This window comes from Rhinolophus hipposideros (genome assembly GCF_964194185.1).
Source record: "Rhinolophus hipposideros genome assembly, chromosome: 8".
Classification (NCBI taxonomy): domain Eukaryota; kingdom Metazoa; phylum Chordata; class Mammalia; order Chiroptera; family Rhinolophidae; genus Rhinolophus; species Rhinolophus hipposideros.
The window spans coordinates 46024105-46168283 of NC_138054.1; the positions used below are offsets into that span (position 1 = coordinate 46024105).

The window sequence follows — 144179 nt, forward strand, 5'->3', positions numbered from 1 at the left end:
ACACATTTTAAGCAAGGAAAAACCCGTAGTAAAATTGTAATACTCAATATGTACTGATAACAAAAGATGAATGCAAGTCACGTGTATACATTTCTTTTTGGTATATGGTTTAGAGTGATAAGGGGGACTGCTGCTTACAGTCAAGATGGAGTAAAGAAAATGGTTTTATCCTGTTAGCTGAAACAACCTGAAAACAAAGATATATGAAACAACATTTTACAAAACACTGTATACGAGGTGACAAAAGGATGGTGATCACTGAAAGATGGAAAGCAAATGAGGGGAGCCCTGCAAGTCCCCAGCTTAGTGCCCTGAGGGAGTTTCCGGGCCACAGCAGAGAGAAGAGGAAGTCAGGAAGAACCTTGTGGGCTTCTTGTGTTGAGGAAATGGGGATAAGAGTTCAGAGAGATCAAGGCAAATAGGATTCACAGGACAGAGAACTAGAGAGAAAAGAAATGAACAGAAAGGAAAACCAAAGACTAGCAGAAGGTCCCCGTTGAGCATGATGACGCTGCTGATGAGTATGGTGACTGATAATGCCCTCATACAGGTGAAGCAGCTATCCAAGGACAGGGAAAGGAGCATCTGACAGGATTAGAGCTAACAGTGTCTGATATTCCTGAACAATGCCTTTCTCCCAGACTGGAAAACCTCGAGATTTATGGAGCATTGAGTGGACGTACAGATCTTGCTTCAATAGGGGGAAAAATTAGCCCTAGAGTGACAAGTGCTCCAATTCTGATGAATAAATAGTAAAAGCAAGATCTAAAAGGATAAATCTGTTTCCAAGTAACTTAACTATACTTCAGAAGAAAGCTCAGGGCTATTTATAGGAATACAGAAATATCTAGCACAACCCATTAGAGACTGCTGGAAGCATATCCATGCCCAAATTGGTCCTGGGTCCACACGTCATTAATAAATACAAGAAAAGATGCTCAACCTTCCTAGTATGCCTGGAAATAGGAAAGAAAGCAACAGTAAGACACCTGGGGATGGCTTAAACAGGAGAGTAATGTGATCAGAATACTGTTTAAAATGATACACCTATTTTACATTTAAAATTTTAATGTGGTATGTAATTCTCAGGGTAGTCTCAAGACAGAAATAGTTCGTATTTTTATTTAAAAAATACTGAGAAGACAGAGTAATACCAACAATGCCAAGATTTAGGTTATTGTTGGCATGAGTCTATTTATCTCAGTCATTCTAGGGTAATAATACTGGAATACTGAAAAAAAAAAAGTATTTTAATCACATTTTCTGAGATTCCCTCGCATTCTGGAAAAACATTTTAGATATTTTGAGAACCGTGTAGTATAAATTAGAGTCACAGAGGTTGCAGGCTTGGTATTTTCCATTCTCACCAGAATATAGAGCTAAATGAAATTAATAGGTCTGTTATCAGAGTGCCAGAGAAAATACTTTCAATTCCCATCACAGCTTAGCTCACAGATCCACATAGATGACTGTGTCTGAGTCAAAACCCAGTAGCATAGGCTATAGATGGACCAATAAACTAATCATCATTTATCAGGCTGCTTCCGTTTCTGACATTGTTGAGACCTTATATTTTCTTTGTGGAAGATCTGGGATGAGTGGTTGACAAAAAGAATGTTTCTGTTAAACCATTTAATTACTTAGCATCTGAGTGCACTCCACATCAGGGCCAACATCCAGTTCTGGCCAAGTTATGGAAATAAGCAAGTGCCTGGCATCGCGTAGACTGGCATTAGTTACCCTCACTGGTGTGGTTTCTGTAAGTGAGAGTGTTGATGCTGGGTACTACTGACAGTGAAGGAGAAAAATCCCAAACCTCCTCTGTATACCTGGAGGCCAGATGGATTGTGAGGGAGGGGAAGCTTTAAGGAAAACTGGAGGAGAGTGTGATGGAGCAATGAGGGAAGAGAGAGGAGATTTGTCCCATCCAGTTCCCAGGCTTTCCACCTACAGCCTGACACCTTCCTTTCCTCCACAGTTCCCCCGGCTTGGGGGACCTCACCCCTCTTGCACCAGGATGATTTTTTTTTTCTGTCCAGGACTTCCTCAACCATTCTGTCTTGGAGAGACCCAAGGCTGAAGGAAAGAGAAACCTCAGTCTTCCACCTGGCCAATAGCATCCGGGGCCAAGACTGAGAACATGCTGGTGACCTTATCTCATTGGGAAAATGAGAAGGAAGAGGTATAGCAGAAGGAGGAAAAGGAAGTGCAAGAGGACCAGGTAGAGAAAAAGAGGAATAGGAGGAAAAGAATAAGGAAGGGAAAGATGGGAAGAAGGAGACTACATAGAAATTATCTACCTAAATGCTGGTATTGTCACATTGCTTCATTATTATAATCACTACTCAGATACTTTCAAAAAGTACCTCCCACTTCTTTTTTTTTAATGGAAAATTCAGATATATTGAAATCTAAAGAATTAGTAATATCTAGGTTGCAATTTGCCATACTGAAAAAGATTTCTAGTCTAATTGTCTACACCAGAGCTTACCACACTTTTTCACTAACAAGGCAGATATATATTTTAGGCTTTATGGGGCTATAACGTCTCTGTCACAACAATTCAACTTAATCATTGTAAAGCAAAAGCAGCCAGACACAATAGATAAATGAATGGATGTGGTTGTGTTCCAATAAAACTTTATTTACAAAAATAGATGGCTGATGGTCTGGCCCTCTGGCCATAGTTTGCTAACCCCTGGTCTATAGAATGCCTTTTTCCTTCGTTTTAGAATATAAACACACACACACACACACACACACACACACACACACGGACATTTATAGGTAAAAAATTGGCTATTTGTAGTAAAGCTATATATTCACTGTAAAATGAAAAATATTCATGCCATATAAAAACGTGTAGATTGCCTAAAATCCTACCATCTTGAGAAAATCACCATTAACATTTGCCAAAATCATTGCAGATATACAGACATTTGTATGTGTGTATTGTGTGGTATGTATGCTTTTTTATAGACGAGTGTGAAATTCTATACATGCTCTTCTATAACCTGCTTTCTATGCTCAAAAATTTATTCAAGACATCTGGTCACGTGAATATACTTAGATCTACATCTTTTCACAGGGTGCTTTAGATGGAGGTATCATATTTCCTCTGGTGGACGTTTGGGCTACTTCCCTTGATATTCTCTACATCTCTACTTCCTAGTTGATCACTGGTTGAACCTCTCCAAGATGGGAAATTCGCTAACTCTGGAGCCCATATATTTGACCTTTAGACAACAATGTCTGTGGACATCTGCTGTTTAGGACAAGAGGGCCCCCAGAAGTCTCATATTGACTTAGTAATCAACTACCTTGAGTTAGTGAGTCAATTTTGAGCCATTCCCACCCTGGCCTCTGAAGGCTTCCACCCATTTGAGGTTGGAACTCTGTTGAGTTGCCTACTGATTTGTAGCCACGGTTCTGGCCATAGCTCCTGCTTGTGGTGATACATGTTTTAACAAGTTACTTGGGAATTTCCAAGATGTGGGTGCTTCTTCCTGACTTAAGAATATGGCAGCCTCTGACTGAGCAGAAAAACCAGTTTGTGAAGCATTTACCTAGGTAACCTATTCAAAAGGAGATAGCTCTCCATAACTTCTAGGGCAGGTTCAGACAAAGAGTGGCCATGTGAAACAGGATGAACAGATTCCTTATGAAGCAGAGCTGATATTCCAGAAAAATTGGTCTGAAGTCTGTGGAGACCTGGTCACCCACAGACAGACTGATTTGCCCCATTTTTCATCTTCATGCATCTCTTTCAGACTGATGCTTTACTTAGGGCATTGTTACTGGATGTCAATTAGGAATTTACAGAAGTAGAACTTCGCATATGAATTGCAGCTGATTTTAAAAATCAGTTGTCCTGAATTATAAAACTATTTGTCTTGCTTGCTTCACGAGGGATTGTATAGCAGGGAAAACCATCTCTTTTAAAAATGTAATTTCCATAGGGTTCGGACTTTAGAGATCATTCTCTTACAAACCCATTATTTTAAAGACAAGCAAAAGCTTTTTAAGATAATAAGTGATTGTCCCAAATGCACAGAGCTTGTTAGTGGCAAAATCAGGACTTAATACCGAAGGTTTCATCTCATAATGCATAATAGTTTACCACACTGCCACTCTTTCATAGACAACTGCTTTGTTTGTTTGTTTGTTTGTTTGTTTGTTTTTCTCAAGTGCCCAATGGAAGGGTGAGAAATAGTTGGGCCAGAACATAAAAAGGGAAGGAAAAGAGTTCAAAAGAAGTCTGGAGAAAGAAACCAATGGAAAATTAAATAGACACATAGTATTAGGAAGGTAAAGGTAAAGTGCAACCAAAAATTGCCCAGGGGCTACATGGAAGACCCAGGGGTCAGGCTCCACTGGGCTGACTGGGTAGAGTATCCCTGTTATGACCGACTGTAAGCCCAGGTAAGATCTCAGGGATAACCCATCTACAGCATATACTGTGGAGCTTCTCTCCTATTCACATCTGACACACTTATTCCTGGGCTTCTGGGAATATTTGTTCCTGTGTCCATCAGTGGGCACTGCCCTCAGAGAATTGCTTTGCCTATGGCTATCCCTCTTCCCAGGAATGCAGGATATGGAGATACAAAGGCCCAGTCCCCTGGACTCAATCTGGTCCATCTCTGAAGAAGCATTCAACTCCAGTGCCCCCTGGTCTGCAAACCCAGCTGTAACCACTCTGAGTGGCAGCTTTTCCCCCTGCCCAATCCTGCCCGTCTAACTTCCTTCCAGGTGTATTTTTATAACCACTCACACCAATAAACTTTCTTCATGCAAGGTAGCAAGGTATGTTTCCAGGTAATTCAATCTAAGATTCCACCCAAATTCATACGTTGTGAGTATCACTAAGAATTAGGACTGAAACCCAGGTTTCCTGCCTTATCATCTTGTTAACCTAAACCATTCTCAACTGCTATACCTCTCTCTATGGCGAAAGCTCTTTTCACACACAATTTGACATAACCCATCCTGCTACCAGGGGCAGCTTCCCAAGGTATGGGATGCTGACCACCAGTGTTGTACACAGGATGATTTTGGTAGTACTTGGATGGGCTGGTTTTTACTTTAATAGTTGTTATGCTTAGCTTGGGATTCCCTGGACGCAGGCCCTAAGATGAGGACTCAAGTGAAAATGATTTATTAGCATCCCGACCAACTTCAATGATGTGCAACCTGTAGACTGACATACTGTGGGGACAGAGCCAGGAGTGCAGTTTCCAGGCTCTCGGCCTCACGTGGAAAGGTGCTGGCTCAGGTAGTAAATGGCCATCAACTGTGATTGGATGGCCATCAGCTGTGGCTAGTTGGCCGTCAGCTGTAACCAGTGAGCCATTGGCCACTAATATAACTGCCGTGGCTACGCAAGCAGGAAAATGGGGGTTAGCGAGAAGATGGGGGCTGAGCCTGCAAGCGGCGCAGTGAGTGTTGCGAACAGTGAGGCTCCTGCTCCCTGTGTCTCCAACCCAGCCGCCAGCGAGACTATAGTGGTATGACTCCCCTACCTATGGCTCCGTGGGTGTTCCTTTTTGGCCTCACCATGTCCTGCGTTCTTGTGTGGGGAGTGGGAGCAGAGACCCCGCCTGCTGCCCCGCAGGACACATACACACCTGTGCAGTCACACAGGGCCCTATATTTGGTTTAATACTCTTGAAATTCTTAATAATTTATGAACTTTAAAAAAATCTCATATTGGGCCTTGAAAATCACATAGTTGGTCCTGACTAGGAAGTGTTCCCAGGAAACACTGATAAGGGAGTTGGAAGTGGGACCTGGAAAGATAAGAAAGGCAAACAAGAATGGGTAAAGGGGGTCAAATAAATGGTGATGGAGCGAAACTAGATATTTGGTGGTGAGCATGCTATAGTATATATACAGTTATTGAATTACAATGTTGTACACTTGAATCTTAGATAATATTGTTAACCAATATTACCTCAATCTATAATAAAAATTAAAAAAAGAATGTGATATCAAGCAAAGTTCTGTAGGGGAGGGGAGAGAATTTAGCCCAATCTCGTAGGGAGCTCTATAGATGGTAGAGATCCACCCTGGAGTTGTCCCAACTGGGCGCAAAGGAACTGGAGTATTTATATGTCCATACTCCTCAGTCGCTGGTTAACGGCTGGGTGGGAGCAGGGATACAACAATTGCTAAAAACTTCCATCTGTGCCATGCACAGGCAAAGCAAATCCTGCAGCTCCGACAAGGAGTTGCACGTAACGGTGGTGGGAATGAAAGCACACCTTAAGCCAGTGCGCACAAAACTGCAAAAGGATCAGAAGGGATATGGCAGAGCACTGACAGCAATTGCTGGAGTTAGGCGTGTATTTTAATGTGATCTAGGGTAAGAAATCGATGCTTGCCCAAGATTAAACCCAAGATTTCATGGGTGAAATTACTAATAGCATGGGTAATGTACAGAAGAAATAACAAAAGTAAGTCAATAAAAAATATAAATTTAAAAAATCATACAGTGATATGAATATGAAATGTGAATGGTTGAAATTTGGGAACATAAGCAGAGTAGAAAGAACACTGTATCCAGGGCCGTCAGTAAAAGCATAAACTCTAGAGTCAGGTGCCTTGGGTTTGAATTCTGGCTCTGCCACTTTTGGGTTACATGGCTTAACTTCCCTGTGCCTACCTGCTAGGGCTGTTAGGGGGATTTAAAAAGTTAATATATGTAAAATATTTAAAGCAATATGTGCCATATAACTGTTAGCTCTCATGATTCCTGCCTTGCTGCTAATTAGTTCATGCTTTTCAAACTATCTGTGGTATTTCATTTTCAATCTGACACTCTTCTACAACATGATAGATACGAAATGAATAACAAGAAAAATGAAATAAAAGATACAAAGCACAAGGCCATATTTTTAGTTATTAAACAGAAAATTACTCAAATTGCTATAAAAGTTTCTATATGCTCATTTCAATTTCTATGCTTATTCCATTACAGATGGGCAACAGATCCCAGACTGTCATTGTTCTAGCGACCACACTTTGAATAACACTGAATTACAAAACCTTCAATAAGCAACTTAAGTTTTTGATGCCTGTTTTTCAGGTTTTTGCAAGAGCTGAATGCGATTATGTACATGAAAGCATTTACTGAAGTATAAAAGTGCCCCAGAAATGGAAATTACTGGTAGGGCTATAAGAGTCGATTCTGTAGTCTGTGGCCAAAAGACACAAACTCCAGTATATGACGGTCTCAGTCCCTGTTGGAATTATGCTATTCTGCATAGGGTGTATCCTTGGAACTGTCATTGTCTGTAAATCAGTCACCTACGGTGGCATTTCCTACCACTGTACAAAGCAGGAAATAAAGGGATCCCTTGGCAGGCTGTGGCTTGTACCCCGACAAGTACCAGTCATCCCCAGGTTGTTACAACCACACTCCTGGAACAAGGCATCCAAGCACAAATTTCCTCTACTTACAGCATCCCTTCTACAGCCTGGTTAAATGATTTCACCCAGAATGATACTTGAGTATGGGTCAGGAGGAAAGAGTGGAGTGGAGATAACGTCCTTACTGTAGTTCTTGGCTCCTAGCTTCCCTGGGCCTCACTCACTTCTCTTCCATTGGTGAAACTCAACACACAGACCTCCCTCTCCAATGCTCTTTGACTCCGTTTCAAGTATGGACTCTGCCCACACTGGTTCTAAGTGACCTACTTTGGCCTCACCTTCTCTTTTATCTCCACCCTGTCAAACCAGAAGGCAGATATTTAGCGATATGTAGGCTAAGTGGTAAGGTTCATCCACCCTTGTTCCTCTTTCTGGACTCTTCCTGGACTTTTTGAAGGTGCGCCCCCTACTGATTCATCTTGATGTCTCCCCCATCACCTTTAGCGCCATGTGTGGCACTTCGCAGGTGCTCAATGCATGTTCGTTGAATGGCTGTTACTTATGACAAGTTTGAAGTTTGTGGAAACAGAAGTGGCTCTTAAAACTATCAGACCCTGAATCTATGCAGAAAAGACCAACCAATTAATTTATTACACAGAACCCTGCCAAATACTGGACATTTGGAAACACAGATGTCATGGGGGAGAGATGAAGGGGGAGGCTCATAATGGGTGAATGTACTTCAAATTGAACATCCCGCAGTTATATCTCCACTTTCTGGGAAACGAAATCTCTCCGTGGCCCCAGGGCCCTTTAAATTTTACTGTGACTGTTTTCTTAAGAAATTCCTGGAGCAGAGCCTAACTTTCGTGTAGGGGGTTGGTAGCACGCATATTCGCGGCTCAGGGGACTGTTGGCATAAAGGTTGCCGAAGCGTTCCCACGCGAAGGAAACTTCCGAGGAGTCAGAGCAGCCCCCTGTAGGGTCGTGAAGTGAGGGGACCGAGAGTCCTTCAATTTCAGGCCTCCGTGAATTCGGGGAAGGAAAAATAGCGATGGTCAAGGTGGCCAGACGTTTGCGGAGCTTCACCGCTCCCAACCTCACCCCTCTGCTGGCCGGGACACGACACGGATTCTGGCGACCGAACCCGGGGGACAGCCAGGGCGTCTGGGCGGGAGGGAGGGCCAGGGCCGGAGGAAGGAGTTGGGACCGCCACCGCCCCGCCCGTCGGGCTGTCCGCCCCGCCTACCTCGAGCAAGGCGGAGCCGGCGCCGGAGCAGCGGGAGGAGGTGGTGGAGGAGGAGAGGTCGGAACCGTCTCCAGGAGCCCTTAGAGACCGAGTCCCCGGCGGCGGCGGCGGCGGGGCAGCGCTCGGGCAGACCAGTGAGCACTCAGCGCGGGCGCAGGTGGTGAGTCTGCTCTCCGCTGGGAGAGGGGCGCAGCGCGGGGCGTCGGCCGGCCAGTTCGGGGGCAGCCCCCGAGTTCCCGGTGCTGGGAAGCGAGATGGAGGGAGGGAACGGAGAAAGGAAGGAAGGAGGAAAGAGTGTCCCGGAGGGCGGGGACTGGTCGGGGCACTGGGCGCTGGAGAAGGGGATGGGGGAGGGAGGTCAAGGGACGCCGAGACCCGAGACTGACGGCTCGCTCGCCCTTCGAGGGGCAGCTGCGGGAGGGTGCGGGAAGCCCGGGGCCCTGCGGGGCTAGGGTTGGAGACGCGGCCCCTGGGATGGGGTGGGAGCCGGGGAAAAGGTCTCCGGCTTCCTCGCGGGGCCCGGGGCTGTGAGTCCCGCGTCCTGTAGGGGTTGGGAGGCTCCCGCGTTCCCAGCCCGGTCTTTGCGGTGTTGCCAGGTTTTGTAGGAGGGCCCGCCTCTGGGGGCGACCCAGGCGCCACGCCCCTCTCCTCTACTTTCTTCCGCTCTTTCTTGGGACCAGCGCGGGTGCGTAGCCCTGGAACCCGCTGGGCGCTGGGGTTCGGGCAGAGAAATAGCAGGTCTCGGAGGAGGACCCAAAGCACACATCCCGCGAGGGACGCTTGAGGGGGGAGTGATCCGGAGACTCTTTGCAGGTGACAGATATATGGGGAGGACAAGACTCAAACATTAGTCTTGCGTGATTGTTATAAAGGTATTGCCCGACACTTACTGCGTGAATCAGGGTGACTTCCTTTAGTTTTTATTTTAACTAGGGCATATCAAAGTTAATTTTCAGACGTTGTTTCTGAAATCTCCCGACACTCACTTTCCCCTCGCCTGTCCTATAAACTTGACTTAAACCATTCATAGCTTTCGAAAAGGAACTCGTGATTCTGGTTAAATCACCCGTTGCGGAGTGAAACTTTGGATAACTGTAAATCTAAGCAAAGGAATTGACGAGACCTGTCATCTTGTGGTCACCCCTGTCCGGGAGTGACATACTTGTTGTATGTATACAAACAAGTGCATAGAGAAGGAAACGGCCAAAAACCAGAGAGAAGGGAGGTCCCCTGAGTCCACGTGTCTGGGCACGTTTAATGGCTGCACCGAGGGGAAACAAACCGGGAATTTATTAGATCTTGTGGAGTTGGAGAAACTTCACATGATTAGTTTCCTTCCCATCAGTTATTTCCTCTCCCCCCTCCCCCCTTGCTGTCTTTGGGGACACTGTTTATATTTCCTGGGGCTGTTGTAGCTTATTCTGAATAGATTGTCTATAATGAATCTTTTGGATGTTGTCAGAGGCAGGGTCTGTATCTGTGTGTTCTCTACTTTAAAAGCGGAGTTCACCTTTGTCTTTAAAGTGCTAGTCACCATACTGCACCATTGCCGGTGCTTCTCAGCTCTCTGTGTAAATTATCTCAGGATGGCGGCCCTCACCTAGGAGAAGCAGGAAGGCAGGCACTGCTGGAGTGACGGGATTGGATTTTACTCTTGCCAAAACAATCACATTCAACTAAGGCGCTGTTTTCTTTTTTTTTTTCCCCCCAACCAAATTGTATGTATTAGCAAGCCCCCTTTTCAAATAAACAAACATGATTCACACACCACATAATTTTTTTTAAAGTAATCAAACGTTTTATAGAGACTTCAGTGATAAAGGGACTTTGGGATCGAATGTTCAGTCCCTTTGAGTTTCCTAACAGTTAACTAGCACCATAAAACCCTGGTTTAAGTCCAAAACATGCTGAACAGACTAATGACTGCGCTTTTAGACCTTATAAAAAAAATGCAGTCGTGATGTTACTGTGTTTACACCAGGTAATTCACTAGATGCTGAACCCAGACAGCGTTTAGATTTGTGTACAAATACATACAAATAGGAATCTGTGTTTCACAAGACACTGAAAAGATTAATATTATAAAAATGTTCTGTGTAGCAAGCTCCAGTCTCATTTGAAAGATTAGCTCTCTAACAATGAGATTTGTGGTGTTGGGCTGGTGTTGTCACTTGTTGAAGGACTTGGGTGGTTTGTCATGTTGTGACAGCAAAGAGCTTCATAGGGAAAACACTTAAGGAAATGGTTAGCTAATACCAGATTAGTGTTTTTTTTGTGTGTTTTTTTCATGTTGAAAACCTCTTTCTGAGACAAAAAAATCAAATTTAGAATTACGTCATGTATTGTGTTGGATTTGTATTGGGTGTGTTTTTCTTTTTTTTTTAAGTTTTATATGTCAGCTTAAACTTAATCTAGGGAGATAAACTGTGGAAGTCAAATAAAATTTTTCTGGGGTCTCATTTGGAAGAAAAGCAGTTTAACAGTGGTTTGCGGTGTGGGTTTTGGTGTGAGACAGACCTGGATGGGAATATTAGTTATTTAATCTTTTTTGATCTGATTTATAAAATGAGGATGATAGTGGTCTCTATTTCTAAGGTTTTTATGAAAGTTTATCTTTGGAAAACAGTTTGCACCTAACACGGTTAATGTTCAAAATTATTAGATATTTTACTTATCTAGCTTACTCTATCTAGCAGCAGGCTATTGGATAAATTAGAGATGGCAGCTTGAACCTTCTGGAAACACTAGACAGTGCAATTTTAAAGTCCAAAGAAGGTATCTGATTTTAGAGATAGATGTATAGAGCCAGATATATAAATATATATTTGTGTACATATGTGTGTCATGTTTCTACCACAGTGGTATGAATAATTATGATTAATGAGTTAACAGTTTTAATATGCTTTTAGCATTGAAATCATAGTTGTATAGTATTTTTTAGGACCAGGTAGTCAGAAACATTTCATTAATCATATTTAAATTTAAGGAGAATTTGTATTTCAAATAGTCGGGTTTATTAGCCCTGGGTAGGAAATTAAACCAAGAACAGAAGTATTTGTCTTTAACTAAGTATGATTTTTAATTAAAGTATGAAAAAATGTGGCCCAACGGTATCCAGTTATTTACTTTTTCATGTGCTGATGTCCAATGCCAACAGAGAAGCCATAAGTAGTGTTTAGGACTGGGAGTGTTTCATAAATGTTTTGTAAAAGCGTCATGACTGGTTATAAACTTTTGTGGGAATGGGTGTTCAGTTAATTCAGGGAATCTATCATCATATCATGGAATCATTTGCAAAATTTAAAAAAATGCTTCCATCTTTAAAAACAAACCCTTTTAAGTGCCTGTTGTGTTTTCTTAATGTACATTGGGTGCATAGGATTGACTGGGCTCATAGCTCATGCCACAGCCGACTTCTTATTTTACTAAGTGTTCCACAGGGATGCAAAGATGGTGCTTTATAATCTTTTTAAATAACTGTAAAGCGTATGATGTTGTTATGAATCATTTCTTGCCTATGACATTATACTCTGAAGCAGTGGAGGACTTGATGGAATACATTATTGATCTTTTCACTCCTAGAACATCATAACTTAGTGATGGATTCGTGGCTCAAGCTTCTTGGTGTATAGCGTGTGGGCAAGTTACTTAATATCTCTGCTTCAGGGAGGTGTTGTGAAGACTAAATTAGTTAATCTATCTACAGCATTTAGAACAGTGCCTGGCACACAGTCTGTGTTCAATAAATATTAATGTTAAATTATTACTTACTGAAATTTTCTCTCCCTAAATGTTATATAATATGCATGTATTATTTTTGTAACAAGAAAACACAATTTTAATGTTTCCCAAAAATCTAAAAAAGCTTAGTATTTTAAAAAGTAATTTAAAAGCGCTGCCAACCAGTGCTTATGAAGTAAGAGAATATAATTAGGCAATTGTCATTGCATCTTTTAAATGTGGGATGGATTGCAGTGTTACTTTGTTCAACAAATTAATTCTCCTAGATCTCAATCTTATTTTCCGTATTAGAAACTGTTTGAACAATCAACAATCATGAAGTCCATATTAAGATAGGTTAAGTAAGGGAAGGAATGCACAATTGTGTGCACAATTACGACGCATTATTACAATTACAACTAGGTTAAAAAGTTCATGCACAGAAAGAAAATCTAGAAGAAGCTACAGACAAATGGATGGTGGGCTTATGATGCTTTTCCGTTTTTCTCCCCCTTCCTCCCCATTTTCCCCAATGAGCATGTATATGTAATATGAAATAATCCATTTGTGTGACAGTTACTCAGTAAAAACTCTGGTTTATTAACTACGCATAGCAGGATTTTGGTTTTTTTTAGGAAAAAACACCAGCCCACGTAGAGTTGACAGTCGTAAATTAAATGTCAAAACCTTGGTGGTAAGAATTGTTTTAGCAGTAAAAACGAGGCTCTTTCAGAAGTTTGCAGGTTTATCTTCGTCAGAGATGTTTGAAATTCGGGTCTGCATACAGACCAGGTCCACCAACCTGACTTTATGGAAGTTGTCACTTCCCAGGTCTAGGTCCTGCATTGACGAGTTAGGTGCATCTAACACCTTCCGGGTTTCAGATGCCTACAAGACAGTCACGAGGAAGACATCAGTGCACTTAGTTTAACAGGAAAATTTGATAGATAAAAAATACTTACAGCAGAATTGTATGATTCCATTGAGTGAGCTGTTCTACCTCCTGGGTCAAGGTTTAAGCCCTTTACATACACACTCTTGTTCAGTCTCCACAACAGCACAGATGAGGAAGCTGAGGTTCCCTAAGTGGCCAGGCCAGAATTTGCCGGGGAGTTGTTCTGGCTTAACATCCCATGCTCTTTAGTGCTCTGCTAAGGGCTGCAGTGGAGGATGGGGGTGGCCGTGCAGAGGGGACTTTATGGAGGAAAAGTCCATTATGGAGGAAGTCCATTTAGAAGCTATAAATCAAACCAAGAGATACACGAGGAGATGGCTCTTTTTAGGGGTGAGATGACCCACCTGAGGAGAATTATCGGTGCCTTTCATCGAGTTCACCCTTTTTCAGCCATAAAAATCAAAGCTTCCAAAATTGCCTCAGAGACCCAGCAGGTCTGAAGTGACCTATGAAGTTGGCCTCTTCCATCCCTGGACTCCCAAAGAGGACCTTGAGAGTGCAGATGAAGGAACTGGCCTGCTAAGTTCTGTTCTAGAACCAGCTCGTACCTACAGGTCCTGTCCTCCCCACTTATCCTGTCTCAGGAATGAATGAAGAGTAGTGAGTAGGTGGCTTGGATCCAGGGCAAGGAGTGGAGGTGATTTGACTGAAGGTTATTTCTAGCTGGATTATTCCATTTATTGCTGAGTCTCTTGAAAATCGTTTCTAGTGTCACTCAAATGTTTGGTTTATCATGTCAGGCTTTTTTGGGTATCATAAAAGTGCTTAGTTGTGAGAGTCTAGTTGCCATCTCTGACAAGGAGGGTTTTTGTCTTCTTTTAATGGGTCTGCATTTCAGAGGAGTACTGTATAAAAAAACCCAGGGTGTTGCAGACTCAAGACTTGATACCGTGTTTCCCCGAAAATAAGACCTAGCTGGACAATCAGCTCTAATGCATCTTTTGGAGCAAAAATTAATATAAGACCCGGTCTTATTTTACTATAAGACCTGGTATAATATAATATAATACAATATACTATAGTATAGTATAGTACAGTATAGTATAGTATAATATAATTAATAATGTAATATAATGTAATATAATTAATAATATAATATAATACTGGGTCTTATATTAATTTTTATTCCAAAAGACGCATTACAGCTGATTGTCCGGCTAAGGCTTATTTTCAGGGAAACAGGGTACTTTCAACTCTCCTGGAGAATTAATAGCTAAAAGCAGAATTTCTTTTAGGTCTACCTTTGTGAGTAAATTGCTAAGAATCTTTTGTCGTTTTTCATATTCCATTGGCTGTAAGCGGGCGACTTTGGGCCCAGAGGGTCAGGAGACCCAATATCCCATGCGCTTTCTTACAGAATAGACCAGCATTCCCCTTGCAGTCAATGTCACGTAATTAACACTGGATCCCCTTTGGTTGACCGAGATGAGAAGCGCAAGGTTTGGTTTAACTTGGGTTGTTGTCATCACAAATGCTCACTGGAGTGGGCTCTGGGTCAGTTGTCATCTCTGCACTTGCATTCTATGTATAGGGAGTTGCCTTTATTCCAAATGGAGGTGTGCAAACCAACATGAGCCCATTGGGAATGGAATCTTTACTGATGTAGAATACTCAGGCTTTTATTTAGCGGCAGATGCTACTTATTGAGACTTAGTGAGGAAAAACCATCACTTCAGTGTATTCCACCAGAATCTCGGGCAAACTGGAAAAGTGTTGAAACCAACAGACTTGGTGCCTGTCCTGTACCTAGACTACCGAAATCTTTGAAGTTATTAGACCATGGCCAGCACATTAGACCTCGGGGCTTCGCATGGGTGTATAAGGTCATGATTGGCTGCTCAGACATGTACTCAGGGGAGGGTTGGGTGTCTGGCCAAGAAGCACAAGGATTGGATTGTGACTTCTTGACAGGGCTGCCTTGAACTCTTGTACAGGTTGTTCACTGCACAAGAGTGCTGGCCAAGGAAACAAGTGGGAGCTCAAATCTACCCAAAAAACCATGTGTCCTGGGTTAGAGCTGCCTCTGCCAGAAGGAAGGGGCACTTCTTTCTTTCTGATGCCACCAAGTCTGCAAGGTTAGGTCCACTAGGAGGGGTTGTCTTTTTCTAACTCACACAAAGGCAGACTGTGGCCAGCTGCTGCTCTGCCTCTCATGGCCCCTTCAGCCACAGTAACCCTCTAAATGCCACGAACCAGCAGATTCTGGCACATTGTAGGTACTTAATAAATGCCCCTGGAATGAAGGAATAAAACCGTGTTCTCTGCAGTGTGTGCCAGCCAAGTGCATGAGCCAGTGTTCTTTAATGAAAAAAGTAAAACTGATCTGCTAGGAAATGTGCGTTCAGTGGTGCATGTTCCCGGCGACAGGCTTCTCCCTCTTTAGTTCATTCCCTACGGGGCAGGGACAGACTAGCACTTGGGATGTTGTTGACAGTGTCCGTCGAACACCAGCAACATGCTCAGTATTGCTTGATACCGGGGTCCGTGCACCCTTTTGTAGTCTGCCTGGTGAAGGGAATGCAGTGCTGACTCCTGGGAATGTGCGAAGAAGTTCATGTTATTTATTGACGAGCTGTGGGCCCTCCCCTTGGGTCGGACAGGATGCAAAGGACTGTAGCTGCAGGAGCCTTTGGAACTCACCTATGAGCCCTGCTTCTTGCATAAAAAGACTTTTCTGGGTTAGGGGGTAAGAAGTGGGGAGCCTTGTTGCTGAAGCTACCAGAAACTAAGAAAGGGATTTTGTGTGTGTCCCCCTCAGTGCCAGCTGGCGCTTCTTGCATGCTTTCTCTTTTAAGTTGATCCTTTAGAAAGCCTACTCTGAGAATTAACTTCCTGTTCCTGGCTCCTCTCCTGGGAGGCAATCTTCACAGCAGGTAGGACCAACCAAGTTTAGTGGCTCAAACTGCTAAGGCAGTGGTTCTGAGGATCAAGACCCAGGTTTGTACTTAGGACCTTGGCCTTCTGTTGTTTTATGCAGAGGCTACACCTTGTGCAAAAAGCCCACAGGCACAGAAAGGTGAATGTCTTTCATGTTTAATCTGGTGAAGTGCAGCCTTCTTCAGGCAAACTCAGATTCCTAAAACAGCATTAGCAGGAGATAATAATGCCTAACAAGGATTCCCTACACACTTTTTTTAGATAGCAAACCTACCTGTTGCATTTACAGTATGATTTGGTTTTACAAAATTCCAGGAGTCTCAATTTTTCAGGAATATTTCTATGTCGAATTAAACGGAATATTCCGGCACATGCTTTGCCCTCTTTTTTAACATAAATATTTGATGAGCGGCATGCTTCAGCCACGACTGTCCAAATCCAGAAAGCAAATAAATGCTCCTGGCATGCTGCCTGGGAGGTAATCCTAGTGCCTCCCATTCACCCACAGTTCTCTGGACTTCCTTCTGGCTGTCATAAATACCAGGGGGCTTGGGTATTTCCCACACCCAACAGGGAACATAAAGCAGGTCAGAGATCAACCTCTTCACGCTCATTGTGCTCAGCCCCTGAACTCTGGACCGTGGTTTCTCTGATTTACTGATGGCAACTTGGGAAATCTCCTGCCTCGACCTAGGTTTCCCAGACCCCTGAGCTAAACATTTTAGCTTTGTGTCTTCCAAGCTGGTCTGGTCTTGTTCGTCACACCCCTGTGAAAAATGGCTTATACAACCGCTTCGTTTTTAAAAAAAATAGGCAATATGGTCCCCCAAAAACCTCACAAATGTATAAAGAGGTAAACACTGAGAAATCTTGCTCCCATCCCATCCAAGCTTTTCCCACACTCTTGTAGATACAATCAACTTGTAAATACAGTCAAATCAGAATATATATTTTTATTCTTCTCGTTTCTCAAAAGATGGACTACTATATATACCCTATTCTACGTCTTGCTTTTTGAATTAGCAGTATGTTGTGGAGATCTCTGTCGTCACATACAGATCTCTCTCTCTCTCTCTCTCAGCATAATAGTTTTCCATTGTGTGGATATACTGTAGTTTATTTGGCTAATCTCTATTGCTGGACCTTTGGATTATTTCCAGTCTTTTGCTATTACAAGCAGTGCTACAACTAATAAAGGTGTAATAAGTCATTTTGCTCTTGTGCAGGTGTACCTAAAGGATAGATTCTCAGAAGTGAGAATGCTGAATCACAGGGCCCATTAATACCCCTCCGGAAGGGTTGACTCATTTTTTCCCTCTCACAGGCAGTGTTCTGGATGGCCTGTTTCCCCACAGCCCTACCAGCAAGAAGTATGTCTTCTCTTTATCTTTTTCCTAATCTGGTTAGTGTGAAATGGTAACTTCAAGTCCTCTAAATTTTTTGAATTATGAGTGAGGTGGAGGTTGGGGGCCATTTGTACATTTTCTCCTTTGTGCTGTCCGCGCCTATCGATCCTCCTGTGGGCATTTATTCACCTTTCCTCCTGAAGCAAGCCTCTTGCCTACATTGCTGTCAAAATCTCTTAAATACAGACCTAACAATGTGATGGCTCTTTTGGGCCTAAGGGTAGAGTTGGCTGCCAAACTGTCAGTGCAAAATCGAGAGAAGTGGAAAGTAGGATTTTATGCCAATTGCTAATGTCTGATTTATAAATAGTTTTCAGCTAATGGTATTACTAAACTGGGGCTTCTCCAAAACCATTATGAGGATGATCTTCTAGTCTAGAATTTCTCCCTCTCAAACAAAAACAAGAGAGAGAGGTCGAGAATATATAAATTCCAAAGGCATTTCCTGCAGAATCTTTTAAGAAATCTAGTTTTCCATTTACATGCATCTCTGAAAGGTTATACATGCCACATTCTTTTGCTTATCTGCTGAAATCAAGCTCCTTTTCTCCCTTTGATTTCACCATCAGAGAGCTGTCTACTCTATTTCCAAGGTGAAAAAGACAGAGAGAAGTAAAAGTACAAGGTAAAGAGACCAGGCATAGTTCAGGATTTGAAAACAGGGTGTGGGATTAGAGTGGCGCAGAGTCACCTTTCTTTTTGAGGTGCTCTTTCAGTCAGCTCTTGCGATGCTATTTTAATATAAATTAATTTTCCCTTTTAAAAACTGAAATCCATCGAGAGAGAAAGTATGGTTTAGGACATACACTGTGATTTTTTGGTTTGCTTTTAGAAATTCATATGAGGCAGTTCTGTATAAAGTTAGCCTACATCTCCATCAAAAAATCAAACACACAAACAAGAAAACCTCACAAAAACAACAGCAACAGAATGCTCTCCTCCTCAGAGTTCCTGCGTTTAGCAGCGGCTCATGAAAGCTCCCGAAAGGAGGATCTGAACTTCCAGGACCCATGCTCTCGCCACCTCCTGAGTATGTGGATTATTACTTTTGTGAAGGTTGGTTTTCAGTTCTCTGGATGCTTTTTTTTTTTTTCTAGTGCTTCTGTCTCTGTCATGATAGTGGTGATCTCCCCCACGGTGGTGTCAGCTCTGCATGGACAGGCCTATGGTCTGTTGTTCTGTCCCCTCTATCTAGAATGTTAACCTAGCACCTTGAGGTGGTCCATCATGGTGGATGGATGAATGATTGCTACTGAGGGTAGGTACCTTCCAGGCTGTATTATTTTTGTTTGTTTGTTTATCTGCTGAATTGGGCTCCTGGCTAGGTCTTTGTGATCAACTGTGTTAGGGAATCCCATGTCAGACACGAGCCTGGCCTGGGCTGCGAGGGCGGAGGCAGGGGGTGGTTCGTGTTGGATAATTTCCTTGGCCTTTTAGCAGGATTCTCTAGCCCTTACGCACTCTCTGACAGTGTGCACGTTTAGAGCTCAAGCTTGCAGTCTGAATCACTTGGGCACGTCACCTGACCTCTCAGATGACCTGCCCATTTTCAAAATAGAGATAATACCATATTCCAACAAATCTAAGATGCCATCAATTATGAAACGTGCCACTGTTGTATGTGCCACCAAAGAAAAAAAAATTGCTGCCCATTCAACTGTAACCCACATCAACTCTTAAGAGTGTATTAGTTTTCTATGGCTTACCACAAGTTTAGCAGCTTAAAGCAACACACGTATTATCTCACAGTTCTGTAGGTGAAAAGTTGGCATGGGCATGGCTGGTTTCTCTGCTCTGGGTTTTACATGTTGAAATCTCATTGGGAAGCTCTGGGAAGAATCCATTTGCCGGGTCATTTAGGTTGTTGGTAGAATCCAGTTCTTTGCATTGTGGGACTAAGATCTGCCTTCTTTCTGGCTGTCAGACCCAGCAACAGCATTCACAGGTCCTTCTCATGCCTAGAATCTCTTTGAGGCCCCCTTCTGTTCTATTTCTCTGCTTCCAGCCAGAGAAAGTTCTCTGCTGTAAAGGACCCATTTAATTCAAGTGGACCCAACCTGGATAATCCAGGCTACACCCCCTATATTAAAACCTTAATTACACCTGCAGAGTCCCTTTTGCCTTGTAACATAACATATTCATAAATTCCAGGGATTAGGACGTAGACATCTTTGGGGGGCCATTCTGTCTACCCCAAAGAATTGTCCCAGTATCAGGGATGTTAAAATGTGAACAGAATATGCTTCTTAGAATTGATGAAATACTATCTTTTGCTTAGGAATAGAGGAGCTACTGATATATATAAAGCATTCAGTGTGTTACTAGTAAGTGCTCAAGTGTTAACTTATCGTTGTAATTAATATTATCATCGTGTTCGCCTCATAACCCTAACGTTTCATTTCAATTGAAGTTATTCTCATTTGGCAAACACTAACTGAGAGAAAATAGTATGCCAGCGGTTAATTTGATGACAGTGATGATGATAGTTATTCCTTGAGTGACAACTACGTACCATGTGCCAGGAGCTTTACGTACACTTCTCTCACCTTGCAGTAGACCTCTGAGGTAGGTAATACTGGCTCCATGGACAGGTGAGGAAGCAGGTCCAGGGTGAGTGAATATTGCCCCACAGCTCTGTGGTAAGCCGGTGGTGGCACCTTGCTTTGAATCCAGGCCTGTCTGACTCTGCAGTCAGTGGTCTTCTTGGTGCCACGTTACCTGTCCCATAGTCCCTGGTGGTACCGTGTGAAAAGTGCATGAGGGAGAGGTGTCCACCCTGGAAGGGGAAGGAATGAGAGGAAAAGACATTGCCCTGTAACGTGTCTCTCTTGTACTCAGATATTTCTTTGCTAGTAACTGTGCAGCTCATTGAAGACAAAGATCCTCACACATCATCATTTTTTCAGTTTTTAATAAGCACAAGAATGGTTTTTTTAATTCAAAAAGTACTTATCGGTTACCTACTCTATGAAGATACAGCTATGAACAATATAGTGATATTCTGATTTATAATAAGAAATATACACACACACCTGTGTATATATCCTCATCTGTTACAGAGCTCCTAAAAACCTAAAAACCTTGGAATTTCTTAAGTGATGAGCTAAAGGCATCCTTTTATGTTAAAGAGATGACTTCTGGACCACACCTGAGGATGGGGGCTGTTTGCCAGGAGAACCTACCATGTGATTAGAAAGTTTCAACTTTCAGTCCCTCCCTTCAGACCTCCTGGGAGGGAAGAGGGGCTGGAGGCTGAATCAGTCACCAATGGTCAATGATTTAATCCATCATGCCTGTGTAATGAAGCCTCCATGAAAACCCAAAAGGACAAGGTTTGGAAAGCTTCCCGCCTGGTGAGCAGGTGGAGAGGCAAGGAGAGTGGCACGCCTGGAGAGGGCATGAAAGCTCAACGCCCTTTCCCCATACCTTGCCCTATGCAGTTCTTCCGTTTAGATGTTCATCAGTATCCTTTAATATCCTTTGTAATGAATCGGTAATCTAGTGAGGAAATGGATTTCCTGAGTTCTGTGAGCCACTCTCGCAAATTAATTGAACACAGCAGGGGGTCATGGGAACCTCTGATCTATAAATTGTGGGTGAGAAGCACAAGTGATACTCTGGGCTTGCTACTGTTGTCTGAAGTTGGGGTTGCGGGGGAGGCAGTCTTGTAGGACTGAGCCTTAACCTGTGGAATCCGATGCTGTGTTTGGGTAGATAATGTCAGAACTGAGTTCAATTGTAGGACACCCAGCTGGTGTCAAGAATTGGTTGGCGGTATGGAAATATCCTCTACACCCCTTTCAATGAGACTGGGAGTTGGTGGTCAAAACCCTTTTATATATAGTGTGTGGTTTTCAAAAGGAGGAAAGTTTAGCATAGGAGAATTTCTGCTTTTTAAACTGTTATATGTGTAACCTGGACAAAGGGGAAAGGCGAAGAGGAGTTTAGCAGAACTGGAATAAAAATAGTTGTTGCCTACATTTGATAAACTACTCTAAGATCACAGATTCTAGAATGTTCCCAAGACACAACTGCAGATTGCCTCTTAGGTTCTTCAAAGTCAGGTAGACATTGTTAAAAACCATCTCATTATCTTCCCATCAACACCTGCTTTTCTTCCTGCCTTCTCTGAAGAAGTCAGTGTAAGATAACCTCCATCCGCCCAGGATGCCAGGCTCTGAACCCCTGGGTCATCTGGAACCCCTCACTCCAGCTCAGACACCCCTCACCCCCACCAATGCCTGCATATCCACTTTCTAACTAGTCCACATGCCTGCTCTTTACCCCTACTGCCTGGGACCTGGACTGTCGCCATGGCTGCCTAACTGACCTACCCTCTACACTGCTACCTGGGTGATTTTTCTAAAACAGATCTGACAATGGCACTTCTGTCTCGCATCACAGTTAGTGGTTAAGGGTTCACACTGTCCGGGTTTAAAGCTTGCCTGTGCTTCTTCTGAACTCTGGAATCTTGGAAGAGTTATTTACTTGCGCTGTGTTATGGACTGAATGTTTATATCCCCCCTCCAAATTCATGTATTGAAATCCTAACCCCCAATATAATGGTATTAGGAGATGGGGGCCTTTGGGAATGATTAGGTCAGGAGAGTGGCGCTCTCATGAATAGGATTAGTGCCCTTATAAAAGGGACCCTAGGGAGCTGTCTTGCCCCTTCCCCCGAGTGAGGTTACGAGAAGATAGCCATCTGTGAAAGCAGAAGCAGAATCTGCTGGCACCTCTCACTGAATCTGCTGGCACCTCGATCTTGGCTTTCCAGCCTCCAGAACTGTGAGAAATAAATGTTAGTTGTCTAAGCCACCCAGTCTGTGGTATTTTTGTTATATGGACTAAATGGACTAAAACACTGGTCAAACATTAATTTCCACTTTGCAGATGGAGAAACTGAGGCTCTTTCTAGAAAGTTTCAGTTACTAACCCAAGACCCTGGAGCTAGCAAATAGCAGAGGTGAGATTAGAACCCCATACCTCTTGTTTTCCTGTTTTTTTGTGCAGCCTTGTCAATCTACCCTATGAGCTGGGGTGGGGGGGTCTATCTGGATACCCGCCAGTCTCAGAACCTCTTATCACTGCCCTGCCTGTACCGGAATGGCTGAGTGGGCAGGAACCAGGCCTGGAGGGACCTTGAGACACACCCTCTCTCCCAACCCTCTCTCCTTACTCGGCTGTCCCACTGGTATTTATGGGTCCCACCCTTAGCAGTGAGGGCCCACCTGGAAATCTGGGGTGGAGTGGGGGCAAAGGCAGCCTGAGGTGGAGGCAGGAGGCTTTAGGAGACTGGAGGGAGGTGGGAGGACCTTGCTTATGAGTAATTTGTAGGTAAGACTGTAGGGCTCAGTGAGCCCAGGAGAAACTGCCCAGTGAAAACGGGTTTGGAGACTGGGGAAAGGGCTTGTACAATTATCCACAGAGCAGTAAAGCTGTTCCTTAGACTTCTCTTCCTCTCCATAAATATATGGATGCATTTCCCTTCCCACTCCCTTTGAAAAGGGGTACCCTTTACACTCAGGAATGTATTCTGTACTCTAACCACTCAGACTGGGTTGTAATCTTTATTAGGGAAGCAGAGTAAAGGAATGGATTCACACCAAGGACTCTTGACCTTGAACTTTCTCAAACTCTTGAGAAAAGTTTAAAATGTAGGACTTCGTACATTAACTTATCTTTTTCTTTTCTTTCATTAGAAAAAAAAGGAAGGAAAAAAAACTCTTAAAGGGAATAAAATCTTGTGGTTCAGGCAGCCTTGATAACTGGAGAGACCACGGCCGTGGTTTGGAAACCCATCTGTACAGTAGACCTCAGCTGGGGAGTGATTTTGAAAACCATGACACCCTGGCTGCACCCCAGACCCGTAAAGTCGGCCCTTCTGGCATGAGGCCCAGAGGGCAGCATCTCTCTGAAAGCTCCCAGGTGCTTCCAGGGCACAATCAAGGGTGGAGAGCGCCGGGAGGGTGGCCTTCTTGCTGCCCGAGTTACCTCTGAGTCTCTGCCGTGTGGACCTTTGACATGAGGGGATGTTGTGATTTGGCTGCTGATGAGTCTTAGGATTCTGGCTTATTTTCCTCATGTAATTATGAGGTCTGGGAGCAGCCTTGGAGCACAAATCTTGTCTGCATGTCAGCCCACAGAGCCCCTTGAAACACGCTGAGCTCTACCTTTGAGCTGTATAACCCATCTCTTCCTACTTATGAACAAATAATTGGTGTATCCTGTGAGTTGAAAGCAAAAAGGAGTGTCCTTGAAGGGAAAGTGTCACTGTCCCTATTTTGACAGTCACTCATAGCGTAATAGCACAGCGACTCTAGGGATGAACTGCGTGGGTACGATAGGGGTCTCTGTGAGAAGTCATTTCCCCTCCTGGATGGTTGTCTTGAGAAAACTGAATCTTGGGATTCTGTGACATAAATGTTACTCAGGGCCAGGTTCGTCCTATGGAGCCTCAGAGCAAATTACTGTTTTTGAGGGGTATATGTGGGCTCTTGAATTTTGACTAGTGGTCAACATTCATTTTGTTTCATGTCCAATAGCGTATTTTATTTTTATCAGGCATTTAGTAAAGAAAAAATTGTGAGGGAAGGTGACCTATAAAATTCACATTCATAAATGATATGTGGATACAAATACGTGGTTTTCTTTTTGCAAGGTTTTGTTTGGATTGAATGTGTGCTCCACATAGATTTTCCCCATTTCTCCTTGAAAGCTAGAATCCTCCTGAATAACACTTTTCAGAAGCATCGAAAAGTAGGAGTCCCTTGGGAACTCTTATGGTCATAAACTGAATAAAAATGAAACATGAAATCTGAGAGTGCAACCTGGTTTTCAAACTAACTTCACTTTTTATAATTTTGATGAGAGGGAGTAACTTTTTTGTATGCCTGCTCTTGACCAGGCATTACAATCCCGTAAAGTATAATTAGTTCATTTTACGGAAGAGGAAATGACAACTCAGAAAGGTTCAGTAACTTGCCCAAGGTTGCACAGCTCATGGAGCTGTCAGAATTCAAACCTGTGCCCGCTTGACTAGACCATGCTGCACTCTAGTACTAAAAGAACACACTTGCCTCAGGTTTTTCTAGCCCCGTTAAGAGACTTTCATTGTCCACAGAAGATTGTCCTGATAAGCATATAAAACATAAAAGCACAGTAGAACTCGAGGCTGAACGGAATCAGCATCTATGCGAGGACAAAAAGTCCAGAAAAGAAAGTAACCTGCTTCCTGGCAGGTACCATTTAAAGAGCCCAGCAACGGCTCATGCAAATTTGTTGTTAAACTGACTCATAACAGCTGCAAAGACTGGAATTATCAGTTCCCAGCTCAATTGTCTTTTTATTATTTGTGACTTGTGCTTGTTAATATGGAGTTGTCATAGGTAGGAACAGTTTTGCTAAGTGTTAATCGTATACCTTTAATTGGTTGTTGCACTGAATGCTGGGGTTTTGGTTATTTTACCAGAAAACAATGCTGAGGAAGTTTAGAGTAAATGTTGGAAAAGTAACAAGTTAAAGGGTTGGCATTCTCCAGAATTTCTAAACAGGAAGAGCTCAGAGCTGGCAGTCTGGAAGGGGTATTTGCTAAGCAAATACAATTTTTTTCCTGTTGCTTTGCTTGCATGTTTTTGTAATGTTTTCGGAAGATGTTTTAAAATTTATACTTTATAAAGTGAGACAATGTCCTGGCAGAGAGCAAGAACCTGACTGGCAAAGACTAATCCCAGCTCTGCCACTTGGCTACTGTGTGACCTTGAACAAGTTACTTAACCTTTCAATGCCTCAGCTTCCTCTCCTGGAAAATGGAGATGATAATGTACCTACTTCCTGGAGTTATTGTGAGGCATACATTAATATATATAAAGTGCTTACAACTGTGCCTGACACTGAGTAGCCTTAAGATGCTCAATAAATGTTTGCCATTATTATTAATTAATTGGAATTTAATTAATTTAATTGGAGAGGCTGATGGAGATAATGGTGGGGAGGAGGAAAGTCTCCCCCACGCCCGCCTTTTGCAAATTCTGCCAGGATAAGTAATTCTGTTCATCTCAGTGATTTGAAGTTCATGGTTTTTATTCTCATAGTACTCCAACTTTATATTTCACAGTGTAGTATAGTGGGAAGATCACTGAACTATTTAATTTTTAAACATGTCATCATGCTAGCTGTACTTTGAAAAAGTGTTAGATGCAGCCTCTGCTGAAAATATACATGCAGTGGGGGAGAGCTCCAGCCCCAGAAGCCACCAGGAGCTCTGTACGTGAGACATCCGTGCCCCAGGTACTGTGGAGAAAGGGCCTGGTGCTCAGGTATTAACTGATGCCGAACCTCCGATCCTTGGAGAAGCTAATACCCTCTTCCCACCCCAGAACCAAAGTGAACAATGTAGTTGTCATTCTGTGGTGAAAGAAAATATACCCGCTTCCCGGAGAAATACTTTTCCCAATTGTTCTGGCCCTGAATTCCAACAAATCGTCCCTTGTTGGACGTCCCTTGTAGGTCTCATGTGAGGGGTACTGGGGATAACTTCCTTAGTATCTTCAGAAGTTGTTCCTGGAGAATGTTCGGAGAGATTGTTCTTGTAGCTGTTTCTTATGGAAACCCTTGAAATAATTAGAAGGATGCTGTTTAATTCTTATCCAGTGACTGCATTTCTACAGGAAATAATAGATTCTGAGTGCATTGTTCTCTTGATCCAATATGATAAGGGGTCAGCGTGTATGTCCTAGGGAAGAAGAGGTGATAGTGTCAGGAATCTGCTATCTGGAGTTTTAGGTACAGAATTAGGGGATGTTACAGCTAAAAAAGGCCATTGCGATCATGGAACCCAACTTCTGCTTTTTACAGATGAGGAAACTGAGGCTCAGATTTGCCTGAATTCATAGAACTAATTGGTGGTGTCTCCAGAACTAGATTTCAGGTCCAACTACATTCTTGTCATAAAATGTGTACTTTAGAACAGCTCCGTGCAGTAGCACTTTCTGTCGCCATGGAAATGGTCAGCCTGTCCAGTAGGGTAGCCACAGGTGGCTCTTGAGCACTTGAAATGTGACTAGTTAACTAAGAAATTGTACTTTTTGCTTTATTTAATTTTAATTCATTAAAATTTAAATTTATATAGCCACATGTGATTTGTGGTTACCATTTTAGACAGCCCAGCTTTAGTGACATTGAGGAGAAAAGGCCTGACCTTACCTCCTATCACATTCTCAACAGGTGAGAGGCTCTGGCTCAGGTACAGCTGGCCTGTGCCAAACCAGGAGAATCACCCTGGGCCCATCATCCCCACTTTCTGAATGAAAGGTGGCTCCTCTATAAACCGAGGGGTTGGACGAGATCTCTCTCCAAGGCCTCACCATGACTACAGTCCTGGCTCTCCACTGAGCAGCAATGCGATCTTTAGCAGGGCCCTTAGCCTGCCTGTGCCTCAGTTTCCTCATCTGTCACCTGAAGGTGACACCTGTTCTGCCCCTCCCCTTTCCTACCCCCCGCCCCATTGATATTGGGAGAGGCTCAGATTTTCAAATTAGAAAATCAATGAAAAGAAATCCCTGTGCGAGCTTTTTTTTTTTTTTTTTTTTTTTTCCCAAATAGTCTTTGGTATCTGGAAATATTTTTGATTTTGATACAAGTCATGGGTGGATTTTCTTTTCTCTAAGATGCTGCAGTTGGTGAACTTAGTATATTGAGGGGATCCTTGTCATCAGGGTAGAGACAATAATAACACAGACCATATGAAATACGAGCTGGAAGACATGGTACTGATGACAGATAACTGATTTGATCAGCGGATGCTAGTTTTTCATAATCTTGCTTAATTAGGCATTCCTTACCTATCACTCCACAGTCTGTTGTTTCACCGAAACCAAACGGATCCCCACTCTGGAGAACTGTGGCTTTCCTACCGGCTTTTCTTTCTTTTGCTCCTTGTCTCACATCAGCCTACGTAATCCCATGTGGAATACATGGTACTGTGTGTTCTTCAATAAACAAATAAAACTGCCTCAGGGTTGTCTTTTTGGTTATAGCCTCTACTTCAGCAGCTCTTAAACATTATTCTCCACCAGTGTGCCCACAGCTCACTGGTGGGCCTTGAGTCTCTTCAGAAGTGTGCCACCAAGTTTTGATCAAGGCAGGACATGTACTTTTGCTACCACAGATAAAGTAGATCTTCTGACCTGATGTGAGTGGGGTACAACTTGCTCTGGGTTGCAGGCAATGTAACCACAAGCTGGGGCCAAAGAAGATATGTTGGCACTTGTGAGAACGTTGCCCCAAGCGTATAAGATAGCCAAGTCGGGCTAGCAGTGTGGAAAACAGTCTTTCCCTATCTGGGATGTCACTTGCCTTTCTTGTACACTGATTGTCCCGAACCTGTGGTCCAAGGTGGGGGTGGTGGAGGAAGGATTTATTGCAAGGGGTTTGCAAATCCAGATGTAAAGCAGGCATGGCCCTCAGACTGAATGTCTCACATATTGGATGTCTGTTTTTCAAAAACATTTTTGTGATAAAGACACTATGAAGTCATATTAAGTGTCTCGGCTGGACAAAGTTAACGTGGATCGAGCATTTTCTCACACAATGGGTTCCAAAATGACAACTACTATTGCTGAGTGCCCGGGAAGTTGCTTAGTTTTCGTTTCTGATGGCAAGAATTTGTCTTCATACTAGAAAAGGTTGGCAGTTATTTCACTAAAGCACAGCGTCTGGTTGCCTTTTCTAAGTCTGGGCTTTAGGGAAAGGGCGGGAGACATAATATTAACTGATTCTCATTCAGGATTGCTGGAGAAAGTAGTGCTGTCCTGTTGATTGATTCCACCAGGAATTCATGCAGTCTGCCTTCAGCTGCTGGCCCCCCAGGGGACAGGATTTCTTCACCCCTTCTCTCTCCCGAAGCCCTGCCCCCATCACCTGCCCACAGCCCTGAACCGGCTTTCTCAGCTTCCTTCCTGTCTCTCCCCATGCTCTGTTGCTTGCCAAGGTCAGCCCTTCTTCCTGGAATCTATCATGTCCTGTTGCCTGGATTCCTTCTCCATCAGTTGTCTCCTCTCCCAGTTACATTATCGCTTCTCTACTGTCTCATTCAAATAACATTTTCCTTTTCTTTTTCTTTTTCTTTTTTTTCGGTATATTCCCTGTGTGGCAGAAACTTCTTTCCCTCTTCCAACTGATGTGCTCAGGCCTGCCAGCTCTGCTCACAGTTAACAATAATTGCATTCCTACTATGTGTCTGACATGAGCTAAGTACAGAACTGGCCTCATTTACCACCCATCACTTGTGGGTCCTTGGATAAACGACCTACATTCTCTAAGCATCTGTAAAAAGGGAACGTAACTTCCTAAGGTTGTTGTGAGGATAAAAGTACAATAATACAGATAAAGCACGGAATGCCGGGCCTGACATGTAGTAAGTGCTCAAGGTAGTTATGGCTCAGGAAGCTACCATGAGGGGAAGGGGAACAGTCGTATCACTGCCCTCTCCCCTCCCCTCGCCTTCTGCTTTCAGCCCTTTCAGAGTGCCCTTACCTCACCCCTTTTATGAATCACTTTCTAGATCAGTGCTTCTCAACTTCTTTTTTTTCATTATCACCTCATGAGGAGAAAAATTAGCATAATTTTAATTGAGTTCATTTTAAATAAGTTAATTAATTTGCTTGAATTTAAATGAATTGAAATTTGTCTCTAATGAGGTCAATTAAATATTAAGGAATAAGATTTTTATTGGGTAGGATTGAGCTTTAGAGGCCCATAAACTATTATAATATCTAAGGGATTTTTCACTCTCCTTTCCCCAAAACCAATTTCTACCCATTGGTGGGGGGAGAGGGGCGGGCAGTCCCCTCCCAATGAGGAAGCATGTGTCAGATCCCCAACCATCTCCTATTTGTGAAATCTACTAGCTTCTTCTGGACCTGGCCAGCATCCCTGGTCTCTCCTCACACCTCTGGCCTGCGATATTCCATCCTCTGCCTCCTGCTGCTCTTGTGGCCCCTTCTCTGTCATCTTTCCTGGCGCACTCAGCCATAAAACTGAGACTGAGCATCTGAGACGTCTCAAGAAAGAGAGACACGTCACTCTCCAACAACAGGACACAGGCCAAAGGGTGGTGGGCAGGAGAAACAGGGTCCAGCGGGAAAGTAGGAAAGGAGCCAGGGAGAGGTGAGTGTGTGGAGGACACAGCACGCAAGGCAGGGAGAGGCAGGGAGAGGCAGCAGACAGGATGACCCTGGGGGCAATGAGGGAACCAGAGCTTCAGAATTACCATTTTGAATGCTGCTCTCTAATGATTGTTTTGTTTTGCCATAATCTTAGTATAGGACCTTAAAAACAGCAATTGTCACAAGCACCACTATTCGAGAAACTATGCTTCTGGGGAGCAATGAATGTCTTGCAGGCAGTGAGCACAGAGTATGTAGAAGTCTGGTATCGTGGAAGCATTGGCAGAGCAGAAGTGGCTGGCTAGAGACAGAGAAGGAGACAGCCTAAATGTGCTTGTGGACAAGGGTTTGGAGCCAGTAAGTAGTTTTAAGCAGATGCTTCCTTTTTGTCTCTCTAATCCCGTTTTCTCCCTTTTCCCCTTTGCTCTCATTTATAAATGCCGTATGTCCCAGAGACACTAACTGATCCATTGCTCTGTGCCCTTTCCTGACTGTCCACACCTTCTCCGCAGAGGACCTCTAGGTCTTTGTTGGAAGTCTGACTCTGGCATCCACAGTACCACCCTTTTGGGCACCTCTATTTGGATGCCCTGTGGGCACCTGCATATCAATCCATTCTTCTGGTCACCCAAGCTTGAAACCTTAGAATGAGCTGATTTTTTTTTTTCTCTCTTTAAGAAACCACAAGAAGGTCTTATAAGTTAGCCCTCTGGCACTGCCCAGGTCCACGCCGCATTCAACAAATATTTCCCTCTCCTCCCCATTTTTTCTTCCCACTTCTCCTTTCTTTCCTCCTCCCCTCCTTTTTCCCTTTTCCTTCCTTCCTCGCACTGGTCTTTCTTTTTCTTTTTTTTTTTGTAGCTAATATTTATTGAACCAAGAACTGTGCTTTTGCTTTGTGTGCATATTTTCATTTAACACTCACAACAGCTCTGTGAAAGTATACATTATTATTATTATTATCCCATTCTGCAGAAGAGGAAAGTAAGGATCAAACAGGAGGTGTAACTTGTCCAAATTCACACAGCTAAGCGTCAGAATTAGGGGCAACCTGTGCAATATGTCTGACACCCCCACCCACCCATTCAAAGTCATGCTTTTCACTTCCACCACTGAAAGAATCCAAGTTGGTCTCTCTTCCTCCTGTTCTTCTCCACTCCAGGCCTTTCCAGATCCTGCTGTGATCATGTAACTAATTCCCTTTCTAAAAATTCCTCCGGTTAAAAACCACTTATACTGACACCCAAGGCCCTCAGAGCATGGCCTTGGTTTCTGTCACTTTGAAGACACCAGAGCACGGTGGGAACAACATGGGATTGGTGCCAGAAGACCTGGGTTCAGTCCTGGGGCCACCACCTCCTGCCTGTGTGATCTTGAACAGGTAATTTCTCTGACCCTCATTTGTTTATTTATTCAGTGAGTGCTTATTGTGTGCCTTCAATGTGCTGGTCACTGTGTGACAGTTTTGAATATTCATTAGTAAAGAAAACAGACATGGTTTCTGCCTTCAAAGAGCTCCCCGTGGGACCTCAGTTTCCCTATCTATACAAGGGGGCTGAGGATAATCCGTGTTTCCCTGAGCTATTGTGGGGAATCAGCAGCGATGGTGGGTGTGAACGTTCCTTGCTAGTATGTATAAGGCGCTGGTCACCTGAACTTACATTTTCTCATGCTGCTTCTGCTCCAGGAAAGTTCCCAACACATTTTTAGCTCTTCCCTTTTGCTTGTGCTCTTCCCAGCCTCGTCTACCTTAAACATCCCACGTGGTCTCGGTGACTCGACTGAAAAGTTATCTTACTCAGAACCTCCCTGCTTACTATGAAGTTGTATTCATTCATTGAGGGATTCAAGAATAAGTATTAAACACTTTTTTGGAACAGTGTTTTTCAAAGTGTGGTTGGTCCACAGACCTTCGGGGTCTCAAGATTCTCTCAGGGAGTCCACAAAGTCAGCTTTAGTTTTATAATATTAAGCTACTATTTGACGGTTTCATTGGACTGACATTTGTAATGATGCTCCAAAAGCAGTGGTGGCTAAAACTGGTGCCTAATCATTAATCAAGGCAGTGCTCCACCAGTGCCCGCAGTGCTCTACCAGTGCCCGCAGTTCCACACCCACGCACTCCTCCCAGGAGAAAAACAAAACAAAATGCCATTTTCACGTAGTGTCCTTGAAGCAGTAAAATTATTCACTTCATCAAGTCTCAACCCTTGAACACACATCTTTTTAATATTCAGTGTGACGGAATAGGGAGATTAAAGCTCTTCTGCTGATAATATAATGTGATGATTGTCTCGAGGAGAAATACAGTGATTTGAGTTGCAAGCTGAACTAGCCGCTTTTTTCTCCTAACACCATTTTGACTTGAAAGAATGTCTCAAAGACAAACTGATTATTCAGGCTTGATTATTTAGTGGACATGTTCTCAGGAAAAGAACAAAGCTAGCCTGTCGTTTCAAGAAAAACAACTGCCAGTATTTGTTGCCAGTGATAAAATTCTAGCTGTCAAGCAAAAATTAGAATTTTGAAAAACTTGAGTCTGCCACCATAAGCTTGACAACTTCCCAACACTTAAAAGACTTACCTGATGAGAACAGTGATGATGTTAACGAGTGTGCTTTTTTGATATTGTGCAATAAAATATGTCAACATTTGAAAGACCTGCATAACTCAGTGAACCAATATTTCTCAATGACCAATGTGTGGTGTTAACAAACCCTGCATGGGTAAAAGCTCTACTCAAATGCGAGATAGACTAATCAATTTTAATATTATGTAGCAGAGTATAAAAAGTTCACTGAAAGGTATTCAGCTGACCTTTAAGAAACCATCCCTTAATTTTGGGTGTAGTATCAAAGAAGACTATCTATAGTTATCTGAAAAGGCTTTCTTTCCATTAATGTCCGTGTGAGGTCAGACTTTCTTCATATACTAGAACCAAAACAACATATCATAGATTGGACTTAGAAGCAGAAATGAGAATCCAGCTGTCTCCTATGAAAGATTTGCAGAGATTTGACATTAAAGAAATCTACAAAAATGTAAAACAATACAGTTCTCTGCTCACTAAGTTTTCTTTTGTTTTGAAAAACATAGTTGTTTTTCGTAAAATGTTTTTGTTAAGTTCTAATGGATTTATCAGTTATATTTTTAATGCATTAGTAAATCGTTTTAAAGTTTTTATTTTAATTTCTAATAGTGTGTGTGTGTGTGTGTGTGTGTGTGTGTGTGTGTGTGTAACCAAATAAACAAAAGCCCTTTGTGATCCTCAATTTTGAAGACTGTTGAGGGGTCCTGAGACTAAAATGTTTGAGAACTGCTATATTAGAACTGTGTGTAAACAATTCTAGTGCTGGCATACAGCAGTGAAACCTTGAGTCCCTCTTCTAAAGAAGTTTATCTATGAATATCATTGTGATTCTGGGTTCTCTGTGATGACCTAGTTAGGTACAAAGTTAGGACAAATAGGCATGAAAAGATTATAGAATAATATGCAATGCTCTGCCAAGCCTGGGGATGCATTTTATTATGAGTGCATTAGAGGTATGAAGAAGAATAGTTCACTGGAGAGACGAATAAACATGTCTGCCAGGCCTATAGCCCCTTTTAAAAAGGTCTAGTTTCTGCTGAGAAAAGCAGCCGCAACTATTCCTTAAACATGGGTGGCCGTATTCTTAAATGTGACTTCTCCCCCTGTCCTTCTCCCTTAGCCTCAGTTGATTGGGTCAAGAAGAGCCCCTGACCCTAGTGTGGCCATAGTCTGACAAGCAACTTGGTCTGCTGTGAGAACCTCAGTCGGTTGAAAGGCACCATGTGCCCAAATCAGATTCTTTATAAGAATTTGTAAATGAAAGATACCCAGCGCTAGGGAAGTTGGCAAGTGGCATTCTAATCTATGGCTGGGAAGACAATTACAGAGAGCCCGTGAGGCAAGCTCTGAGTCAGCAGAAACTATGCGGAAGCAGAAGCAAAGGAGAAGATGCAGGGCTGGAGGACGAGAGGCAGAGAAAAAAAGGTCGTCCTCAGTGGGGGGGGAGCCCAGACTCGTGCTGCTGCCGGGAGACCAGAGAATCCAATCCCCAAAGCTGGCTTTGCTTCTCTCAGTACTTGAACTACTTTCTATGGTCTCAAGGAGGCCTGTCCCCATGGCCCTGATTGTCTTGTGTATCCTTACAATAGGCCTGTAATAGTTGAAATCACTAAGGGAGTCTGTTTCTTTCCACAGGCAAGCCTAACATACAGGAAGGTGATTGGAAGTCATTCGGGAGGTTGAGGTGGGGCTGGGGGAAACCCTGTGGAGGAAATGGAGTTAGCAGGGCCTGACAGGACTTGAATGGACAGAGGACATTCCAGGCTGAGACTACAACTTGGCTGCAAGGCATGTGGGAGGAAAGGAAGAAGATAGGAGGTCACCACAGTAGAATGAGGAAGAGATTGGTTAGCACAAGTCGGTTAGCCCAAGTGGTCTCATATGTTGTGCAGGGTATTAAAAACCAACACAGAAGGACAGACTGAAGCAGAAGATAATAGGGACCTCCTGTAGGGTTTTTCGGTTTTTTTTCTTTCTATAGTTTCTTGAACAAAAGACTGAAAATGAAGCTGGGGGAAGAATAGACTGGCTTGGTGAGGAGAGAGCATTTGAGTCAGAGACGCTGTTTTCGAGGCTATTGCGATAATCCCATAGTGCCTGCCAGTGGAGACACTGGTGGCCTCAGCCCTGCTTACACTAGAACTTGAAGAGCTTGGCCCGCTCTGTCACCTGAGAACGGTCTTGGCTCGGAGGGAGTGATTTTCTTGTTAAGTGCCCATGCTCCTGTGAGGAAACCCAGGGGCACTGCTCATGTTGACTGTAACTGGACTGTAATCCTTCTGTTTTTCATCTCCCACCTCATTTTCTAGGTCAGAACTTCTTCAGGCAAAGTATGAAAAGTTTAACTGAGAATTATTAACTGATAATAAAAATCAATTGACGATTTTCCAAAAGTCAGAAATACCAAAGCAAGGGACCCTTTTCCCTAAGCCACATAACCTTAGTGGGGCTTCTCGAGATTTCACGTGTGGAGTTAAGTTTTATTTTTGTGTTATTCGTACTTGAGTTTTTTCACAGTTGATTTAGTTGATGGTTTTGTGCGGCTTGACTCAGCTGTGCTTATGAATCTAAGTGTTCAACAAGAAGCAGGACTGCCTTCTCTACGTGCTCATCTTGCACTTGGTGACATATTTTAGGAGTGTGTTTCCACCTTCCAATGAAATGTAAAGGGGAGGCCCTGACTTTCAGGGGCCTGTATCTTCGTGGCAGGGTAAGTTAGGCATGAATAGAAGAATAATTTTAAATCGTGTTCTGGTGATCATGCTGTTTTGTGTTTTATCAGTTAATTTTTAACTCATAAAAGTGTGATATTCCAGGTTAGAATGACCCAGGTATTGAAGTAGGGGTGAACTGAGGTAGGGAGCTAACTAATCCATTTCTATTGACCTTAGCAAAATGTTTGCTATTAAGCAATGGGCTTTACTCTCCGCACCCCATGTCAAAGATGTTGATAATTATAATACCTCATTCTTAATGTGGACGTGAGAGTTAAATGAGCTACAGGGTAACTCGGCTCATAAACATGTATTAGTGAGCATCTGCTATATGTCATATACCCTGTGTCTGGGGTTATAGCAGAAAAGGCGGTTGAAATGGGGCGCATAGGAAAAAATGCTTACAACTGTGCTTAGTATGTGGTAAAATATTCAATAAATGTACTATGGTTATTATTTTTATTTGCGAGAAATGCACCCAAGTTCAAAAATTCTTGAACAAGCCAGAGTTACCCAAGGGAAGGGTGTAGAATTGCAGGCCTCAAGCAAACAAACAACCTGAATGTGCCAGACTCCGCAAGTAATGATTGTCCCTGCAAAGCGAAGACTGGGTTATCTGAATGTACAGTTTGGAAAGAGTTACGGATTGTGCTCTTCAAACACATGCCCACACACAGAGCTTTCGTTATCATGTGGCCCTCAGGCATTGAGAACAATGTATATGTTTAGCCTGGCAAATAAATGGATGTTTTCTTTTATCAGTAGGGCATTCATTTTCACCCTAGGCACCTAGCAGGCATGGTTTTCAAAATTGGTCACGTTATATTGTGACCATGCATATTGTAAGACTTTGTAATATTGATCATAAGGGCTGTGAAGATAAAACAGTAGAAAGAAGAGCCAATTGTGAGTGATTTCATTAAATTCTGAATTTTTATTGGACACTTAAGGCAACAGCTCTTCTTTTGAGTCCAGACTCACATTCTGATGCCAGGCAGTTTCCGCATGCATATGTTTGTGTAGTTGGGGCCATTGCATACATCCTTTTTGTTGGTCTGCTTTTGCATCTCTAACCTTGGTTCGTGTTGACCTGAGTCCTCACACTCCACATCTTTCTGCTTGTGATGGCAATAAAATCATCCCCTGCACTGGTAAGTAGCCACCGGTTTAACGTTTCATTCAAATGCTGGACACTTGGGTTGTTGCCAGTGTTTCACAATGAGGAACGTATTTGCTGTAAATACTGTGTACAGATTACTTAGTCAGCAACTTATTATGCACCTTCTAGAATGGCCTTCTCCGCCAAAGTCTTGGAAGTGATATCAGCTCATTAAACTAAGAGTCTTAAGCACTGGCATTCAGGGTTTCCTGAGACAGCATCTTACTCGCTGGCTTATTTTTCTTCGTTTAATTAGCAGATAGGTAGGGAGGCTCTGTCATGTACTAGGAAGTACAGCAGGCACTGGTGAGCAGGGTAGAAAAGGTCCCCAACGGACAGTGCATACAGCAGCCAATAGTTGCAAGGTGAGAAGCAGAAGGCATCATGGTGACACTGCCCTCCTGTAAACTGTCAATCAGACTTGCAGTTGAATAGCAGACATTAGGTCTGGGTGCTGCAAATGTCTAGATAGAGTAGAATGTAACTACTTTAGATTAGCTCTAGACGGTGGGGTGGGGGGCAGTCAAAATTGTAGAATTTTAAAAAGCAATACAGTTTTTGTTACGTTTCAGTGAAGCTGCATGGTTTAGTGAAAAGCGCAAGGCCTGTGAATTCGGATAGTCCTGGATGTGACTCTCAACTCTGCTACTTGTAGGCTTGTGGTTTAGGGAAAAACATTGAAACCTTCTGAACCTCAGTCCTTATCTCTAAAATGGAAATAATATTATCTGTCCTTTGGGTTGTTTATATATCCCCCCAATGACTCGTGCAGTGCCTGGCACTGGGTAGGCTCAGCAGTTGGTTTTTGGCAGAAAAAAAAGAAAGGATGGATGGATGGATGGATGGATGGATGGATGGAGCCATCACTCTGGATTGAGAAGACTGAGGGCCTCTGCTCAATAATATACATAATATAAGTAATATATTGTATGTATGTCATATATGTTATATACACATGTATACATAATATAAATGATTTAAGCAAGTTATATCTGCCCTATTAGCTTGAGATTTGCTAAGCAAATGCTCTCACTTCTAAGTTAGTGGGAACCAAATTAAAAAGCCATAAACCTCTCTCTTGCCATCTCATGTGTATCAAGGCTGTAAGTAACAGAAAAGAAAACATGACTCAGCGTGGCCCTAACAACTAGGGGGGTATTTTCCACATCTTCAGAAAGTCTGAAGGAGGCACCTATATCTGCTGTTTGCTACTGATCTATGTTCTTTTCATTCCTTGATCCGCCCTCTTTGCTGTGTTGAGTTTTTAAAATTTTCTCCCCACCAAATGGCTGTCACAGGTCTATGACCACTTTCAAAGTTGAGAACGAAGGAGGCGCCTGTCATAGCGGCTTCTATCTTTTATGAGGACGCAAACTCCTTTCCCAGAATCCTCACAAACCATCCCCTCAGGGCTCACTGGTTTGACAGGGCACATGGCTGCCCTTAGAGCTGGGCTCCCACCTTTCCTGAGCTCACAGCTTCTCCACTTGAACACACTGGGTTTCTGTTAGCAGTGAAATGTTGAGGGCTCTGTGGAAGGTGGACCATCAGAATGCCCTAGTGTCAGCCACGTTTTCACCTAAGTAAACTGGTTTAAAAAAAAAGACAGAAGTTCAAGTTTAGTGGATATGATTTACTCGTAAGATTTTGTTATCTGTGTCAGGAGATTCAGGATTTGCGAACCCCCAATTGGGTGTTAAGATTCTGTTGGTTTTAAGCTGGGTAGAAAAGTTTTTGTGACCCAGAAGTCTGACAATTAAGTTCGTGAACTCATCCTAGGTGCTACATACCTCACTGCTGAATATCACTACGGTCACCTTCGAAGCACTCCCCTTGGGAAGGTATGCACTGATGCCAGCGCCTAGTTCACCCTTCAAAGCAATTTTCGAACTCTTTTTCTGGAATGGCCATCAGAGCTGTTGTCCTATTACCCTTGATGTCCTGAATGTCATCAAAATGTCTTCCTTTCAATATTTCCTTTATCTTTGGGTAAAGAAAGAAGTCATTGGGGGCCAGATCCGGTGAGTAGGGAGGATGTTCCAATACAATTATTTATTTACTGGCTAAAAATTCCCTTCCAGACAGTGCCGTGTGAGCTGGTGTATTGTCATGATGCAAGAGCCATGAATTATTGGCGAAAAGTTCAGGTCGTCTAACGTTTTCATGCAGCCTTTTCAGCACTTCCAAATAGTAAACTTGGTTAACAGTTTGTCCAGTTGGTACAAATTCATAGTGAATAATCCTTCTGATATCAAAAAAGGTTATCAACATCGTTTCAACAAGTTCACGACCTTAATTAATTAGCAGACCTGACCTCGTATATATCTCTTTGTTATGTGTGTGAGGGTTTTATTTTTCTTTCTTCCTTTTCAAGTGGCAAAAAAAAAGAGGAGTAAAAGAGTTTAAAATAGTCAAATATTTTTTCTGAAGTTAATGGTAGGCCTCTGAAATGCTGTAACCCTGAAGTCCTGTGCTGAAACTGGCCGAAGGACTGTTACCAAAATTCTTCCCCAACCAAGCTAAGTGAAGAGAAGAAAATGTAAAACCGGTTTTGAGGGACGCTGGGAATGGGGGCCTGAAAGGAGGGTTGGCAATGAAGCTTTACAGAAGAGTAAGAATTTGAGGGTCGGTCAAAATGTCACTAGTGTATGGCTTATGTTGCCTCTGCCCATGTTCAGTGTTCAGAGAACAGAGAAAGAAAGGAAGCCACTTATACAACTTGAGAAAGATGCAAAGACTACAGTGAAGTTAAGTCCTAAGTTAAACACACACACACACATTCTAGGAATCCAGATATGTAGGTAAAAGAAAAAAATCAAAGTGTCTTTGTGGGAGCTTTTGACTTGGATGGCAAAATGCTTAATAATCAGTGTCTAACATTTTCCTCTCTTGGAGAAGTCACCCAACAACTAAATAATAATTCAATAAATAGGATTCTCTGTAACAAACATCAAAACTTTTAAGGTTTAAAGAAATACTTACACATGTAAATATAAGTTCACTGAGACTTCCATGTGATTTGTTGCATTTTATTTATTGAAGAGGTAAAAGGCCAGAACTGATACTGATTAGTGTTTTCTATTTGTTATTTCTAATGTTAGTATTTGATCATATCCTTGAACTGCGCTATCTCTCAAGTGACTGGAGATTGATAATATATTTTTATATAAGAGTTCCACAGTCTCCCATATAAAAACTCCAGAAAGATAATGCTTTAGGAGAAAAGATACTTTGCATAAACAAATGCCAGTTGACTGAACTACTCTGAAGTTGAGATTTGCTAAGAGGCCAAGTAAAGGAGAGAAAGGTAGAATTCACAGAAGGAGATACTGGTCCCTGTGGGGTAGCATTCACTGCCATGCTGGGAAAATGCCAGAGGACTGGGAGAAAGGCTGTCCCCTCGGAGCTAACACTGACCACTTGGTGCATCATGATAAATGGGGCTCATTCATGAAGGAAAACACTGCTCTTCTTAAAAGCACCCATATTAAAGAAGCAACCAGAAAACCCAAATGTATTGGAGGTGCCTGGCAGGAGGGATCTGTGCTTCCTTCTTCCTTCTGTCTCTTACGAAGGGTTTTCTTAATATTCCTCAGTATTTTCTGTGGCTGCTGGGCCAAACTGCCTTGAAGCATACAATAAAAATAGTGTAGCAAACCACTTGGCATTGAAATCAGAGCCTGCTGTATTCAGAATTAACTGAAAGAAACACTGACACTGCCATAAATAAGGCAGACAGTCTCTATTGAATCTGAGCTTTTTTCCTTTTTTTTTTTTTAAAGGCAGTAAAGCTTTAAGGCTTTATTTAGTGTGAGGCAAAAGATTGCAAAACATGTCAGATGCTTAGTAAAAACTCAGGTATAGTCATGAATTTGTATACACAACTCAGCCATCACATTGATCCTCGACCACATCATTGATCCTCAAAAGGATGGGGTACTCTCGCCCACTCCTCAGTGGGGTGTTTCAGAGAGGGCAGACATATCCATCTAAAGGGGAGGCGTGTGTCATCTAAAAATCATGTATTAGCTTATGATTCACTTGGGAAGACGGGAAATATTTATTTCATAATACAAACATCCGAAAATCAAGTTTCAAATATTTCTGGCTAGTTGAGAATATGCATTCATTCAGTAACAAAAATTTTTTTTCTTTTTTTTATTGAATGCCTAGTCTGTGTCAGGCGTCGCCTTAGGCACTGGGGGTACAGCAGTGAACAAACAACATCCTTTTCTTGCGGAGTTTACATTCCAGTACAGGAGAGGGCTAATTATTCAATAGGACAGAAAATAGAGCATTAAGTACTATGAAGCAAAAAAGAGCAGGTCAAGGAAGAGAGAGTAGGGTCTCTCTGAGGAGATAACGCTTGTCACAGAGACCTGAAAGATGTGAGGATGCGAAGTGCACAGGCCTAGGGTGTCTATGAAAAGTTCAAGTAGAAGAAAGACTCAATGCCATGGCCCTGAGGCAGGGGATTGCTTGGCATATTTGAGGAGAAGGGGTGGTCAGTGTGGTTGGATAGAGTTCATGTATAGTCTGGTAAGCCAAAGGGTGGACTTGAGTGTGTGTGTGCAATGCATGCTGGGAAGCCATTGGAGAGTTTTGAATAGGGGAATAAAGTGATCTGATGAGGCTCCTGCGGTGGGGAGACATTGAGATGCTGATAGTTTGGACCACTGGGTTGCGGGTGGGGTGGTTTGGCGGGACAGTGGAAGACATACTGAGATGTGATTGGATTGGGGAGATGTATTTTGAAGGTCGGGCTGGCAGGATTTACTGATGGATTGACTGGATGTGGAGTAGGTGAGGATGGAGACAAAGGTGAAGGAGGATTTGGGCTTCAACCAGGGCCTGAAGGATGGTGTCTCACTTTCAGCATTGGGAGCCCCAGGGGGCCAACTGTGTGGGGAGATTATTAATTTGGTGGTAGCTGTGGTTAAGCTTGAGACGCCTAACAAGGCATTGTAGGGCAGATGTTGAGAAATCAGTGAGATAAATAACTGTACTTCAAAGAAAAGGCTGGGAATGGAGATGTAGATTTGAAAGTTATTAGATTGGAAGAGGAGAGAATCCAGCAAAGTCAGCTAAGAATGTTATCATAGTTTCCCGAAACATCAAAGGAAGGGCACATCAGAATCTAGTTGGGGGAATGGAAGGATTTTATGCTTATCAAAGATGAGTGTGAGTGTTAAAAGGTTAAAAAAAAACCTATCCTATATCATCAGTATCTGCAAACTTGCATAGAATTCAGGGAGACTTGTTCACAGGAATAAAAGCTGGCTTTGGCAATAGGAGATAGATAACGAACTATTGACGTAAGAAATGTCCAAATCTGTAGAGAATTTTTGTAAGTTTATTTGAGCTAAAGTGACAGTTTTGCAGCTTCTTTTATGCATTTTAAATTAAGAAGGGGAGATTACATGGAGGTGGGGGAAAACAAAGTAGGGATTGGATTACAGGATAGTTAACAAGATTATATGCTCTCTTGAGGGTGATTATGGCTTTTTTCAAAGGTGTGTTAACCTAGATGCACAGAAACAATGGACAGGGCTGGCTTAAAACCCTTCACTAAAGAAGTTACAGGCCTGGAGAATGACTACCCACCTGACCTGCCCAGTTAGGAATTTATGATCAGATCACCCTGTGTGGTTACTTTCCACAGAACCCCGTTTTTCATCCACAGAATCTAATTTCTGAATTAGCTGGTCCATTACTCTTCCACTAGGCCACTGTGAGTATTTCAAATGTAGATAACTATATGTAAACATATATATCCAGAGCTCTTCCCCCCCCATTTATTGGGAAACCAGGATATATTATATAAAGAGCTTATTCTTATGGACAGGAAAACAGATACACAGAAGTATAAAGAATGGGATGTGCAGTCCAAGGACCTTATAATCAAATTGTCCATGCAGATATGTAAACAATGAGAAACAGGAGGCCGCAAAGAGAGGGGTTGAGCATGGAAACAGCTCACTCCTAGGTCAGAACACTGTCAAACGCCCTAGGCTGCCTTTAAAACCCTCCCAGTGGTATGAAGAACGAGATTTTTTCCCTTGTGCCTCTGGGTGGTGTTTTTTGTTTTTTTCTGGTGCAGTGAAGATATCACTTCCCCAAGGGAGGGTCAGCCAGTTGTGTAGTTCAGAAAATATGTAAAATGGGAAGGTCCATAAAAAATGTCTGGAGGGCTGGCCTAGTTGGAGGTTGGAGCTCCATGCTTCTAACTCCGAAGGCTGTCGGTTGGATTCCTACATGGGCCAGTGGGCTCTCAACCCCAAGGTTGCCAGTTCGATTCCTCGACTCCCACAAGGGATGGTGTGCTGTGCCCCCTGCAACTAATAATGGCAAACTTGGGAAAAGTCCTGGAAGCACACACTGTTCCCCAATAAAGTCCTGTTCCCCTTCCCCAATAGAAAAAAAAAATGTCAGGAAAACTAATGTTACAGTAGAGGCAGCAAAGGCGGCTTTGCCCAGGAAGCAAGTACCAAAAGGGTGGGTTTTCACAGGAACAATCTTCTTCCTGGTGAATTTATGTGGCTTTGAGTGGATTATGACTATGCTGAACACAATTGGATTTGTTTGTTTTTACAAGCTATTAATCTCTTGATACAGGAAAAGAGGAACAATTTCTTAGAATCTGTGTAACTTATCTACTCCTTTGATTGGTTTTCAGTGACAAAAAGATTCTCAGCTGCCCATCCATGTTTTGGTAGTTACAATGTATTCAGTGGTGTCAAAACCCCCAAACCAGGTTGGGATATTTCATGGCACACGTGTTCCACAAGTCTATGAACACATGGGGCTTGGAGGGAGCCACTCACAGCCTCACCTGATGAACTTCTCATTTCTCTCCTTCGGAGTCCAAGGCCAGGAGAAGAATGCTCATCCACGCCAAAGGCCTGGCAGCGTGAAAACAAAACCTCCCATGTCTTGTTTTTCTGACCCACGCTCAGGGCAGTGCCCTTTGCTGCATCCTGCCCTTATTATGCTGCCTGACTCTGTGCGGCGGACATAACCGGAATATTTCTGTGATGACTCTCTCTCTCTCAGTGTCTAACAGAAAGTGTGTCATTGAAAGGAGTGATACAACTAGAAAACTAAGCGTCGTGGGCAGAATGATTATTTTCAACATACAGTAGAATCTCAGTTACCCACAATCCTTCCCTAAAATTGAAATTTTTAGAAGGAATCATAGTTCAAATATAGATTACCAGTGATAAATGCCTCTAAATGTTACTTTTTTTTTTTTTAACTTTCCTGAGGCTAGTAAAAATGAACCTTACTCAATAGTGTTTTTTTCCTTGAATAGCTCTATTCAAGGTCGGCTTGAATAGCATGGTCGGCTTTTGAAAATATTTTTGCATTGAAAACGAACCAGAAATGTGTTGGAGATCATTGTTTGTTGCCAGAGTCTAAGGCGCATATCTTTGTGCACTGCTAGGTCAGGAGTTCTCACAGGGAGTACTGAGCCTGGCTAACATTAGCTGAGCTTCCTGGGGGGTTGAGGGGGATGCCTTTAAAACAGGATTTCATGGTGGGCCCATGGCTCTTATCAGTTTGAAGTCCTGCATCCTCCTCAGGCACGGTTGTACTCATTACCCATTTGCAGGGAAAGGAGTGCTCTTGAAGAGCTATGCTCCCTTTTGTCAGACAAGAACTGTGTGCAGCAGCTGCCCAAGTCAACAACACTGTAGCCACAGCTCAAGTATTGCCATCATCTCAGTCACAGTCCGCGGTCATTTTCTTTGCTGTAGTTGTACAAGGCCCAGTTTTTTACTTTCATTCTGTGCAGATTTCTCAGCCACTCTCTGCCTGTCAAATATAGCCATAAAGCAATATCCTATTGTGGCTGTGTTTATTGGAAACTGTTGTGTTGTTTTTCTCTGCCTTCTAAACTTGCTTAACTGTCTGTTGGACAGTAAGAATGTAAGTAATTGCAATGGGTAGGACACTGTAAGATCCTTAGTTAAATATGAAAATATGTTTACTACTCTGTGTGGGGAAGTAGACTAATTTTTTAAGGAAGATTTTCAATATTAAAAGTTAAAGTTGAAAGATATTTGATTAATTTTTAGTTTACAAAAACAAAAATTAAATTCAGTCTTTTGACTAATTACTGCTTTCTGTAAGCATTAAGTAAGTGATGCTTTCCCTTCAGCACGACAGCTAGTGATCACAAAGCCCTAAGCTAGTCTTGTGCTTTGCAAATATTATTCCGTATGAATTATTGTAAATGATATAGGATCCCCAGATAAGCCCCCCAAGATATCCCAGAGGGTCCCATAACTCAAAGGGTCCAGGTTAGCTCCCAGGGGATTAGACCACATTTAACTTTGCACCAGTTTCAGTATAAAAACCTGGGGCATAAACCCTACTGTCCACTTTGTGCACCTCACAAACTCTGAGTAGGTGACCAACCATCTTGGTTTGCATGGCACTGAGGGGTTTCCTAAGATTTAGAACTTTCAGTGCTAAAAATGGAAAGTCCCAGTCATACCAACATAAGTTGGTTTCCCTAGTCATATAGGATCAATGAACAGAGAGGAATATCAATAAATATTTTTTTTCTAGCAATGTATCTGTAAAATGGGCGTAGTTCTGTCTTCCTCATGGGCTTGTGATAAGGCCTGCTCACTATTCCTGTCTGGGGTTGGGTAGCTGCCTATTGGTTTTTCTGTGGAGTTGGGGATCAGCATCATCTCTGATGGAACAGTCTGTCTCCTTATCCTCTAGAAGCTTGTCACCTAAAAGGGTCTTGGTTGTTCCCCCTGGATGAGTCAGTGCTAGTTCTTTCTGAAGTGAGGGTGCTAGAGTTCCTGGGTTGTTTCCATTGGCGCCGTGTTCTCACTGATTACCCGCTTTGGGTTTGCCTGCTTTTGCCTCTTAGGTAGTAAGGCTTCTCTCTCATTAGAAACTCCTTTACTACATACAGTGCACTAAGCGGTTTGTAGCCCCTAGTGAGCATAGGTACTCTTGCTTCCTCTCGGGCATTTGCACAAGCTGTTCCCTCTGCCTTACTCATGGCTCCCTCCTTTCAGCTTCATGCTAACCCTGGTCATTCTTCACCCTTAAGCTTCAATACTGCTTCCTCTTGGAAGCCTTCCATGATCATCCCAGGCTGGTATAGCCACCTCTCCTGTGTGCTCTCAGAGCTCCTTTCGCTTACTGTGGTTAAATTATGTGTCATTGGAGCTATAATTGCCTGACCAGTTGTCCGCATGACTTACTGTAGGCTCCTTGAGAGGGACTGTATTTTATTCTCTGCTGTATCCCCAGCACCATCCCGTTGCCAGGGACATGGTAGGTACAGAGAAGCTTATAAGGAGCAGGATAGTGGAAGAGCCGCCGGGCAATTAAACCACCTTCATCTACAGTTTGCTTTAGCCGTGCTGTGGCCCTGTCATTTACTGTCCTTCTTGCTTTCCTGCGGAGACATAAACTACTCTGGATCTTTCTCAAAAGAGCCACATGCTCTCCATCCAGGGACCACCATCCAGTATAGTTAGGTCTTAATTTGCGCTATAAGGCACTGAGCATGTTAGGAAAATACACACGCAGCAACCAACCCAAACTGCCAAGGGTTACGTAAATACCAATAGGACCTAAGAATGTTATGTAGGGTAAGGGCATACAATTTTATGTTTATTTGTATATACACAGAACAAAAATATTTCTACTTTGACAGGTTTCAGTAAAATGTGCGGTTCTTCCCCTCAGTTCTGAAGATCTGATGACTCGCAGACTATACTGTATTAAATTGTGCATTTTGGATGCTTCATTTCATAATTTGATTCAGATTATTTTTCTTTCTCCTTAGTAAACATTAATCGTTTCCTGTGAATTTTCCTGATGTTAGGAAACAGATGTTCCATATTTTTATCTGAGATTTTCCCAAATGCTGAACCAGGACTTTTGTGCTTATGTGGTGCATGTGTGTGTGTAGCTTTCTGTGTGTCTGTGTACACAGTGAATTTCTAAGGAATGAGTTATGTCAGAATTTGCAAATGAAAGCATAACAGATATATCTACAGAATTATAGAGATTTGTCCAAGGCTGGAAACATTTCTGGACATTCTGTTTAATGTGGTTTAGTATTGTTTAACTAATGTGGACTTCTGGCCTAAAAGTGTATTAGAACTGTCTCATGATAGTATGCTTGCGAAAATAAGGAGGACTGTAGCAAAAAGCACACATGAATGCAACCTATACTTTAATCCTCTGATCTTTAACCAAACTGTAATTTTTTATTTTAACTGTTGTCTCTGAACTATATAAAATTCTTCCCCTAATGCTCCATGAAAAACACCGACTGAGTGCTGCCTCTGTGCAGAGCAGGGCCTAAGGTCATTGGGAGATACAAACTCAAATAAGATATGGACGCTTGGTTCCTTATCATCTAGTAGAAAAGGTAAAACATATTCTGAAGTACTTGTAATAAAAGGTCGGAAGTGGTAAAGGTTGTAGAAATTCTAGGAGAGGAGGGGTTTCATTGAGCCAAAGAGTGAAGGAATATGGGGAAGGAAGTGGCATTCACACTAGGTTTTTTTTAAAAAAGGCAGCACTTAATTTAGGTCTAAGTTATTTAAGTTATTTTAACTGCATAAAAACTGCTTAATGATGGTCACTTACGTAAAGCCTTGTTTTGGTGGATTTCCTCAAATACTACTGACATTTCTTGAGTGCCTCCAGTGCAGCAGGCACGGTTTTTTTGATGCCCTGTATAAAGGCTTTCTAATAGGAAATGATGAGGAGCTGGTGCTTTCGATAAGAAAGCATTTTGCACAATATACATCTCTTCATTTTACCTCACAAACTTCCTTTCATGAGAGGTCCTTTGGTTCAGGAAAAGGCCTGAGCCCAGACTTGGCCAATATCCAGGATCTGGTGGCTCTGTCTAAGTCACCTGGCCTGTCTGACTCTCCGTTTTCTCTGCCACACAGTGGGAATTCTCAGACTCCCCAACTCACAGGGTTGCTGTGAAAATCAAAGTGCATTGTAAATAGACGTTAAAAAGCAACCAAAATCCAAACAGCTGCCAAGAAGCAATATCCTAGGTCATGAGGTTCATACAAAATATGGCTGTTGCTTATTGTTTAGTAAAATGCTGTGTAAATGAAAAGATTATCTTAAAATTATAAAATATCTGAAACATTTTTATAGCAAATACATGTGTATTAACTCTTGATTATCATGCACTGCAAAGAACTCATTCAAGTTCCAAAGAAAACCATCAAGATCCTACCACAAAAATAAGCGAAGAATGTAAACTCACTGCTTTTCAAGGTGACAGGCCATCAATGAACAAAGGAAAAAAAGTGTTCCCCCTCATTAATTTTCTTAGAAACACAAATTTAAACAGCATTAGGAATACCATTTTATGGATAAAATGTCAAGGTTCCAGAAATTCTCCATTATTTTGTTAGTGGTATTATTGTAGGGAATCTCGGGAACTAAGTTAAAGGAATGAAAAAAAGCTAAAGCATGAAGATATCCAATGCAATCTTATTTATAATAATAAAAAATGGCAATAACAAATATTCAGCGTTCGGGGAGTGATTTCGTAAGTTATGACTTTTCAACATGAAAGACTATTATTAGGCCCCTTAGACAATCATCATGAATATGTGTAGAAACACATAAAAAGTATTTAAGATTTAAAGTAAAATGAAAGAAGAAAATAATCGCCATCATTTATGGACTCTTTCCTAGTGGTACTGTGCCAACATTCTCCCGTTTTATCCTTACAGCAGCTATGTGCAAATTTCTATGTTACACTTTAGAAATTGAGGCTTAGAGGTAAATTGTCCAAAAGTTTGCAGCTCATTAGTAGTTGAGGAGCCAACATTCAAACCTAGATCTGTCCAACTCCAATGCCTTCATTAATTTTACTACTAATATAAATTACAGCATAGACATATAAAAACATGTGCATCTATGGAGGGTAGCAGGCAAAAAAGTCAAGAGAAGCACTAGGACAGTGGGGATGTGGGTCAATTTGAAAGAAGCTTGCTATCCTTGTAAAATTGTCATTGAAAAACAAACAAACAAAACAAAACAAAAACTGCCTTTACTCTTTCAATAGAAAAAAAAAAATATATATATATATATATATGTATACATATATATATATATATGTTATGTGTAACATTTCAATGAATTGTTTGCTGTTTTCATATAGTCTCTTAACAGTTTGGCAAAATAGGAATACATGTATATTTATAATTTCTCACTAGCTTTGGCATAATCAGGGTACTTTCTCCCCTCACCACCAAATTATTTACAAATTAGTTAAGGACCTATATCACCCGCTACTCAATTGCAAACAAAATTTAAGTCTCTAAAAGCTCTCTGGGGATTAAGCACAGTGACCAGGTAGAAGGAAGAGCTTCTCCCTCGGAACAGCCCAGACCAGCTCTTCCAGACAGGAGCCAGTCTCAAGGCAGAGATAACAGGGTGGCACTATTTGATTAAAGTAGGCCAATTCACCCACTCAGGGTGTGCCCTGCCCCGGGATAGAAGCCCTTGCACAATGGGGGGAAATGTCACCATTTTGGTTCCTACTACCTTTTACCTTTGGAGCTCAAGACTTGATTCGTGATTCTTGGGCACATACTGTATTTATAAACTCAATATCCCTGCCATCTAATAACAGACAAGATTCTGTGATGGACTCAAGGCACAGGGTATATTATTTTCAACTTAGCCTCACTTTTGTGGAACATGGACCCTTTATGACTATACTAGGGTCTTTCATATGTTTCAAAGGCCCTTTTATATCCATTTTGCCATCTGAGATAACATCATGTCAGAATTTGCAAGTGAAAACATAATAGACCTGACTAGAGAACAGTGGAGATATCTCAAGAGCTGGAAACATTCTCCAACATACTTCTCAATATACTTCATTCAGGGTCACTCCCTGTTTTGTAGATGGGGAAATTGAAGCACATACAAGTTAAGTGATTTACTGGAAATCCCTGGTAGTGAAGACAGCTGAAAACCAGGCCTGTAAATCTAGTGTTCACTCCACTCTCCTATAGTGCCACTGTTATGTTATTTTTTCTAGAGAATTAAAATGAGACTAGAAACAAATATGTTCAGAAAGATCAGAATCCAATTGCCATTTAAAGCTAAAGCTCTCCCAGGGCTATCTAGTTGTCCCCTTATGCACCGTTTCACTTTCCACCATTTTAGTTACTGGCAGTTAACTGCAGTCCAAAAAAATTAAATGGGAAATTCCAGAAATAAACAGTTCATAAGTTTTTAATTGTGCACTGTTCTGAGTCGTGTGATGAAATCTTGGCCATCCCATCCCAGCCCTCTGGGAACATAAATCATCTTTGTCCAGCATATCCACGCTATACATACTCCCCGCCTGTTAGCTAGTACTTAGTAGCCATGTCAGTTACACTGCTCCAAGTGACTCTCATTTTACTTACTGTCTCTTTCACCTCACTTCATTTCATCATGTGGACATTTTATCACCTCACATCCTCACAAGAAGTGTGGGTACAGTATAATAAGATATTTTAAGAGAGACCACATTCACATAATTTATTACAGTACAGTTCTATTTATTATAAGTTTTTGTTGTTAATCTCTTACTGTGCCTCAATTTATAAATTAAGCTTTATCGTAGGCATGTATGTATAGGAAAAAACAGTATGTATAGGGTTCAGTACTGTATATGGTTTCTGGCGTCCACTGAGGGTCTTGGAACTTTTCCCCTGCACATAAGGGGGAGCTCCTGTAATTGTACATTTTATAATTGCAATAAACTTGATAGTAATGAAGGGAGTCTACAAGTTATCATGTATGTTCTAGACAAATCCTGCCCAATAGACTTTTTACAATGATGGAAATATTCTATACCCATGCTACTCAATAAAGTAGTTGCTTCTGCGTCTGCTTGATCACTTGAAATCTGGCTCATGAAACTGGGGGAATTAGTTTCTAATTGTATTTAATTTGAATTTAAATCTCACATGTGCTAGTGGCTACTGTATTGGACAGCACAGTTCTATACTTCTCAAGGCCTTCTTGACATCTGTGCTTGGATGTCTCAAAGGTAACAAAGTCAAATCAGAATTCTTGATTTTCTTCTCTCAACCTGTTTCTCCTCCAACAAACCCATCATCGACCCAGTTGCTTGACCCCTTCCGAGTCTTCCTCATGTCTTGCATCTGCTTTATCAGCAGCAAGTCCTAATTGTTTTCCCTCCAGAACTACACTGAATCCGTCCACTTCTCTCTGTCTCTACTTGCTGAACCAGGATATATCATATCTCACCTGAACAAGTGAGGGCCTTAGATTGGTCACCGTTGACCCATTCATCAACTGTTACCTCTTCCAGACTCCTCCATACTGCTACCAAAGAGGCACTATTAAACTTTGCACTACTGTGTTACCCCGAAAATAAGACCTAGCCAGAAAGTCAACTCTAATGCGTCTTTGGGAGCAAAAATTAATATAAGACCCGGCATTATATTATATTATGTTATGTTATATTATATTATACTATATTATATTTATTATATTAATTGTATTATATTATGTTATATTAGACCTGGTCTTATAGTAAAATAAGACCGGGTCTTATATTAATTTTTGCTCCAGAAGACACATTAAGAACTGATTGTCTGGCTAGGTCTTATTTTCAGGGAAACACAGTAGGTCACATCACTCCCTGCTTGTATGGAAAATTTTTAGAACTAATTACAGTTTGAAGTTATTTTACTTACTTCTTTACATATTTATTTTCCATCTCCCGTTACAATGGGAGAGCCCCTGTATCAGGAACCTTGTCTATCTCATTCACTGCTGTCTCTCCAGCACCTACAGCAGGGGCCTGTACACAATTTGTACTCAGTAAACCTCTCAATCATAATGTTTATTGTGGAAGGAGATGAGATACCAAGAGTCAAATAAAAAATTTACAATTTGGTTTTAATGATGGGATGAGATGATGGTAACATCCATATACAGGGGAAGTTGGCGGTTTCTTTTACATTCTGGCTGCTATAGGAAAGGTGGGCGTTATGGCTAACTGCATTTATCTGTGAGTGGGTAGGCTGGGCCATGGTCCAGATGCAATTTCTGACGTGAGCTAGAAAGAGTTCTTTTTCTTCCTAGAGGTCTGTGTATGTCCCAGATCTTGAAACTTGAGTCTTTCCCACTGTTAAGGTCACTTTTTGTATTCATCCAAGGGGAGTTTAGATAGTGATGGAAAGAAATATATGGAATTCAGGGTATAAAATGGCAAAGTCATGTCCGGACAGCAGAAGGAGATTTTTCAACATGAGACTGTTTTTTGTTTGTTTGTTTGTTTATTTTACTATTTGGAATATGCTCATATTGAATTATTTGAAACGAAGAAAGCCTTAAGAAACAGGGTTTTGTGTCCTTTCTTTCTATTTCATTTTTTTAAAGGAAAGTATCTTTTCTAGCCTTCCTTTATAATGGCCAGCAGAGGCTTTCAGGGGGCATGTTGTTACTTAGATCCATGTGCAAAGTTAAATGAAACTGATGAACTAGTTGGCGACACGATCAAGTTGGCCAAGCTCCGAGTTGCATCTCTTCTAGTACCAAACAGGCCCTGGGAAATGAACATTCCCTGGCACTGGCTGGATTTAGAAGACGAAGTTAAAACTTGCTTCGTTAAAGTTCATATTCAGAAACTTTTTATCCTATTGTGTCTTTATTAGGCCCAAGTTTATAGCTTTGTCCCCATCCTTCCAATGCTGTTCCAGTGTTTTCCTGTGTGTGCTTTTATTGAGTGTCTACTATATACTGACACCTTGCTAGGTCCTGGAAAGACAAAGATGAGTTAGACACATTCTTAACTTCTGCAAACAGGTGGACAGAGAGACCAGTAAATGAAAAAGCAAAACACAGGAGCCACTTGCATTAATGGAGGAAAGTAGGAGACAATGAGAGTAGAGGGCATGGTACATAGTGAGAGGCAGGTATGATACAGGCATTAAGAGAGCAGGCTTTGGAGCCACACTGTCTGGGTTCGTAGTCTGGCTCTGCCACTTAAAAGCCGTGTGACCTTAGGCTACTGACTTAACCTCTATGCCTCAGTTTGTGAACCTGCTAAGTGGGGTAATAAAAGAACCTACACCATATGGTTACTGAGTGGATTCAAGTTGCACACAAAGCACTTGGAACAGTGCCTGGTACATAACTCCATAAAAATCAGCCTTTGTTATTATCAGTAGTAGTAGTATATAATTATTGATTGAACTGAATGAATACTACTGTTACTGTAGAGAAGTTGTCCCTAAGCCAGCCAAAGGAGTTCACAAAGACTTCCCAGAGGAGGTGACTTGCACTGAGACTTGAAGATAGGCTGATACTGTAGGGAAAGGACATATTTGACAGAAAGGACAGAATCTGCAAAGGTGCAGCAGAGTGAGAGTGGGGGGCATGTAGGGACCTGTAATAGGTATGTGTTACGAAAGGACAAGATGCCTGGGTGAGCGCCCAGAGAGAAGGACAGGCATGAGCTCCCTGGGGCTTTGGAGACTGGGCTGAGGAACCTAGAGGAAGCCACTGAAGGACTTTCAGCAGGTTCTGGGCTCAGCTTGCGAGACGGGGCAGCAATATCCCACAGTGCCCTCAGCCTATGGCCTCTTGATTCTAAACAGTGTCACTGACCAACCTCCTTCCCTGTGATTTGGGCAGGGAGTTCACATGTGTGGATCTGATTTGTCTTAGTAGGTGTGATTTCTTTAGGGAAGCACAGATTAATAAAGTGAAAAGGATGTGTTGTCTTAATTTCTTTCTACCTGATTCTTCCTCTTACTCTCTACCCCTGCTAGGACAGATATAGAGATGTCTGTTACAAACCCTTGGGAATCTGATGAAGGTGATAGACCCTTCTCTCAGAAAAATCATGAAGACAAGATTTCCAGAGGCTCCACATCAACCTTCCCCTGCACCCCCACTTTGGTCATCCAGATAGGCCCCCAGATGCAATGCATGCAGTCTTTTGACCCCAGGCCTGCTTTTGGTTTTTGTGCTCTCACCCTAAATTGTGTTTAATTTAATTTGTTAGCATATCCCATAACTCTTGCATCTGCCATCGCTGCTATTATCTGACTATGTATCATGAGAGCAGCCTGGGATCACTTGGTGGTTATAATTAAAACTGAAAGCAATTATCTTATTTTGAGCCGTTCGAATTTAATTGAGAGTATGGCGGCTAAGGACATGGGCTCAGGGGACAGACTATGTGAATTAGAATCCTACTATCGTATAACCTTGAGTAGGTCACTTAACCTCTCTGTGCCTCAATTTCCTCACTGCAAAATCGGAATGATAATATGCGTATCTCATGAAGTGATTGTGAGGATTAATTGAGGAAACATAGGAACATACCGAAAACAGCTGGCACATAGTAAGTGCTATATAAGTATTTGCTATTACTACAGTGTTATTTCTACTAAAATGACGTCATGAATGGGGTAATGATGGATTACCAGGAGCAGGAAAATAGATGAATAAGATCCCCATATGCATTTGACTCAGTTTGGAGCCCTGCCAGATCCAAGAACAGATTCCAGGCCTGAAGGCCAAGAACAGATTCCCTAGGCCTGTACTGTGTGGTGTGATAGTCACCAGCCACTGTGACTACTGACCACTTGAAATGTGATTAGCCCGAGGTGAGATGTACTGGGCCTTGAAGATTTAGTATGAAAAAAAAGTAAAATGTCTCATTGATAATTGTTTCTATTGGTTGTGATGAAATAATAGTCTGAATAAATTCAGACTATATTATTAAAATGACGTCCATCTGTTTTCTTTCTGCGTTTTTAATGCGGCTACTAGGAAATATAAAATTATATATGTGGCTTGTGTTATATTTCTGTTGAACAGCACTGCCTTAGGCTCACCATTATCAACAAAACAAAAAAATTGTGGTTGTGATAAGGTGACCAGTGTTGGAAAGCCTTGTATACTCCTCCCATTGCTATTCAAGTTATGCTGGACCATTTGTTGTTTTAGTTGGTTCCATAAAGGGAGACATGGCTTGGTCCCAGTAGAAGGGGATTGAGGAACCAAGGCAAGAGCAATAACTAGGGAGACTTCCGCTGACTTGGAGGGGTTTGGATGAAAACACTACCATTTATAGTTATACTGGGCTCAGCCTTTCAGCACTCCCTGAAGTAGATGAGAGAATGCTCTCTGTTCAGGAAGTTGAAATATGTAGGCGAAAAACTCTCCCTATTCCATCAGGAGCCAGAAAAAACTTTGCTAATCTTTAACTAAAGAAATAATACTCAACATTATGTCAGTCACTTGGGATCAGAAACACACCCTTTCTAAATGGGATTTACTTATGGAATCTTTAATTCTATTTCAGATTATTCCTCCACTTGAAACCTGAAAACGGTGGGCCACACGAAGTCTTACTGGTAAGTTCTCTTTCATTTTTAAAACAAAGTGTCTGTTTGACATTGTTTTGGGTATGATTTTTACACTTCTGAATTAGATGCGTCCCTACTAGTACTATGATTAGATGTCTGTTTATTCACACTTTTTTTTTTCTCTCTCTCTCAAATGATTTAAGATGTTTTCCTGCCTTAAAAACAACAGATCAATCCATGTACTTTTGCTAAGGACATGGGCAGAGAAAAGATCTATGATTACATGCCAAATACTATTAAAATAAAAACTTTTTTTGTAATGAAACTATTTCCAGTCCCCTGTTGATGGTCCGCTAGTTTCAAGCGGTATCCACAACAACAAAGTGTTGCTTCAGCCAAGGAATGCAGACAGTTCTTTGCAGTGTGTTGTAATGAAAATTGGCTCACAGCTATAACATATTAGCTTTCTTATTGCTCTCTTTTTTTTCTCTCATCTCTCTTTGAACCTGAATGTGATTCTTGTGAGCTAACAGATCTGCAAGTGGTAGAAAATTTCCTTTAGAGCTAGGAGAGTAATATACTTTTTAAGTGAGAAGGCTTCTGGGGCTTTCTGGTCGCATCACTCCCTGATATTCTGGTAATACTGTTATTTGCAATGTGTAGCAGATAGCTTTTGCTGCATAACAAACCACCCTCAAATTTATGGCCAGAAATTTTGAGCTAAAATTTAGTGACTCAGCAATCATTTCTTCATCCCACAATTCTGTGGGTTGGTGATTTAGACTGGGCCCATCTGTATGACTCTTCTAATTCAGGTGGGACCATTCATGTATCTATAGTTAGCTACAGGTCCTGGTCAGCTAGCCTTTGTTTCTGGAGGTCACCTGGCTCTCAGTTGGATTGATGACAATGACTAAGACATATGTCTCACCATCCCGCAGGCTACCCTGAGCTTGTTCACATGGGGGTTGGGCAGGGTACCAAGAGAGAGCAGAAGCATTGTGAGGCCCAGAACTGGTACTACATTGCTTCCACCACGTTCTGTTGTCTAAAGCAAGCTATCTGGCGAGCCTAGATTCAAGAGGTTACAGACAGAGATTCTACCTCTTGGTGAGAGCAGCTGCAGAATTACATTACAAGGAACATGGATACAGGGAGTGGAAGAATTGTGGCCATTCATACAATCTACCATTTAATGTTTTTATGTTTGAATCACGTAAAAATAGCTATGATCGAATGAAAGATCACGGAGAGTGAGAGGACTCAGTTCACACTCCTGTCTTATAACCCGTCCTTTCTTCCCATTCTGAATATCAGGCCCTGTAATCCTGGTCTTACCCTTTGTCATCTGCCATCCCAATCAGTTCAGCAGGTTCCTAGGTACTCTTGCCAATACCAGGTTTTCCACTCTCCAACCCTTCCTTCTTTCTATATAGCACTGCCACTGTGGGGACAGAGCCAGGAGAGCAGTTTCCAGGCTCTCGACCTCACATGGAAAGGTGCTGGCTCAGGTAGTAGATGGCCATCACCTGTGACTCGTTGGCCATCAGCTGTAACCAGTTAGCCATTAGCCACTAATATAACTGCCTGGCTAAGCTAGCAAGCGTGAATTGCTGCTAGCGAGTGGGGGTTGGTTGGTTGGCAGAGAAGCAGATGGTGGATTGCAGCTAGCAAGTGGGGTTAGAAAGCATGGAGGGTAGATTGCAGATCATGTGGATCCTACTTCCTGTGTCTCGCCCGGCCACCAGTGAGACTGGGGTGCGGGAAGACCCCTCGTTGGGGTTCTGGCAGATGTTTGCTTTTGTGTCTGAACTAGCCGCCATCGAGAATATAGTGGTATGAACCCCCTATCCGTGACTCCGTTAGTGTTCCTTTTTGGCCTCGCCATATCCTGCATTCTATGTAGGGAGTGGGAGCTGAGTCCCTGCATTGCAGCCACACTAGTCATCTGTCAATTCATTTTTTAGGATGTTACTTTGCTCAAAAACTGTCAGTACCTCCCTATCACCCCCACACCAGCCTAGACTCTTCTCTCTGGCTTCTCCACTTCCATTATCTGGCCCCATCCTCTCTTGCTCCCTTCCCACTATTCCTTTTATTCTAGCCAGACTAGTCTATTTATCATTTCTCTTGAGGATACCTCATGCTACTCACCCCTTCTCTATTTGGAAATCCTTCCCATTCTGCAGGATCCAGTAGAATCTTCCCTCCTCCATACTGTGGTCTTCCCTGCCTGTTCCTGCTGTCCGAATTCTTGCCATGATCATCCCTGCTCTGAACTGCTTTCTTGGCTAGTCTTACTTTCTCCATTGCTTTGTCAGCGCTTTAAGAGCACAAGGCTACCTATGGCTTCCTTGCAGTAGTCAGCACAGGGCTGAGAGTTCAACAGGTACTTAGTCAACCAGGAAGCAGCATGGACACTGCACTTGGTCACCCACCAGCTGCTCATGAGGATTACATGAGGCACCTGTTGAAATATAAGCTCCTAGTCCCTTCTACTGGGCCGTGCACATTCATTATGTCTGGAGGTTGGGATGGAGGAGGAATCTTAAAGCACTCAGATGATTCTGACGTGATTGCTATGCAGTTGGAAACCACTTGTTATGGAAAGAACAAGAAATTTATATGAGACCTGGGATTTAAGCCCTGGCTCTGCTATTTCCTGGCTCTGGGACCTTATACTCGTATGCTCAACTTTTTGGGGCTTCAGTTTCCTTACCTGTAAAATGGGAATAATTAACTCGCGGATTGCCAAGAATATCAAAACGCATGAGGTATGTGCAAGTGCTTTATAAACCAAAACAATGTAATTAAAATGCATTAATTGATTGTGGACCTGTGGCTGGCTTGTTGCTAAGAAAGAGGCGGTTACCCCCATGGTGGTGGTCATGGCAGTGATAGAGGAATAGGCAGGGAGTAAGCTGAGTGTTAGTTATCGGATAAATAATAACAACAGAAATCGTCATAATTAGTGCCCACTGTGTATTGAATGCTGCCTGTGTGCCCGGTACTAACTGTAGTGATTCTGTGCCAGCTGCTTTACATAGAATTATTTGAGATTTATAAAAATATCCCCCTGTTCTATTGCATTTGTACCCTAAGTACAGCCTATTCTACCATTAGTGAATTAGTCCTTTGGTCTTTTTCCTCTTCAAAATACCTGGTTAACATGCTTTCATCCCTGGAGAGGAAATACTTGTTTAAGCTGCTACCAACCATTGACAACTTATCAGTATCCAGTACAAGGTCTTGTAGAAGTGTGAGCTGCTTTGATTTGGTGGGAGGAGCTGGACACGGGAGAGCAACCAATCGTACTAGAGAAAATAGGTGAAGGATGTGCAGGAATGGCCCAGAGGGCACCCAGCTGCCCAAGGAAGCATGGCCTGGGGGAAGATACTCAGGAAGCAGGAAGGGAAGGGGGAGGACTGAGACATTTGCTGACCTGACAGGTTAGTCCAGGACTATTCCTGGCCCAAGGACACTACCTTTTCATCCTGCTCACTTGGGGCTTCCCCATAATGGCTACCACCACAGCGGGCAGCATTTATAAAATGGTTCTCCATTCACCATCCAATTTGTTTTACATTATTTTGATTGCTGTTGATCTAGTATACGCATGTGTGCCTGTCTTCTTTCAAAGATTTTTGAAGTGGCTTTTAAATACGTATATGCTATAATGAGATGCAGAAAAATGAGGACGGAAGGGAATCTGTGGGGAAGGAAAAGTAAGGTGAAGTCAGACATAAGGTTCGGCCCCTGCTGCCAGCAGGTCCCACACTCTTGTCGCTGAGCTTCTGAGAAATCAGTACCAGAAGGAAAGCGCGCTCAGTTAACAATTCACGGTGGCTAGAAGATAATAGCACACTAGTGACTCAGAAGAAGCAAAGTTAATTGTGATTCAAGACTTAAGAGTAGTTTCTCTAGAGTGCTCATGAAGAGAATCCCATATAAGGTAGCAAACAATATCCCTGTAATAACTAGAATAATGAGGACCACCCTCGGCAAATGATGTCACTGAGTACAGTCCAAAAAAAGCCCGTCCAGTCAAGGTATGCATTTCTCTGTTGGCCTTGCTTAATCCAAGGATAAACTATAATGGTTTCATCTGGAATAACAGAGGAAAGTGCCTGTGTTCATACTCTCCCCCACCCTCACCCATGATGGACTTCACAGATTGTCATGGCTCTTGATGCTGAGCCTGGAAATTTGGCTGTGGACCAGATTTGGCACACGAGTTGAAATCTACTTACCATCACTGTTCTAAAAGAAAAATAAATAACTTCCTGAAAGCACTCTGTGAATATTATTTCTCCCCACTCCCAAATCATTCTACGGCCTGATTCAGCCTGTGGAGTAGCTTTTTGATTCACAGAATTTACATCGACCCTGTCCGCTGTGACCAGTGTGGCCATTTTTCCTTGTTCCACATGTCTCTCTCCTTTTGTTTTGAGCCCCATGGCTGTAGGTTATTTCTGACACTAGGGTGTTCAGTATCTTTTGGGAGAAGCAGGGCAGTTTGAGAAGCTCATGAGACTCCAAATATTTGTTTCATGGTAGCCAATTATCACCTGGGCTACTGTTGTACTCTTCTGGGACTCTCTTCTTCCGATTGGTAACTTTAATATTTATTGCAAGAGATATTGCCTGGTTAGTGGCAGCATTGGTAAGATGAACTGTAAGGTGTAAGGCAGAGGGTGGTATGACAGTGATGTTCAGCCGAGACTTTTTACAGGAATGTTATAGGATGAAAAAGTTTTAATTCAGTAACGATCATTGTCAGAGAGGAGCCTAGAATTCCACAAGGACTGCCGATGAATGGGAATTTCCTTTGGGGCTTTATTTCTGTGTAGGACAGGGTTATGAGAATTATTTTGTTTGCAAGTAACAAACTTAAACGAGTTAAGTTTAACTCGACTTAAACGAGTTTCTTGACTTACATGACTAAAATGTCCCTGTTGGCATGGGCTTCAGGCATAGCTGTTTCCGGGGGTTCCCAAGATATCATCAGGCTGTTGTCTTTCACTCTTTCCACCTTTTGGCTCTGCTAAACTCTGTCAGCTTCATTCATGGGCGAGCACTCCCTTACCATGGTGCCACAAGTAGCCATCAGCGTTATGTATCTATCATCCTCAGTATGAATCTCAGTGAACAGGGAGTGCTTCTTTTGCTATTGTTCCAACAATAATACCAAGAAGGGATCTTAATAGGCCCGGTTTAGATTTCTTGTCTGAATCAATAGAGCCAGAAATAGGCAGTAGACAACAAGCAGTATCTGTTTGGCCATGCCTTGTTCGCGTGACCCTCGAGACCACCAGAATCGTACGGAATGGAGTCTCCTATTTAAAAGGAAGGAAGGAAACAGCATGCCAAGAAAATAGAATTTCTAGGTACCAGAGTCCACCGATTTAAAAAGTCTTACTTTGGGGTCCAATTAAACTTGAAAGGTTTAAAATCGGATTCAGCATCAGTTACATTGACTCCCCATTCTAAGTTTGGTTTCGTGGTCAAGACTAGCAATGCTGAGTATATGGCAAGGGCAAGGATGGGTGACTCCACTTTTGGTCAGTAGCTTTTGGCCCGACGACCTCAAGTTGCATCCTCAGGAACTAGAGGGGTGGTCATTAACCTGGAGAGAATGAATGGGCTTCCATGGATCTGTCATGCGTTGAAGAAATCAATGAATGGGCTTCTATAATTATTTGCAAAATTGTGTGTGTGCACTTTTTTTTTTTTTTTACTTCCCTTCAGGGATCGTGCTTCCATCAGTTTCTCAATAGGACTCCATGGTCACCTACTGCTTAAGAGCCATTGCATCAGACTTACTCGAATTGTTTTAGATTTGGCTAGCTTAATCTTATGCATAGTTTGTTTCTTGTCTTGGCTCAACTAGTAAAGTTTAGCGTCCATGATAAACATAGCTCCTTATGGAACAGACACAGTGATGTCAGTGGCTGAGTATGTTGCATTAAATTACATGTTGAAGTTTTGAGGCATATATGTCAACTTTTCACAATCATAGTTGCCATTTATGTAATGCTTACTTTGGTGCTAGGCTCGGCGCTAAGTGCTTTATGTGCATTATCTGAACTGTATATTTATACACATGACTACAATTCTGTGAACCTCAGGTTGGTTATAGTGCCACCTGCTGGAGCCCGCTCCTTCCAGCTGTCTCTCTGGGAACATGGCATATAAACTCTTGAGTTTCTCTTCTTCCCCATGTCTGCTATGTGGGTCCACCTTTCTCCACCTTCCCAACTCCAGGTGATAGAACCTTAGAATCCCAGAGTTGAAAGACACCACTAAGCTCATGCGATTCCATAGTTTTCAAACTCTTCCTCTTTGGTTTTCCTAGCTCAAGGACTCCTGGGAAGGAATGATGAGCAGGACCCACGTCCCTGTCCTGCTATAGTCACAGCCATCTGCTGAAAACCACTTACCTGGGGCATTAAAAGAGTTCAGGGTTAGATATCAGAACTGAGGTTGAGTCCAGGCTACTACTTTATTTATTTACTTATCTACCTGTGTGACTCTGGGAAAGCTGCCTAACCTCTCAGAGCCACAGTTTTCTTATTTGTCAAAGGAGATAATACCTGCCTCACGGAGTTGTTAGAGGGACTGAATGATGTAATGTCTGTAAAATCCTTGGCCTGGTGCCTAGCACGTAGTCAGTTCTTAGCAAAGGTTAGCTGTAATTAGTACATTGCACAATGTGATTTGGGAGACATAATTAAGACACCGCTTTATTCTTGTCTCCCACTGTTCCTTTAAAGTTTATTCAGTGGGGCGTGTTTTTTCCCCATTTCCTGATAAAAACTTGATCAGGCCTATGACTTTTCTGGATACTCTTAGGTAATGAAAAAATGTCTATGGCCACATTGAAACACACACACACACACACACACACACACGTTCACTTTGGAAATGTGAAATACTCACTCTAGTCTATGAACAGTCAGTTTTCATTCCAAGAGAAGATTCTCTTCTCTCTTGCCAGTGAGAACCTCCCCCTTCTTCAGCTACCTACTGCTTGACGCCTCCCCAGGTGAGGCCGAAGGAGAGAGGAAAGTTCTTACCTGACCACTCCTGTCACGCTTGGCGCTGGGTTCTCTTGGCTGTGTCTGTGGCTTTCTCCAGAACTGCCCACTGGAACTTTCCATCTGGATCTCCCAGGACTCAGGCAGTACCTCTCCTGCTGGCTGCTGCCATCTGCAAGCAGCTTCTGATTTCCATGCCATCTCTCTTTGGGGTCCTCGCACCCTCAGGCTGAGGCAGTCTTGGGTAGAACCTGTTTTAAGGAGACTCAGGCTGGCATTCCTGGTGCCCAGAGTTCACATTCCTTTAACTTACCCCCCCACCCCCGATGGGGGAAGGGGGAGAGCAGTCACTTTCCCCAACACAGCCGTCTGCTCTGCCACTTTAGACTACTTTGGCTCCCTTCTCACATTTGCTTTCTCAGGTAGGTATCACATGCCAATCCCCAGATTCTCGGAGACACATATCAAGCCCTCCAGTTGTTGCCTTTAAAACCCATTTATCAAGGCTTGAGATGAAAGACCAACCCCCTTCGACCCCACCCACCCTGGGGAGGGTGAGAATCAGAGCATTTCTGAGGACTCTGTCTCACAAAATCCTCCATCACTTTCCACTGTCCTGAACCTGTTTTTATCTTCCTTATGGATCTTTGAGCCAGCTAGACCAGTTACTTAGAAATTTCCACATAATGGTCTGGCCCCTTGCTTTGGAATTTCCCATCTGTTGAATCATGATGCCTCAGTAGAAACTTTCATTTTAGCATCTTGTTATATTAACTGTTAACCCCCTGTCCAGTACAAGGAACACTTCTTAAACACCCCTAAAAGCAGTCCTTTATCCTGTGCTTGAAACCTGTCCAGACATGGGGAGCTCCCTCCCTCTCTCCTTCCCTCACAAGCAGCCCATTCCAGGGTCCAGATAACTTGGAATTGTTGGAAAGCTGCTGCTCTTTGTGAAGCCAGGTCTGACTCCTGGTAACATTCCTATTTAATGGGGTCAGAAGTGTGTGTGTGTGTGTGTGTGTGTGTGTGAATCTCCTCTAAGAAAATCTGCCTGGGCAGCAGAGATTTCGAGTGGAAACCAGGTTTTCACCGACACCGGCTTCCAAAGCCAACAGGGAAGCCATTGACTTTGTCTCTGAGTTTTTCTCTACCGTCACACCAAAGTGTGCTTGATAGAAGTGAAATCTAGTGTTTGGGAACACTGTGCTCAGTCACCATTTCTCATGCTCATGACCCTAACATAGCTTCTCCTGATCTGAGAGCTGATTTGCTGTGCCTCATGGGGGCATTTTGATCAGGGCTCCGTGCAGACTCTGCGAAGTCTGCAAAATCCAGCCTTGCAGAATGTGCCCTACTGCCCTCCAAAGACACCCATCCCCTCCTGTTGTGTAGTTTTGCTTTTATGCTGAGGCATCCTTTGGAGTCAGCAGATGTTTCTGCCTTCTCCGGCCCCAGCGTTGTGCACTTGGTCTCTGCCAAGGTGTTCTCCTTTGTCGTGTGCAAGTAGGGCCACTGCGATGGTGGATGCTGTAATTAGATCACTCTGTGTTGAGGCTTCCCTCCCACCCCATGATAAAGGCAGCGACTCAGATGAGCCAGTGGCACGTGCTAGCAACACGCTTGGGTCAGCTAAAGTTGGAGTCACGTGGGGGTTGGTGGCCTAAAAAGGCGTTAAATGCATTTCAGGTAGTTCCATCATGGACTACCCCTCTTGGCCAAGACTGAACGTTTTGTATCCAGGTGTGAACCTGGTTTTTGTCCTCGTGTTATTTTTACTGGATGTTCACGAAGATGATAGGATATAGTTCCCTCCTTCCCCCACGTCACATGAGCCCCATTCCCCAGATGATGCTAGAGATTGAGGCTGAGAGAGCAGAACTGAACTCCTCTAGCACTACTCACCTATCTTCTTCTCCTGTCCTGAAAGAATGTAGCAGTTTCCATGTGGCCATTCAAAGTTCTAGATATCTGAAATAGTTAGCAGGCTATTAACTAAAACATACTACTTTGAAGTAGGGAGGTGGCAGAGTATAAGCAGGAAGACCAGAGTTCAAACCTCTCCTTAGCTACTGAGATACTTTGGACAGAGCAGTTTAACCTCTCTGATCCTTGATTTATTCATCTGTTAAATGGGGATAATGCCAGTTGCCTCACAAGACAGCTGTATTAAAGGAACCAGTGCATGCATTGAATTTAGCAGTGACCACACAATTCAACATAGTATTGTTCAATAAATGGAAGTTATTATATTTGTTTGTATTTATCTATTGTGATGATATCTAAAAAACCTTTTAAAATCTTGAAAAAAGTAGCCCAATTCTCCAGCAATAGCTTTTTAAAAATCAAATAGGAATTTGAGAAAAATATCAAAATATGTACAACTACCTGCTTTAAATAAAAATTGTTATCTTACAAAACTCATTAGTTCTTTAGTGTACAAAGCGATTCTGGTTGCAGAGGCTGCGTGGTCCAGGGGCAAAGACTGAAGCTCAACCTGCCCAGCCTCAGATCCATCACTAAACACCTGTGTGACCTTGGGCAAGCCACTTATTCTGAAAGCCTCAGTTTCTGCATTCATAAAATGAGGTGAATATTGCACAGGATTATTGAGAGAATTAAGTAAAATCTATATGAAGTGCTAGCACAGGCCCGGCACACAGTCAGCACCCAAATAATGGTGGCCATTATTTACGCATTACAATATTATCTCCATTTTTATGGATAAGAGTTGGCAGAACACTTTTTTTTTCCCTTGTGATAAATGGCTTCATGAAGACACTGTTATCTGTAAGAAGTTGTTCTCACTGTTTTGTTCGAGAAAGAACATTTAGTAGCTGGTTTGCTTATAAATACCAAACTGTAGCATATACAGAAGCAAGCTGCATTAATGAAACTGAACAACATTCCATTTTTTAGGCCTCCCTTCATTTCCTGGTTAAGATTTGGATAAGTGATTCTGCCGCTAGATTAGGAGAAATTTACTTTTTTTTTTTTACAGGGACTGTGAAAATATACAAATGTATATAGCTAGGTATAAAGCACCTGTATATAGCTAGGTGCTTTAAATTCGTATCAGTTTATTTTGTTCTCTTTCAATAAGACTGGCCTACTTGGCAACTTTGTGGAGTCCAAGGTGGTCTTGGAAGGAGGAGGAGGAGAAGGCAGGCGGAAACTCACTGGATGACCTAAACTGGATGGAGACTGAGGCTTGGCCAGGCAGGTGTGGAGAGCTAGCGCATGGCAGAGCTGCGATTCCTGACTAAGGAGGTTTGTCCCCTTTAACAGGATTGTGTGGACATTCCCCTCAGCAGTTCTTTCTTAGGATCCCCCTGGGACAGTGGGCAGTCCTGAGCTAGAGCTCCGGTCCCTTGTGTCTTACTGACCAGGTGCCCAGGCTGTGCCAAATACAGGGTTGTATAGAATGAAGATGACGTTATTGTTGGATCGATTTTGAAGTTTGTATAACTCATGCCTGGACACCTTTGGTGAATGAATTATCCAGGTGAGCAGGAAACCGTCCTTACAGTTAGGGCTGACTTACTCACCTCTGCAGACAGACAGTTCAGGAGTCATCTTTCTTTGGGGACTTGCTACATGGCTGGTGAGTCAGAGGAAAGGGAAGCGGTACAGCCTTAAGGGAAGGGAAAGGTACGAGGCAAAGCAGCCACTATCACCGAATGTTTATCCAGCATCTGCCACATGCTTGGGGCAGGATGAAGAGGAGCAGAACCGACAGGGGACTTTGGGCCGTAGAGCACCTTGCACTCTTTCCTAGCTCCTTAGTCCACTCCCGGAGGCAGAGGCAGAGCCTCCGGACCTCAAGGACCTCAAGAAACCATCCGTGGAAACCTCATGCTAACACTCTTCTCAGAGGGCAGAGCTGACCACAGAGCTAATGCTGGTATGAAGCTTAAGATTTAGGGCCTTTCACTGCCCAGGACCCCTTCCGATGCTAATGTGCCATTCCTAATTTTGTATTCTTTGTCTGAAGAGCTACCCCCAATTGTATAGGCTCAGGTTCTACAAAAACCTGATCTGTCCCTGGGAGAATTGTCACTCACTCAGGATCTTTCTCTCTGCTGTTTCGCCATCACCAGGACCCTAAAAGTCCAGTTTGCTGCTTCTTCAGGAATAGGCTTTGCCCTTGTCTTTGTCCTCTTCTGCAGCTGGACCTGAGTTTCCACAGGGAGCTCCTAACCCTTTCACTGAGGAGGAGGGAGGCCCAGCGAGGAACTGCCTGGGCTCCTTCTTGGCCACTAGGCACCCTCCATGGGGTGGAAGGGTATCACCGTTCCTGCAGGGAGGCAGGGTGGGTGCCCTCAGACCTCCAGAGGGTGTGTGGTTGCTCCAAGCGTGGCCCGGCAAAGGAGCCGGTTAGGAGGCTCCCTGTATGAGGGCTGGACCCACCAGCCAGTGTCGGCCCAGTGCAGAATTCTCCTGAAAAAAAGAAAAGAAAAGGAATATCCTTGAAACCATATCAGCTTTGGCAAAACCATGACCCTGATCTCAAGTTTTAGGAGAATGGGCCAGCCACCGTACAAGGATTGATGTGCTGACGAAGTGTGCCTACTCCTTCTCAGCCTTTTATCATTGCCCTTCCCTCTTATTCCACAAAAAGGCACGAAAAGTGCTTCACTAATCCATCAGAATTAAATGTATTGATAGTTCAAGTGGGAGGAGGGAAAGGCCTTTTTTGTACGTGTCTTTCTAGCACTGTGAAAATCCAAGTTTGAAAATAATTTGCTTTTTCAGTGATATACTGGCCAACTTCGCCCCCTGGAGGAGGAATTGAGAATTGTTTAAAATGAGCCATCTCTGGGATCCACATTGTTCTGATTGATAATCTTGAAAGAAATTGTCAGCCTTGGATTAGTCAGGACAGTGAAACAGGCGCAGTCTATCGGTTTTGAGTGTGGTTTTATTTATTGGTTTTTTTTGTCTTGAAACAGTTATTTTAAACTTAGGGTTAAATACTTTTTTATATCTGTGAAGAGCAAAATGGTTAAAATGCCACCAGGTTTAAGGCTCACACCTATTAAACTATAGTAGACTTTGTGCCAAGCCTCCCCACCAGTGCTAGTTATGGCAAATGCTTACCAGTCTCGAGGTTCCTGAGGTTGTGGCAGAGACAGAAAACCAACCAGGAAACAGGAATATTGAACCACCCATGGGATATCTGTGAGTGATCCTGACTTACAAACTCCATGGGCTCACCATTGCCCATGTTGAAATCTTTTGATTTAGTACTGTTAGTTTAAATTATTTGCCCCGGTTTGCCTCCGTTCATGTACACTTGCTACTAACAACTGCCAGAAAGGAGCTTTCAGTCACTGGCAGGCCTACTAGGTGATAGTTATTTTAGTACTACTTCCTACACTTTTTGTATATTTTTAAATACAAAAAGCTTCCCATATATTTAATCCTCTGTTAAAATATGATTTTATCCTGACACCTTTATTAATCCTTCGTTAATTACTCAACTGCTTTTAATGACTAGAACTGACCCAATTATTTAGCTTCCATTGTGTCTCCTATAATAAAAGCCATCATAATAAAAATCTCATCTATCTTTTGTTCACCAAGTGGTAGTTTGTGTCCCTGGACGAGTGTCATCTCCATTGTTCAGGATCTTCATCCCCCAGTGGAGCATACAATCATAGTGTTTATATTAGTAATGTTTTTTGTTTTCCTTTCTCTGCTCTAGAGAACCCCAAGATGCACTTCAGTGTTTGAGGGCATGGCACTGTTAAGAGATTATTACTCATACATCAGCTTAATTGCATACTTGGGGCTGTTTTTCCTCAAAAGAAGGATGTGAAAGGAAAAAAAGTATGCACACACCTTGTAGGTTATTGTGACTTTTAATTGTTCAATATTTGACAGATGTCGGATTATTGGTCATATTTTTATATATTTTGTCTACTTCAATTTTTCATTTCATGCAATTTTTATGTAAGAAAAAAAAATTTTGATAATATCATCTGTTTGCTTTTTGCCCCCGGTGCATGGAAGCCAATTGTCCTGAGCACTAAATAGGCATTATTTAGGGGGAGGGTGTATTTCCCCCAAGATTAGTTCCAGGGAGCCTCCTCTCATTTCTCGCCTCTTGACTCACCCTGACACAGCCCAGAGGAGGGAATGGGCCTAGGGAGCTGGAGTTCCTGCTGGCCTCATCTCACTCCACAGCTCAGGCTGGTTCCTCTAACCCCCGCCCTCCTTACCTGTGGCTGCAGCCAGCACCCCTCTTATTTGGAGGAGAATACACACACACACACACACACACACACACACGCACACCTTTCTTCTTGGGCATCTGTCCCCTTTCCTGTTGAAGCTGGCCATTAATCCGATGTTGAGACAGCCTGATTCATTAATGATTCCTTGATGTGCAGGTAATTGCAAGGCTGAGCAACATCAGAATGGTTTGTGAGTTCCCTCTAATTTCAGAGCATTTTCAAGCTTTCATTATTATTCACAAATTACAACATGCTAAAGTTCAGACTCTGCGGACTGGGACAGACAGGAAGAAGGGCAGGCTTTATAAAGAAGTGTTTGGGGTAGCGCAGAATAGGGTTTGTATTTTTAGCGAAGGGCAGTGTTTCACAGACATGTTGATGGATTTTCGTGCAGAGTACGATGAGATGAAACTGGAGAGGTGCCAGAGGCCCGACCCTTTGCTCCCTGTGCTCCCTGTGCTCTCCACACCAGCTGTCATCTTTCTCAATGTACCAGGCTTTTGCCTGTCTCCACCTGGAGCCCCCTGCAGTGATGTGTTACTGAAGTATTTCATAGCCCTTAGTACCGGCTATATTATCTTGTTTATTTCTTTACGTGAGAGCTGGATGTTGGCACATAGAGAATACTGGCCCAGAAGAGACACTCGGTGAATATTTGCTGAATGAATGCAGGAATGAACAAACGAATGAATGTGTTCAGCGTCATGAGAGAAACAATGCCCTTTGTAACCATGCTTTACGATGAAGTCTACTAACACAGCAATGCAAAATATAACATGCCAGTGTGCGAGGCCACTTAGCCTGAGGTGGAGTAGACACTCATCAACTGTGGGAGTACAAATCGACAAGAGCTTTTTAGAAAAAAAATGTGTTACTATATCATTAGCCTTAAAATATCCATTCTTTTAACATCACAAATAAATCATTAATATAGAAATTAATGAAGAAAAGCCAATAGATAGATAGTTGATAGGAAGAGAAAGAGCTTCATTTTGTAGTTATAGCAAAATTCTAAAACAGCCCACGATTCTACAACAAGAGGGTGCTCATATAAAATGAAAGCTTACTCCAAGCATTAAAAATCATGCTTATTCACTTTTGTGGGCCAGAAGTGAATGACCTAAATCTGATTGGGAAGAAACAGCTGACAAACCCAAACTGAGGAGCAGTCCACAAAATAATTGGCCTTTACTCTTTAAACAATCAATATTATGAAATACAAAAAGGACTCAGGAACCATCCTTAATTAAAGGCGAGTAAAGAGATGTGACAATTAAGCGCAGTGTAGAATTTTGAATTTCCTTTTGCTATAAATTATAGGACATTATCGGGACAATTGCTTGAATGAGGTTGTAGATTAGATAATAGTAGTATTAATTGTAGTGTGGTTATGTAAAAGAACTCCTTATTTGTACAAAATACACACTGAAATATTTATAGGTAAAATAACATCATGTTTCTCTATCTCTCTGCTGCAGAGAGAGTGAAGGGATTACAGTAATTACAGTAAAATGTTGACATTTGAGGAATCCACATTTGATTGAAATATGTCAGAGTTCCTTGTATTATTCCTATAACTTTTCTAAGTCTAAAAAATGATGTCAAAATAAGAGTTTTAAAATACGATGCTTATGAAGTGCTTATATTACATAGGGAAATGCCTTTGCTGAAAAGGAATAAAATATAAAATTGTATAATAGAGTGCGATTTCAGCTACTTTAAAAACTCATGCGGGAAAGATTAGAAGGAAATATAGCAACATCTTAACTTTTGTTAGCTATTATCCACACTATTACATTTTATGCATTTTCCTGTAAATGGTATTTCTTGAAAAATTAGAAAGAAAAAAATCTAAAAAAAAGATGACTAAGTCTCTAGGAAAGAAGATCTGAATAAATCTTACTCTTTGTGTCTTTACCACCATTCTAGTAGAAGGATGTCACACACACACACACACACACACACACACACACACATGTGCTTTTTAAACTTTTGTTTTTCTTTAATGATACTTTGAGGGAAATCCTGTGTTGAGCAGCAGTTTAAATGAGATACGTTGGCATTTCTTGCTTTACGTTCTACGTCTTTGGAAGCAGCGCCTTTGCAATCCAGACACCGTGTTAGGTACTCAGCGCATGAGGATAGATGAGGCACCTGGTCCACCCTCCAAAGATGTTCACAGTCCTGTGATTACAGTCCTGTGCTAGGCATTATGCGAGTGTAGCACTTCCTACAAGGGACAGGCTTGGCTTAAGGACAGGGTGGTGGTCAGTCAAGGTGAGCATGAATCTCTAGACCTAAAGAGTCAAGTGAGACCTTGCCATTCAGAGCATTTTGGGCTGAACATTCCAGTGTATGTAGTGTATGTGGCCCATTGTTTTATCTTTCTGTTGCCCATTTATCAACATTGAGGCCCATTATTTTATCATTCTGGAGATCCTGTCCTGAGAGGCGAGTCTTCACAAGACCTGGGGAATTCCAGGTCCTACATGGTCTGCTTTCCCAGGTGTAAAAGGAAGTGGTCCTGCAAGCAGCATGAGGTGCTTCCTGTGTCTCTGAAGCAAGAGCCCCCATGAACTCTGTGCTTCCATTTGCAGAATCACTGTGGATATTTGTCTGATGCCCCTTTTTACCCACCATGGAAAGTGGATGCTATAGATATCCCCAGGGAGGACAGAATAAAGAATGATAGCAATATCATGTGGGAAATTTTACTGATTTCTGATGTACTCAGCGGAACTGCTGGAATGTGCTTTATTCATTTGGAATTATAAATAAACCAGGGGGTTGGATCTGCCTGGCACTTGACTTTGCAGGCTCTGTAGCTGTGTCCATGGAGCCCCAAAGTGAACCCCAACGCAGTGTTGTTGTTGAGAAATGTACTCCGTATTTCCCTAGACAGTAACTCATCTTTGAACCATCATTTGCCTGGGCCCATTATCCATTCCAGTTATGTGAGCCTGGGGACACCAATATATGAGTGTTTTTAATCCACCACGTAACTAAATCAAGCAGAGGCAATGCAATCCTTAAGAATCCTACTGAGTTAAGGTTGGAAGCTTCTCCATTTATCCTGGGACCTTTTCTTTCTTTAAAGTCATTTTAGAGCATGATAGTTTACTCAGGTACTCAGGTATTATTTCCATTTTAAAGACAGAGGTTATTAGGAGGATTGGATGAGCTGATATAAACTTAGGACATGACATATAGTGAGCATTCACTAACTACCGGTTGTTAATAAATAAAGACTAGCATAGTATATGAAGGGAGAGCACTAGATTCTTGGTCAGGAGACGTGGTTTCTCCTCCCAGGTCCACCCCCAAAATCCTAAAAGTAAAGAGAAATTGAGCTGGAAACAGGCCTTAGAAATCTTTTAGCATCTAGTCCAACAACCTTATTTGCAGAGACTTAGGAAGATATGAGAGCCCTAAATTTATTTCTCATGCTTAAATGTTTTCCCACTCATTTTTCAAGGAAGAGTAATAACAGCACCCCCCCCCCATCATGTGATTGTGCAGGGGTTACGAGTTAGTGTACCTCAAGCTCTTGCAGCAGAGTTAAGTCCTTAATTCATATTGACTAGTGTTGCTATTGTATCTTCCTCTCCCATTCGACTGTGAAGATAGAGACTTGTCCTCTTCTTATCACGTCCCCACCCTCTGGCACAGTGACGGGCCCATAGTAGGTATTCAATCAACGTTTGTTGAATGGTTGAAGGAAGTATCTTGCTGAGGATAGAATTTAAGCAAAGTCTGAAACCCATGTCCTAACTCTAAGGTCCAGGTTTTCCACACTGTTCCACACTGGCCTCCTTCTCTCTTTGACTTTAGGCCACTTGCTTCATTTCTCTGGGCCTCAGTTTCTTCACATTGGCCTGGACATGGTCTATCAGGTCCTTCCTGTATGTGGCGTACTGAGTTTGCGACCCGCCCACCTGCCTTTTCATGTTTGTGCTTGACTAGCCACTAGGTGGCGCGGTTGGCCAAATATCAGAGAAAGCAAAAAAAAAAAAAAAAAGAAAGAAAGAAAGAATGAAATGTATGGCATTGAACTGATTGCCCTACCAAGAATACAATGTACATGATCTTATAATTGGAAACTAGTTGCCCTTCGATGAGTTGGGGGACTCACCTTGGGAGGACGTAGTTGTCCCAGGATTTGTGTGCATGAACTTGGGAGCCAAGTGTGAGTTAGAGCCCTCAGTTCCGGCCCACACCAGGCAGGGTCTTGACACCCTGGAACTTCCCAGGGGCTTTGTTTCAGTGATGTCATGCATATGACATGCTCAGCGCGTGGCCTGGATGGAGGAAAAGCTCAGCCAGGTTAGCAGTTATGAGAGCTACTTCTGGTATTTGATACCATAAAACGCTGCTTTCCTGTTCCCTGCCAAGCCAAGTAGACTAGCTTCAGAAGCCTTTGCAGAAGCCTTTGTACCTTGCTTCCTGTTGTACAAAGCCAGAATTGTAAATAACCCCTTAAACGGCTGAGTGGATGGCATATCAGTATCAGTTTAAGGGGAAGCCTGGAATATTTGAAGGCCCATCCGAACTCTTGGAGGAGTCACTGTGGAGCTTAACCAGCCCAAAGCAGAGTGGTTTGTGCATAACTGGGACTCAGGGTGGACGGGGGTGATGGGGACATAGTCCCAAAATGACTTTTGCTGAAACTGTGCAAAACAAGGATGTCCTTGTTGCATGGACATTCAGATCTGAGTGTCTTATTTTTAAAGTAATTTGGGGAGAATCTTCTAGGAATAACAATGACTAGCATTTATTGTACACTTAACATGTGTAAGTTATTATGTTAAACATCATACATATATTATTCCATTTAATCCTTACAACAACCCTATGAGGTAGGTTTGGTTATTATGCACATTTTATAGATGAGGACATTGAGGTACGGAAAGATTATAATACCGACAGTCAACAATTACGACATACTTATAAAAAGTCAGGCATTATTCTAAGATCTTCAAGTACCATTCCCGCAACAACCCTGTAATATGGATACTATTATTACCTTCATTTTACAGATGAAGAGACTGAGGCACAGAGAGGTTAAGTAACTTAGTCGAGGTCACATGGGGAGTGAGTGGAACAGTCAGAACACAAACCCTGACCCACCTGTTCCAAAGTTCTTTTGCGTGCCTCCCCCAATACTTTGTATGTACGCGGTAGGTACTTGATAAGTGTTTATTGAGTTAAATAGTTCTCAGACTATAATTAGCCAACGCAGAGAAGACTCTCTAAGGAAGACCTGTGGTCTTCGTACTCCTTCTACCTTAAACAACACCTCCCCGGGCCCACATTAGTATTATGGGATACATAAGCTGTTCTACATGCTGACTTTTTGTTGGTAAGAAGGTAGTCTTCCATTGGAATAGTCAGGAAAAGGCTATCATCATGACAAATGTTTTGAAGAAATACTTCCACAGGCAGCATCATTTGATTTGTTTCACGTTTTTCTGGCAGACATTTCTTGGGTTTGTTTGTTCTGATATAGAGGTGTCTCGCCCATCTCCAGCCTCTAAAAGCCAGGGCCGGAGGGTTGCCTGGGTGTCAAGCCTGCCCTCGGGCGTTGCACCATCAGTGTGCACGCTGGCATGCACAGGGCACCCGCCAAGCCTAGGGTAGGCATGCTCCCCAGTCCTAACACTAGGCCAATACCAGGGGACGTGAAGAGCGGAGGGCATCTGCTGCCCCATTAGTGAGCTGGCCGCTGCTACTAAACAGTAACATTTGGTTGTCATGGTGCCGGTGGGGTCTGAGAAAGGGAAGAAAGACCCAGGCCACATTAATCATTCTGCAGGTATAATAAATCAGTCCCAGGGGGTTGGTTGCTTATTTTTTTTCATATGTCACTGCAGTAGGAAACCCAAACGAAGTTAGAGTAAACAAACCTTTCCCTCACACGTGTGATTCTGAGCACTGAGCCTTGTTGTAATACTCTGTCCATTGCTGCGTTTTCAATGAAACTGAGCCATCCTGAATCTTCTTCAGAACGTCTCAGCATCTCTGGGGGCCTGTGTAAATTAGAGCCCTGGGTTCAGCCTTCTCAAGGAAAGCAGTGTTTTTCCATCTGAATATAAGCTTTTTTTCCACTGTGACTGAAATTAGGTATATTAAAGGAGAGAGAGGGAGAGTTTGGAGGGGGAGGTGATAGTCAACAGAACAACGTCCCCAAGTAGGCAGAAAGGCGTGAGATTGAGAACACAGGTAAAAAGGCTTCCACTTGTCATTGCTCTTTTAGTCCTACTTGTCACCTTCTGGCCGTGTCGGTCCTGTGCTCACCTTCCCAGAATGCAGTTGGCAGTAGGTTGGGGTTTGTTTTTCATTAAGAGAGCTAGTGGACATAGAAGAGGTGTACATGATAGGCCAAAGGAGATTCTGGGCTCACATGGATGTTTTTCTTTCATCTAGAGCAGTGCTTCCTACTTGTTTTCTCATAATGGCACACTTAGAAAAGCCAAACCTTAGCATGGAGGGCGATGCCCATGGCCGGAGCCTCTGGACAGCCGATTCCTGCCTGGCCACCTGGGGCTGGGACACACCCGAACCTCAGCCAGAGAAACTGGTTGCAAAGTTCTGGCCCACAGAATCATGAACCTCAAAGTGCAGATTACCTGCAGGCAGCTTTCAAGGACCCTGACTTCACGGAACCCTCTTGCTGCCCACAGTTGGAAATTCAAAGTAGGAGTTGATTTTAGATATTTAAGGTTCATATTCTTCACAGGACTTGTGCAGCAACTGAGGGTCCAGGAGGCTTGAGCTGAGTCACAAAGCCATCAGTGGCAGTGTTGGGACCAGAACTGTCCCTGTGCTCATGTAACGATGGGCTAGGGGTAAATGAAGAAGCAGGACTTCATATCACACATGTGCATGTATGTACATGCACAGACACGTGCACATACCAACACACACACTCCAGGATCAATAGAGCTACTCTGCTTCTTTGAAAGGGTCAGATTTTCATATTTCCCTCTAACACCATGTTCTACAACCAAATAGAAATTTTGAACCACTGCCCTGTGCCGTGCTACCTCCAATTCAAACCTACTCTCCATCCCGAACCTAGAGGTAGGCAGCTCACATCTGGAACTGTCCTCCTTTGAGCAATAGCCACAGCACCATAAGCTCTTGGGGACCCACGTCCGACGTCATTTTTCATCAACTCGTTTCTTGCCTGTTATTCTGCAGTGAGTGACTGCTGCAGCCTCCCCACTGGCCTCCCTGACTCCATCTTGTCTCTGCCACCCCAGAATGCAGCCAGAACGGGCTTGTTATAAACCGCAAGCCAGATCGTGCTACTCCTTTTTCTTCTCTTTGTCCCGCTCTGATGAACTAACTTGCCCTCTGCATTCGAGTGCATGCAGCATACATGTTCTTCTGGGGGGTGTTCCTAACTCACCAAGTGTGGCCTGGGCATCCCTACTGCACCCTCTACCTTACTTCTTGTAATACTGACCACACTGTTTTGAAGTTGTCTGTTTCTGCCCCCCCACCCCGCCCGACACTCCCCAGACGCTAAGCCCCTTGACTTGAGGACAGTTGGTCTGTCTTACCTGGTTGTAGCCTCAGGGCCTGGTGCAAACAAGATGGACATTCAGTGCATGTTCACCAGCTGCCTGTGCTGCTCGAGCTGGAGTTTGTGCCTCATTCTAGCTCTGCTGGGTGTTCTTTTTTAAAGCCTTCACGTCTTTGTGGTATGGAGGCTGTCATAGAAACAAACAAAAACTTACCACTCGTGATGTCCCAGGATCAGGATATATTTAGCACAATTTGTTGATCATTACTGTTCATCATTATGACCCTAGGCCACTGTAAAAGTCTTAAGGGCCCTTGACTCATCAGAAGCAAATTAAATTATTCCTTTAGCAAACACTTTGAGTATCCCCTTTGCACAAAGCATGCGATCGGTACTGCAAGGTATATAAGGATGGATAAGATAGGTTTGGTCTCCCAGAGTTGACCACAGAGCTTTTTAGATTCTGTTCCTATTTCTTCCTATGACGACATTTTAAAAGCGCAAACAAGAACAAACAAACAGACATAGAAATTAAGCCCCTAAAGAAGGCAAGACCCTTTTTAAGGGTAGTGGGGCCTTATAATAGGAGGCCAAGGAACAGTATTGGTTCGTCACTCAAGTGCAGGAGTGGGATAAGCCATCCTGCCGTTGGGAGATTCAAGGGTGTATCAGCTGCCGACCCTGCCCTCAGAAAGCCCATAATCTAACAGAAGAAACAAGATTTATTTATATACCTAAGTACCTCTGACATAAACTAGAAAGTGAAAAATGCCCCAAGAAGCTCTATCTGTTTGGAATATAAGTAAGCTGTCACGGTGTTGCAGTAATCCAGTGGGGAGCGGCTCATAATCCCATCTAGGATGGCGGCCGTGGGGATAAAAATATACTAATTTAAAAATATATTGTGGAGGTAGAGGGAACAGGACTGGGAGATAGTAAAGGTGGTGCAGTGGGAGAGAGAAGGGAGCCTAGGGTGACTCCAGAGTGTCTGACTTGGCAGCTGCCCGGGTGGTGATGCCACTCCCTGAGCCGGAGACCACAGCAGTAGGCGGAGGTTTGTGGTGGGGACAGGAATGATGAGTTCAGGTATGATTGGAGCTCCGTGTGTGGGAGGCGGGTGGGGTCAGCACGGCGCCGGAGAGGGAATCAGGAGTCAGAACACGCAGGGCCCTGCTGCCAGGTTACACCTGATCCTCCTAAGAATTTGTGCAGAGACAATGGTAAGGAGAAATAGGAGCCAAAAACATGCCATGAGCGGCGTTAGAAAGGTCACAACTCTGCACGCCTGGGCATGGGCATGGGCAGGGGACAGCAGGTTTTCACATGTGACCATACATTGGGCTGCATAGAGTGGACGAGAGGAAAGCGTGGGGCCGCCCACAAGGGATGAGGATCTGCTGGAGTGACAACACGGGATCTGTGCACGGCAGCGTCACAAAGGAGAAGTGATAACCGGCTTCTGACTTGGCAGAGTGCTTAAACACACTGTCACACTTCATGAGCACCACCGGTCCTGCCGGGGCAGGCCTTCTGCCATTAACACGCACAGTGAAACTACCCAAGGGGATCACAGCAGTTCTGGAAGCAGCTCCCTGCTCTTGCGATTCAGGCCAGTGCTCTTTTCACTTCAGATTCCTTCCAAGAATCGTTATTCACCACTGCCCATGCACTTTACTGAGTGCTAGGATTATAGAACCAAGTAGAACACAGTGCACTGTGCAGCGTGGGAGGCATGGAAAACCAAAAATAAAGAGAAGAAATAGCAGAGAGGCATGAAGGCAGAAACAGCCTGGGTGACCTTGGCCCTTTCAGTGCTCAGAGGATGCGGTGGGGACCAAGAGCAGACTCGTGCAAGCCATTGGGGGCTGCCTGGTCCTGCCTGTTCTGTTCCAATGTCTCTGAGCCAGCGTACCTTGCTTTATGATGTAAATGGCCTCCCATAATAGCAGTGGTTTCATATCATCTGTCCATTGTACAGCATGAATTGAAGTCCTGAGAGTATTTTAAACAGTTTTTAAAAAAAGGAAAAATGTATTCAACGTATTTACTGAACACCCACTATGTTCTCAGTGGTATTCCAGGTGCTTGGTGTTCAAAGGTGAGTAAGACATGCGTTTTGCATTAATGGAGTTGAGTAGGGAAGACAGTTGCATGGACTTGGCACTGTAGGACAGTGAGGTCATTGCACTGGTGGCGTTGTAGGAAACAACAGGAGGTCGCTAACTCAGCTGGGGACTCACCAGGGAAAAGTGGTGGAAGCTGTAATACAGATCAGGTTCCAGCTACCCTTCCCTTCTTTGGGATCTTTGTAAGGACACAAGGACATATTTTGGCACTCAATGTCTCACAGTGTCTGGCACATAGTAAACATGCGATGGATGATAGCTCATGTGATTTGTAGCTCAGATTAGCAGAGGGATTAGCTGAGAATAGAGAGAATGTTGCTAAAATAAAGGAATGCTACCTTAGCCAACTGTCAGCTGCATAAACGTAAGAATTTAAAGTGTGCAAAATCAATTGGAACAGGAATAAGCTAATTGTTTTCAACATACGTGCTACCTAGTAGATTGGAGCCAGGTGTTGAAAAGAGGTATTAATTAACTCATGTCTGGGTTCAACAAGAAAGAGCATTGTGATCCATTAGTGATGTCTGCTGTGGGTGCAGGAGGGGGCACGCGCAGCACACATGCCACACATCTGCCATCCTAAAATTAGAATAGTTTGAATAACTGGGATCTGACTACATAAATTCTATTAACCTCACCCCTGCACACTTGGCATTTTTCAGAGACAAACAGCAATGCTCCGTTCGTGTGTGAAATTTTTGAAATAAACATGCTTTCAAAGGTGTTCGTTGGAATCCAGGTGGATTCAGACCTGTCTCCTATACTTACTACAGCTAGACAGCTGCCCTCTTGTCACTGATCAGAGCTGGAAGCACAGCAACATTCCAGAAACACCAAGAAAGTTGAACATAGAGTAATGAATTGCTATGTGGATTAAATTGTATTTCTTCCAGGGATAGGAGAGTGGAGGAATATATGTTAGATTTTCCCTAAGAGCTGAAAGAAGAAAAGGGCAGCTAACAAGAATCTCCAGTTATTCAGGGCTTCCCATTAAAGGGTCAGCCCAATCCATCAAGGATGAGCCATATTGAGTTCCTACCAGGCACAGTGGGATGGAGAAGAGACTGCAGTTCCTCGTGTCTTAGTAATAATTCTTGCTGAAAGACAGATGTGATGCGAAGGCCCTGGTACTTGTCACGCTTCACGGTCATTAACCTGACATCTCTGTCGTGCTGTGTTAAATGCTGATTTGGGTTCGAAAGGCAGCTGGGCACTCCAAAAGATGGAGAGAGGCACACTGAGTACATTAGGCACATAGTTTAGCATGTTACATTTGGGAGAGCTTCCTGCGTGCTTGCCGTTTTGGTTTGGTACTTCCACAGCATCCACAGGATAACCCTTTATACCAGTCTTAGAGACAGCGTGCTTTTCATGCTGGAAAATCATTCAGATTTCTATTTTTGGAATGTTGTTGCATTGGAACAAGGGCCAAGGTACGGCTTTTTCGGTTACCTAAGTATCCAGGTAGCTATTATAAGGAGCAGTACAACGGCAGGCTTTTGGGTGCATGTATTTTGTATGAATGGTCCCAAACACAGTAAGTTGGACCTTCTGGAAGGTTCCGTCCTAGACAGTGGACGTCCGGGAGCTGCCATACCGCAGGCTCTGAAGGAAACTGGGCACTGAAGCCGACTGTCTGAGCACGGGCCAGGCAGCTGATGGTGTCTGTCCTTCTCTCTGACATGGAAAGCTTTCTTCTCCATGTACAGTGTTACTCCCAGAGCAGCCCGTTAAACAGTCTCCCTACAGCCCAGGGAGAAAGTGTCTTACAGACTCTACCTTACTTTTGAACAACTGTAGCTCTTACTTTAAAAGCTAATGTCTCTTTAAAAAAAAAAATAAAGCTAATGTCATTCATTTGTTTAGTGGGTAAAAAATATTTTAATAGCTCCAAATAAATAAATATGTAATATGTTAATATATATGTATTATATATGATATATATATTAGATGTATATTCACACATTTATGCTTGATGATGGATTAGGGCTGAGAATTTTACAGATCACTGGTGGTCGCTTTATATCATTAACCCCCAACTTACAAATCGACAGGGATATATATATATATGTGTGTATATATATATATATATATATATATATATATATATACATATACACATATATACATACGCACACACACACACACACACACATATAACAAAAATACAAATGGCCAATCCTGGAGGCTATGGGTTTTTTTTCCTACAAATCTTTTGTAGAAATAGGTAGAATATAAATAGATATATGATAGTGTGTGTGTGTGTGTGCGTGTGCGCGCGCGTGCACATGCTTCTAAGTGATTGGGAAAGTTCAAGGTGACCCAAATAATAAATGTAGTTCAAAACTGTTGAAAAAAATATTTTAATACAAAAGAAAAAACAAAAGTGCATGCATCTTTTTTAATGGCGAGCAAAAATAATTCCTTCTTAATGTTATTTTTGAAATCTCTAATGTGGCTATCATTACCTTCATAAAGTGTCATAAAAATCTGAACATACATCCAATACGGGGGGGGGAGGGGAATGGCTGTGCAAGTCACTCATGCTGTAACTAAACTGAATCATTAAATTGAAAGAACAGATTCCTCACACGAACTGCTGTCTGATGTGAGTCTGAGACAAGTGATAGGGCTCAAGAGAAGCCCTACCTTGTAAATACAGATATCCTGAGAAATGAGTGGGCCTGGAAACCTAAGCCCCAGTTATAACACTGTTTCTATGGGAAAAAATGCTCCTCGAGTACCTTCTTTGAAACCAACTTTTGAAACCCTGCCGATTTATAAGCTGGGGGTTAATGATATAAAGCGATCACCTACTGGTCTGTAAAATTCTCAACACTAATCCATCATCAAGCATGTACTGAGTAACTGCTGGGTGGATTACGCTGTGATAAGCATAGCAAGGTGAAACAAAAGAAAGAAAGGAGCGTTTCTGCCCTCTAGAAGCTTGTACCTAGTTGGAGAGAGAAAGCGGGCATGCAAAGCGACCCAAGAGCCTTCACGGTGCCTTGGGCCTACCCAGGAGAGCCATGCAGGCAGCAGTGTGGAGCGACGCGCAGCTACTGTGGTTAATCAGGAAAATGTGGGGTTCCACCGGCACAGCATGTTCCCTAGTCATTTGTAATCCCCAGGGACACACCAAAGACTCTTGCTCATTCTTCTTAGAGAGCCTTGCACAAGCGTGAAGGGATGGCTGCCTTGGATGTCACATGATCCTGGAGTGCTGAGCAATTTGAAAGCACAAATGGCATGTGGCATTACCTTATTAGGAAAGATTGGGCTTTTTTCTTTCTTCTTCTTCTTCTTCTTCTTTTTTTTTTTTTAAGGAAGATTGGCTCTTGGCAGGCTGGGCAGTGGTGTACCTTCTATACCAAAGTTCCAGCTCTGAAGCACGCCCTGGTGAATCAGAGCCTTTCTGAGATTTGGAGCCTGACTTTGTGTGTTTTGTGTCATTTTTCTGGGAGAGTCTACAAATGGGACAGGCCTTAACCAGTGACTCAGTGCTAGCAGGCAGGGGCCTTGCTTTATTTGTAATGAGGAGCTGTTGCTTTTTCATTTCTCTCAAGCCTTAGGGTCACCACAAGACATCGGGAGTGGGGCAAATTGGCTGTAAATTCCTGAGTCTGGGACTGAGTAGCACCCCCCTGGAAAGGCTAATAGCCTGCAGAGGGGGATGTGGCTGAGGCTAGTCGGCCAGGTAAGGCGCTCAGCTCATTGGAAATGCCTAAAAATAGGCCCTTTGCTCTGTTTTGCACATTTCTTCAGAGAAGTGCTCCCCAGAGGTGTGATCAGCAAATAATGGCACCCGAACCGTCCACATAGTACTACTTTTTTATCTTTTAGAAGCACTGAGTTCTTGTTACTCTTTATGCAGTGGGGGAAGTAGGGTGACATTCCCATCCAAAGAGTTTACATTAAAATAATAATAAAATGTATAACATCAACAACAACAATTATAAAGCAAATATTTGTCAAGTGTTTACTGTTTCAGGAACTGGAAGTACTTCAAATGTTTTGTCACATTTAATTCTCCTACAGCCCTGGAAGGGTTTTTACATTATCTCCATTTTGCAGATGAGAAAACTGAGGCTTTAAGAAGGTTCAGTAATCCATCCAAAGCCCCACTGCTAGTAAATGATGACAAAGCCAGGATGCAAACCCAGAGTTGTCCACTTCCACATTCAATTGCCAGATTATTCTTTCTCGCAGATACCTTTTTATTTACAATTTCTTACAGATCTTCTACTTTATTCTTCTGCATTATCTGGGAAGGAGGAGAGCTCTTTTTTACCCCCCGGGGGAGTGAGAAGAGGAAGAGGCCTTGGGAAAATAAGTCAGAGATGAATTTATTTTTAAGAAGCAGGGTTTGTGAGAGGAAGTGTTGAGTTGGCCTGCAGAAAGGGAGAGGCTATTCTGGACTTCGCATGTGTTTCTTAAGAATGCATGGAAATGAGTGGGAGAAACAGAAAGTAAACCAGGACAGGGCAGGATCCAATGGAAGGAAATGTGATTGTCAGCAAAGAAAGGGGCAGTCCTGCCTTCAAAAGCAGCGTGTTAATGATTAGCTCTCTGCAAACCTTTCAGATCTCATGTGCTCTCAGCGGTATGCAGAACTCCCTTGTTTGGGGGAGTTTTGCTTTCCAAAAAACAAAACCATGACATTTAATTCTGAGTTTCTACAAGGACTGGATGAAATCACTACTGAAAAATCAAGAATGGCAGCTCATGTTAATTATTTCAGGAACTCTTAGAGGGCGCAAATAAAACACCTGCCATCCCCAGAAAAGACTGCAGCACTTCCTCTACCTTCTCTTCTTGCTGCCCCTAGACCCCTGATCTGCTTCCTGTCTCCTTCTTGCTTCCTTGATTGAAGATCCCACATCTTCTGTGTTTCTCTGAAGAAAAAAACATGCATAAAGGAGATTTTTATAAAGCTAACTGCATCTTCCCAGAAGCCTATGGTATCCTTGCTGGGCTTCTCTGACGTTCCCAAGGGATTGATATTTGATTGACAGCCTGCCTCCTAACACTTTAGTTTCTCTGCCACCAGCATCTGAAAAGCCAGGATTTATTTATTGTTCTTTAACCAAACTTTTAAATACAGGACTTAAACCTCTTCAAAAAAACAGAACAAAACAAACAAACAAACAAAAAAACATTTTGCAAGCAGAAGAATCCTTTAAAAAGTGAATTGTAGTCTACTTTGCAGGTTCTCTCCCTTTTTTCTCTCCCTAAAAGGAAGGCTTTTTATCCCTGCCCTCCCTCTGTCTACCCTCCACCCCCCACCCTCCGGCCGCCCATGCAGACTGACAGTCTCTGGTTTTAATATAGCAAGTTCTGTAATTATTTGTCCTTTGCAGATTAGCATACTGAAACATTGCAGCCACTCTCCTAAGAGTTCCCACTTTGCCCCAGTGAATAGAACTATGCTCCACCATCCTTTCCTTCGTGGCCAGCAGCCTCAAGTCTCACAATATCTCAGCCTTGGCACAGGAAGCCAACATTGTTTGCATAGCGTACATTCCTGGACAATTGAACTATCCAATTTAACCTTCAGAGCATCCCGATTGGTTTGTGGGTGTTTGTTCCGGGACAGGGGGAGAGATGGTGGCTTTCATGGTTCACACATGGTGCTACCCCCACACCCCCCACACACACACACGCAGAAAATTCCAAATCTTTATACTCTAGAGATTAGCTGAAAATTGTATTGCTAAAATTCACGAGTGAAATCAAATATTTAAGGCACTCCAGTCTTTTTGTCCAGAAGCAGATAGCTTCTTATAACACTTCCCACTCACCCTATTCCCATATATGAAAGTCTGTTAAAAATAGCCCCATTTCATGTGAAACTGATCTTTATTACTTAAGATGCTATAATAGCCCACCTTCCTTGAAATACATTCTGATTATGATTGAATCATAATCAAAATTAAAGTCTTCTTAATGAAGAAGACTTTAAAATTCTCATTCCAAAGACCAAGTCTTGGACCACTCAACACTCGGAAGATTTTTTTATGCATTTAAAGCTGCGTGTTAGGAATTATTTGCAGTTTCGTGTGCATGAGGTTGGTTCCAGAAATGAAATCAGGAAAAATATGAGTAAGTTGAAACTTACTAGGTTTTCTTCCATTTATTTTGAGAGGCCCTGCCCCAGCCCCCCAAAAAAAGTCTTTTAACCGTATGTTATTTGTTTTAGGGATATCTAGCTGCCTTTTGCTTTCAAACTAGAATGTAAGCCTTCTGCGTTAATATCACCCACCTTCTTTTTAGCTCCTTGTTCACTTTTTCCCATATTCTAAGAAAATAAATGTTTTAGAACCTTGAAATCAAAATAAAATTGCAACCTTCCTGAATTACTTACCAGTACTCACTCAGGTTTAAGCATTTTTTGTACACAATGTAAAAATCAAAACACCAACTGGTAGATTTATGCCAATCCCCCTATTTTTAGAACAGTATTTTAAAAAGTGCAGACTTAATTTTAGGCGACACAGATGAACAGTAATGGGGGAGGCTCCTGGGCATTTCTCCATCCCTCAGTGAAGAGCTGGTGTGACCACCTCCTCGCCTGGGTGGCAGCCTCCATCCGGATGCTTTCCTCAGCACAAGCCACTTCTGAGCGTCTGACGAATTGGTTACTGGGGAAAAAGGATGTTGCAGGCTTAATTTTTTTTAAAAAGAAAGAAAAACAAAAAGTGCAGTTCCTTTTGGTTCTAGTGAATTGGAGTGCTCATTGAATTTGGGGGCAAAGTGGGACTTTTTAAAATTGAGAAGTTTCCTTCTGTATTCTTACAGGAGTCAACTTAATTATGCCTTTGTCAGCAGGTAGTTTATAGGGGAGTCAATTAAAAAAAAGGAGAAGGCTCTGGCCTTTAATTATCTCAGTTGGTATTCAGCTTTAGAAAGTCAGTGTACCTGCTGAGTATGTTAATTTAACCACTTTATAGTATCTTAACTCCGCCATTCCCCACCCAATCCACCTCCCCAAAGAAAAGAATTCACAGGAGTCAGGTGATACAGAAGAGCTTTATACCTGCATATCTTCTCTCTGTTTCTCAGTACTTTGGGCTTTAATTATAATCTTCAAGTCAGTATTGTTATTATTTTTTTTTTTTGGTCCTCATGCAACTTCAAAGTCATTTGCTCATTGATTCATGTATTCCTACTTCCCACAAATTCCATCAATAAATATTTCTTAAGTGCTTACTTTTTACCAAGTACAGGGATATAGACAGAGATGTCCTTTAGAGACCTTATATGAGTGGGTCTGTTTCTGGACTCAATTTTTGACCCTAGGGGGACAGAGAGATGAGTAAATAAGGTGGGGTTATTCCAGACTGTGCTCAAAGTGACAGAATGGTCATTTTCACATAAACAAGTAAGCATACCTGTGTTCCAATAAAACTTTATTGACAAAAATTGACAGCAGACTAGCTTTGGGCCCCAGGCTGTAATTTGCAGACCCCTGCTCTAGGTGAGTGAGGAAGAAATATGGGAGATTTAATTATATTTGTTTATTTGTTATATTCTTAATTGTTTTTATTACTCACACAACAATAGCAAAAGAACATTTGTAGTCCTACTTAGCAAATTAACGTTCTCTTTCTATGTTCTGACCACTCTTTGTCCCTTTGCATATACGTTTTTATGCAGCTTGGAGTAGCATGGGTAAAAGTGTTTTACTATTAATATTTTAAAGATTTTTATATAGCAATAAAATCTTCAGAAATTATACCTTCAGTGATATATAGAATGCTTCATCCAGCTAACATGCCATAATTTATCCATTTCTGTGTTTTGTGAATTTTGATTTTCTTTCTTCATTTTTAATATTTTAATAAATAATACTGTAGTGAGCATCTCTATGGACATGCCTTTGACTTTGGATTATTTCCTTACGATAAATACCCTGGTTAGGATTATTGGCTCAAAAGATAGGAACATTTTTATGCCTTTTGAATAGTATTGAAAAGTGGCTTTAAGAGAGTTGTAACTACTTAATGGCCCCACAGCAGTTCCACATGGCACCTGCCTGCTCAATGTCTCCACTTAGATATCTAAAACCTACCCCAAACTTAACATGTTAAGTGGATATTAGAAGCCAGAGCTCCAGGGGGAGGTTGAACAGAGGGAGGGTTCAAGATTGTGGAAAGACCAAAGTTCTGTGGGGACAGTGACCATGTCTGTTTTATTCCCCTCTCTTTACCCACCACAACCATTCAGTATGTGTCTGATGAGTAAATTAATATGTGGCTATTAAACTGTTGCGCGATGAACGTGGTTTAGTGCAAAACAAAGTCACTAACTGAAAAGTAGCTTTATTATTCCAAACAAAAAATAGAAACCTGGTGTTCAGTTTCTTAAGAAATAATTGGCATATGATAAAATCAAAGTTTGCCACCGAAAGAAAGCCTTGAGGTCTTTTAATGCAAAAGTTCAAAATCTGTGGACAGAGGATAGTAAAGGGAGTAGACAGTTTATTGCCAAGGGTGAGCGAATGTTTATCGGGGCCACACATTGACAGTAACCTGAATAAATAATGTCTTGAACATCAGTGCACTACTCTTGTTCAAGTATATGAAGATGTTGTTGCAATTACTAAGAGAGAACAACGTGTCTGTTAATTTTTTATCATTGTATTCTCGGAACAATAGGTTCCAAAAGAACAGCTGTCTTTGGAGGGGAGAGAGTTTTAGTGAGTGTTTGTACATTCAGAGGAGCCTTTAAACGGAAATGGTTGGGAAACACAAATCTAATTCAAGCCCTTTGTCTTACTGATGCAGAAAGGGAAGGGGAGTGGGATTAAGTGACTTGCATAATTACAAAGCTAATTAAGGACTCTAGGCTAATTAAGGCCTAGACAGACCCTAGGTCTCCTTAACCTGGGCCGGAAGATCTTTCCATCACCCATATACCTGTTTTGTCTTTCAGCACCAACTTTCTTCAGACCAATAAATGAGGCATTGCCTTAGAACAGAAACCAGTCATATTTGGCCATGGAATTAGTTTAGTGATTTATTTTGTTAATGATTTATTATGAGAATTATGATTTGACTTTGCTTTAGCTAATTTCAAAATCCACATACAATTCCCTAAGCACATTCCATTTGGCATTGTGAAAGAACGACTAGTCCAAGAAGGATCCGTGAAAGTAAAGTTTTAAATTTTCAGTAGGTAATTTTCCAATTTTCTTATCAAAAATTGACTTGCTTTTAGTTGCAAACATCACTTTAAAGAAGCTTAGAAGCCCCTGTAGAATTTCAGGAGGGGACACATCTGAATATCCACAGTTCTTGGTTCAATCCTGGCTCCACAACTCTAGTACCTGCACAGACCTTAGTCGTGCTAACTCATTCCTCCAAGCCTCAGTTTATGCACCTGCAAAATGGGGAGGGAGACTCTGTTGTTGTGGACATTAGAAAGCACATGCACATTTGATGCCTGCACAGAGGGGGCTCTAGGAGAAAGAGATGAGACCTTGTCATTTTACACATGAGAAAACTGGGGCCAATTAGATAGAAGTGACCCAAAGAAACCATTCTGAGTTTAGCCTGGAGTCCAATCCCTTAGGTTTTAATTATCCTCCAACTCAGTCCCCATCTCCTGGTGTTCCTGGCTCCTGTTTTCCCCAGACTGTGCTTGCCAGGAAATCGGCTGTCCATACCACATGGAAGGATTCCCTGGCAGAGAAAGTGGTCTGTGAAAAGCCCCTGCCCCTGGGGCAGACATCACGAGTATGAGCCTGTGGGCTGCCTGAGTGAGTTCCACTGAGTTGCTGCCCCAGTGTCTCCATTACTCACACATCCCTGCCACACAACACAGCTTGCCATGGGCCAAGCACGAGGTTCATTTACATAGTTGCACAACAGGAAGCTGGTCCAGTGTTAAGAGCCACTCTGGCCCACTGAGAGCAAATTGCTTCAGGTACCCTGGATCCTGGAGCCGTGGACTGTGCACTTAACTTCCATTTCTGCATCAGGGAGTAGCAGCCTTCTGCAGCTTGGTCGGGGATTTGGGTTTTGGTGAGCTTTTTTGGGGGGCAGGAGAGGGCTATTCATTTTTTCATCAACTGTCACATGTTTGGCAGGCCTGACCGGAAGGGGGAGGTGGTTTGCTGAGTTAGGCAGGGAGGGGGGAATGGCTTTTGTGGAGTCAGAGTTCCTGCACAGTTCTCCCACAGTGGCTGCAAGTGAAATGGCAGATTCATGAGTCACTCCATAAGCTGGAAAAAGGAAGATATCCTGTTAATGCCAAGCCATTTCAGTTCAATTGAGAATTTATCCCCATAAAACGTCACCATGCGTCTCCCTCTTTTCCCTGAGTGCAGCGGGCCTAGCTCCTAGCTTTGTCCCTTGTGAAGGAAGTCTCAGCTTGGTTTAGTGCTCAGGAAATTGGCTAGTGTCCTTTGTCTGCCTGTTACCATATCAGAGAACCCTCTGAACCAAAGAAACTTTCTGTGTGAGCTAGTTTTTAAAAATCTTTTCCCTTGTTTCTTCTTCCCTTGGAATGTTAATGTACTCTATGGTGTTTTAGAATTTTCTTTTGTGTAATCATTTATCGTGTTTTTTCTGACAGGAACTGTCGTTAGCAAAGATCACTCCAGAGTTATTTGCAGGGATTTTCCGCTTCTTTTCATGAATTCTCATATTTCTTTTGTTCTTCTTAAATTATCCAGTATTCTTGATAATCATTATAATACTTCCCACTTATTTAATGCTTAGAGCCAGGCACCATTAGAAGAACTTTATATATGCATTTAATCCTCACAACAGCTTCGTAACGTAAGGACTCTTGTTCCCATTTTGCAGATGAGGAGACTGAGGCTCAAGTGAAGCAATTTCCAATGCCACAAAGTTAAATGGCAAGAGCCAGAACTTAAGACCTATTCCTAACAATTCCCTTTGCCCACATTTACTCAAAGTGCGGCCAGCAGAACACTGTTCTCATAAGCTGTTCCTAGGAAAACATATCTATGTTCAAATAAATGGGGAAAATGCAACAAACTGTATGCCTCTTGCAGATCATAAATACATCTTACTGTTGAAAGACCTTGAGAAGTCTTGCATGAAAGAAGCATGCATATCATTGTTTGAACTAAGGCTTTTTAAAATTTATGCCATGGAAACTTTTTTAGGTATATACCTATTAAGTTGTAATGCATTTTGAGAAACACCTCACTAGCATAAGTAGGCGCGTAGCCTGGTGATTAAGTGTGTGGGCTTTGGAGCCAAGGCGCCCTGATTCAAATCTTCTACCTGCCACTACCTAGGTAAATTATTTTGCGTCTTCTGCCTCACTTTTCCCATCTGTAAAATGGGGAAATATAGCACTCTCTCACAGTCCTCTGACTGTGAGGACTAAATTAGTTCATTCATCCAAAGGACCTAGAAGAGTGTTGTGCACATAGAGAACTACATGGAATCAAAACATTTGCCACCTGAGGGGTCTGGTCACAACCAAAACGCTGTTTCACCATGTTCAGAAAACACATTGCAGATGAAGCATACCCTCCCTCTGACTCAAGGGCAGAGACCTGCTCTTTCCTTTGCTGCTCTCTCTGGCTGCTCTGGATTCTGTCCGCCTCTCACCATCTGGTTGGTCCAGATAGCAACTTAGATCTGGGCTGGGATCTCTGCCCTCGTGTCAGGATTAGCATGCACTCCTCTTGGGACAGGGGATAGCTATCAGGGTTAGCCACACGCTTGTGGGTGGCCCAAGCAGAATCTGCAGAGAGAATGTGCTGGTGAAAAAAGCACTTAAGTTCCCTGTGTTTAAACAATGCAGCTGCCCCTGCAAACCATTGGCCCCTAGAGTTCCAGAAGGGGAAACAATTGCAAAGCATTGCACTTTCACTGAACTTGCCACTCCCCCTGTCACCTGCCACTCACTAGAACAACTCCTCCAAGGGGAGTGGGTGCAGGGTGAGGAGCCTGGTGATTCTGCAAGCTTAGCTTCTAGGTACTGGCCTCCACACCCAGCCGACCTGAGCCACCTCTTGGAAAGTCCTGCAACAGGCAGATATCACTTGTGGGGTCTTGTTCTACCCCTCCCTGCATGGTCTGAGGTTGGTCGTGCAATGACTCCCAGGAAGAGTGGGGAGGAGAGCAATTGCAGAAATTTACTAATTTTTAAAATTAATCCTATTTATGTGGCCCTTTGTGGTTTTTTTATATAAATTTTAAATGTCTCAAGATGAGAAATTAAAATTAGAAAAATGCACCAACTCTCTGTATGAGCAAGCCTGGTTGCTCATGATATATTTATTATTGGGTGGAAAAAATGAAATTTGCAGAACTACATGTAAACATCCCATTTGTTTAAAAAACCCACATATATGTGTATGATGTATGTTGTTTGAAGGCCAAAAGAAAGTGGGGGAAGGAAAGGGGTAGTAGTTTCCCCTCTGGAGTGAAATCAGAAGGAAAAAGTTTTAACTTTTTATTCTATTCACATGCATGTAGTTTGAACTTTTCAACATATTCCTATTATTTTTTAAAAATAAGAAAATAATGAAAGGCTAACACCCCGAGCTAGCTCCAAAAATAGGGCTAGACTAAATAGTAGTGGCCGGTAATGGGTGTTGTCTGACTGGGCTGGGAGGCTTTGCAGTGAGAAGGAAGGAAACGCAGGCCAGACCAGACAGTGGACCAATTCCTGTCACAGCGCAGTGCACACTCAGCTCGGCTGTTCTGTGTGTGGCTTTGGAGCCTGTGCAGTTGCAAATGGTGCTGCTAAGTTTCACTTTTCTTTCCCAGGACTTCCCTCAGGGAAGCCACCCAAGCTGCTCAGATCCTCAGGGGTTCAGTTCTGCCTGTATTGCCCCTGGCCATGATACAGCACTTTAATCACCCAGGCCCTGACCAAATGGAGGGGCCCACTCCAAGCTCAAATACAAGTGAGAACATCTGCCAGAAGGGCAATTGTTATCACTGGTCTCCTCTGCAGAGCCCTCTCTCCCATGGAAGTTACTCCCCCAAACCCTGGAGAACCCCTTGGGTGGGAGAGATCAGAATATGAGACAGAGTGGGGAGAGCCTTGTCTGAACGTCAGAAACTGGGGTTCTTTCCCAGTTCTGAGGGGCCTTGAAGGCATCAAATTTCCTTTTGCCTCCATTTTCTCATACACAAGATGTACAAAGGAATTTAATTATAGGGTGGTTGTGAGGAGTGATAATACAAGTGGAAGAGCTTCAAAAGTGAAAAGGTGGCGGTGTACAAAGAAAAACCGGCCCAGTGGACTGGACGTTATTATTAGTGATACTGGCTAAGAGGAACCCGCCACTCAGTGCCTTAGTTGGTTTCTCTCCCAACACAGTGTTTTGCTCTTTCTGTTTGGATTTGGAGGCAGCGCCCTTTGTTGCAGCATTCCAAATACTTGCTATCCTAGAAATCCCTGCTTTGTAGCTAAGAAATCCAAGGACCGAAAAGGTAAAACAATCTCTTTTCCCCATCTTCTAAGATCCCACCAGAAGTCAAGAAACAGAGCCCAGGATGAGGCTGTTCCATGTTCTAGGTGCTAAGAAGCATGTAACCAGACTCTCATGATGTAACAGTCCCTTTATTCTGAGGGCACCCCTGGAACAGATAGGGTTCACTGAAGGACATAGCCTGGGGCACCCCTACTCACGTACTTCCTGTAACAGGGTCTTAAGTAACTTTCAACCTAGTTCTCCTTTGTGATTGTAGTTTTTTTCCCCCCTCTGGATGTTATTGAGTATATAGTCTTAAGGTTGAATGGCGCACCTGAACTTGTTAATAAGCTCATTTATACATTTTTTTCTTTCCCACCTTCCCAGTCTCTTTCTTTTCATTCAAAGCCCGTTTAAAGGAGACATTGAACATTCATTTGTTAAGTAAATATTTATTGAGTTCCACCGTGTGTAAGACAGTATGCTAGTACTAAAACCATGCTTTGTCGTTCCTTATGTTAAGTGCAGTGGGGGTGAGGAGCACAGAAAGATAAGTACATAGATAACCACGTTACAAAGAGCAAGGCAATTAAGTGCCATGGAGGCAGAGAACAGAGTAGGAATAGATCATGTCCATCCGTCGGACATTCCAAGGAGGCACATGTCTGATCATCATTCTTGCTTAAAATTTTTCAGTGGCTCTCAGTTGCTTACACATGAAATTCAAACTTCTGAGCCTGGCAACTAACATTGATGCCAACCCACACCCGTTCTAGCTCTTCTTCATGATGTCTCTGTTCTGGGCAAACCTAACTACCTGCCTGTCCCTGCACAGCACCTTTCACAGCACTAGCCTTTGCCCCCTCCGCTTAGAATGCCCTCCCATCTCAGTTACAAATCCTGCAGTGCATTGCCACCTCCTCCATGAAGCCTGCCCAGATTTCTCCCAGCCAGAAGGAATCACTCCCGCCTCTGAACTCCCCTTGGGCTGACCGTCTCTCTTCTGGTGCTTCTTTTATGCTTAAAGTTATTTGTAAATGCATCTATCTGTTTTCCCTCTGCTAGACTGAAAGCTCCTTGAGGGTTTGTTTATTGGTTCATGCTCAGTGCTTACCAAAGAATCAGAGCCAAGCCTGTTAAGTGGTTGTGGGAGGGAAAGAGGGGGTAGTTTCTGGCTGGAGGATGGCAGAGACATGGTGGAAGAGGTAACCTGACTGGTGGAATCTCACCAGGGGGAGTTGGGAGGTGCCAGAGCTTTCTGAGGGAAAATAATAGAGCAAGTCAGAGTTCAGTGCTAGGAACCATTTGAGTTACTGGAGTTACTACAAGTAGGACAAGTTTTCTTTACCCCTTTTGAGCTGTGGGGCTCCTTTGATTAATGCTATAACCCCTCTCCCCAGAAAATGTACATACCCACAGCATTTCACAGCGTCTCACAGAGGATACCAGGACCCTTTAGGGATAAAGAATCCCCCAAAATAACAACAACAACAAAAGTTGAGAGAAGACCGGAAAGGTAGGTTACAGCCATCTTGTAAACGGCTTCTGAGCCACAGTGAGAATTGCCTTTCATTGGGAGCAGTTTTGTTTTTATACCTTCGTATTGAAGTATAATATCATATAGCAACTTACCCAAATCAAGTATAATGATTTTTTTCCCCCACAAACTGAAAACACACATGTAGCCAGCGCTGGGAAAAGCCTTGGTTACCTTCCCCTTCAAAAGTCACCACTAGCCTGACGTCTGACAGTGTGGATTAGTTTAACCTATTTTTGTACTTAATGATCTCCCGCGGCATATCCTCCTTTTCAGTCTTTAGTGTCTGGCTTCTTTCACTCAGCCATATGTTTGTGAGATTCATCCACACTGCTGCCTGTATTTGAGGCGTGTTCGTTGTCACTGCTGTAGTGTATTCCATTGAGTGAGTTACCATTCTCCTGTTTGGGTCATTTGGGCAGTTTCCATTGGGGGCTTCTATGACCGGCGCTGCTCTGAACATTGTAATGCATGTCCTTTGATAAACGTGTGCACACATTTCTGTTGGGTGCCTACGGAGGACTTGAATGGCAGTATATTTGCCCTAAGTGAATACCACCATCATTCACATTCCCACCATCCAATTGGTGATGTTTGAGGGCAGCATCTGATTAGAGATGACTTTTAGGGAGATGCCTCTGGCTGTGGCTTCTGTGATGGCTCAGAGCAGGCATTTCAAGCTGTGTTTTCAGAAGCCGTGGGAATCTGCATTGTGCCCTTAGGGGCTGCCACGAGGGAGAGAGAAGGGAAGGCTGGGTTAGTGGTAGTGCTCCCGGTTCCTCATTCCCAACCACTCTCCAGTAGAACAGGTGTGCTCTATCTGTTTAGTGAGCTTTTGCCGTTATCTAGGATTACTGGTCCATGGCCAGCAGTCTGACAGATTGACAGCCATTGGGGGAGAGCACAGGGAAATCAAGGAAACGAAGGCCGTTGCTGTCATTTCCATGCACATATCAAAGAAGGGCCTGACCAAAAGGTTGATGGCAGGGACACCAGGGAGGACGGTTTGGATAAGAAAACAGAACCTGTAGGACTGGTCACAACCTCTTTGGATGTCAGGGAATAAAGAGGTGGTCTCAGACACAGAACTAAAGTTTTAAGTCTAAAACTACAATGATAAAAGTTGTTAGCAGAGATCCTGAGAAGCCAACTGCAGAGAAGGGCCCCCTGTGTGGAAAAGGGGGAGTCTACCCGTTGTTGAGTTTGAGGAGTGGGCAAGATGTCTGGATGAGGGTCCCGCAGACAAGTCCGGGGCCAGGTAGAAGTGTAAGAGTCCTCAGCGAGCCCTTGGTGGTGGGTGAAAAGGAGGACAGAGAGAGGAAAAACAGGTGCTTGGGCAAAAGCTTCAAGGACTGCTGACCTGAGATTAGAGCACTCGGAGAGGGAACGGTGTCAGCCCAGGAGATGGGGCAGGACAGACAGAGACATGAAGACGCACCCAGGGGTTGGGGGGTGCAGGGTACAGAGAGCAAGGACAGTCAGTCAGGAGGGTGGAACCGCTTGGCACTGTCAGTGCCAAAAAAATGGATTTGTTCAGAGTTCTTCAGCTTTATCTGGAATCGTGACATTTCATGGAAGTGCTTTCTTAACCATCAGTTAGGTTCAGGGTACTCTTCTGTTATCTTTGAAAGCTGGCAAAAGTGTGCCCTTGCACATGGTATCTCAACCAGAAATTTCAATTGGCTCCAATACCCTGTCCCAGAACATTCTGGCTAAAAGAGAGCTTCCAGTATTTGTGGGCATGGCTTTATTTTTAAGCAATCATAAACTCTATTTTCTCTCCTCTATACTTGCTTGCTTTAGAACCCACTTGGTAAGGAAATTTGGGGGGCTGGTCCCCAGTTGTAAAGTCTTGTGGGGCTTCAGAAGGAGCTCTGTGCTAACCCTCCCTCCGTGTGCATAATAGGGCACTACAAGAAGCTATGTGTGTCACCTACGTGATTTATTTTAGTGACAGCCCCTGCCTTGATCATTATGACAATATGTAACTATCAAGAACTTAAACCAATGAGCTGAGGAGTTAGGAAGAGCAGGACAGAGAGGACCGTTCAGAGAGAAGCAAAGAAGAGGCACAGAGCACCTCTAAGACTGTTCTCCTTTGTTAAGGACGAGTAAGCTGAAGCCCAAAAAGGGGAGGTGACTTGCCCAGGGCCACCAGCTTCCTCCAGGCAGAACCGTCAGGGAAACCCGGGTGTTGTGGCCGAACAGTCCTGATGTATTCGGGTCCTGTGGCTCTTTCCCCGGAGTGCATGTCCAAACCACCTAGAGCTTTTCCAGAATGCACTTATCCCAGGACTGACCCCTGACATTCGGATTCTGGAGGTTTGGACCTGCGTGCATGGAAAGTGCCGCCTAGGTGGTTCTGAAAGGCTGCCCTATCAAGAACTCAACTGCTAGACCCTTTGTAGTTTCTATCTTTCATTCTCCATACCTGGTAAGTGCAGGTACAATCAGCTTCTAAAAAATGTCATTAAGTGGGTTCTAGTTAAGAGAGGATAAACCAGTACTTTCCTTCCGTTTAAGAAGCCTGTGGAATTACCATAAATATGAAAAGTGAGAAATGCACTAAATATTTTAAAGAAGGGAAGCACCATAGGCTACTAGGAAGAAGTCTGATGAGACAAAAGGATTCTCATATTTTTTCAATTAGCTGCAAAAATATCTTCCTTATTGACCACATGAATGTGCATGCTAAATTTACGAGGTTCACAAGTCCATAAGTAGAAATCAAAATAAAGTTAAGTAGTACCCTGCCTAATAGAGATGGTATACGAGAAAGCATTTCATATCTGTTGATGGCATTATTATTTCAGCAGACTTAACACATTAGAAATAGAATGCCTGATTTCTACGTTGGATAAAGGCAGAAGTGACATAAAAAATTATGTGGCAGCATCTGCATGTGACACGTAGGTATGTTTCCCCAGAATTTAGCTGGGGATGGTTTCCATTTATAAATGAAGGCACAAGCATCTAGCATTATGTGATCTTTGGGTCTGCTCATTTATCAATGTCGACACTGACAGATCATGGCTATTTATAAGACGTGTATGCGTGTATTTACTTTGTCTACTAAAATCAGTCTCATACTTTATACATGTAATATAAATGTGTCATTTATTTTGACTTGTATCGTACATAAAAGTGTTCCAAAGAATCTCATGCACTTCTGAAAATATCTCAAGGACAAACTTTTGGTAGCATCAGCTCAACCTTCTGAAACTTCTATTTGGTCACAGACAACTAAATGCTGATCTTCTGTGGTCCCTCCCAGGAGTTTAATCCCCAGACTCATTAAGTGTTATAAAAGTTTAATTAACTTTACAGTTAAATCCATAAATAAATAAAAGGCACTAATATTGTTGTCTTAGCTATTAGGATTTGCTTGAAAGTACGTTATGCTGAATGCCACTCATAAGATGATTATCCTTGGGACAGAGCCCTTTCCCTCCACTGAAGTACCTGACCTGTACAAGCAGATTTAAGCAATGGAGACATCTGGGAATACTTCCTTCCTTCCAGAGTTTGCAGCATCAGAATTGTACTTTCCTATATCTGTCCTTACTACACAGGGAAAAGTGCCACTAGAGACAGGCCAGATAAGGAGCTACTTTTGAAACGAAGGGTAGCAGGTAGCCTAAAAGCCTGTATCACACTCCCTTTCATAAGTACAGGAATGAGAAAAATATAGGCACTAGTAGTATACTTTGGAAACTCAAGTAGAACTTTGCTCAAGACGCAAGAAGGAATTCTGCAAAATATTATAATTTATGGTTCTTAATTGGTATTTAATCAGAATCAGAACTAAACAATGAGGTTCTCTGACTTAACCTCTTTGTCTAATAGACAGTGCATCTAGGAATGTATTTTTGAAGTAATCTTTTTGTAATGTGATATGTTTCATAAATTCTGGTTTTCACATGTTGAGTTCAGACCCTTACCATCATTCACCTAAAATACTCCCACAGATCCCTGTGTCATCATTTCATCGGATAAAATTTTTATGGAGTTCCCACTCTGTGTCTAGCCCCAGGAATATAGTGTCCCTTCTCTTAGCTAAATTGTGAAGAGGAGAAAAAAAATGAAAAGCTGTTGCTTCCTGCCAAGGTCATCTATGTGACACCTACAAATCAAATCAGTATTTATTCTTTGTGTATTGTATATGGAAGAAGTAAATAACTATGTAATATGGGGTGCTTAGTTTCAAGGGGCCCACCATCAGATAGAGGATTAGACTTCAAGACTGATGGGTGAAGATGTCAGCATTTGTGAGAGAAGTATGATGACCATAGTTTTAAAGCCCACTCTTGTGACTCGTGGTCTAAGTTATTAGTGCACCAAGAGAAGCAGAATATTTGAAATAGTTCTGGCCCAGAAAACCTGGGGCTGAGAGTAGCCATAGAAATTCTTTTTCGGGGCTTTCAGGCAGAAATCTTTACCACTGCATTCCATTTGATGATCTTGTTTTGTGAAATTATTGAGTTTACGGGAACAAAACTTAACAATCGAGTTGTTGGTGGAAACATGCTGTGTATTTAAATTGGTGTCATCTTTCCAGTTGTTTTAAGTGATGTTCTGTCAAAGATTTGTTTTGTTTGACTCAACCCTCTTTCTCAAAGTTTCTGTTATCTCATTTAAAGAAAAATGTTAATGATTTGAATTAATCTTTCTGGGGAATTTTATAGCACTCTTTACAATGAACTGGAGACATTCTGAAAATTTACAAAACTCAGTGAGCTGAAGTGGAAGTGTGCCTTTTGCGTGCCAAATTATTTAAATTGCACTGATGTTGCTGATAAGGTTTGGACCTTAGATGATGTAGCTTGGTTTCCTATTCCATGTTTTCCCTGAAGTAAATTTTATTTTAAGAAAGGAGTTAGTCAACGAGTTCGCTTTTAGATGGAGAATTCTAATCAATTTACATAGAGAATGAGTTAGAACTACAAAAAGCTAACGTGGGGATTCCTTGTATCTTCAGTACTTTCCCGTTGAAGATGTATAAACTTTTAGGTACTGCGAGGCTCAAAACAACAAGGAGTTTAACCGTGGGGGCCCGCATATCATGTTCATTTTGCTGGTCATCCCAGGAATTCCATAGACTTTGCTTTTCCTCCGAGCAGTTACCAAGTCTGGACATGTTTGAAAGGAGAAGTGCATGGTCCTTGCTATAGTTTATGGAGAAGGTGAGATGAAGGATGAAGGAAAAATTAAGTGTGCTATCTTATAATCTTTTGGCCTGTACAAGCCCTGGGTATCTGAACCACAGTGTTGGGCCTTTTGGGGGGAAGGTTTGAATGCAAGGAGAGATGCTTCCTGGCAAGTTAAACTTTGGCATCTGTGACTCCGGACCCAAGTACTGTATAATATAGCAGAGGGCTCAGATCACGGGCGTTTTAGTCCCATGTGTGCCTCCTCAAAAGGTAGTTACTTCCTCTGCACTGTCGACACTGGACACAGTTGCTCCATCATGATCTGGGGGAGGAAATGGTAGATAATAATTAACGCACCTTCCATTCTATAATGACAGAGTTCATCTTATAGTGTTAATAATTACCATGTTATAGGTTATGAAGTTCAGGATCATAGAATTTTATTTCTGACGATTTATTCTTGAAATCTTCAAACGTATACATACAAAAGTGGAAGGCACCCCATGTACCTGTCACCTGAGTTCGACAATTAGCAACTAACTCATGGCCAATCTTGCCTCGTCTGTGTCCTCACCCACTCTCTCCACATTTCTAGTCTCTGTGACCATAGATTCATTTTATCTTGAACTTTATGTAAATGGAATTAGACAGCTTGTGCTCTTTTGAGACTGGGTCTGAGAGGTTTGCCCGTAGTGTCGTGTGCATTTGGTAGCTGGTTTCCATTTCCGCCCCCCCCCCCATCCACCCACCTATTAGACTTTCAGCCTGAGCTTCTGGGCACATTGCTCCCCTGCTTTTCCGCCTCTGTATCTTTCAAGTGTCCTTTTCTCAGCCCCTCATTTCCACGCTCAGTCCTGAGCCCAGGTTCTCGGGCTCTCTCTCTCTCAGTGCACCTCTCCTTTTAGCACCTTCACTCTCTCCCTAGTTGCTCAACACGCCTCCTCTGCTTTTGAAAATGCTCACATGGCAACCATCTCTTAAAACAATCCTCCTCATAAAAGTTTCCATCCAATTCCTTGTCTTAACTCACCTACACTCACCGCCTAAGTTCCTGAAGTCATAATTTGCTCTTCAGCCTCTTATCATTTGATTTTCATTCCCTTCACACCATGGAAGCCACTGGCTCAGAGGTCCCCAATAATGCCCTAATTACCAGTCCCATGAACTATGCTTGTTCTCTCCTTCCTGTACCCCTGTAAAGTGACTAATAACTGCCCTTCCTCCTGGTTTTGTGAATAACAATTACTGGGTTTTTTGTGTGTTTTTTTTTAATCATAAAAGTATCACATGTGGTTAAGAGCACAGACTCCGGAGCCAGGCTGCCGGGATCACAGTCCTGGCTCCTCCACTCAACCTTCACTCTGACCTTGACTATGGTCTAAGCGTTTGCTTTTCTCGGTTCTTTTCATCCTAAATTGGAGAAAACAATAGTAAGAACCTCACAGCATCATTTTGAGGACTAAGTGAAAATAAAAACTTACAAACTGTTGGAATGCATAAAAACAACATCATAAATTCCCTAAAATTCTCACCACCCAGCAATAGCTACATTTTGGAGTATATTCTTCCAATATGTTTTCTGGGTAAAATATATTTTTAACTAAACATAATCTCCACAGCACTGACTTTTGCCCTTCCTCCCAAACTCCCTCTCTTCCCGTAGCTTTTGTGACAGAGTTGCTCTGTCCCTTAAATGCTTAGCACCTCGGGGTACAGTGGAACTGTATGTTGCACTTGTTCTTATATCATTTGGAAATCATTCTCTCATCCCATGTAGCATGGTTTGTCCCCACAAACAATGAACCCTTTGAGGGCAGGAATTGAGCCTTCTGCTTCTCTGATCATTCCCACTTCCTCTCCTAATACGGAAATACAGGAGGGTGCAATGTGCAATAAGGGCTACAAGCACCTGGGCTGGTTTCAGCCCCAGCGCTTACTCATGACTCACTAGGTGTCGAGAGCTTTGGCTGCCTCATTTGGAAAATGACTGATACCACCTTCACCATGATCTCCAGAATAGAATCTTAATTCAAATAAAAAACAGGATACAGCGCAATACATATAACATGGTCTCGTTTATATTGTGTAAGACAGATATATGAATAATCATGCTTGTATATGCATGGAATGTCTTCAGAAAGAAATATGGAAAACCGATAACAATGATCCCCTTGGGTCGTCTAGGGTAGAAGGACGACTCATATTTGTTTGTACCCTTTGGGGCTGTTTAAAATTTTTACCATAAGCATATATTCTTTTAAAATTTGAAAACCAGTGAATGAAACAATAGTACATTCTTGTTCAGGGATGTCATGAAGAGCACGTAAAGTCACTTTCCAGAAAGCCTTTAACACAGTGCCTGGCACAGAAAAAACACTCTGTAATTGTTAGCTTTTATTTTCAATAGTAAATAAGTTGTTGAATTTACTCATTCGTTTATTTTTTCATTCATGAATAAACAAAGGAGACATGCAGCTAATCCTAAAACAGCTATGCAGATATGAGCAAATTATTTCTCAGCCAGTCTTGCTATGCGAGGTAGAGAGTAAAACTTGTTTGTAAAGGTCATTCTCAGTGTTGACTGTAAACACATGCCTCTGCATGGCGGGGTCCTGGCCCTGCATACTGCACAAGGAGCTATCTCCTGCACCTCTGCAGGTCACCATCAGAGAGCTGCTCCTCCCAGGTGGGCCCACCATCTCCTGGCGGAAAACCTATTTGGGGCTCAGTATGCGGGTACAAAGCAGCATTGCTCCCAGAATCGAGATTCCACACAGGGCCAGCCCATGCTGGAGGTGAAAGTTCACAGCCCCAGCAACTGGTCCTAATCAAGTTCATGGGAGTCCCAGGGACTCCACCCTGGCTTCTCCATTGTATAGGGAACCCAGCAGGTGGGTAACCTTTGGCTTGGAACACGCAGTGTTTGCGGGATACCTGTGGGAAGGAGCCCCAGGGTGTATCCTGTTTCTAAGAAAACAAACACCAGGCACAAAAACACCCCAGGGTGAGAGGTTCAAGCTGGCTGATGGTTGCTACATACTGTGTCCTAATCTAACCCAAGTATTTATGGAGGCCCCATTCTCTACGTGAGTCAATGAGAGAGAGAGAGAGAGAGAGAGAGAGAGAGAGAGAGAGAGAGAGAGAGAGAGAGAGACGATGGCACTGAATAACTCACTGGCCTGGGTAAGGGCATGGCTTTGAAATAGGAGAGATCTGGGTTCAAATCCTGTTGCTACCACTTACTAGCTGTCTGATCTTGTGCAAATTATTTAACCTTCCTGAGCTTCAGTTTCAATAGGTATGATAAATCTGACCTTTATGGTTGCAGATAATATTAAGTGAACTAATGTCTGTAAAGGGTACTTGATATAGTACCTGGCATATAGTACGTAATGAATAAATGCAGCTGCTATGCTGTTGTTATGGAGCTAAATTTCCCACAGTTTACTGGGAAGATAATACAAAGTCAGTTACCTAACAACAAGCGTTCAGTAACACAGATTTAAGCACCAAAATAAATGGTGGCATTGCGGACCCTTTTGAGAGCTTGATGATAGCTATAAATCCTCGATTCAGAAAGAATAAACATAGGCACCCACGCTGAATTTTGCATACAATTTTAGGGGATTCATGCCCAACTCCCTCCTGCCTGCCCTTCCCATGCATGGGCCAGCAGCCCCTTAGGGATCCTTGAACCTCTGAGCTGTAAGCATATATCGGGAATTCATAAAAGAAATTAATCACTGTAAGCAAAAGTAGTTAGGGAGACCTTCCTGGAAGAGGTGAAAATGTGAAGTAGGGCCTGAAAGAGAAAATTTAAATAGGCCAAGAGAAGCAGGCAAAGAACTTGGGTGCAGACTTGTAGGTAAGACTTGTAAACACAGCCCACAAAGCCAGGGAAGGGGGTGGCAGCCCCCGTAGCAACAGAGGTTTCGGGCCAGGTCTCTGGAATCAGACTACTTGGGCTCAAATCCCAGCCAAACAGCTTGCTAACTCTTTGACACTAGGCACATACTTAACTTCTCTGTGCCTCAGCTTCTTCATTTGTAAAATGGGGATGAAAAATAGAACCTACCTCACAGGGTCGTGAGGGTGATGTCTTGACAGTGATTGGCATATAATCTGGTGTCTGGCCTATAGTCGGCTCTCTGTAGCCACAAGCTGCTTGTGTGAGTAGGATTTTTATTATGGTGGCAGAGCTATTAGAGAAGATCTTGACTATAAAGCCGAGCCCTTTAAGACTCTTCCTTGGGGTACTGGGGAATCCTTTTTAGAGACAGAGGGGCAAATAGGCTGAAAGTGGTACTATATCTGAGCATAGTGGTAATGATAGATTAGGGAGGAGAAAGATCAAGGGCATGAGTCCTATGGCGAGGCTGAGCAGTAGCCCTAACGTGAGGTGCTGGGAGCCAAGACGAGTAAAATAGAATCCAGAAAAATAGGGGAGGGGGGAATAAAAACGGGGCACTGTCAAAGTAGCAATCAAGAGAATTTGGAAAGAGCCAAAGTCTCAGTTTGCACCATCCAGCGAGGCAGCTGCTATTGATGAGGATTGAGCACTTGAAATGTGGCTCCTCCAAATCCAAATCAGTTTCACTTTTTTTTCTTTTTTCTTTTAAATGGGGCCACTAGAAAATGTAAAATCCCATTGTAGTTCACATTTCTTTTGAACAGCGCTTGTGCTTAGGAAAGAGAAGGAAGGCCGAGGCAAAAGGAGTCCTCAGTGACCAGGATGGACTGGTGGTATCACTCACTGAGAAAGGGACATCAGAAAGGTTGGGGGCAGGCAGCACTGTTTCATTGGGTGTATGCATGTTATGTTTGAAGCAGCTGTGCACCATTTGAGTGTCAATTCAAATAGGCTTTCATTTAGACATGGGAATTAAGGTACAGGGTCAGCGCTGGATACAAAGTGCATTGGCCATAGCTGAAGTCATGAGGGGAAACCGTGATCTGTCCTAACTGAGGACCAGTGTGGGTAGGCAGGTGCTGAATAATTTACGTATGTTCTCTCATTTCCTCCTGGAAACAACCCTATGAGGTAGGTACTATTATTATCCCTCTCCATTGTATAGATGAGGAAACTGAAGATCAGAGAACTGAAGCCGCTTGGGGTAATAAGCGATGAGCCAGGATTTGAACTTAATCTGACTGCAAAAGCCCTTGTTCACTCTGCTACACCAGCCCTCCAGGACTGAGCCCCTGAGAAAACCCAAGTCAGAAGAAGAAACAAGAGCTGTAGGAAGGAAGGCACAGGCGAGAAGAACTGCACAGTTAAGCATCCCTGAAGCCAGGGAGGAGATGCTTTCCAGAAGGAAGTGGCTGTTAAGAAAACAAACTTAGACTTTTTGTAGCCAAGAATCACATTAAATGATAAGAGCCATTCAAACTGAAGGAATCTTAATCTTATAGGTTAAGATCATTAGAAAGAATTAGAATTTTCCAGCTTATTCAGAGCTTTGAAAGGGTAAGCATAGATAGGAAGGAGCACTCTTTTAAATTGATGTGTTCTAATATCCAGGCAGAAATAAACATGGGTAGAACCAAGAAGCAGAGACTCTGATAATCATTATTAGTGTTTTTCACGAGGACCTATTGTCAGAATCACATAGGAAGCTTTTAAATACAGATTCTTGGGCCTTGCCACAGACCGACTGAATCAGATTTTTTTTTTTTTTTAACAAGTGCCCCAAGTGTTCTAGATACACCATGAAGTTAGGAACCTGCTGCTCAGGCTCTGCAACTCTTTCCTCTGGATTTATTACCCAGGATTGGCTCATTCTCATGGTTCTCTGCCAAGTTCGCTAGGGCCTGGGAGGATGATGGGATCATCCTGTTCTTTAGCAACAGTCTTCACTGGAATCTGGGGCAGCTCTCCTTTCAACTAAGAGCAGCCAATTCTGCTTTGCTTAGGACTTCTCCCAAGACCACTTAACTCCCCATTTCATACTGTCGTTGTTAGGGAGACCACCGATCTGAAGGCACAACAGGCCCTAAATAGAGCCCATGTCTTCTTGTGTCCAGAGCTTCTGGCTCACACTTGCCCCAGCTTTCTCCCAATTCCTTCCTTGGACCCTTGATGTTCAGAGGCAAGCAGTATAGCATGGCCATGAAGAGAATGGCCTTGGGAGTCATGTAACCCTGAGTCCCAGATCTCCGACAAAAATCAGTGTAATCTGAAAATCAGTGTAATCTCCGGCAAGACTTTTTTGACAACTCTGTGCTTCGTCTATCAAAACAGAAGTGATAAAAGAATTCATCTCTAAGAGGATTAAGTGAAATGATTCCTGGCGTTTATTTACCTGGCACATACTAAGTACTCAACAAATAGTGGTAGTTATCCAATTTTATCATCATCATTATTATAATTCAGAGGCATGTGCCCTGAATAGCAGGTAAAATCAACTAATCAGAGATACTAGATAAGGACCTCAAAAAGGTTTGCAAGTATAAAAGCATGCTACTTTTACAGGATAAGCTCTGTTGAGGTCCCGAGAGAGAGAGAGAGAGAGAGAGAGAGAGAGAGAGAGAGAGAGAGAGAGAGAGAGAGAAAGAGCGCTGTTCTTATTTTTCATTCTGCTGATTCTGAGCACCTTGATCTTCTCTTGGAAGAGCTCCGGTCACTATCCGTTTCCCATCCCAAATCATGTTTTCCACTGCTCCATGCAGCCTTTCCTCATCTCTCACTCTCATTTTCCTCCCCCCTAGTCCAGCATCTTGTTCTTTTTGCTGTTTGCTCTCTGAACCGGTGGGGAGCAGGGCAGGACAGGCAGCTGGTCCCAGGTTCAACCACTCTTGGCCTCAGGGCCTGTGAGCTCTGGTTGGGGAGAAGAAAAAGAATTTTAAGGCTTACCTCTCCCTCCTTTCAAGTCTTAGAGTTTGGAGTGTTCAGCAGTGATGACACGATAATAATAGAAATCACAGCTGATCTTTGTAAGTTATTTACAGATTACAAAACAGCACATTAACAATTGTGTCAGGATTCAGTTACAGCAAACAGAAAGCACTCTTGGCAACATTAGCAGCATGGGCTTTAATACAGGGGATAGGGTGTTTGCATAATCAATGGGAAGGCTGGAGGTACAGGCTCCTGATGGAGCCCTCAGAACCCACTTCTACACATACTGGAGAACTGGCCCCCAGGGCCAGGCAGGAAGTGAAGGGTGGGGAGGCTGCTGCAGCCACATAAGTTCTTAGCACCATACGTTAGTGACTGAATCCAGATGCCACCACTTCTACTTGCCCTACTTCCCTATTTGCCTGCAGAAATAAGCCAAGCAGCAAACAGGCCTTCTCACTTCCATCATCCAGAACCCCAACTGCTAGAGAACCTGGGAATCTTAGTTGGCTCGGGCTGCCATAACAAAGTACCACAGACTGGGTGGCTTAAACGATAGAAATTTAATTTTCTCGGTGTTCCGGAAGCTGGAAGTCTGTGATCAAAGTGTCAGTAGGGTTGGTTTCTTCTGAGGCCTCTTTGGCTCATAGATGGCTGTCTTCTCCCTGTGTCTTCTTCACACAGTCGTTCCTCTGGCCCTATCTGTATCTACACTCCCTCTTCTTATGAGGACACTAGTCATATTGGATCCACCCTAATGAGCTCTTTTAACTTAATCACCCCCTTAAAGACCCCGTCTCCAAATATAGTCCATTCTGAGTTACTAGACGTTAGGACTTCAACATAGGAATGGGGTGGCACAATTCAGCTGATACCACTAGGAGATATAGTTTTTTACTTTCCATTCCTGCATTTCAGCAAAGCACACCAGAAAGAGGGCACCGCAGCTGCCCAGGGAGCGCCAACCCTCAGGGCCTGCCAAGTGCTTAGAGCACTTTGCATGAGATGTGATCAGAAGGTGCAGGTATTTAGCGCTCAGCAAAAGTACTCTTTATATTTATTAAACTCACATGCTTATTTTATCTGATGTTCTTAACAGTTCTTTGAGGTAGAAAAGTATTATTATCCCCATTTTTTTTCCCATGAGAAAATTGAGGCTTAGATAGGTGACAAGTCCTGCCTGGGGCCCTAAAGCTAAGAAGTGGCAGGGGCGGAAGTGAGCTCAGGTCCCCTGGCCTAATCCTTCAGTCCATCCCTGCAACTGAATATCCAAAGCATAGTATAAAGTCCATGTCACAAGTTCAAACAGAAGGCCCAGTAGGTATGCCAACAAGTGTTAAAGGGGCTGCCACGACTCAGATCCCGCCCAGTTTTGTGAAATGTTCTGGTTTTTCCAGAAATCATTCTTTTTCTTTCAAAGTGAAATGTCTCCATTTTTCAAATGCTGATAATCAATTTAAAGTTAAAGCACACACAGATACTATTGCATTGACCCTGCGTGTGGCCCAACCAAACATATCTGCAGTCAGGATTCAGCCCGCAGGTTCTGGTAGAAAATAGTAAGTGTTCATGAGAATAGGAAACGGTTCTGAAGGGCCTGGCTCTGCGCGCCCCGCACTTCCTGCCATATCAGAAAGATGTTGCTACCTGGTCCTATTACCTTGAAGTTCTTCTTTAACTGTCTGAATTTTTCTCATACCCCACCAAATACATGGTTTTTGTCTTCGTAAGGAGCCAAGGGGCCCAGCATTTATTAAGCATTTGTATGTACAGAGTGCATTACTGATAGGTGCTCTTATCTGTCCTCCCTACAACCCCAGGAGATAGGTATTGTGGCCCGCCTTTAGCAGATGAGGGAACAGATGAGGAGCTAGTGTAAGATCCTGATAGTGGAAGGCAAGATCAGAGGGTAGGTGGAAACCTGTGTTTGTTTGTTTGTTTGTTTTTGCCTCCTCTTTTATTACAGCCAAGAGGGGTGTGTTTGCTTATAAACATGAACGGTGGCTTCACTCAAATGATTCATCACTGGCCAGGCCACGATGACTTGTGATGCAGATACCCGGGCTTCCTGGTACCCTCCTCCCAGAGTGTACTCTTTCCATCTCCACTGTCTCCCTGCTTCAGGCCCTTCTAGACAAAGATTAAAATGCCCATATTTCCCTAATGGGTTCTCTTATTCCTAGGAATTTCTAGAAACCTGAGAATTCAGATGAACAACAGCAATAAAACCAATGCAAATCACTTGAATAGCTAAATACAATACATGTTTATTCAAATCTGTTAGCCACATGTGAAAATATATGTGAGGCTATAGAAGTGACAGCTCGAGTTTTATCAAACTAGGGGTCTGCCCCGGGCATGCACAGGCCTTGGCCCTTCTGGGCGGGATAGAGCACTGATGGCTCGGGACCTCCAGGAGCTAACCTCAGGCCTTGCCTAGTTGCAGCAGCAGCAGGGAAAACATTCTCGCTTAGATTGCACATAGGAGAGAGGAGGCCTGTCCCCCAGGGCGTTAGACAGACAAACAGATGCCTTCTGCACCAGTAGGGGTATTGCAAGAACGTGAGACAATCAGCAAGCCCCATAACTCCAGATCATAGAGTGTCAAAGTCATCCTTGCTTACGAACCACACTGTGGGCTGTTCAGTGATGCCCTGAGTGTTTGTGAGTCAAAGCAATTGGAACTGCCTCCTTTCCTTGGTACAGTGGGAAGTATGGCTTCTAGGATGAAAAGGCTTACAAGCTGCATTAATTTGCAGCAAGTTTTTGGAGCGAGGCTACAGAAGTGACAGCCAGAGTTTTATCAGACTAGGGGTCGGCCCCAGGCATGCACAGGCCTTGGCCCTTCTGGGCGGGTTAACTTGGAGCAAAGTTTTCTAACCTCAGTTGCTTCATCTATAAAACAAGGATGCAATAGTAGTATGCCTTTTGGGATTATAGGAGGCTTCATGGACTAATTCGTATGAATGCATCGTATGCAGTCAGGTTCCATACAAATCGCAGGTATTGTTTGCCTTGGAAGCTATTCTTGGAGTAAGAATAAAGCAAGCTTTTTATTCACCTAGTAGCACAAACAGACAGACATCCTTGCCATTGAGGGAAGACCACAGAAAACCCCCTGAAGGTGCAGAGATGTTGGGAGATGTTTGTCTCCCAAACCTTTGTCTGGTTCTACTCCAGCCCAGCTGTTGAGATACAAAGCAGCTGCAAATTGGGAGGAAATCCTCCACTGGACCTCCAGCCCCTGTAAACACCTCTCAATGCTCAAGAATCAAACAGCAGTGACCTTCCTTGCATAGACCTGAGACAACTCAGCAGACTGAGTTCCTCGAAGAGGCTTTTTAAGTTACAATATAATTTTGATCTTATTTTTCCATAGGAAGAATGTTATAAGAGATTATATTCTTTGAGAAGAGAAATTGTATTTGAGTTGGAAGCCTAAGAGAAGTTGGCAGGGCCGAAGGGGCAGGTACTCTACCAGAAGCAGAGGAGAAAGCGTCACAGTGGAAGAGGGAAGCAAGCAGCTGTCTGGGTGACCGGGGAGGCGCTCTGTGAAGGGGCAGGTCAGAGCACAGATAACAAACTAGTGGAGAGCTGCAAGAAGCCCTAAGCTAGCAAGTGTGCATTGTCATTTCTAGCTGGTTTTAATCGTGACTATAACACAGTTAGGAAGTAAGAAAGTCTTCCATGTACGGGATGCAAAGTTTCTCGCCAATTTTAGAGGAACCTACCCAAGCATTTTATAAATAGAGCCAGACGGTGGACTCTTGGCTTGTGGCCCTGTGGTGGGAACAATGACTGATCCAGTCCTGATATGTGTAAACTATTCTGCAGTTACAGGAAAATTTGCTCAGGCCTTGGAAATTTTATGCCCTGGATGTTGAGAAGAAGAGGAGAACGCGTGGTGATACTCTCATGCAAAGGAACATTTAGAAAGACCTTAGGGTGCAGCCTGGAAACTACAGACTACTCAGAAACCGTGTCAGGTTCGCATTCTGGAGGCTGGGGGACCTGTCAGAACCAGCACTAGCTGGCAGGGGACCCCAGTTTAAGGTGCTACAGGGGACATAATATGGAACCAATGTTCTGTGAGTCAGGGCTTCATACCGTGTTTCCCCGAAAATAAGACCTAGCCGGACAATCAGCTCTAATGCGTCTTTTGGGGCAAAAATTAATATAAGACCCAGTCTTACTTTACTATAACACCAGGTCTTATGTAATATAATATAATACTGGGTCTTATTTTACTATAATATACGACTGGGTCTTATAATGTAATGTAATATAATGCCGGGTCTTATATTAATTTTTGCTCCAAAAGACGCATTAGAGCTGATTGTCTGGCTAGGTCTTACTTTTGGGGAAACAGGGTACTTTCCATAGTGAGATTGCCTACTGCCTGGGTCCCATTTCAAAGGCTCTGTGAAGATGCCCCTGCCTGGGAGCAGAGGAAGGAGCTGGGCCGGGCCTCTGGGTGTGAGCGGAATCACCAGGAGGAGAGCTGAGGCTTCTGCGCTGGGTGGAGCAGGACGCCTGAGGAGGCTGAGGAAGAGGTAGCTCACTGGTCAGGGCGTGTACTGAAACGAGGTCAGCTTGGCCACCCTGCCCGGCCCCATGCTTGCTCCTCCCAGGTTCCTGTACTGCTCGAGCTTCCTTATTTTATGAATCCTGTTGGCTGTCACCAGCCATTCCATTCTTCCCTGATACTACAGTGTAGCAGAATTGCCCCAGGTTGCTCTAAAACAAAAAAAAAAAAAACGGGCTGATGCCCATAGACCACCAAGGCCCCGTCAGTCAAAACCCTTGCGGCTCATTAACCAGGGGAGGCAGACAGGTACACAGGGAATTCCAATTTGCTGTGCTGACTGTGACACCCCCCCCAGTCCCCCTCGCCCAGCGTGAATATAATAGCAGCTGCTGTTGGGGGAGCGCCTTGGTCCCGTGCGAAACACTACGTGTGCAGCAGCAAATTGAATTTCAAAAACCATAGTATCCTTATATTACAAATGAGGAAACTTGGGCTCATGAAGGTTACGTAACCTTCCGGGTTTCATCTAGCTAGTTAAGAGGCAGAGGCGAGGTCCAAACCTAGGAATGTGAAGCTTGCTAATTAGGCTGGACTTCAAAATGCTACACACACAGGTAAAAGCACAGTTTTATTTGTGCATTTGGCCCAAAGATGCTTCTGACCTCAGAGTGTACAGGTTCCATGCAAGTCTGTGAACTCAGCCATTGGGACCATTCTAAGTGTGGGACTCGGGTGGAGCACTATGTTGCCCACAGGGTGGGCATGGTGGAGCCTGTGGGTCGCCGGTGTTTTGTGCAGCCTTATCTGGCCTGCGCCTTTGTGGCAGGGATGCTCTGTGCAGCTGAGGCCCCTCCAGAACGTTGAGTCAGCCTGGGTTTGCTCCTGGCACCGCGGTGCCCTGAGACTTTGCTGAGCCTTTGCATAGCACGGAGGAGACACACCTACTGTCCCCCTGCTCCTCTGAGTCATACAACTGCCACACTGCTGCCGGGCCTGCCAGCTCTGTGTTTGTCCTCCAGTCGCTGCCATACCAAGAGAGAACTTAGCCATGTATGGCAGGGACTCCAGACAGACAGCCTTCCCCTTAGAACATGCCATTGGACAACCAGATGGTCAAAGCTCAAGGTCCAGGAGATGGCCTTTCATTTTCACCACGTAGCTGGGAAGAGAGAGGGCAGCCTGGAATCCAAGGGCTCAGGCCACACAGGAGAGTCAGCCCCTAACATATAGTAGGTCCAGGATTAGCAAGTGCCCTGGCTGCCAGGATTAGGCCCAAAAGGTCAAAGGAGAGAGTGATTGTTTCATTAAATATGTCAGGCTTTAGGCTGTTCAGTGTATCCTATTTGACATTTGCTGTGGATTTATCATTGAGAGTATGACAGCAGAAAAGTTCCCACTTTTTCTTGAACAAAGACTTCCGTATCTGCCTAACTTGCTCCCAACGATTGCAAATCCCTATCGCACCTAAAAATGTACCTTTTAAACAGAGTTCTCCAGCGGCTCTGTCTTGCCATTTTCTGTTGCCAGGACTTGCGTGTGTGTAAGAGTTGGGTAAAAGCCAAAACGCAATAAAACGAAACCTTCTACTAAAGTACACAGCAGTAGTATTAAGCTGCACGTGTAACGTGGCCTCTGGCTGCACATGCTCACTTTTGCTGGAGGCCCTCTAACCACTGCAAATGTTTATGTGGATTTGTTTCCCCTTAGAAAATCCTAGGAAAAAGGCTACTTTATTCTGTATGTGGGGTGCATGGATTAAACTACTAGTACTGGGTTTCTGCAGACCACAGGTGTATGAAGGTGCTCGAATGGATAACAAGTTTAGACACCTAGGCCACCACTCGTATTGCCAAGAGGTGTTTTAGTACCTGCCTCATAGAGGCTGTGATGGCTGGGAAAAGGCATCCTTTTCCCCTAAGGTAATGCAAAGTATTACGAACATTTGAACAACTTAAGATGACTGTTATTCACCATTTAAAAAATGCTTTTCAGATTTCAGGTAAAAACCACAACTGAAGATGTCAAGCAAAACAGCAAGCACCAACAACATCACCCAGGCAAGGAGAACTGTGCAGCAGTTAAGACTAGAAGCCTCCATTGAAAGAATAAAGGTAATATGTGCTTTGGATTGGATTAGACGTGTTTTCTGATCAGTTCCTGCTGCTGTCCGAAGGCTAGGTCACATTTCAGAGGTGATGCTATGTAATGCAGCTTGGTGCCAGGATTTTCCTAGAGCAAGCGGAGTCTCAGAATCTTAACTTTCATTTCTGCCTCGCCCAGGCCTCATCTCAAAAGCACTGGGGAGCCAAAGTGGCTGAGTTAGCCTCTCTATTTAGACAGAAAACCTAACACCCGGGACAAGATTTCCTGAGGACCTGCCTTCCCTGAACGCACATGGTCATGTCCTGTGATCACTGTGTTTTACGTTGGGACAGAGGTTCCGGATGGACTTTATAAACACCTCGTCATCCCTCTGGAATTTATTAAGTGTTCTAATGTTATCAGCGCGGCTGAGGTAGCCTTGCATAACAAGTCAACAATAGGGGTCTCCTTTTTTGGAACAGGCCGCTTTTTAAATGTGTGTAGACTTTAGTGACCACGGTCCGTAACCAGGGTGAGTACTGCCAGCCTTAGCTGAGATCTGGAAGAAACCGGAAGGCATTTGTGAAGTCACCTGACTTTGAAGTCTTTTCCCCCCAAATCCCAAGAGAGGACTAGGCCATGAGCGAATGTCCTGTGGAATGTTGTAATGCTGTTTCCTAGAAACTGAAGCAATCACCTGATAAATTCCTCTGGGCCTGGAGATAGTCACCTGTCTTCAAAACATGAGGCTGCCTGTGCTGCATTTGACAGGGTTCAGCTGAGGACACTGATCTGATTATTCAGAGGGCTCGCCCACCCAGACTACTGAACAGGGCATGCCGTTTTCCACTTTTAACTCATGCCAGAGTAAGGCACTGCATCTTCCCATGCTCTTTTTATTTCTCCAGGCCCAATATCTAATCTTGAAACTCTGCTAGAATTTGGCTCTATTCTTTCAGAGTTTTGGCTCCAAGCCCATAATTCGGTCCATTAACTCTGTTCTACATCCTAATTGATTTTTGCATTGAGTAGAAACTAAGATACAAGCTTCCCTTGATTCACATATACTTTTCTTCACCTCCCCCCAACTTTTTTATTTTGAGAAATTTCAAATCTATGGAAGAGTTGTAACAACTCTGGAAACACCCATATACTCTTCACCAAGACCTACCCATTGTTAGCATTTTGCCACATTTGCTTTATCTCTCTTTTTTAATCTATACACACACATACTCATAAAATACATATTTAATTTTTTCTTTGTAGTACTTGAAAGTTATTTGCAGACATCGTGACTTTTCACCCCTCAATAGTTCACCATCTATCTCTCCCAAGCACAAGAACATTCTCCTGTGTAACCATAGTACAATTGTAACATTCAGGATCAGCTAAGAATATTATCTAACACATGGTTCATTTCTGAAGAATCCAGGCCACTTCCTTTGCAGAATGGTCCTTGCTTTAGATGGAATTGTTTGCTGATGATTAGATTCCAGCTGAATGTTTTGGCAGGAAAACTAGTTAGCTGGTGGTGTGTCCTCAGTGTTCATTCACACTAGGAGATATATGATGTCAGTTTGATCCCTTGGTAAAGGAAGGCCTTATCTGCCAGATGTCACCATGTAAAAGTACTTTTTCTCTTTTTTTTTTTTTTTTAAGATTTTATTGGGGAAAGGGAACAGGACTTTATTGGGGAACAGTGTGTACTTCCAGGACTTCTTTCTAAGTCAAGTTGTTGTCCTTTCAATCTGAGTTGTGGAGGGTGCTGTTCAGCTTCAAGTTGTTGTCCTTTCATTCTTAGTTGTGGAGCGTGCAGCTCAGCTCCAGGTCCAGTTGCCATTGCTAGTTGCAGGGGGCACAGCCCACCATCCTTTGCGGGAATCGAACCGGCAACCTTGTGGTTGAGAGCCCACACTCCAACCAACTGAGCCATCTGGGAGGCAGCTCAGCTCAAGGTGCCGTATTCAATCTTAGTTGCAGGGGGCGCTGCCCACCATCCCTTGTGGGATTCAAGGAATTGAACCAGCAACCTTGTGGTTGAGAGCCCATTGGCCCATGTGGGAATCGAACCAGCTGCCTTCGAAGTTAGGAGCACGGAGCTCCAACCGCCTGAGCCACCGGGCCAGCCCCCTTTTCTCTTTTTAACAAGTCATCGGGGAGTGATACTTGAAGACTCTGGTTATCCTGTTCTCCAACAGTCTTCCACCCAATGGGTTAGCATTCCAACACTTTTTTTTAAAGTTTGTAAATAAAGTATTTTCTTTCTCTGTTTTCTTTGGCTTGTCTCCCTTGTCAGGTGTCAAAGGCGTCTGCAGACCTCATGTCCTACTGTGAGGAACACGCCAGGAGTGACCCTTTGCTGATAGGAATACCAACTTCCGAAAACCCTTTCAAAGATAAAAAAACTTGCATCATCTTATAGAGGAAGAGTGAAACGGTGCCTCCCCTCTTCTCAACAAAACCAATTTATGAGCAGCTCCTTGAAGAGAATTACCTTCAGCTTATTTGGTAACCACTGCTAATAACTAAAATGCTCTTAACATGGAATAATAGATTCTGAAGTCTTTATTTTCCAAGGTGTCCTTTCTCTGAAATGCCCTTTCCTGATTTAATACAGAATAGCAATCTTGTTTTCCATTTGGTAACTATGGTATCATATTGGGTTACTGCTTAAGGAAAGTCAGTCTGGGCCTTTTAAAACACACAATTATATACTTTTAAATATATATTGATCCAGTTATTTCAAAACCTAAATTACCTAAGCCCCTGTCTAGATTAAAATGCCAAGAATAACTTAAGTCCTTTAACCTTTATGTCATAATATATTCGTAATAGGGTTGTGCCAACCTGTACAGCATACACAGGTGAGGAATGTAATTTGTATATGTGTGTGTGTGTGTGTGTGTGTGTGTATACACACACATAGCTTTGTATATACACATATCGAAGCTTATTTCCTTATTAAAATTTCTCTCTCCTTACCGTCAGTTCCTCAACTCCAGAAGTCATACCTTCATCTCCAGCTATGTGTAGGTAGAATAAGAACTTCTTTTCATAGAGTTACTGTATAAAAAGTAAAGAACATCCTTAAGGTTGTATTCCGTGTAATTGAGTAATGAAGTCATCTCTTGCTGAACCCTCTCAGACTACAATGAACTGTGCCAATTAAAATGTTAAAACTCAACCACAAGCCCTTTTATAATATGAGGTGTTCATTCACCAGGGGCCTTTCGGGCTTCAGTGATCCCAAGTCTAGAAAAGAGAAGGAGGCCCTTGGGGAGGACACTGGGCATCTGTGCCCCCATGGCTCACGTTCTCTGAATCAGGGGTGTGCACCTCTGACATCTCTACCCTAATGATGGGAATCAGAGGAACCGCGTAGCGTGCACAGGAGCCTGGCTGAGAGAAGAGCAGGAATGTGTGAAAACCAGTGGCTATGCTTGGCCACAGTTTGTGATTTAGCTCTCTCTGCCTTCCCTTTCTCTTTCTTCTCCTGTTAGACCATCTATCAGCAGAGGGAGTGCTTACCTCCCCAACCCCAAGTGGGAGAACATGGTGGGAAAGACACATACAAAAACATAAAGCTATCGACACAAGCTTTTTGCCAATATCTGCAGTGTCAGTCCCTTCCTACCTTGTCCACGAACGATTTGAGAGAGGCTTGGGTTCAGTGGTACGCAGTGTGGGCCCAAAGGTTCCAACAGCTGGGAATTGGGTTCCTTGATTTTCCTCGGGGCGTGACTGTAGCCCTCACATCCTTGGAATGTCCAGTGGGGATCCCAAAAGAAGGAATCTCCTATGACCAGAGTGTATTTTAACTCAATCAAAGAGGAAGAGAGGTTCTTTTTATAACATGCTCACTTACGGGCCCAAACTATACACTTGTAATATTTTTAATTCATCTTCAGTTCATTCAAAATAACTAAGGAAGGATTAGAAACGTATCCTCAAAAAGGATTCCACCCCAAGAAGGAATTACTTACAACAGTTTTTCCAAGTGCTATACAGTCTTGCCCTGCAAACTGCTAAAAATATATTTAGTATTTCTCCAGGTCATCGATGACTTGGGAACAGCATTCTGAATTGCCTTCATTTTTTCAAGACTCTGAAAATCATGCCTCTGCTCTTAACCTCTTGTTATCTTACCGCTTGATTCTGTAATACGCCCAATTCCCAAGTAAATTATAGGCCCCTATTCAGGAGAGAGAAAGGTTTTCCCTTTCAAAAGGTGAAGTTTGAAATGTACACTAAAAAGACGACTTTACATTTAATGTTTAACTTAAGGAGGCATTCTTTTTTTAAATAAGTATATTTTTCTGATAGTTTCAGAACACTAATCTTATTTTCACTCTAATGTTTAACATCGTTCTTTAAATATTTATAATGTATCTTGTTACAAAGTATTTTCATGAAATTATGTTTATTATACTGTTAATGTGCACATTTTTTGGTAGCAAGCAAAGTACTCAAACCTGTTCTTTTACCTAACAGAAAACAAATATGTTTTGCTCTATATTTGTTAAAATGTTTGTAGTGGTAAGGAATGGACTTGAGGTCCCAGGAGATTTCATTTTATTTTTGCTGGCCAGATATCATAAGGCCACGAGTATAAATGTCATGCAACTTCCTAACCAGATATAGGACATATTCAAGGAAAGTGAAATCAAATCCTTTGACGCTGGACCCAAGGGGGAAAAATTGTAGTTAAATGTTGATTTACTTATATGTGATAAAATATAATATATGTATACATATATATGATATGCAGATGTCACTTTTATTTATCAGGCTTTGTTCTACTTACGAAGCCACAGTTTAACTGTTCTGCAGCAGCTGGTTTATAATAATAATGGACAAATGCCCAATGTGTATTATTTTTTCCAACTACCACCAGCATGACACAGTTAATCACATATATACATACAACTTCTTGGCTTCATACCAATGAAGCCATTTAAATATGTTCACTATACTTTCTCTTTAGTGCTGCTTCTGTTAGCAGTGATCTCTTTTCTTTTCATTCTTATATCTTCATTAGTTTATCATACACCTGTCCAGGTGAGGCCTCAGGATCGTGACAAGATACGTTAGACAATATTTCATGACTCCAAAGAATTTTACAGAAACACTTTTTTTTTTTTTCCTATAAAGAAAACACTTTATATGCCAGGTGGCTCACAAGTTAAGAGGTGATAACTACTTTTTCTCTAAAAAGAATCAGGTCTTTACATTTCCTTACCCTACTAAAATAAAAAGTGCCATCCTTAATCTTTTAAAGAAAGAACCTGATTTTCTTTCTCTCTGTTTGGACTATTTTTGTACTTTACTAATCTTTAAACTATCAGAAAAAAATATATTTACCAATGATTTAGTAATTTTGAGGCATAGGTTAGTTTAGGTAGTGGAGGATATGCCAAACTTTCTCTTCAGATGCCTTCTTCTCAACCCATTTACAACTAACATAGTGTCATCTGAGTGATTACTATGAATTTTGATTTAAGATCTATATAGCCCCCAAAAGCAAATTACATTACATGTCAGTCCTTTCTCAATAAAACAAATATAATAGAGAGTGTGTTATGAATTGTATTGATTTCTTTTATGGAATATATCTGTTAATACAAACAAGTACATTGAATCAAGTAGAATTATATGTATATTAAAATAGAGCACTTACCTAAAGTTGGGTGGCCTGGATCTTAGTCCTGGGTCGTTTTCTAGCCAATCCTCTGTGCCTGTGTCGTGTGACTTTGGATAAGTCATTTCATCTCTCTGGGCCTCCATTTCACCATCTGTAAAACAGGGGCTTGAAGTAGATGGTGGCTGAGATCCCTTCCTGCTCTCAGATGTCTCCGTCCAATGGTCTACCCCTCTAGTGGTCCTGCCAACGTGTTGGTGCTATAAGCTGCTTCAAATATAAAATTAGTTCGTCTAGCGTGTATGCTCATTTATTAGCTTATGAAAGTCCTTTCATCATACAGCTTTCTTTTTCTAGTTTTATGAACTTGATTACTGTAATAATGTCTTGTTTTTAGCCATGTAACTATAAACATATATTCTCTTGATGTCTCAGTAAATTTGCATTTGATAAATATGGTTGAAGAGATTTTGTTATTTTATAACATTCTTTGGCTACTCATCTGTCCAGCATCTTATTAACCTAAACACTGTGATCATTGTTTGGAAATCTGTCCTATGGAAAGAATAAAAGCATTTACTTCACCGCTAACATGGTCACAGATTTGAAAGAAGTTTCATTAAAGCACCATTGCTCTCTTTACTGGGTCAGTGTCTCATTGTGTCATTCTACCTGTGTTTTGCTCAACAAATTAAAAGATCAATTTTCTTCCCCTTTTCATTCATTCATTCATTCAGTTAACATTTTCTGAGCACCTGCTGAGAGCCAGGTGTTGAACTCAGTCTCTGATGATACTCAAATACGACACACCAGTCCAGAAGAAGCTTACGGTCTAGAGGGAGGAGGGTGAAAATGACTGATATATAAACTAATGATTATGTCACCATGTGAGAAGTACCGTAACTCAGGGGAACACAGTGCTGTGAGAGCCCAGAGGGAAGAGGGCTCCACATTAATGAAGACTGAGAAGGCTTCCCAAGGAGGCGATGTTTGAGCTGGGTCTTAAAAGAAGAAACCAAAAAAAAGAAGAAAAAGAAACCCTGTAAGCTTTGGAATGAAGTCTTGGGAGGAAATGACAGGAAGAGGAGAAAAATGGGCTCACAGCTAGTGTGCAGAGCATCTCCCGTACTACTTGTTTACCCTGCATAACAGAAAGTCATGAGTGACACAAGTATTCCCGAAGTGAGGACGGCTGTTTCCCAGCAGTCCTGAGACCCAGCAGTGACCATGGAAACAGATAACAAATGGGAAGGTCATTAGACTTGAAATGACTCATATCCACCAAGTATTTGCCAAAGGTACCCTGCCTCCGCCTGGTTCCTTCCCCCCCAGAACTGGGATTCCCAGAGATGAAGAAAAGAGAACTTCATCCAAAAAGGGAAAAAGAGCCAATAAGCAACCTAGTTATGGACCAGGCAGCTACAGAGATGGCCCCTGCTTCTGAGAACCAGTATTAACACACTACAAAGAGTAAGCACAAAAGAGAGTCACTCAACCCTCTCTGGGAAAGGACTGAAGAATTTTGACACTTTGGTCATGAAAAATAGGCAGCAACTGACAAGCAGTTTCACTGGTACAGCCCAAATTACCAGAAGTTCTGTGACTCTCAATGGAAGACAGTTGTATTGAGGTTGGTAGATGGGGGGTAGCATTGGGTTTAAAACAAGGTGAAGGGAGGGAAGGTAATGAGGCTAAAAAGGGTAGACTCTGTAAGGAAATATGGTAGATAAAATGTTATATTCCCTTAATGTTATGAACAAGGAACTCAAATCTGCAGGTAATGGTGGGAGCTTGGTGTGGGGACGCATGTAATATGGCCTTTCAACTCTCCTGGATATGGGCAGTGATTAGCTTCTCATTGGCAAGAGGAGCAATTGCACATATACATACAGATATTCACCATAAACCGCCTTATGGGGCTAGGTAGACAGTCTTGAGTATTTCCCCCTCCTTCCCTCCCACGCCTAGGTTTACAAACTTTTGGCTTACAGCTCTGACAGTTGTAGAACCTGGTCTCACCATCAGCTGCAGCCATCTTTGCATGACCTGACGTGACTATCACCTTTATTTGCTTTTCAGAGTACAGCCCTATTTGCTACTCTCTCGCCTTTACCACTGTGATCAGTAAGTAACCTTCGCCTTCGGAAGAGCCCTTCTCTTGCTCCAATTACCGTCTCCTTATCTGAGTCATTTATGTCTATAAAAGGTTTAACTGTAGGCCAGCCTTGGGCAAACACATACAGTTGGTCCTAGGAACCCTCACTTCAACTATTAATTTTTTAGGAAACCAATACTTTCTCACCCTGGAGGAAAATGCAGTCCAAATAAGTTCATCCTAAAATGCTAATGACTTAATATATGAGTCTGTAGAAGACACCCAGCCCTACAAACCAAAACTGTGGAGAGGGCAATGCTCAGCAAAGAGTAGAAGGTAATAGTCAAGATGTAGGTGTCAGGGACAATTTTACATATGAAACATTGCTATACCCTATAAATCCTCCGAGATAACCTATTCAATGAGGAAAGCAAGGAATTGAAGTGGTTGAGTTACATAATGATGAGATATTGAGTTGGGGAGCCAAAGAAATGTGCAGCTAAGACACCCATATGCAGATTGCTACTTCTGGCCTCTAGATCCAGTCACGTCCCATCCCTACACACACACACACACACCCTGCTTAGTAACAGAAGTGAGAGTTATAGCCACTAAACGACCTTCAATATGTCTTGACATAGGACATTAACAGTGTGACATCACAAGGACACTGGATTTGCACGTTTGTATGCTGGGGACAGTAACTCACTGAACAAAGGTGGCCAGCGGTACCTGCTCTGTGCCAGGCACTGACAGATCTGGTCAGTAATGTCCCCTGGGATCAGGGCAAGGATAACCTTACAAGTTGGCATGAGATTTAGATAGTACACAAATCAGTTTTTTTAACTTATTATTTCACCAGTTGCATATTTTTATATGTACCGTTGACCCTGAACAACATGGGTTTGAACTGCACAGGTTCACTTACATGTGAATTTTTTTTTCTGTAAGTACCTGAACTGTTTCAGATCTGCAGCTGGGATTCTGCTGACGTGGGAGACTGACTGTATACACTAATCTATACCATTTTATAGAGGGGTATCCATGGGGGGCAGGGGGCTGGAACCAATTTCCCACAGATACTGAAGGACAACTAAGTTTGAGGCAGTCAAAAGTTATACACAGATTTTCTATTGCTGGGGGGTGTGGGGGGGTTCCGCGCCCCTAACCCCCATGTCGTTTATGGTCAACTGTATTAGGAAAGCTAGAACTAGCACAAGTTGTAATAGAAAGTTTCCTTCTAAAATATTTAAATAAAAAGTAAGGCCATTGATATTTTCAAAAATGTAACCATGTAATAATAGCACAGCTAGTACCTGGGTATGGCAAAAATCGGAAAGGAGCCTTACAGTGTGTCAGAAGACAAGCTTCTCTTTGGAGAACTGCACTCCAGGCACCCTCCGTGTGCATCAAAGTATTGCTGCTTTTCAACAGGCCATGTCTCTGTTTCATTGGCCAAGGCATTTGCTGGCTTGATTCTAAGTAGACCCTTTTAGATCTGATGTTGATGAAGTACATCTCAATATGGGCCCTAGGACATCTGTTGATATTTTCAGACGTGTGTGAGGCACTGGGGAAAGGAAGGACCCAACATTGACACTAGGCTTCGTAGGCACTTTGTGTGTGTTCTCCCATATAAGCCTCACCATAACTCTTAAAAGAAAATCGATGTTATTTTACTCTATCCTTCAGAAGAGGAACTGAGGCTCAGAGAAGTTCAGAAAGTTATTCAGGATCCTACAACTAAAAGGTGCAGATGCTGGTTTCATACACTTAGATCAGCCCATGGACTGTCTTCATATGGGTAGTATGGTTTGGAAAGGGGCAAAACAAGTAACTTTAGAAAATTTAAAATTAATCAAGGTAAGATAAGCAAATAAGTTCTTCAGTAATCAAGAGTACAGTGGCCGGGGTTGGCCGGTTAGCTCAGTTCGTTAGAACAGAACAAGGTTGCTGGTTCGATCCCCACATCGGCCACTGTGAGCCGCACCCTCCACAACTAGATTGAAACAACTACTTGACTTGGAGCTGATGGGTCCTGGAAAAACACACTTAAAAATAAATCAAAGTTAAAAAAAAAAAGAGTATAGTGGTCGAGGCCTTAAATAAGAATAAACAATAATGCATTCTAGTCACTCTATGGCCAGGTACTGTTTTCAGCATTTTGTGTCTATTAATTCATTTAATTCTCACAACAAACCCATGAGATGGCTACTATTATTTTCCCTATTTTACACATAAGGAAATGGAAACTTGGCGAGGTCCAAAAGCGTATTTAATACACTTTTCAAAAAAACCCTTCATTTTTCATGAGTAGTTAGTATGAAGTAAGAGAAAGAACACAAATCTTGCACTCAGGAGTTGTGTTCTAGTCTGACTGACGTTAATTCACTTTGCAAACTTATGATTATGATTTCTGGTCCTGGTCTCCCCCCCACACTACCCCTCCCCAAAGAAAACACAGTTTGGCCTAGGTAGTTGTGAACATTCCTTCTAGCTTTAAATTTTATACAAATTTGAGAAAGGAGAGCAATTCACTTTTGTTTGCTTTCTGCCATCTCTTTGCCAAGTCATTGTACATTTTCCTTCTTAAATTGAAAATCAGGAGGAGAAGAACCAAAGCCTAGAGTATGGGGTCACAGAAGGGTATGTGGGTTTGCTCTGTGTAATTATAGGTATTTAAAAGATATTTAAAGATCACTTCCTGATACTTCAGCCACTGACTCATCAGCAGAACTGGAAAGAATTTTTAAGGAAAAATTGTAGAAAGGTATTTTGTATATAGGCAATTAATAGAATTAAGAGGGCAAAATTCTTCAACAAAGAATCAACAATGCCATAAAAGAAGAGTTCATAAAACCTAACTACAAAAAGAATAGCCCAAACATTAAATTTGAATAACAGAGCATCTGCTTTATAGGACAACAAAGAGGAATTCATTCATTTGTTGAGTTTCTCTTAGGAGTCATGTGGATTCTGCTAGCACTATGCTAAGTATATCCTAAGATAAACCTAGAAAAGACAAGGTTATTCTCCCAGGATAGTGAGGTGTCAGGGTTAGGGGGGTTGGGCAGTAGGAAGTAAACAGATAAATTACTGGGCAATGAGGTTAATACTATTATACGAAGCTTCTCTGCCTTAATGAATCAGAAAAGGTTTCACAGAGAAGACAATAAATCAGTTGGGCCCTGAAGGATGAGTAGGAGTTGGTTAGTAAAGAATAGGGAAAGGATATTCTCAGCAGCAAAAACAGTGGATCCAAATGCTAAGTTGTGAAAAAGTCGGGGGTATCACAGATCTTTGTGGTGGGAGCATGGGAAGGAGAATGTGATGGGGCTAGAAAGGAAGTTTGGGTCCCGCCAAAGTCTAATAGTTTGTATTGATTATATAGACAAGGGGAGGGATTTGGTAGAAATTTCATAGCACGTTCTTGACATGATGACCTTTGTTTTCATAAAGATAATTAGAATAAACAGGAGAATAAATCAGTGGAGACAAATTAGCAGTAGTATTTCTAATCTTTGTTGAGCCCCCAGTGGTATTTCATAAGCCTTTTTTTAGTCTTCATTCAACTCCTCCATTCCAAATTTTTATCACCTTCCTCAACCCCTCTCCCCCATGTGTCTCCTACCCACTGTGCAAATAATACTGCCTTCTCTATCAAAAAACAAAAAATGGTGAGGCATTTGGCCTGAATTCTTAAAAGTTCCTACCTTCCCACATCCAAGTCTCCATCCATCACACCCATCAAAACATCTTCCATCGCATGCAGGGGTAGAGAAGTTCAAGGCCAAGCCCTCCAGCTATTCCTTAAGTCCCAATTCTCTTCTCCCCTTTCTTAAAATGTTCCCAAGAGTGGTCCACCTTCCTTGTTTTCTCTTCTCCACCTGCCATCTTCTCACTTGGCCGCAATCTCACTTTTCCTTCCGCCTGTGTAATGCAACTGATTTCATCCAATAAAATGTCACCCCAAAGCTTCACCCAGTGAACTCCTAATTTCCAAATTCAATGGAACGTTTCAGACGCTGCCTCCAGGACCCCTCTGACCGTGTGAAGCATTCTCTTCTGTCAACTCACCATTCTGTACAACCTGGTTCTGTAATATCAGACTCTCCTTTTCCCCCTCCTCTATCTCCTCTTCCTATGTCTGCCCCTTGATCCCCTTAAAAATCCTACCCTCAGTCTCAAACTTCTGTCCATGACCCATTGCCGCTCTTCTCACTTTACCCATACTTGAAGATCTCATCCATTCTCATTGTTTTTATATGCTCAGAACACATCAAACTCAAGTCAAAACATCCAGTCTGTACTTTGTCTAAGCATCAGACTTACCTATTCTACTGGTAACAGTCTCACAATATTAAACCCATCTCCGTTCCGTAAAATGTAGCAGCACTATCATTACTAAATTGCCCTCACTGGAAATTTGAGAGGCATTCAAGAATTCTCCCTCATTCCTCACATCTAATCACCCAGTCTTACCTACTCCATTTTCCAAATACTTCTCAAATCCATTCCTGATTTTCCTCATCAACTACAAGTTCAGTCCCAACTGAATTACACTTGACTGAACTACTTGACTGAATTACTGCAAAAGCCTCCTGTCTAGACTCCAACCTCTGTGGTTGTCCCTGGTATTAGGGTAACCAACTGTTTATTTGGGACTGTCCCAGTTTTAGCTCTGAAAATCTTGCATGCCAGAAATCCCTCAGTCCCTGTTCCTCTCCCTAGTTTCAGTTACAAATGAAACTAGCTTGAGCACATTACTGAAAACCCATGGTCCTCACTTCTGGTACAGCTGGATGCAGGCGTTCTGTTTTCAGGTTTCATCTCTGCCCTTTGCTCTTGAATAGACTTATTTTTTGTGGCAGGCAAGCCGGCTGCTAGCAATCACAGACATATCCATCCGCTTGGCAACACCGGAAAGAGATTCTCTAGCAGAAAAGTCTCAGGAAGATCTGATTGACCCAGCTGAAGTCAAATTTCTATTCCCTACCAATCATCATGGCCCAGAGGATTGACCAGACCTATACTACCAATTTACCCTTGAGGCTGGGATGAAGGGTGCTAACAAAACAGAAGGTTCACAGAAGGAAAAGGGAGGTGGGCAGGATAGACAGAAATGATGAACAGCTGTCCTTTTACATTGCACTCCCCTCAAGTCCCATTTAGCACACTATGGCTGGGCAATTGAATAAATCTGCAAGAATGAGCCCACTCCAATTTAACCATTTGACTTTTCTACGTAAAATCCTCAGGGACTTTGCATTGCTTGTAGGACAAATTCTTGCTCCTTAGAAGGGCAAACAAGGCTTTCTGTGGTCTGCTCTCTCTACCTTTCAGCCTACCTCTCTCCACTCCCTTCCTTAACACTTAATCCTCTAGCAAACACCACAGACTAAAAAAGTTCCTCATGCGCCACACCTTTCTCCCCTGACCAGCTCCTAATTCATCCTTCAAGACTCAGGTCAATCATCTCCCTTTCCTGGAGGGCTTCCTCCCCACCATCACCACCACCATACACCTTACACACACACACACACACAGAATGCATGCCCAATCTTGCCATGACACCACGCCAACTTGAAAATTAGTTGTGTCTGTCAGCTTCCTATACTACACTGCAAGTAGCAACTGTACCATAATCATCTTTATGTAGCAAGTTCTAGCAGAGTACTTGGCACACAGTACATGCTCAACCTTTGATTTTGAACAGAAACTGTTCTAATAATGGAAATGAGCGATAAACAACCAAATTAGGTTGATAGAAATGTAGAGGAGAAACTAGATTAGTGGAAATTAACATAATTTAATTGGATGGTATCTTTCCATATTCAGTTCTGTTGGGCCATGTAGTTTACTGGGTGGTTTCTTTTCTTTTTTCTTTCTTTTTTATTTTATTTTATTGGGGAACAGTGTGTTTTTCCACGACCCATCTGCTCCAAGTCAAGTCATTGTCCTTCAATCTAGTTGTGGAGGGCACAGCTCAGCTCCAAGTTCAGTCCCCATATTCAATCTAGTTGCAGGGGGCACAGCCCACCATCCTGTGCAGGAATTGAACCAGCAACCTTGTTGTTGAGAGCTCATTCTATAACCAACTGAGCCATCTGGACACCCCTCCGGAAGCTCAGCAGCAGCTCGTTATCTTCAATCTAGTTGTGGAGGGTGCAGTTCACTGGCCCATATGGGAATCGAACCGGCAACCCTGTTGTTCAGAGCTCACGCTCTAACCAACTGAGCCATCTAACTGCCGCTATTTTCTTTGTTCCTAAATCACCCTGTGGGGACAAAGCCCCAAAAAGCAGTTTCCATGCTCTCAGCCTCACATAGAAAGGTGCTGGCTCGGGTAGTAAATGGCCATCAACTGTGATCAGATGGCCATCAGCTGTGGCTAGTTGGCTGTCAGCTGTAACCAGTGAGCCATTGGCCACTAATATAACTGCCGTGGCTACGCTAGCAGAAAGAATGGGGGCTAGCAAGAAGATGGTGGCTGGCAAGCGCGGACTGCTGTTAGGATGGCGGGTTGCAGATTATGTAGATCCTGCTTCCTGTGTCTCCAGCCCAGCCGCCAGCGAGAATATATTGGTTTGACTCCCCTACTTATGGCTCCGTTGGTGTTCCTTTTTGGCCTCACCATGTCCTGTGTTCTTATGTGGGGAGCAGGAGCTGAGACCCCACAGGCCGCCCCGCACGACACACCCTCTAATTTACAACATAGCATAATTTAATAGAATACGTACATAACATACGTACATAGAAAACTACCCACTCATGGGAGATGTAATTATTATTAGATTAGCTTACATATATCGACTGCTTCCAGAAACTAAGTTCTTCCTGTGCATTTTTTCCTTTAATTCTCACAGCAAACCAATGATATAAGCCTTGTTTACTTTCCCACTTTATAGGAGAAATAACTGAGACTTAGAGAAGTTACACTAACTTTTCCAAGTTCTAGCCAAGTTGGATCCGAGATCCAAGCCCAGGTTTTTCTGGCTCTAAAAACTCATTGTCTTAATTGCTATACCCTTCATCTTTTGCCAGTTCTGCCCTTACCGGTTACACCAAGAAGCAAAATGAAATCAGAAGGCTCTTCTCCAGGTGAACCATTTCTTGTCAAGTGATTATTTTGATGATTAATATAATGATTACAATATGGGGATATAATCAGGTGTTAAGTACTGCTACTAAGAAAGTTTGCAGCTTCTCTGCCATTAAGTGTCTGAGAATTAAGTTCTCAGACACTGAGTTGTAGAAAATATGTTAGCATAAAAAAAAAATCACGTTTCCTGTGAAGCTACTAACATGAAAGAGAGCAATTCCTAGAATTCCCTCCTCCTGCTTTTTGTCTCCTTGAGTTTTCCTGAGGCTCTGTCCCACTTACTGGCTTAAGTAAAAGATTAGATCCAATTAGTTTCATCCTCCCCCAGGCTAAACTCTGCAGTCCTGTTGGCCTCTGAGAGATAGCTCAGGTATACAGAGGACTGAGTTCACAGTACAATTCTGATTCTTTCCCTTCTTTGTCATGTGACTTTGGAGGTGTCTCTTAACATCTCTGAGCCTCATTTGCTTTAGCAAGGAGTTAAATAACTGTGAAAACACGTTATAAGCCAGAAAGTGCTGATGGATATAAGAAAAAGAACTCCACTCACTTCTCACCGCGTGCCTAACACTGAGCAGTATGCTGTCCAGAAGCAGGTTGTTTTGCTCATGCCGATCAGCTGCTTCTCTGTCTTGTCCAAAGTACCCAGCTCTGTGTCTGGCACATGGCAGGTGTATCGCTCGGTCAGTTCAAAGCAGTGCTAAAAGCCATTCTGTTTGTGGATTCACCCACCGTGTGTGGTTCTTGTAACGTGCAATATTCACCTTAGTAAACTAATAAATGCTCTGTCCTGGGTAGCAAATTGTTTTAGTTATACCTCTTCCCTGGAAATCTCTTCAACCTTTGCAGAGAAATGTGTATTCCTCAGCTCCTGGTGGGCTGACATCAGGGAGACCGGAAACTGATCAAATGAAAACTTCTCCTTCCACTTCCCCTGAGATTTATAGCATGGTTCTGCTGAATTTCAGCTGGGACATCTCCAAGAGATTTTGGCAGCATTCCTCAGACTTCCCTGATAATAAGAATTACCTGACGCACTTGTTAAAAAAATTCTCAGCCTTATCCCAGTCCCATTTAATCTGAAGCTCCTGGGAAAGGGTCTTGAAGCTATATTTTAAATAAACACCCCTGGGTCTTTATCATCAGAACAACTTGAAAAATTCTGATAGTGCAAACACCTGGTTTTACACAGGAAGATTCTGAGCCCCAGACTGAGAGATACGGGTTGGGGGTGAAGGGTAGACCTCACATGCCTAAAAGGATTAGGAAGGGAAGCCTAACTTTATAGGGAGGGGTGTGGTCTGTGGCAAACTGGAAAACCTTATCTAAAACGGAGGCGCCTCCTCTCAGCTCCAGCTAATTGCCCTGCAATGTGGACTCATTGTCACCACATACAGCAGGTTTTCAAGAGACTAGAAATCAGGATTTTTCTAAGAAATTTCTCCATGTTAAAATGTTGACAATGGATTAAAAATATATTTTTTAAATATTGTATAAGCCAAATTTCTCTGGCTACCAATTTCCAACCTCACATTAAGACTTTGTGAGCCATACCGTGTTTCCCCAAAAATAAGACCTAGCCGGACCATTAGCTCTAATGCGTCTTTTGGAGTAAAAATTAATATAAGACTCGGTCTTATATTACAGTAAAATAAGACCGGGTCTTATATTAATTTTTGCTCTAAAAGATGCATTAGAGCTGATGGTCTGGCTAGGTCTTATTTTCGGAGAAACACAGTAGTTTCATCTTTTCCTTGCCTCTCTCTCTCATCGTAGCCCTCATCTCTCTCTCGTCGTAGCCCTCTCCCTACTTCTTCTCTCATGCCCAGTTATTTTTAAATGGCTTTTTAACACCTAATGAAAGAAGCCTGACTTGCAGGGCCCTTCGTGGTCTGGTTCCTACCACCTTTCCCACACCACTTGTCATTAGAGGACACGGATTCTAGAGCCAGACAGTTGGCAGCCTGGATTTGCCACTTTCTCTCTGCCTATCAATCAATCTCTTCACCCTCACAATGGTGATAATAATACTTCCATTGGATTATTGCGAGTGCTGATGAGTTACTACTGTATCGGTAAAGCACTTGGGACAGTACGTCCCAAGCATGTTGCACTATGTAAGTGCTATGGTTGCCCCCAGAAGCTAGCCCCAAACATGTGCTGAATTCACCCCCTCCAGAGCTGCAATTCCCTCTCCTCGACCAGATGCTCTTTACAGCCCTCCACCCCCTCTGGCAGGCCTCTTTATCCTCAGTGTCCCATTGGATCTGGCAATGTGTTCCCAGGAACACAGAGGCCTTGAACATACCCCATCATCATTTATCCCCCAGTATCGCAGGGGTCAGTCATCACCACTAAGTTGTGCATATCCTTCAAAGCCTCGCTTTTTCACTTTTGTGGTCTTGGGACCTCACCTGGTGTGTGGGGACAAAGCCCCAGAGAGCAGTTTCCAGGCTTTCAGCCTCACGTGGAAAGGTGCCAGCTCGGGTAGTAGATGGCCATCAGCTGTAACCAGTTAGCCAATTAGCCCCTCATATAATTGCTGTGGCTGCGCAGAGTTGAGTTGAAGGGAGTGAGTCGGTTGGTTGGTTGGTTGGCAGGCAGGGAAGCAGACGGCAGGTTGCACATCGTGTGAATCCAGCCTCCAGTGAGACTATAGTGGTGTGACTCCCCTATCTATGGCTCCGTGGGTGTTCCTTTTTGGCCTAGCCACATCCTGTGTTCTTGTGTGGGGAGCAGGACCAGAGACTCCGCAGGCTACTTCACAAGACAAGTGGCGGAGCGAGCAGGGCATGATGGGCTTCAATAAACAGTGTTACAGGAACGAATGTGCTGATCTCAATTGCCTTATTCCATTATAAACTTCTCAAGGACAAGCGCTCCTATAGCTGCATCTGTGTCCTTCCCGACTTACAAGGGTTCGACTTTCGATTTTTCATCTTTCCAATGGTACAAAAGCAATGCTCATTCAGTAGAAATCGTACATCGAATTTTGAATGTTGATCTTTTCCTGAGCTAGCGATATGCGATACTCTCTCTTGATGCTGGGAGAAGGCAAGGAGCACAGTTCTGGGTCAGCCACTAGATCGTGAGGGTAAACAGCTGAAACTCCAGCCCCATTGTAAATCGAAGAGCATCTACTGTAATTTGCGCTGTTTGCAAAATACAATGCCAGCTTCTGATCAAAGAGTTTACAGACCTTTTTCCCCATTGCATCCCCATCTGCCCTCCAGAGATCTCTACCCTTTGAACTCCCATGCCAATTCTCTGGCCTTTCTTATGTTACTGGGCACGTTTTTGCTTTGGATTATATCGATATACATGTCTCACTGCTTTCTAGACTGTAAACTCCGTGACGCCAGAGTCCGTGTATGACTTTTTGTTGGCTCCAAAATAACCAGCTAGTCCCTTGCCCATAGTAAGCACTCACTAAATATATCTTTGTGGTCTTCATGAATACAACCTTCTTAGAATTTCTTAGGTTTATCTAAGGATTGTTAGAAAGAAAATTTAAAAATTCAACACAATTTGCGGGACACCTGGACTGGCCTAGTGTTAAATCATGCCATTCAAAGTGTTGTTCATCTGAAGGAAACACTTGTCACTGCTTGAAGCTTTTTACCACATATCAAAGAATAAAATTTAACCAATATAGTTTAAAAATGAGGAAACAATGATTTTACAAAGGTTACAGTAAGGTAGCTCAAAACGTGTTTTGGAAATGCTTCCAATTGATAGTACAAAAAAAGCTCTTTCCTAAAAATGATCTTTTTTTTCTCTAGCTGGGAAATAATGTATGTATTATAGGAGATTACTTACCTTCATGAATCCTTTCTTTATAGAAGTTTAACTTACTAAGGGCCTTGGCTAATTGTAGAAAGGAGGACGCAATGCTATTGATGACACTGAATGAAGTTGCCAGTGGAAAAAATAGGTATTTTCCACATACAACATACCTTAGAGAGATCAGGGGATTTTTGTTCCCTGATCACAGAAATGTAGTGACATTTCTGCCAACTTTCAATAAGTATGTTTAATGTTGTTTAAAGCAACAACTGCAGAATATTAGTATCAACTAGAGGCAGAAGCCATCCAGGTAATTGCACTCATGTTTATTACTAGCTCAGTTTTCATGATTGAATTTTTCAATGCCGTGTTAATTTTATCCTATGTTTGATCTAGAAAGAATAAGTTAAAACCTAAAACGACAGTATTGCATTAATTGTTGAGATTTTACTAAAACAAAACAATCAGAAGAATGTATACTATCACTTCATATCTGTAAGCACTATGAATTTAGAATAGAGATTTGAAACTCCTTTCTTAAAATACGTGTTATAAGCAACAGACATTTCTCTGAGGCCGTAAGTTTCCCTGTGGCTATCGCCAGGACACACTATATTGAGCACCTATCCTGTGCCAGGTAGTTTGCATTGATTATCCTTCTAAATCATTCAGTCAACAAATATTAATTCAACACCTACTGCTTGCTGAGAAGTGTGCTAAATTCTGGGCTATAACAACTCTGCAAGATGAGTAATTTTGTGTTTTACAAATAAGGACAACAGATGGAAGGGACGAATACTGGCGAATCCCCATGCTCTTTTTACTATGCAATGCTGCTTCCCTTTCCTCTGCCTTGCTAGTTTAATTCACTCACCTTTGCAGGAGGGTTTTTAAACCAAGTAATTGTGGAAAAGAATTAAAAACAGTACTTTAGTAGGAAGATTTTTTAAAATTCTACTTTTTAAAACTCACTGTTCACAACCTTTTGGTAATATAAGAAACAAATATTAAATACCAGTTAAGTTTTAGATTGGGGATTGGCTTATATAAGATACAAGCCTAAACAAGTCCTCAAAATCCACATTTCTCACAGATGTGGTAAAAAACAGAAACTTAATAGCAAGGTGAAGGGCTCATGGGCCTATGTTATTCATAAAATATGCAGAAACTTGGAGCTTTTTGTTATTATTAGTTTTTTTTTTTTCCCCCTCCTCTGTTTCTACATTTTCCTGATTGCATGTAGTCATGACAAGGATGGGAGACAGATGGCAGGGAGCCATGGGGGGTATGGTTTGAGAAGGAGGCAAAAAATCCTGTGGACTAAAGCTGTTAGGTTTTGCCTCTGTAAGCATTTTGGCTTTCTTTTGCTATTATCTACATGAGATTGGTGTAGTTAATTATCAAGTGACTGTTCCAACTAAAAGTTGATTGTTCTGCTGAAGCCTTTGATTTCTTTTGCTCTTTTCTTCCATTTCCCATCTGATGTAATTTAACCAGACCCCTCAGGACCATAGCAGAAATGTTCAGCAGGAAGGCACACAGCTCTAGAAAGAGAATAAAGGCACCAGAAATCTTTGCCTGACCTCTTCCATGCACAACCCTGGACTGTAACCATCACTTCCTACTTGGTCTTCTTACCTAGGCCTCTTATACCATATCCCAATAACCCGTCTTTCACAGTCCCCAGTGTTATCTTCCTAGAACACTGATCACGTCACTCCCTGCCTGAAGGCCTCTGCTGACTGCCCAAAGTTTACAGAAGCAAGCCCAAATGCCTCAGGGTGACACACAATGCCCTTGACAGTCTGGGCCTAATCCCCACCTACCTTTTAAACCTTATCTCTCCCTATCTTTCTATACCAGAGGCACACACAGAATCACCCTTTGTTCCCTCCTCCCCCCAACAGGTTTTGGTCTTTCAGGCCTCCACACTTTTTCACAAATGAGTGCCACTGCCAGCCATATCCTTTTCCTTTCTCTAGGTGGGGAAATGAAACTCATATTTTAAGACCCACCTAAAATCTCTCCTCAGTAAAAACTTCATTGGTCTTGCAGGTAACTTTGGTAACTCTCTCCTTTGCTTTCTGAGCATTTTGTATATTAGCACTAAAATCTTTGAACTGTAATTCTTTATTCAGACTTGCAAGTTCAATCTCTAACACTTCCCCAACTCCTCCTAAATCACCTTTGTTTTTCTGACTTTGGACATAGTGTAAAGCAGGGCATCAGTAAAATATCTGTTAAATAAAGACTAAATACAAAATAAAATCATGCTATCTCCATCCCAAATTTTTAAAAGTAGAAAAAAAATATACATGCATATATACACACATACTACATGATTTCAGAAGTTTTAATTTTTCCATGTTAAAAAAATTTGTTTAAAATAAAGTCCAAGTTAAAAAAAACAAAAGCACACATTACGAAATGATGCAATTATTCCATACCAGTTTATTGTAGGTATTGTTTCAAAAAAATTATAGCATAAATAACCTTTCATGTCAGAAAATAACTTAGTACAATTTATAATAAAACTTTGAGAATTTAACATCTCATCAAAATACAATAAAATATGGTTTTAAAATATGATTAAGCTTTTCTGCTTTTCTTTTACTCGAGGGCATATAAACCAAAAATACCCAAACTACTGCCGCACATTTAAACTTTAACAAAGCATATTTGGTTTAATTAAATGTAACTCAACCATCCTAAATTAATACATAGTTTGTTTTCCTTCCTGCGTGGTTCTTTGTAATTTTTGTTCTTTTTGACTTGTATTTCTGTTTCAACAGTTTCCTTCTTCATTTTCACCTCTTTCCATCTGCAAAGTCATCTATCTCCGGGCCCCCAGAGCATGTAGTTGAACTCACTCAGCCCCTTGACATCAATTTCTGTAATCCTTGCATCACTGTAGGGAGTAACTGCTTGAGTAACTACAAAGGTATTTCAAAACTTCAGTGCAATTTGGTTCAGTTATTTTCATTCAGATGCCATCACCGTTCAGGAAGATTAATCACTGGAACCCACTGATCCATGTAGCGACTTTCCCGGCAAAAACAAATAAGTTGACTTAAGGCAGGATCCTTCCATTGCGATGAATGTGGATTCTAGGGACAATTTTAGAGAAATACATTTACTATTAAAAGAAACCACTATCAGCATTTGCTAATAAGGACACTATTTTTCAAGGAAAGACACTTGAACATTCTATACTTGGGTTTTGTGACATGGAGACTGGTTACAATCACAAAAATATTTTCTTCTAGGGGGTGGCTGGATGGCTCAGTTGGTTAGAGTGCAAGCTCTGAACAACAGGGTTGCAGGTTCGGTTCTCACATGGGCCAGTGAGCTGCGCCCTCCACAACTAGATTGAAGGACAACTACTTGGAGCTGATGGGCCCTGGAGAAACATACTATTCCCCAATATTCCCCAATAAAATAAAAAAAAAAATTTTTTTCTTTTAGGTAGTTGGGTTTCCTGCAAAATCATTAAGGGTAATTCTGTACTAAATTATACCCTGCAAAGTGCGAACTCATGCAACCCAATGAATCATATACATGTTTGCATGACAATTATTCAGTTTTGCATGAGTGTCATTCACAGCTTTGTCCTACCAAACTTGTACTGTGGCACAAACCTGAGTGAACAACTGAGAAATATTTCTAGCTGCGCATACAATGAGATGAGAGCTGATAGCAGTTAACTATGACATAACTGCCACCTGTTATCCTCCAAAAAGAAAAAGTAGTTTTTTCAGGAGTAACAAAATAATTGGGCTGCCACTTAACTAGACCAGCCAAAATGTAGTAAAATATAAAAGACAAAGCTATCACATTTCTCTCTACAACTACAAGTTATCTACCTACCAAAGGTTTTTATCGGGGTAAAAAAAAAAAAAAAAAAAAACAACAAAAAACTCCACTAAAAAAAAAAACACAGCAAGATTGTAAAGAAAAAATTTCCACTCTATCCTCTTTATGTATTTCTAGGGAATTAATGAGGCTTGTCTCCTACACCATTTCTATTTTTAGCTTTGACTGGCTGAGAATGAAGCTGACTCCTTAATGAGGGTGAGCCAGGAATTTATTTGGCTTTATCTAATCTACCCTGCTAAAGGAATTAGTCACGGGAGGTAGTACAGATGTAGGTAGGGAGTAGTTGGGCTGACAGTGCTGACTCACAAGGATCTCTTCCGCTGCTGGCAGCCTCCGACGTGCTTAGGCATGTTCTGTACCAGAGAAAATCCTGATGATGAAACTGGCACATCTCGGCTGAAAGTCCTGCCACACTCTTTAATGGGGCAAAGGCAGCCACGCTCTTGACGGGCACCTATTCTGCAGTCAGGCAGACTGTCAGCCCTGGCTCACTTCCTTCCAGTACTCCGAAACCGCGACGGGCGGGCCCGCAGTTCCCTTCTCCCTTACCGTCACCAGCACGCAGTGCAGGTCTGGGGGCTGCTCCGCGCCCTCGCTCGCCGCGGGGTTCGCGTCGGTCTCCAGGAGCAGGAGCTCCGCCAGCCGGCCCGGGTTGCTGACGCGCAGGATGTTGATGTCGTTCTCGCAGCAGAATGCCTGGATCAGGGTGAAGTGGATCTGCAGAGCCACATCTCTGTCGTCGTCCTCGTCCGCGGCCAGCAGGCACAGAACGACGTTATCCGGGTCGCTGCGGGCAGCGGGAGGGGCGGGTGAGCACAGAGGCGCCGCTGGCCCGCGGGGACGCCCGCAAAACCCACCCGGCTCCTGGGGGTCGCGCCCGGACCCGCTCGCTCCCTCTGGGGCAGATGGAAAGCAGCAGGAAGCGGCGCTGCAGGGCGAGGGGCACCCCGCTTGGGCGACCTCTCCGGGATGGGGGTGGAGAGGGGCCCCACTTACACGTTGAGCAGCTTGGCCGCCTCGTACACCCCGACCGTGATGGTGCGCTGACTCAGAGCTTTACTCAGCACTTCCTCGAGGGCATCCCCCACCTTATCCATCCTACACACCGGCAAGAGCACAGGGTCGCGTCAGCCCGGGTCTCCTCCTTCGGCGCCCCCATCGCCCTGCACCGCGACCCTCCCTGCCGAGTGCATGAGTCACCACCGCGCACCTCAGCTTTCTGCAAACCCGGGGCTACCCCGGCCCCGTCACCCCCCATGACCCCTCGCACGCCCCGAGGCCGGGCGTCCTGTTAGAATCCCCGAGAATGCCACCCGCCACCCCCCCGCCCCAAGCGTACTGCCAGTCCCTGGCGCAGGGCGCAGCCACAGGCTGCCAGCCGCAGGAGCCGCACGACAGGGAGGCTCGCTTCTGCCCTTTGCAAAGGCAGCCTAGAGGGGCTCGGTGGGGTTTGGGAGGAAACACTCCTTCCGTCCGCCGGCGCCCCCCTGGAGGGTTCCCGAAGGAGAAAGGCCGGAGGTGCTCTCTGCAAACTTTTACCCGCTCGTTCCCCAGCAACCTTCCCCAGCCTGGTTGCACTGTGGTGCGCGCAGCGACTGCAAGTTCAAGGAGAGGCTTCGGCTGACTTACCTTTCGGTCTTTTGCTCTCCAGCCGAAAATTCCTCCAAAGTCATATTGCAACTGCAGGTCCCCCACAGAGAGAGAGCGGCGTGCGGGCTGCTCCGGCCACCGTGGGCACGCGGGCGCCTGCTCTGTGCACTCCCTCTGGCCAGGCTCCTCTTGCACCCGCCGCCGCCGCGCGGTCCGCCCCTCTCGCCCCGCTCGCTATCGGGCCCCTCGCTTCGCCTAGCCCAGACTAGCGACACCAACAGCGCAGCTGCCTCACAGCCACTGAAGGACAAAGGCCGGGCTCACTGGAGTTATCCTGCTACCCTCCAGCCAACCACCTCCCGCTTCATTTGCATACTCGCAACCATTGGGCTATGCAAATCAGCTTGCTCCGACAATTTGACCCCAGCTCCTGGAACAGGGCTGAGAGGAGCGGAAGGGGGAGGAGCTACGTGGAAGGCGAGTGTAGGGATAGGGGAGGGCGGGGTCCCAAGTAGGCTCTCTGATCCTGTTGAGGGGGTTGGCAGGACGAGGAGGTCTTTGCAGTGGCAAGGAGTAGGGAGGAGGGGTGTCTTCAGCTTGGGCTGCGGAAAGCTGCCAAATGTTTTTCTAGTTGGTGCACATTTTTTTTTAAATTGTCGTTTCATGTCTTTTGTTTTTAGGGGTTGCTATTAAAATCTATTTTCGGGATTAATGCACCCCAGTCTAGTAATTATTAGTAAGAAGTTTACATAAAAAAGAGTGTGTCCAGACCTTTGGGGCAAAGTTTACCTCAGAAGTGTTGTTTATGTAAGTCTAGGCAAAGCTGCTTATTAGTAGTAGTATTATTTCGGTGCCCTGATGGCTGGTTTGATTTATTTTTGGAAGGTTGCAAAGGTTGGAAGCTCAAAAAAGAAAAATCAACACATTTGTGTTTGGTCATGGCAGGGAACCAAGTTGGAATCTTTTCCCCAGAAAGCAGAAAGGGTTCCCACCTGCCCAGGATAACTCTGGAAAATCATGTTGGGGAGGTTCTGGCTACCACATGTGTGTATCCTAGCCTTACAACCCAAATTCACCTTTCTCAGAGAGCCTTTCCCAAAGGAGGATCCTTCTGCACCCTCACTAGCTAAGAAACAAATGTCTGACACCCACACAAGCCACAAGTCTAAATTCAAAATGCTCTCAATATGCCTTAAGCTTCCTTTCATAAGGCAAGTATGTCACTGTCTTCCACAGAGAACCTGTGATCTCACTGTGAATTATTGATGTTAGATGCTGAATCATGAAGCTGCAGCTATAGGACCTTTTAGTCATATGCTAAAATTTCACCTTTGAGTTAATCACAACCTGGGGGTAGAAAGCAAGCAGTAGTGACACATTTTTGAAAAGCAAACTTTAATGTACAAACTTTCACTGAATAGGTTGAAAGTTCTTTTCATGTTTTGAGTTTATGCAATAAATTTTAAAAAAATGTCTTAAACCACTGAAGTCATCTAACGTTGTGAAAATGTCCTCCATGTACTTGCATTCAAAACAGTGTTTGCATTATTAGGGTCATTGTATAGTCAAAGGTCACGGAAGTAATTTTTTGCAAAGGTATATGAGAATTTTTGCACCTGCATGTTTGTATCATTCTAGACAAAATATTCTCCAACTCCCTTGATCTTAATTTAGTGGAAAAGAAAACTGATAGGTTGGTTTTCTGGCTCATTTATTTGAGCTGCCATTTTGCACTTAATCCTTAACTGCCTTGTCAGCAAGGGACAAAGTTTGAGTAAAGGAATGGTGGTGGCTAATGCATAATTTACCCAAGGGTGCTTATGTATTTCATAGCTATACCTTAAATCCTAACACGTAATGTCTTTGTTAAAAAATTCCTTAAACTTGAAATTATGTAAGTGCTGAAGCACTTTCAGTTTTGCAAAACAAAACCTGAATTACACAATCTGGCCTGAGTCATCATTTGGAGATTGTTGAACTGTGTTCTGTGGAATTCCAAGGTTCTATCCACAAGGAATTTCTTAGAGCTTCTTTAGAAGAAAGTGTGAGCACAGCAAGCTGACAAAGAATTAGGGAATCATGTTTCTTGACAGCAGGGACTGACTTCATCAACTGGGTGTTCTCAGCACCTAGCACAATTTCTACATTTAGTAAAAGCACAGCTGATGTTTATTGAGTTGAATAGAATCTGAGTAAACCAAAAGCTCCCAGAATCCTGCATTCCATGCGTGAATTCTAATAGTCCACATTTAACTTTAGTCCAAAAAAACTTCTTTGATATCCTACTATATACCAAGAACTGTATAATTCCTGGTTCTTTGCTTTTAAAGAGCTTACCATCTAATTGGTATGTCCATGCTTGAACTAGATTTGGGGACAAAATAGTATGCATTGTCATCAGCTAGCTATGCTGAAAGTCCCATGACTTTAGTCATCTGAACGGAAACTGTAGGACAGTAGAACCCCATGTATTGTTTATGTCAATTCAAATGAACCAATCCTACTAATGACTCACCCACGTCAACTACATGCAGTAAAAATGTGATATAAAATTGTTACTTCTTAATATAGGCCTAGTCCCTCACTCAAAAACTATACTGCATGCTATATTTTACCTCATGGAAAACTGATTTGTTGAAGTGATATGGTGTTCTCTGTGAGATAAGCCTAGTTTTCCAGTACTCAACAATATTCATTTGTCATACTTTCTGACTCAGATAGGTTACATCATTTTGCCTCATTGGTGAGTCTACTTAGAATGTTTCATCATTGATTATCTGCAAAGTTGGTCCTCATGGCTGGAAGTAGAAGCTGCGCTTAGCTACAGCTATACTACAGTTATACATTAGGATGGTCAGAGATGATATATTCCATAAATACTTATTAGTCCCAGGGGAAGGTATCCAATGAAAATCAGAGGAATTTCCCTAGATCAGTATATATTAACTCCAATATGTGAAATCATTTTTTAAACTACCCCATTTTTAAAACTAAAAGCTCCAAGTGCAGTTGAAGTATCTGTAGTAATATTTGTGAGGATGTCAAATGGTTATATTCAGAAGTCAGATGAACATACGCACTCAAGAATTGTTAAATTATTTTAGCACTGCTACCTACTTTGCATATTTTCACTTTTATTGTGCATGTATTCCTACTACTGGTTCTGTAGTATTGAATGGTAACCTTTCTTTCAAAAATGAGACAATCCTGTAACATCTGCAAGAAATATGATGCTCGTTATTTCAGTATTAGATCATTGTTCACATTAAAGGAAATTAATTAGACTATGACAGATATGTGTACTACCTACCTAAAACTCTATTGTATTGTATTTTGTTGTTAAAAATCGTAAGGTTCCTGATGTATTTTGTTTTTTGAGTAAGTTTGGTGAAGTTAGTTTCTAAAGGCAGACTCTGAATTTTCCTCATTTTTTTTTTCCCAGTAAAGATCATTCAGACAAGATTTACTGTCACCTAAAAATGTGTCATTTCTTAGGATCAATACTTCTGTTTGAATTTAACATAAATGTTTGCTTTCTTGGACCATTACTGTGGTAGGCAAATTCTAAGATGGCCTCAATGATTTCTAACCCCTGGTGTTAAGCTCTGTAGAATCATCTTTCCTTGAGTGTGGGCAGAACACATGCCTGCTTCTAACCAATAGAATGTGGCAGTGATGTTGGGCTGTCACACCCACAGATATATTACAGTCAAAGGTAAGAGGAATTTGCAGATGTATTTAAGGTTCCTAATCACTTGATTTTGAGTTAAACAAAAAGGAGATTATGCTGGCTGGGCCTGACCTAATCAGGTGAGCCCTTTAAAAGAGAGCCTGGGCCTTCTCTGAAGAGATTGGAAGCATCACATACTCTTTCTCTCCATTGCTGGCTTTGAAGAAGCAAATGTCTAGGAATTCTATAGTTGCAAGGAAATGAATTTTGCCAACAACATGAATGAACTTAGAAATAGATCCTTTCCATCACAGACACAGACAACAGTTTAGTGGTTACTGGAGGGGAAGAGGGAAGAGGGAGAGGTAGAAGACGGTAAAGGGGGACAAATATATGGTGACGGAAGGAGATTTGACTTTGGGTGGTGAACACAATGTGATATATAAATGATATATTATGAAATTATATACCTGAAATCTATACTTATTTACCAATGTCACCCCAATAAATTTCATTTAAAAAATTTAATATAAAAAAAAGGAAATAGATCCTTTCCTAGTCAAGCCTTCAGAAGAGCCTGGGCGACACTGATTTTAGCCATTTGAAACCCTGAGAAGAGATCCCATCTAAGCCATACCTGGACTTCCCAATGGGGAGAAACTATGAGATAATAAATGAGTGTTGTTTTAAATCATTAAGTTTTGGTAATTTTTTTATGGAACATCAAACCTGATGATTGCATCAGGTTTTTTAAATTGGGGAATATTGGGGAACAGTGTGTTTTTCCAGGATATCAAGTCATTTTTCAGTTTAGTTGTGGGGGGCACAGCTCAGCTCCAAGTCAAGTCGTTGTTTTTAATCTAGTTGTGGAGGGTGCAGCTCACTGGCCCAGCTCACTAGGAGCAGTGACCTTGGTGTTATGAGTACCGTGTTCTAACCACTGAGCCAATCAGCTTTCCACCGGTGGCTCAGCTGCAAACTCAAGCTGTTGTTTTCAATCTACTATTTCCCCGCAAATAAGACCAGGTCTTATACTAATTTTTGCTCCAAAAGACGCATTAGGGCCTATTTTCAGGGGATATCTTATTTTTTCATGTACAACAGTCTACATTTATTCAAACACAGTCATGTCGTCTTCTTCTGCAACATCATCATAACGTACTAAATGCATCCATCTGCCTGATGATCTTAACTGGGGCTTATTTTTGGGGTAGGTCTTATTTTCGGGGAAACATGGTAGTTGTGGAGGGCTCATTTTACTGGCCCATGTGGGAATTGAACCCACAAACCTTGTTGTTAAGAGCTTGCACTCTAACCAGGCTGCCCCCACTCTTAATGCCTTCTTGTTCTGTGTGCAATAAATCCTTACCCTATGGAAATTTTATTCAGCTATTCCTATTCATGGCAGTGGAGTTACAGTGTTGCTTTGAGCTTTAGGCTCACCATCTTGTATTGCCATCAGAAGCTCACATTTCACCAGTCATGTAGGGGCCAGACAGAGGAGGTATCAGATAAAGAGACTCACTATAACAGTTTTCAAGGACCCCCTCACCCAATTCCCCACCTTTCCACTGAGTTAGAAGCCTATGTCAGAAGCCTTCTATCATAGCAAGAATATTCTCTGTGAATGTCTCTACTTGATGGTCTAATCACTGGTTAAGAAGGTAGGTGGTCTGAGTTGGTAATTGGGCATTGGTAGTTCTGGTACCTCGAATAGATTTTTGAATTTTTTGATCTCTGAAATAGAAGAAATGATTCTTTTCTCACATCAACTTCATGATAAAGTTGTTATTAAAAAATATTGGATCCTACTCCAATTTCATCTTTTATTACTCTCCCCCATGCTCATTCCTCTCTAGCTACATTGGCCTTCCTTTTGCCTCAGGGCCTTTATATTGCCTGCATGCCCAGAATATTCTTTCTCCTGATCACCACATGGCTCACTCCCTTCAAGTCCCCTTCTCAATGAGGCCTACCCTATCCACTCTACTTAAGTTGTAATACCTCTGCTCCCAGTATTAGTGATTCCCTAAGCACCGGTCTCTCTCTTAATAAAAAAATATACCACTGATCATTTTCTAACATACATATTTTATTTACATATATTGTCTATTATCTAGCTCTCCTGTCGGGCTCACTCTATTCCCCAAGTATAAGTTTAATGGAGTAGGATTTGTTTTGTTCGCCAGTTGACCCCAATTGGTTAGAATAGTGTCTTGCACAGACAGGGCCCTACATAAATATTTATTGAATCAGATATTTTTGAATGAATAAGTTATACAGATATAAAGATGTAATTAGTGAACTAAAACATAAAGCTACACATATTCCGGTATCATACATTAATATTAGACAAGAAGATGTCTTGATTGAATCCTACTTTTGTTGGTTGTATTTTTTTTTTTAAAGATTTTATTGGGGAAGGGGAACAGGACTTTATTGGGGAACATTGTGTACTTCCAGGACTATTTTCCAAGTCAAGTTGTTGTCCTTTCAATCTTAGTTGTAAAGGGTGCCATTCAGCTTCAAGTTGTTGTCCTTTCAGTTTTAGTTGCGGAAGGCGCAGCTCAGCTCCAGGCCCAGTTGCCGTTGCTAGTTGCAGGGGGCGCAGCCTACCATCCCTTGTGGGAGTCGAGGAATTGAACTGGCAACCTTGTGGTTGAGAGCACACTGGCCCATGTGGGAATCGAACCGGCGGCCTTCGGAGTTAGGAGCATGGAGCTCTAACCGCCTGAGCCACCGGGCCGGCCCCTGTATTTATTTATTTATTTATTTATTTATTTATTTATTTATTTATTTATTAAATTATAGAGGGTTGTGTGACCTTATCTGCATTTTATATTCTTCTTCATACTCCCCCCACCCCCACCCCAATGATTTTTAAATAGTTTTTCCTGTAGCTACAAACTGGCCCATTTTGTAAACTAAGGATTTGTGACCTCTACCAGTTTGTATTGTATACACATATAAAACCCAATAGATTAAAAGGTGCTTAATTGCCAAGCTTCAAGGCTTGTTCTTTTAATGTAGCATAAAGAGATTATGATGAGGAGGAAAACAACCTTGAAAGGTTTTATGAAGGTGAGTTTTGAAGTGGGGGCAAAACTGTGGTGTTTTATTGTAGAAGCAACACACAAGAAACATAAACGGAGATAAAATTAAAGAAACTGAGTAATATTTAGGAGACTAGAAATAAGGGGTAAAGGAAAATAAGAGCATTCTTTACTACTATTTGGACGTTTATTTCTTTCTCTGGCTTTCGTGCTTATAAACATTTAATCTTTAGTCACTGGAAATTTCTGCCAGTAGACCTTATTCTTTGAAATTGCGTGTAAGATCTGTTCTGTGAATAATATGCGTTCTTATATTTCTCTTTAGTTCTCCTTTACTTTGGCCATGAAATGTCAGTCTCAAGGTCTGGAAGACATTAAGTATTGAAACAGGATAATTTACGATCAAACCCAGTAAGACTATGATCTTTTGAAGAGAGTCTAGGACACAGTCTTTTGAAGCACCCATTTCTGGATTGCTGGTCTTGGAGGTTGTCTGACAGTACTCTGGCTACTGTTTGACTTTATATTGTAAAGGTCCAAAGTAGCCTCGTTTTTAGTAACCAAAGAATGCAGTGAGCAGACTGTTATCTGACTGTCCATTATGAACACTTTACTCCTGTGCTTCATGGACCATATCAGTTTGTGGCAAAGTGATGGATTGTGTTTAACATTCTATTGTTGACCTATGAGGATTTTTACCATATGTTCTAGCTCATCCCCTTAAGATATAGGAGGGGGAGAGCACATTCGTATCACCAGCCACTAAGCAGAAATGTGTCAAGGATTTTGCTTTCTCAGCTGGAACATCATCTTTATCAAGCCATCCCTCCTTATTTAAGGAAAGCATCACCATCAAATACAAAAAGGCCTGTTTATACTTTCATTTGATTGTTTATATTTTATGTCTGTCTTTTAGGGAAGTTTTGAAGTGACGCTATAAAATAAAGATCTATGTGGCTATTTTGCATGCACAGCCAACATGATAAATCTAATTTGATGTCCTTCCAAGAATGTTGCTTGAATGATGCATAATATTAGGCAGGTTGTCTAACCTTTCTGTGCCTCAGTTTCCCCAATTGTCAAATATTTGTTATCTTTTTTCTTTTTTTAGAGGAGAACTCCCTTTCCCCCAAAGACATTGTAGGCATAATTCCCACATACAGATAGATAAAACCAAAAAGTTCTAGCCGAAGTAACCAAATGGGAGTGGGACTGAGAGACAGAGGTCTGTAGGTTTAGACCTCCTCTCAGCCCCCTCTGCCAGTTCAGCCCATAGTCTTTGAGACAAACATTGGTCACAGCTGAAAACTGAAGTTTGTTCCATAAGATTCCTCTAGCTCTAACATCTTTTGCTTAATAACTTTGTTATTCTAATACTTATTCCATGATTTTCAGCAGCCACCAAAATAATTCTAATATCTTACTGTAACACACACACACACACACACACACACACACACGACTTTTCTGGGCATTAAAATTTTAATCACCAGATAATCTGCCTCAAGAATTGAAAACACATTCATATTCCTCTGCTTTGATATCATTTTCAAAAATTTCACTCCATTTCAATAGGTTAGTTGAGATTATATTACAGCTTGCCTTATTAACCCTAATATATTGTCTGGTTACCAAATGCTATGGAGTAGGATTTGGCACTGTGTCTTAATAAATAGGTCACACCTGGGAGCCAGTGGGAACTCTCTCATCTGAGAAGACACAGCTACAACAGATGGTAAAACGACTGAAAACCAGGTGGGATCATTGTTTAATGACTATCTGATTAAGTTTGGTTAATTTGGCGTGTCTCTCATTATCCCTGGCAACTGGACCCTCTACTCCATTTTATAAGTTTATATCTTTTACGTAAACTATCAAAACAAGTCCATCTGTGATCCTGAGGCTATACTTGCCTTAAATCCAACCACAGTGTAAATCCTAATCTCTTTGGTTCTCACTGGGAGGAGCCCTTAAAAGGGGGGCTTTGACAGAAACGCAATTTGCTTTTTCTCAGGTTACTTCTGGTCATCCATGACATGGTATTTCCCTTCAGTCTTTTCTAACTTTTTACTAATAAAAAGAACTTCTTTTTAACCTAAAAGACGTATTAGCATAATTTCAAAGAATCTAAGATGTCAAAATTTCAACCTATATGTACCCCTTTAGAAGAATTTCTTCTCAAATCTGTCTGCAACAGTGAGTTGGCTTTCAGGGATGTTTCAGAAAATTTCTAACTGGACCTGTGATTTATTCATAAAAACAGTGTGGGGACAGAGCCCCAGAGAGCAGTTTCCAGGCTCTAGGCCTCACATGG

The 144179-nt window shown here is 42.7% G+C and overlaps 2 protein-coding genes across 6 annotated transcripts; one reads left to right on the plus strand and one right to left on the minus strand.

Moving 5' to 3' along the window:
- Nucleotides 1–8638: 8638 nt before the first annotated feature.
- Nucleotides 8639–117335, plus strand: GNG12 (G protein subunit gamma 12). Of its 3 annotated transcripts, XM_081055442.1 has the most exons (5): nt 8757–8780; nt 53556–53612; nt 54579–54630; nt 110966–111084; nt 113352–117335. In XM_081055442.1, the coding sequence occupies exons 4-5, from the start codon at nt 110992–110994 to the stop codon at nt 113475–113477; spliced, it is 219 nt and encodes a 72-aa protein (XP_080911568.1). In that variant the 5' UTR covers nt 8757–8780; nt 53556–53612; nt 54579–54630; nt 110966–110991; the 3' UTR covers nt 113478–117335. The 3 variants fall into 3 exon arrangements, with proteins under 3 accessions (XP_080911566.1, XP_080911567.1, XP_080911568.1); XM_081055440.1 differs by lacking the exon at nt 53556–53612 and having other exon boundaries at nt 8639–8780; XM_081055441.1 differs by lacking the exon at nt 53556–53612 and having other exon boundaries at nt 8647–8777.
- Nucleotides 117336–131945: 14610 nt separating this feature from the next.
- Nucleotides 131946–135520, minus strand: GADD45A (growth arrest and DNA damage inducible alpha). Of its 3 annotated transcripts, none has more exons than XM_081055445.1 (5): nt 135182–135449; nt 134549–134650; nt 134102–134339; nt 133859–134006; nt 132011–132783 (listed from the first exon to the last, which is right to left on the minus strand). In XM_081055445.1, coding segments are annotated over exons 1-5 (534 nt in total). In that variant the 5' UTR covers nt 135226–135449; the 3' UTR covers nt 132011–132781. The 3 variants fall into 3 exon arrangements, with proteins under 3 accessions (XP_080911569.1, XP_080911571.1, XP_080911570.1); XM_081055444.1 differs by having other exon boundaries at nt 132016–132783; nt 133859–133905; nt 135182–135461; XM_081055443.1 differs by lacking the exon at nt 133859–134006 and having other exon boundaries at nt 131946–132783; nt 135182–135520.
- Between the last annotated feature and the right edge of the window lie 8659 nt (nt 135521–144179).

Coding starts and splice junctions, on each gene's coding strand:
- GNG12 (XM_081055440.1), top strand. CDS start 110,992: ATGTCAAGCAAAACAGCAAGCACCAACAACATCACCCAGGCAAGGAGA. Junction 111,085..113,351: donor CCTCCATTGAAAGAATAAAG/GTAATATGTGCT, acceptor CTCCCTTGTCAG/GTGTCAAAGGCGTCTGCAGA.
- GADD45A (XM_081055445.1), bottom strand. CDS start 135,225: ATGACTTTGGAGGAATTTTCGGCTGGAGAGCAAAAGACCGAAAG. Junction 134,340..134,548: donor GCGGCCAAGCTGCTCAACGT/GTAAGTGGGGCC, acceptor CGCTGCCCGCAG/CGACCCGGATAACGTCGTTC. Junction 134,007..134,101: donor TGCACTGCGTGCTGGTGACG/GTAAGGGAGAAG, acceptor ACTGCAGAATAG/GTGCCCGTCAAGAGCGTGGC.